Consider the following 144179-nt stretch of genomic DNA (forward strand, 5'->3'; position numbering starts at 1 on the left):
ACAGAGAAACAGAGTACACTGTGGTGATCGGGATACTCGGCTCTGCTCAGCTTCCAGCTTCCAGCACAGGCCATTCACAGCAGTCATAAGCAGCCGCTGATGACTACCTATGCTCATGGCACCCCATTTTCTCCCTCCAGCTGCTGTCACCAACAGGGCTGCTGCCGCAGAGCCGTCCAGCATCCTGCCTGCCTGCCCTTGATCTGACGAGCAGCGGTGCAGGGCAGACCCTGCCACACCAGCTGGGAACCAGAAGCGCGGCTGCCAGCAGTGGCTGCGCAAGAAGGGACATGCCTGCATATGGAGGAAAGCCAGGCACCAGTGGTTTTATCAAGGACATCAAACATCCTTCAGGACACACAGACCTTGTCATCCCCAGAAGGCCTTTCCTTGGCCACCCTTTCTCTCCCCTTCACTTGGCAGAGCTGCTTTGCTGGATGGGTGGGACAGCTCAGGAGCGTGCAACCCACGATGCTCTGGCTTGTCGCGGGGGTCAGCCCAACAGGTCTCCAGTTAAGGCAGAGATGTGATGGAATCACACTGGCCTTCCCTTGAAAAAATACCTCTGCTCTTCAAAATTAAAACCAGGTGTATATCATCTCACACAGACACAAACCCTCTTGCACCCCTGCTTTTGTGCTGTGCACAGGTTCGTTTTCCTGTGTCAGCACTCCCTGAGCTGACATGCTGCAGCGTGCGTTTGTGGTGCGAGCTGGAGGACACGACTGCATGGACGACTGCCAGCTCTGCAAGCAGCATCCGTCCCCCTGTCCACACCTTTCCCATGCTCAGGCAGACACGCCAGGCCGCGGGGCCACAACTAGGGACTTCCACCCAAACCACTTTGTCACAAGATGCTTGATGTTTACTCTCATTTTGTTCTTCACCCTTCCAGAGAAAGTGGGGGATGCACCCCTTTTCCTCAAAGTCAGGTGGATTCAGAGGACATGGGGGTTCATCAGTGTTAGATCCAGAGCTGTGTTTGAAAAAAGTCCTTCCCATCTTTCCCTGGATCATCTCTTGAGCTAGGTTTCCCATTGGCTTGGTCATACAGTGGTCCAGGAGTCCCAGGCGTAGGAACATTAGGCAGGTGATGGCAGCAGCTGCAGGAAGGCAGGGCAGCCACAGAGAACTTACTGTGCCATTGTCTTGTTCTTTTTTCCCAAGAATTTCCCTGTAGAAACTACACTGCCTTTTTCTTTCTAGGTCATGTGCCTGGGTCTCCCAGGCCCAGAGCTGTCATTTTGATCTGGAAGCTGATCTGAGGGGACACAATGACACACAGCTTTCTGAGGGGCTTGTGTTTCCCTGTGCAAAACACTGCTAGTTCCAACACATGTTCATTTAGAGGTGTCCAGCACTAGGTAAGCAGCTTTTTAAAGGCTGCCTCTCCTCTATTGCCATCTCCATCCCAGGCGTTTGGGCCTGGCTTCCCATTAAGTGCGAGCTCCACAGCATGCAGGAGTGGGGGACTTGAGGCAAGAGCTCACCTCCCTGGCACTCCACATGGCTCTGGGAGCATGGGGGCTGCAGAGGGGCTGGCTCTGGCACCTCTTCTCTGCCGATGTCCTCTGCAAGTGACGAAATTAAACATGGGCTATCCTGGAGATCAATACCTTTTTTTTACCTCCTGTTGGGGACGAAGCATAGTTTACCTGACAATAAGCGGCTTGTTTCCTGACTCAGCACCCAGGCAGGAACTTTCTGTATAAAATTAGCCTTCCACATACGCATGTATACATATGCGTATGTGCACATAGGCACGCAAATGCACATTTCTTTGGGACTGGGTGCCAGCCTACCAGACCTGTGTGGGATGCCACGTTATGGGCACAAACAGGTACTGCCTGAGAGGGGCCATAGGAATGAGTGGTTGATAGCTTGGAGAACTGGTCTCTGGTTCACATTCCCTTTCGCTCTTTGCACCCCCTTTTTGCTTCTCTTTTCCTTTTTTTTTTTTTTTTTTTTTCTGTGAGAGGCTAGAAACGAGCCGCAGTGGCTTGTGGGACTGAAGTGGGAAGGCAGCTTGCAGGGGGGACATGCCTCAGATGCTATGGATGTGCCCTAAGGGCCCACAGTAGGGAGGGAGCAAGGGTATTACAGCCCCAGGGTGGACCAGGAGGGCAAGCTCAAAAAGAGGCGTAGGTGGGACCAGCAGGTCTACAGCAGTCTCTCTGCTTTAAGCCTTCCGTGCTGTCTTGTTTTGCCCAGAACTAGTGTTTTAGTGTGGTTGGCTTCTGCCGGTGACTGATGACTGATGTTTTATTAAAAGGTGGGGTGAAAGAACTATGTTGTTTGCCCCAGCTTTGAAGGAGCCTAAGCTTGAAGTTTGGCCTGGATGGCGGTCTGGTAAGCCTGTAAATAACTTTCTTAGTCTACTCAGAAACATATTCTGGCACAGAAAATTTAGGCCAGCTGGAGAAGCATGTTTCAGACAGCAATCTGTACTGGCCATAGAAGATGCAGTTTAGCCTAGAGGCTCAATTCACAGAAGGCTTGATTTAACTCTAGGGGCTCTTATGTCAGTTGTGTGCTGTTTTATTAAGAAGTTGCTGTAGGAATTTTTATGAATTGTTTCCGTTTCTACGGAGTGTTACTGCCAGAAAAAAATATTCTTAATACTACTTATCTTCCCTGCTCTTTCTCCTCTTATACTCGAATGAGCAGTCCAGCTTCAATATGCAAAACTGATGTGTGAGCGTTTGGCTCACTCTGATTGCTAAAGCCAAATAGATGACAGCATGTGTCCACGTTCCCTGCTTTGTTCTTTGCTGCCTCTGACTATTCTTGGAAGTAGAGCCCTATTTCCACATTTTCTAGAATAATCACGTATTAATAACCTCTGCTCTGTGATGTTCTCCTTTGAGTCTTCTGTAGCTTCGTATCACTTCTATCACATACAGGAGTTTCTGTATGATCCTAAACATACACCTTATAGAATGACCTAAACTGCCCGTGTTGAAGACAGAACCTTGTTTCCTAAGACGACAGGGTACTCATGCCTCCTGGCAATTTCAGACAAACCCGTTACCTTTCGAAGAGTATGTGTCAAGTGAGCTTGAAAGAAATCTAGGAAGGAAGGAAAAACTCTGGAAAAACAAGCTGTTTGATGTGAAGAACAAATTCCATTTTTTTGCTTTCTCCCCTCTCCCCTGCCGTAAGCTTTTTTCCTTTTTTCTTTTTTTTTTTACAGCCGGTTTGATTTTTCCAAATAATGCAGCTGAGCATATACCTTGAAACATCAGGCTGCTCTATGCTGGTTTTCCGTATGTGTGCTCACATGTACTGTTTCATCCCTGTTAGAATCACAGTGTCTATGGTTATAACAATTTCCTTTTCCACTTCTGCTGGTTATCTAGCCTTTCTACTCATTATAAGGCAATGGCGTGCTGGCAATCCAAGTTAATAACTTACCTTCCTAAACTTATCTTTCTTATCTTGTACCTAAGAACTACCAAATGCCAGAGGGAATATCTGTCACTAGATTAAAAAGGGTGGGATAATAGGAGCCATAATTACAGATCTAATTTTGCATATATCTAGTAAAAGAAAGTCAGACGTGGTAAAAGCAGATCACCAAGGAAGTAAGACTGACCCTGTGGCCTGTCCTCCTTTGGGGAAGTGAGATACTGTGAGAACATATTTTAGCATATGTTCTGAACTTGGCATTTTCCCTAATAGAATGAAGAAGATTCATGATTAAGGACATACAGAACTTTTTGCTAGCAAATAATTAACTGACACAAGTTGTGAATAGTTGCACAACAGGCCATATAGTTGTGACTCCAGACACAGAATATAGATAAAACTATTGGATTCTGGGAATAGGGCTAAGTCCAGTCTTAGTTAATAGACATGCAGAGGTTGAGGACATCTTTTATTCTAGAGAGACAAATGAAGAGAACTGTGAACAGAATTGCACGGAGAAATCAGACATGCACACAGAGACATAGAAGTACTATCTTTTTGCAATCTTAGTTATAAAATAATAAACCAAGATAATTTCAAAAAAAAGCTAACTAAAACGTATGAGAAAAAATAATCCCAGATACAGATATTAGTTATGCAGGTAGTATGGCAAATCTAGATGTAGACATGAAATTAAGCAAGCATTACTGTCTAAAAATTAGCTGTACAGGACTAAGTACACAGTGCTGTCTTGTAAATTAGGGGGGTGGAGGGGGAGAGGATCATTTTTGCAGGGCTCTGAGATATAAGATAAAATCTTATTTAATCAAAATAAATTTTTAAAAATCCCATTGAACATAAGGAGGCCAAGATTTTACCCTTACCATCCACTTTTGGACAGGAGCAGAAATAATAGAAGACAAAATAAAATCGTTTTGTGGTTTAGATCGATTTTAAGAGGCAAGATTAAGCTTTAAATATGAATGATTACTTTGGAGATATAGAATGGGAATGCTTCGTATATTTAAAAGTTTTAAAGCTCAAGTTTGAATCAAATGATAACCATCACATGATGGATTACCATAAAATAATAGAGTGAAATTCAGGTGTTAAGTGTTTTGCCTGAGTATTAGTAAAATCTTTGTACCTTGAATTGAGCAGTGCCACGCAGGAAGCTCATTCTTAGGATTTGCTCTGGGATGTAGCCTGGCACTTCAGCTGCGCTGAGGGGTGATGCTGTGGGAAGGACCTGGGGCTGCTGCACCACAGGGTGGCTGAGGCTGGAAGGGGCTCTGCAGGTCATCTGGTTCAGCCTTCTTGCTTCAAGGAGGTCTGACTTCAAAGCCAGCTCACTTTGCTCAGGAATTTGTTCAATCACATCTTGACAGTCTCCAAGGATGCAGATTGCACAACATTTCTGGGCAATCTACCCTGTCCTTAAACCACTTGCATGGCAAGATTTTTTTCCCTTATATCCAACAGGAATTTCCCTTGCTACAACTTGTGACTGGTGCCTCTTGTCCCTCTCTGTGTGCTTGATCTGATACATATCTTCCGTCTCTAACTATCCACGAGATCCACTTTCTAAGATTCCCATACCCTCAAACAGAAAGGAAATATTCTATATGGGATACTAGAAATTTCACACAGAAATATTATCGGAACATAATTTGCTAGAAAGTTGAATGCCAAGGAGGACAAGTGGCTGAAAGCGGTATAATCATGAGATGCTTCCTGACAGTTCTTAAAATACGCTCAGGGCATGTCCTTGTTTGGGACACAGGTTTGCAGGTCACAAGTAGCAGATCTTTAAAAAACCATGGCAAAAATACTTCACGGCTCTGAAATACGCACCAGGGAGTTTGTGGGAATTACCACAACCACGTGAGTTCCTGTTCCTCGTGCTTGCACCAGTGAAATACGATAGTGCCACTGCAAATCAGGTAAGGAGCATCTGCAGTGTGGGCTTGCAGAGCCATGCAAGTGCAGTGGTTAAGCTACCTAGACAGCTGGGGTTGCGAAAGGCTGGGGTTGAGAATATTTTCATTATTTAATGAAAATACAGCCATCAAATACCCAACATCTTCAGAAGTTTTGTTGAGACGACCTCAGGTTATGCATGCTGGTATGCTGTCTGTGGTATTTTTTCTGTTGTCTCTCCCAGGGATCCTTTTAGCTGGAATTATGCTTATTTGTGTGCAAGGGAGGTCTTTTTTTAGAATCCACAATCCCTTTCCTTTCCTACATGCCAGCCCACATGTGGTAGCTCTGTAGGAAAGAGGCAGAAACATCGCACCAAGTAGGAGACAGTTTCTATAAATGTCCTAAGATCTTCACCTACTTCAATGTTGCTGCAGATTTAGGTGCTTGATGAGGATACAATTTGGCTGAAACTCCCTTATTCTGATACTCTGCTGTGAATGAGCAGGTTTTTGTCATAATGCTTGTTAGATTTGTCACGGCATGTATTTATTGTTTTATATATATTGTTACATAGGATCTACCATGCATATTTTTTGAAGCACACGGATAATGCTTTGCATATACAGTCTGAAAGCTAAGTCCTCGTGTCAGATACAAGTCCAGAAGATTTCCATTACTTTCCATTAAGAACAAAACCTCAAGACTGGGTATCTTTATGACCTTCTCCACTCTACTCTGAAACATGCAGGCACATTTGTAAAAGGTATTGCAAGACCTGAAACTGGAAATTTTGAGTGTTGTTTTCTCTATGTATATTCAAAATTGAAAACAGTTTGACAAGCAGACGTGACTAATGTCTCTATTGCTTCTATTTCCCTTTTTCAGTATTCACATTAGGAATTTTTCTGAGACTTCAGTTTTAGATGGATGAAAAAAAATTAAAAACTGAAACTGAACTTTTAGAACTGCAAGATACTAATCAATTAGGTAGAAATTATTTTAAAATAGTTATTTTTTTCATGTGGATTCATAAAGCTAATGTTTGTTAGCAAAAGTAAACTTCTATGTGATTGTAAAAATGGAACACTAATATTTTTGTAGACATAGCGAAAAGCACGAGGTCACTTCTGCAGCTTTCATAGTCTCATTTTAGCTTAAAAAAAATCTCCTGAAATACAGGCAACTTAAAATTTAAGAGCATTGTGAAGTTTCAGAACATGAAAACTATTCATAACTTATTGCTAGGCATAACTTATTGCTGTTTAGATGTCAGTGGAATGGAAATACTTTTCTTCTTTCTGTCTTAACTTGCTGTTGTTTACTTAGCAAAACATGTTGCTGCTACAACCTTTCCATCACATACACATGCATGGATGGAATGGGATTCTGAGATCTTAAGGCAGAACTTTCAAATCAAATCTGATCTTCGCTTTGCCCTGTTCTTTGCATTGTAATTTCTGTGCAGCATTGAGCGGTAATGACTGTTCAGGTTTACAGAGGAGTGTGATCTTTTGATTTTCATTGAGGCATAGATGAGGCTTAGCTATCTCTCTTTTTGATGTCAAAAGACTTCCAAAGCATTATGCCAGGCAGGAAAAAAGTTACAGTATTGGCAGATACTTGATAAACATCCATAAGCCATAGATAATACCACATTATAGGCATTGTGTGTGTGGCACTGCCTACGCTTCTCTAATTAGGAAATAAAGTCTGGTAACTATTTGAGAGCAGTCATTGCTATAAAATGGAAAAAGAGTCTGATTGTGGAGGTAGGAAAAAAGCCATAAGACTGGAGTAAAAACTCCAGGGAACAGGGCAGTGCAGCAGCCTCTGGAGAAGGATACCCAAGGACAGCCTGGAGACAGGAGTTGCAGCCTGGGGGGAGCAGTTACACAGGCACAGGACAACTTCTGTGAAGGAGACTCATGGCAGCAATGCTGTGCTGTTTGTGGGGGCAGGAGGGCTGATTTGTGCTGTAACTCCATTGTAACTGTAACTTCTTTTTCAACTTGATGTTATTTCTTTTAAGAAGAGGAGAAATCTGCTGCTTTGGGTGATCCTTCGGTGGTGTTTCCCCATCCCTTCCCATTCTGTTACTCTGTTGATGAATAAACAAAGCACTCTATTTTCATCGCAGCTGTAAGAAACAAATGCAATCTCTATACCTTACCAAGCAGGCACTTAGCTAACTGGCATTTGCTTCATGTGCTATAATGCTCCAAGGAACTAGTGCTTTCATGAGATCCCACAGTGAAGAAGTGATACTAAAATGTACCGTGTGACTCCTTCTTGTTTCTTTTAAACCACACAATGTAACTGACAGCAACGGGGTCACAGCCTTCAGTTTGCTGCTGTTTAATTAGTCTCTTGAGTTGAGCACAGTCTTAGTCATCTGGAAATTTCTAAATTATCTTCTAAGAAAACATATGAGCTAGGCCTTTGTAACTGACTGTTTCTCAGCTTCTTCTAGGATAAGGCCAGATGATATATCAAGTTTTAGGTGAAACACTTCTTAACACCTAATGCAGTATGGATTTTAAAGTAAAAATCAGGTAGGGAGGGGAAGAATTCCATTCTGCCATCTTGACCTGAGTAAGTCAGAGGACATCCAAAAGTATATCATCAAAGCTGCAGCGATGAATAACCTTTTGGTCTCAGCCTTTCCATACAGTCCCATGACCAGCAATCAGAGTGAGTCTTTGCATCCTTTCCAGGATGCAACCTCTTCTGTTTCACCCCCTTGCCTCCCCCAGCCACCTGCTTCCCCAGCTCCTCCTCACCGGCTTTGGGGACCTGAAAATTAAAAAGAAAGCCTAAACTGTCATCTTAAAAGACGTTTCTTGTCCTTCTCCTTAGGAAGACAGCCTAGAGCTTGTGAGCTACGGCAAATCGACGTAAACAGTTGCAGGAATCAAAAGCCTTATTGCTGATGGTTGCAAAAGATCAAAGGCTGTTTGTGTCCTCCCCTAAAAGCTGGATTTCATGGCCTGGCTACATAAATAAATAAATAAACAAACCATGCATCCTTGGTCTTGGGACAGAGCCCAGGTGAAGTGAACGGCGCAGTGACATCCAGTGTGCTCTACATCATGACACAAGCTCTTGCTGAGGAGGTTGCATGGAATGAATTTACATGAAATGATGAAGAGATTAAGCTGTAATCCCAGATTCGAATCTGAGTGCAAGTTAAATCCATTCGAATCCATCCAAGTTGCAAAAGCGACTGCCCAAGGTTAGCCATCTGACACAGAGCTTTTAATGTAATTAAAATGATCCCTGTATTTTCTGTCCCTCTAAAAGGGATATAAAGGTGATTCCTGATGGTATTGCAGCCTTCTGGCTTGCAGGCAAAATGACTAGAATGCAGCCCACAAAAGGCCCAGCAGCTGCACACATGGGGTGCTTTGGCCTCTTTCGGGCTTGCTGCTCATAGCACCTCCTGTCTCAGAGCTCATAGACCCTAGTACTACATGTGAGGAAAACTGGCTTGGATACCCCATCGCTGGGAGGTGTCATGAGGCTGGCAATGGCTTAGCTAACACTAGCGTGCAAAGCAGCATCCCTGTCACTGTATCACCAACTCTGCTAGATCTGCTGGGAGCCCGTCTCCAGACAGCTCTTGAAGCAGGGACAGTCAAATCCCTGTCTTCTCTACATCTGTCAAGGATGAGCCCTGAAGACGTGGGCTCTATTCAAGGCATGTGACCCATTTCAGCAGCAGCTCCGTGCTCAGGCAGGAGCTTCTCCTGGGCTGGGATCACACTGGGTAATGCAGGAGAAAGAAGCTGTGTGGGTCAGTCAGGTCTTATTTTGGGACAGATTCATAAATAGCTCAAATGGCAAAAGAGAAGAAGAAAGAGCTTAGTGAAAATCTCTGAAGTGGCCATGAAGATTAGTGTAAGCCAGTTCTTGCTGCCCTTCCAGAAATGTCCTCCTCTGTTCCCTGCTTTACAGATTTAGCAGCAGAGCTGTGCCTGGACCTCCCTAATACCATGGCCTGAAAGGTACCACCTCCACAGCAGGTGTGAAACCCATTAAAATCCCCACGTTTTGACCACATACAAAAGTCTCCTTGCCTGGCAGTGTCAGTAGTGGGGTCGAGTTACTCTGCTTTGGACAGATTTCATACAGACTGGTACGCTTCAAAGGCATTTTGCCACCAGCAGTCTTCCTGGATCAATGAGGTGTTGGTGGATTTTTTTCTTCCTCAATGAACTCACTTGTCCTCTTCTCTTTTTTGGTGTCCTTGAAAGCCCCCGGAGAGAAGGCAGGATGTACTGGCAATGCATTTCTCTTTGTCTGTGCTTGCCATGGGTTCTTTGCTTGCTCTATTCATCTCTGCATGTTTTAACACCCTTTTTTACCCTTGCTTTTGGAAAGCTATCAGGACTTTCTTGTGCCATCTTGAGTTCTCTTTTTAGCCAGGCAACATGTGTAGTCTTGACTTTGCTTTCTTGCAAAGCTTTTCTGCTTTTTCTCTTTGGTATTTTCTTTCTCTCTTTTTCTATCCCCACTTGTGTTTTTTTGTGTTGATTTTTTTTTTCTGCCTTAATTTTCAAATATCATACAGAGGGGAAGCTGCTAACATTGAGAAAACACAAGCTAACCTTTCCAATTTAGCTGTGCTTTCTGGAACAGTGCTCAGGTGCTGCCACTTTCTTTGGAGACAGTGCCTGGCTGGCCTGTGTCCGTAATGTCAAGTTGGTTTATACCTCGTTTTGCTTTCGAGTCCTGATCTCCACACTTCTTCCAAAATGCATGCTTTTTGCCTTGCTCAGCCTGAACGTGAATTCTCCTTTGTAAAATTCTGTCACACACAAGTTGATTTTCAAGTATGCTCAGCTTCTATGACGGTACACCATCTGTGTGTTTGCTGTTGCTTTCTGTGCGTCTTCTGTATTTTGTGGTCCCTTTCACAGGCAAAGTTGCTGGCTCAAAGGGAGATGCTCTGCAGCACTTCCTGAATAAACCTTATTTGGATGATTCACAGTCAAAGAACTGCAGCGTAACTAGTCAGCATCTCCTCTGATGCTTACTGTACCTGCTCAAACTCAGATGCTCTACCTATTACGTTCTGGTTTTGGACAGATGTAATTCCCTCTGTGGTATCTCTGTGTCGGTTTGGTTTTACTTTTAAGTGGATCAGCTTTTACCTCTCACTCTCGTGTAGCATGCGTGACTGCTGCTTCTTCCTTCAGCTGCCTATTTCAATGGAAAGACTTTTGTAAATAACCCCCATGGTTTCTGATGAGTTTCTTATCTCCATACTCAGCCTGTTTAAGTTTTCAAATGTGCTAAGAAGCCATATCTACCAATGAAAATCAAGTGACCTTAAAGATGACCAACTTTTTTAAAAAAATCCTCAAAATTGTAAATGAAAACCATGTGACCTTGTCTTTCAGCCCAACTTTAAAAAAAAAAAATCACCAAAATTATCTTTCAGCAGGATTTTCAAATAGCACTCAAACATGTACTTTCAACAAAGTTGAAGTCTAATTCTAGTCAAAGATGTTGGCATATACATAGATCCAACAGATTTCTGACACCGGTTATGTGTATTTTCATAGTGGATTGTCTGCTTAATCCTGAAGAATATCAAAAGCTGGAGATGCAAGCTGTTATGTTGCTTTTCCTCTTTCTTCAGCTCTACTGTTATTTTCCCTTTTTATATATTTCTTTTCAAATTTTTGTCTTCTTACTCGTAATGCAGTATACGCTTTTACTATAGATGAGATGAGACCACAGAATCAAACAATCATTAAACCAAAGAATATCTCAAGTTGGAAGGGACCCATAAGGATCATCAAGTCCAACTCCCTGCTTGTCACAAGATTGCCTAAAGCTAAACCCTATCACTAGGAGCATCGTCCAGATGCTCCTTGAACTCTGACAGTCTTGGGGCTGTGACCACTTCCCCGGGCAGCCTGTTGCAGTAACTGACCACCCACTGCATGAAGAACCTTTTCCTAATGCCCAACCTGAACTGCCTCTGACACAGCTTCATTCCATCTCCTCGTGTCCTGTCACTGGTCACCAGCGAGAGGACATCAGCACCTCTCCCTCTGCTGTCCACCTTGAGGAAGGTGTAGGCTGCGATGAGGTCACCTCTCAGTCTTGGAGGTGGGACCACACCAGTGCATTGTAGAGTGGGGCAATCACCTCCCTTGACCAGCTGGCTATGCTGTGTTTGATGTACCTTAGGACACAGCTGTTCCTTTTGGCTGCCAGGGCACACTGTTGAGTCATGTTTTTGACAACTTCCTACTGAATTTTTGCCAGGATTCCGAAGTTCCAGACTGCCAGGGCTCCCATACCACCTGCCAAGAAGATGGGACGCCAGGCTTGGTGTTGTGCTGACAGGACCACAGTTTCACCAGCTTCTGGGTCTCCAGATTTTTGACTTGCAGCTGAATCCACAGACATCCCATAAGGAGATGTGGCTAATTTTTTTCAAATATTCCTTATTCTTACAGGTCAATGCAAAATTAAAATAAAAAGAGAGTCCTATGTAGATTTCCAGATTATACCCAAAGAGTATAGTGTCTACTACAAAATTAAATGTGCACCTAGGCTAGATTCAATATTTGGGAAAATAATTGTCAGAACTATTACTAGGATTAGCAGAAGTTTAATGATTATAATGCAGCACAAAATATTTTTACTATATTCAACATCACATTTCTGTTACCAAAATAGTCTTCATGATATTGTTACTCTCTGTTCCTGAAAAGAGAATACACATGGAAAGTTTTTAACTGTAAAAAATAGTCTAAACAATCAGCGAGATGAACTAGTGAAAAAGTCACAAATAAGGAATATGATTAATGCAGTGCGATATATCTTGTCACATGATATGACAAATGCAATATACAAACCTACCCTGCCTCTTTTCCTTAAGCAAATTCTTTAAATACAGTAGGAAGAACAGGACACCTTTAAGTAGTGCCTCCATTATATGGAGATAAAGTAATATATTTTATATTTTATCTGTGTAAAAATGACAGTCTGTCCTCATGTTTCCTGACAGAGATAATCACCTGCAGGCGTGCAAAGTTCTTTCTCCCCAGCTCATCCAGTGAATTGCATTTTCAGGGAAATGCATAGGACTAAATTTTCTCTATCTAATCATAAACTCATCTAAAAGTTGAGATATGTTTAAAAAAACAACAAACAAACAGTATTCAAACCATGTGAATAGCTTATTTTCTGGTTTGTGGCAGTTCTTCCAACAGCTGTGAAAAAAATCAGCCTAGGTCAACAGCAAATATATTTTTTCAACATCTTCAACAAGCTGAAAGACTGCATAAAATATTTTTATTGTCGTTTCAACTCACACGAGCTAATGTGTTGCTAATATTTCACACAATATTGCATTTCGGTTGTGAACATTTTTCAGAATTAAGCAAAACATTGGATGGAATTCCCCAGTAAAATACCATTGAACAAAAAAATAATTCCCTTTTGCAGACAAAACAAATATAAACAACCTTTTTTATTTCTCTTTCCGTGTTCAAATCCTTCTTCCCTGGATTCAGATATAAACCAGTTTAGCTTCTTTGAAATTAATTTTAAATGTTGGAAATATTGGACATTTTCTACCAGAAAGGTTTTGGCCACAATATCTCACCCAGTTCTCTTCAGGCTAATGATGGAATATTACTGCCAAATGCTGTTAAAAATCTGTCCAGGCATGTCAGACTTGAAGCTGTTATGGGCAGAATACATCTGAATAGGCACTTATTCACGTGCCTTGTTGGAAGCAGAGGTTTGAAAACTTGGCCACAGAGATACTCATTACTTGGAAACCAAGAGACAAACGGTGGGTACATGAAACTATTGATATGAGCTGTCATGCCATTCGAGCCAGATGGCCTATGTATGAAGATTTATAGTTTTTCACACATCTCCAGTGTTCTTAGCACTGTATAATAAACAGAAAAAGAAGACATGATCCTGCCCCTGTTTTTCCTGGAAGTCTGTATTTGAAACAGCATCTCATATTCAGGGATGTCCACCTGACTACACTGCCTGTCACCTGAGAATGCTAGTAAATTTTTTATTCTATTCTCGTTTCTAAATTTATTACAGGAACATAACTTCCAAGGGTACACTTTATTTTTGAACTGAACTTCTATTTAAAGTCCTTCTTTTCTAAATTTGATCTTTCCCTGCATCCTGGTTGAGAGTGCAGCATACTCAAAAAAGCTGTAGCATGGTAGCTTTGTGTTGCAAAGTTCAGGATAATGGATGCTGCTGTCACAATGCTATTTTTGAGACTGAATTTTCTCCTGCTGCTTATCTTTTTACTGAGCCATCTGGCAGATTTAGGATGCTAACCAATGGAGCTGTACTGTGCCATATATTAATATGGATCTCATGAATCACTCAACAGGTCAGATTTAGAAAAACAAGATTTTTGCAGCAGACTTCCACTAAAAATGCAATGTCTGGCTAATTAACAGATCCCCTCCCTGCCAAAATGTGCAAAAGGAGTACAGGGGTAATGCCTCATTAGAATAAAATAGAGGGATGGGAATGTTAAGGGCTGGTGGCTATTTAAGGGAGATGGTGTTGCAATACGCCTCAGTCAAAAGTGTTACTGACTTTCACTTCAAAGGTCCTCAGTGTAAAAGCACCCATGATGAAACTCTCTGTGCAAGGAGCTAAAGCTGTCAAAGGGCAACCAGACTTCCTAGCTGGTAAGGGTATTGTGTATGTGCAACACTCTCTTTGCATTGTCTGTGCTATCCAATCTTTCAATTCCACTGGTCCCGGGCAGCTGCAGAAAAAGGAGATGAGCCTCCGTAGCTGCTGGGCTGTGAGGAAGTAACTGCTCTTGAATAGACATGACTGAGTGGTGATCCTTCATGAGAGGCACAGTGAAGACAAGACTGGGATTTTTTCTGAAGGGTTTTTTTCTGAATTACCTATATGGTCTTCCAAGGAACCAAGACCACTGCAGATACCCAAGTGACGACAGGGAAGTATTTTGAGATGTCTGTCTTGATTCCTGTTCCTGTTGAGAAACTGGCCCAAAAGCCCCTGTAATTTAGTGATGGAAGACAAAAAGGATGAGAAAACAAATTATGGTTCCTGATGACCCCTTCCCTTCTCTTGCTCTGGAAAACATCAAACATGAACACTCAGAAGCATCCAAATCTAGGAGGAGAAGGGCTCAAAGCCAAGTATTGTACTCCATCTCTTTTCCATAACCCTCTTCCAAAGAAACAAGACGGGCAGTGGGACTGACATTTCTTTGACACACTGGGGTTTCACAATGGGGCCGGTATTTCCCCTGCCCTGGCACAGCGAGGGCAGCGAGGCAGCAGCACCGCCATCACCCCCAGCCCCTCGGCTGAGTGAGGGAAAGAAATCCCTTTCTAACTCCCTCACGTGATGGGCTGAGCTCTGACAGCTCATAACTTGTGTCACCCTAAGGACTATGGGCCAGTGAAACTGCATTGACAAAACTTCTAGTGTTAGCCACCTCAGTAGACTTTGGTAGTTGACCATAAGAATGGGAATGACTCATTCTTTTAATCTGTTTCTCATTTGCAACTGTTATCGATTGAATAATATAATGCTTGCTTTCTGATCCTCCTCCCTCCAGCAAAGTGACAAAACAAGACACTTCTATAGTGCTCAAGTTGCCTAAATGAGGCCTTTTTGCCCCCTTTCAAAGTTTTCCTTTACCTGTTCTCCTTCCTCATAGTTTGTTCCTCTGCTTTTAAGTCTCTTTAGCTGTAGCTCATGTTTTGTAGCACATGTCTATACATATACTTCATATACATATACGTATACATACATACATATACGTATACATATACATATACATATATGTATACACATACACATACACATACACATACATATACATATACATATACATATACATATACATATACATATACATATACACATACGTAAGGATTTAAATGGTTTTGTGTATTTTGTGCATGGTCAGTGTTGCTGGTGGGTCATGTCCCTTCCTCCCAGGAGGGCAGCAATGCTCCTTTGAGCCCACAAGTGGCTCAACATCACAGTACCTTTTTGTCCACATCTTCCTTTTTAGTGGGTGATGATGGTGAGCATGAGTTCTTCCTTGGCTCTCACACTGCCTCTAGGAAGGCATCCAAGGTATCATGGTGGGAGTATGGAAATGAATATAAGTGTCGGCATATTAAGGAACTCAGTGCTAAAGGGAACTGGTGGGATGTTTTTTTCCTTCAAAATCATGTTAGGGCTCAGGATGTCTTTTCCTCTGCTATGCGAAAACTCCTTTTTTTCCTGTGTAGGTGCACGAATCAAAGTCTTTCTGGAGATGCTCTGAATGCAAGACTCGTCTCCAGAAACCTGAGAGAGTGGTAACACCCTTGGAGGGTGAAGAAGCTGTTCAAAAGTCACATTTCCCAGAAGGGAGTACAAGCTCTATAAAATCCTCAGTATAATAAAACCAGGTAATGGAAATGCCACATTGGGCTGCTGCTTTTTGATGTTGAGCAATTGCCTAATGAACGATGTCATAAAGTAGCTTTCTAATGTGGGGTTTTATGCCTTCTGAACAGCTTAAAATTCTCATTAATTATCAACCTAAAATCTTCAAGTGCAGAGGATCTAGAACCTGGCAGCAAAGGCTGAGAGAAGCTCGATAGCCGTGAAGTCCTGTGTTCAGCAGTCCTGAGGCCCCAGTCTCTGCGAGCCCCTGCACCCGGGCAGGCAGCGTGGGCAAGGGCTGTTTCTGCCTCTTTGCAAAGGGACCACCTGGGCTCCCTGTTGAGCCCGGGTCTCTCCCGCCTGATCTGATCCCAGTGCCCCTTGGACTTACCCAACCATTTCTGTGGCTGATCTGACCATTTCTGCTGCCTGGGGACACAGAAGGCTCCTTCCATGTTGCCTTGTGGCCCCATCCTTCCCCCCATGGTGGACTCAACTCTCTTTTTCCTTGGCTGTTTTTAGTCAAAGGAGGTTGTTATCATCTGTGCAAGATCAGTAGCTCCCAAAGGGTTACAAATGATGGTTCCTGCCCTACAGACCAATGTGCTGGTACGTGCTAAAACAAAGCAGATGATAGGGACAGAAATGAGGTGAGAGCAAGGAGAAGGAGCTAACATACCAACCAAGGATGGTGTAGTTGTCTTTGGGTAGTCGAGCACATAGCTCAACATGTACTTTTTTTGCCCGTATCTATGCATGATGGAAGGAATATTAAACTGCTGTACTATTCACTCCTAATCCTGCTCTTTCATTCAATGCCACATAATTTGGTTTTGCAATGGGCAAACAAGACTGAATCAAAAGGAAATAACTTTGCAGAGGCTGGTTTGCTTATCAGAGAAATTGGCTTGCTCTACCTTTAAACAAGCTTGTGATTTATTGTGTTTATCTAGCAGATAGTAAGTTGAAGAAACTTAAAGCAGTTGGCCAAGAAAATCCCAGCATATTGTACTTCCCTATAAGAAGAAAAGACATGTGCAAACATGAATGAACACTTCTTAAGGCCTTCTTCCTGATCCTGTGCATTCCTGCACAGAGTCACTCTGCTTTACATGTAGTTGAACTGAATAAATGGCCTATCTTGAATTACATTTTGGATAAACTGGGTGTGTAATGTATCCAGCCAGCTTTGGTGTTCATGACTGTCACTTGTATAACTGAGCAGTGTGTTTCTTAGGCATTGCCAGGTTCAGAGACATCTCACAAGGACAAGCTGTTCTTATAAACACATGAGAAATGTGGTGGAGGAAGATGGCAGGGACGAGCGAAATCAGTGCTTGATACGCATATTGTTTGTATTGTATAAGCATTTCAGTTCTCAGGGCAAAATAAGGGAAATCCATTCAGGTTTTAATTGTCTTCTGCATCTCTTCAAAACATTCTGTGATAGTAATGAAAGGCAGAAATTATTCTACTATTCTGTCATCCTTGGATAACTTCCTGCCCTAAGACTCAGGGGAACGGAATAGCTCACAGTCTCTACAACTCTTTTCCCAAAAATGTCTCTGCTTCATAGTGTCAGTGAGTAATATCCTCTTTTTTTGCATGCACTAGACCCAACTGTCCCTCTCCCACCTCTGCAATAACATTGTCTGGCTCCAGGAGTGAAGGCCACAGCTCTTCAAGCATTAGAAGCCACAGCCCAAGCACATCAAAATACCCAAGCAGTGTGACTGTTGGTTGTCAAGATTTGCAGTAATTTCTCCCATTCAACCCCAAGATCAACAGTCTTGCAGAAGTATACAGAAAGGCTGCACTTCAAGCAGGTCACAGATCTATAGCATCAAAACTTGTTCCACACAGCAAGAAACCCTTTCCCTGCACAGTCCCTTCTCCAGTCCTGACCTCTTTCCCCAGGCCTCACAACTTTGCATCTGGTTTGACAAGATTTATTCTTTTGTTGCTCCCAAACCATCCCAGATCTTAGGGGGTAACTCAGCTGCTTCTTCCTTCTCTTTCTTGTCCCAGCACTCAGAAGGTTATTGCTGGAGGTTCCAGCTATTACCTTTATGGTTCTTTACCATATTATACTGCCTCTCTTCCTCCTGGTGCATCAGAAAGGTCAAAAGCAGTGGCCTGTCTTTCTCCTCCCAGGAAAAGGCCAAGAGCACAAGCCGAGCTGAGTTCTGCACAAGGGCGAGCAAATCTTTCCATTCACTGTCATTTCCTCCAAAAAAAAAGTCCACGGTGTCAGAGTCAGAGCTGGCATAATAAAGCATCTTCTACCTTCCATGAAATCACGCTTATTTCTGTCAGTGCTTAAGTCTCAGCAAGGTTTAGTTTCCATGGAAAGTGTGAGTTAAAAAAAGAGATGGATAGACAAGAAAAGAAAAAATGAAAATGTCCCCTGCTTTAAGTCTAAGATCCATACATCACTTAAAAACTCTTCATAACCTCTCACTGGTCCTTGTTCTTGAATGCATTTCAAGGTGTATCTGCTCATGCCTGTAGGCAGTACTCCAACACCCAAACACAGACCAGATGCACTTGCATATCTTGGGATGAAAAGGTTTAAAAAGACAAAGCTGGTGATTCTTGTTTGCCTGTACTTACCTTCTCTGTAGTGCCTGCCTGTCACTTTGTTCCCTAATGTGATCCTTTTGGAGAACCTTTGACCCAACCTGGAGATGATTTTGTACTTTTATTACTCAACAGCTTAATAATTTCAGCTATGTAGCTGGTTCTTAAAAATGAGATGAACGCAAGTGCAGAAGCCGTGAAAGAATGACAGGAAATTTGTACCACATTTTTTTGAACCATTTGCAAAACCACTATGAAGAAAGTCTAAACCAATCACTCTAAGTCTCATTGTGTGCCACAGGAATCGGTAGAGCCCAACAGCGCGGATTTAGTCCATTTCTTCATACCACAGAGGATCTGGGACTCTGATTTCACGGGTAATAACCCTAAAGTGTCTTCTTCACCTAAGAGCTCATTAGAAAGAGTAATGGGCATGCAGGCAATTGGCACGGTAAGGGGTGAAAAGGTTTATGCTCTGTGTGACAGCAGGGCGAGTGAGGACATTCCTGAACTGGTCACATTTTGGTGAGTGCTCTGAGTGATTTTATAGGAAAGTGAACCTACTGCCAAGCAAAGTTTTTTTACTGCAAAAGCTTTCTGCAGCCCATGGGCCTCAGAAGATACAGTGCAGTTTCCAAAGCTTTGTAACACTACAAAAATGGAAAATAAGAAGTTGGAAATTTGAAATGGCATAAATGCATATTCCACTGGAATAAAGAGGTGGTATTGTTTAGCTTATTATTCACTTCTGGCATTGTGCTTTTGCTAAACAATAGTATAATTGCTTCTTTAAAGGCCTGTGCAAATCGCCTGCACAATTGAAGAGCAGGGCATGGAAAGCATTAAGAAGAGATCCCAGAGAGGAACTTCTAGGTGTTACTGCAACTTCTCCGACCTTCTCAGTGTAATACATTGCAAATGAAGCCCTGCTACAAAACATGATGAGTCTTCAAACCGCCCTGAGGAAAGAGCCAAAGTAAATTAACACAGCGGGACAAACTCAAAGGTATGTTTGAAATAAGCAAGTTTACCCTGGCTCTCTTATATGTGACTGTCTAAGTGGAGGATCAAACACCTTCAATTCATGTCTTCTGGAAGTGACTTGTAGCCCCTACACACCCCCTGAATTCAGCCAAATCCATCTAACTGCTCATAAGGCTCTTTCATAATGCTGTGGTTACCTGCGTTAACATGTCAAGCATTATTCTTTGAGTAGCAGGCACCGGCCACAGAGATTTTTTTATTTTTTTTTGCCAGGGTTTCTCGAACCTAACGTCAGCAGATGAAAACATTCTTCTCTGTATTTGTGCTGGTAATAACACACTTCCACTGACAGTGAGGCAAGCCTAGTTTACTTTCACAGTTTTTTTCCTCCTAGTATGATGAGAAAATGCCAACGCCACCAGCATGTTCAGATGCAATCAGATGGGGCACGAAACTGATTACGTTTTGCTTTGCTTTTGTATATGCATTACTGTTTTGCCAGCGGTGCTACAAATAACAAGGTATTTGTGGCAGTTCCAGTTTCCTCCATTTTCAGGGTAAACCCTGATGTTCCTGGAAGACAGTCTGTTTAATTAGGTGGATCTGGCCTGCTCTTGAGAAATGTGGGGAGGGTGTGGGGGAGGAGATTTTTGTGGCCTTCAGCTTCCTGCGGGGAGCAGATCTCAGCGATCACTGGTGCATGAGGCTACTTGGCATGGCAGCCAGGCTCGGCTCTGCCCCGAGCCATGCCTGCGTGCGGGCCATGCTGCCAGTACATATTGTTCTCATTTAGACATCCACTGATTCTGCAGGCGGAGAACAAAATAGAAAGAAGCTTTGTTGCTTTGATTACAGGTTTCTCTGCTCGTGGCCTACAAAGCAGAAGTGTTTTCATTACTTTTTTGGTAGCATTCTGAATGTGTCTTCCCTGCAAGAGTTGAAAGGACTAGGCAAGCCTGGTTTTCATTGATGTTTAACTGCTTGTGGATGCCTTGCAGAGATGCTTTTTCAGATGGATCGAGGAAGCAATGTGAGGTTGACTGCATCTTCGATGGAGACAAGTGAGCACATCTGCTATTCCTTCATGATACTTGCCAACATTGGCCCATTCTGTAATCTCCTGTCATTCCAGCAGTCCCTGAAGGCAAACATTGCCACTGAAGCAGCCCTGTCACTGTGGGTGCCTTCTCAACAAGTCCGGTACTTTCTCTGGATTAGCGTACTTGCCTAAGCATTTGCAGGGTATCAGTGTCAGATTTCTTTTGGTGAAGTGATTAATTATAACAGATGAAGGCACAGGAAACACTGAAGCAGGAAAGCAAGTGAAGGCATGCAGAGGTACAGATTATGGCAGATTCACAATAGGTGTGTATAACAATAGATGCAGAGTCTAATGGACAAGGCAAGACTATGTAGAGCTACAGCTAGGACAAAAATAAACTGCAAAACCAGCAACAACAAAACCTAAAAATACCTGGAGAGCATGTGGACTATAACCAACCAGATTTTCAGACAAGCTTCTGATTTCTCTGCCTTTAAACCTTTTGCAGACTGCTACCTGTAAGCAGTTCTGGATAAGCGCTGAATGTTAACATATTTTTGTTTAATCGAAGTCCAAAGTAACCAAACAACAACCAAATAAACAGTCTTCATAGAAGGCCTCCAAGACAGGAAAACTTAGGCTGCAACTGCTATCAAATGCAAATTCTATGATTCAGAGTTCACCTTGTCAGGGGCCAAGACCCCACTGCCAGCTGTCCTCAGGGTGAACCTAAGGAAGGCTTGCTCATCATGCCTGTATCTTACCCACTGGTCAGAAGATAAAGGCAGCCTTTTTCCCCGGGAGGGTGCCTTGCTGGTGCCAGCACTGTCTGCCTGTGCACCACTGATGGTGCATAAAATGTGAACCATGATGACATTTGCCATACTCTTCTGCACTGTTGAATCTAGGAACACATAGAAAGAACATCCCAGAGATGTCATGACAAGATGCAGGCTGAGGTATGTGGGTTTTAGCCAGCTCCTAGGACATGCTGGACTTCTAATACAACTAACAACCCAGGCAAAGGCAGGAAATAATGCAGACATGTGAGCGTCTGTGCAAGCACACAGTGAATGATATTACCTACGTGGCACACGCTGCTAATGCAAGACAAGACCTAATAAATGAGTGAGCAAGGGAATTAGAAGAATCAGGGGAAAAATTAAAACAGCCGTGATAGGTAAGTCATTCTTGCAAAAGTTAGCACACGTGCACCTGGGCATTTGGCAATGATTTGTGCTTTGATTGTGTTCAAACTTGTCAACTAACTTAGTTAAAAAAGGTAGTAGTACCTCGTATCTTCCAATTAGACATTTGCAGTCAGAGAGGGCTTTCAGGAAAGGCCTGACATCAGACAGAACAGCCTTAAAGGACAGCTCTGGAAAGCTGTGCATTCAAAAAGGACAAAGTGAAGAAAACATGAAGATATCTTTTGGGCAATAGGTCAAATGGATACCGGAGACTGATGTCATTACAGAGGTGGGAGGATACACATAATGACAGAGGAACTGGCTGAGCGCTTGCACTATGAGCAGTATTAAAGGTAGTGTATGAAAATTTGAACTTTGCAAGACAGGTGAGGGTCACAAAGAGAAGGTTTATTTGCTCAGAAAGACAAGGCTGCAAGATGATCTCAGAAGCTTCTTTATATGTCTGATGTGTATTTTAGATCCCCAGCAGAATGCTGTAGTGGGCATGTGTGAAGACGAAGATCTGAAAGTTTTAGAAATATGAACAGAAAAAGAGAGCTGAATGCTGATGACGGTATGTAGGAGTGAGCGTCAGAACTTTCACACTGCTTAGATGTTAAAGTGAGTGTAAGGAACATCGTGAATCTATCAAGAGATAAAGAGTAGGAACAGAGAAAAATTATGAGGGAAGTGAAAGGACTGAGTTTTGACAGTACTAGGTCATATCTTCAAAGCATGTTTAATGGTGAAACTTCACTGATGTCAGCAGAGCTCATCTCATTTCCCACAGGCTGAGGATCTTAGACTACCTAAAAGAGATGTGGGTTAGAAAGTGGAGACTGTGAGGACAGATAAAAGCTGGAATAGCTTGCCAAGGTGAGGTATAGCCTCTCCAACATCAGAGATCTTAAAGAACATGTTAGACAAACTATTGCCAGGATTGGCAGACATAGGTGTGCCTCAGCCTGCCGTGGGGCAGGAGGGTGGACAAAGGCTTCTGCTCATGTAGTTTGAAGAAATGGGATACAAATGGGTCTGAGGACATAGAACCAGATTACTTCAGTTCTGCTCTTTCCAAGCACATCTTGGATACGTCATCATGAAGCTATTGGTAGGCTAAAGCCAGTAACCTGAACAGACAGTTCTTCTCTCCTATGGACCTTGACCTGCAGAAATCTGCTCTCTTGCCTGCATTTTGCCACACAGTGACTAAGAGCTGGCAATAAAATCCGTTCCACTCATTGGACACTAAAATCTTGCTGTAAACACAGAAAATCAAGATGAATTAGACTGCCAACAACTCAAAACAATTTCTTGTGGTTAGGAAGTTACATCTGAGACTGACTGGAAAAGCAAATGTGACGGAGACTAGAACAATAGCAACATTCAGATGGAAGTCTACCAGTTGCATCCCCTGATGCAAATAGATTTTGTGGAGGGCTTCTTTCAAAGGCACTCTGCACACACACGCGTCATTTGGAGGTAGCATTAACATTCATGTGGAAGGGATTTTTTTTTTAAATGCAAGGAATTTGTATTGCTTCGGAGAAATCAAGTTCTTTTTATAAAGCAGGAGAAAGAAAGCTGCTTTTCTCTGATAAGGTCTGTTTTGCCTGAATGACACTGCTAGTTCCAAGTGAATTGTGAGGACTAGAGGGGGAAACAGGAAAGCTTAATTTTGTTCATAGGCATCCACAAGTTCAGACACATGCAGTTCAGAATAGGTAGCTGGATTGCAAGTGTAACTGTGTCCCAGTTCTGACAATAAAATATTTGTACCAAGTTGTCAAAGTATAAAATACATACCCTGCGGAAAAATTCTGTTACTGAGGACAGTAAAGGCAGATGTTGAGGAAGTAACTTGGAGCAAAAAAAGAAGACAGCCAATTTTCTGAATTGTTTTTTTCTGTTTTAATGCATTTATTTCCAGGGATCCTGAGCATACAGGCCTGTTTTTGCTGTGTATTTTCTCCCTCATAAAAAGACATACAATGAGCCACAAAGGCTTGAGCCACACGGGTCAGATCAGGATCAGAAGTTCCACAAAACTGCAGGGGTTTTCCGATCCAAGGCTTTGCTCTCTCCCATTTCATACAGAATAGCTAGATTTGGGTTCCAGGTCTGACTTTTTTCATCTACAGGGAAATCTTTGGATCAGTGGTTTTCCTGTGGTGACTTCTCCTGAGATACCACCAGAAGAAATTCCTGCAGCTGGCATGTATCAGAGATAAACGAAGAGAGAAAACTGTGGGAAGTATTTGTAGACAAAAGATTCAGTTCAGACTGAACTTTATGAGTGCTTACAATTCAAACTTTCATTACCAATATTAGTTTTGTCTGAAAAGTTTTGTCTGACAAGTCCTAATCTGGGTGTAAAAGGAGAGGACAGCTACATGTATGAGTAGATGAGACTCCGACACGTCAGCCAAATGCAGTCTCCTGGTTGAGCGACTGAGTGACGAGTCAAGCTTTTTATACAGACTGATGGAAAAATAAAGGAATTAAGTACCAGGCTGGGAGCATTCTGGGGAGGAACTGCGTAGCCTTGGGCTTCATGTGGATCTCAGATATCAGGAGTTTCCCAGAGACCTTGGTGGGACAGAGACCTTCTCTTTGGGTAGTGAGTCCAAGAGCTGGACCACAGAGGCCGGGATATGCTAATCCCCTCTTCTCTCTCTGTCTTTCCCCATGCTCAAATAGCGTGTGTTGTGGGCTGCGGTTCTCCTGCCCATGGTCATGCTGCCAGTCCACTTCTCTGCCCAACTTGAGGTATGGACACATGCTGGCAAAGCCAGCACCCATGTGCCCACCCATGTGGAGTACAGGCCTTGCACTCTCTCCTTGGAGAGCTGTTCCTCACTAGCCAACAGCAGCAAAGAGAATCCATGGTTCCTCCACGCACCCTTGGTCCTCTGAGTAATGGCAAGACATCCTCGTGCAAGGCTTCATCTGTGCATGGAGAAGCGCATAGACCTCACTCATCCTGAGCAATTTCCTCCTGAGCCAGGGTCACCTACATGGTTTCAAATTGAGGGAGGACAAAAAAAGCCTTCAAAATGGCTGGCCAATGTGGGAAAGACTACCATTACTCTTGGCTGAGAGCCCTGATCTCTCCAAACAGCACTGGGAGGAGAGAGCAGCACAACCTATTCTGCAAGGGTGGCACCTGAGGGTCTCCTCCACCTCAGACACACTTCCATATCTGTTCAGCACTCATTGCTACACTGCAGTGGGCTTATGTGGGCAGTGAGAAAAAGGTTTGTGTTGATTCCTTTGTTCCCTTTACTTGGGCCGTGCAACGTGACAACGACATATCGTTCCCTGCTTGTGATAACAAGCATGTCTCCACCAATGCCGGCCCCAAATCCCCACCATGTGCTTTTTGCAACCAGCACAAATTAAACAGTGTGGAAGGAATGCTAAATATCAGGAGGGCTTGTAGGCTAACAGCTCACGCACTAAGTAAGAAAAACCATGAAAAACTAAAAAAAAAAGAGATTCCCTGCCTTCAGTAGAGCATTACTCAGTCGTAAGCTATGTACTTCTGAGCTTCTTTTGCTCCCCTGCCAAGATTCTGAGAGGGAAAATCAGGACAGATACATGAAAAGAAGAATAAATAATAATATAAAGTAAACAAAAAACCCCAGCATGTTTTAGATCAGCCTTAACTCCCCCCACTGCAGTTTACCCATCTGACGTTTTGCTAGTGATGACAATAGAAACTCTGTGCTTTAACTGTATTTCAAAAAATCGACAGCTCCAGAGCATCTCCATTTTCTCCCTTCGCCTTGTCCTGTTGTGTAACTGCGTGTCAGGCCAGGAGCCAGAGCTGACATCACGTTGCAGAGGACTGCCCTGGGTCTTGCATAACCTTAATAGGACAGCCACTTGGAAAGTGTTTATGTGCCATTAGAGAGGTTGCTCTTCTAGCCACTCTACTGCATTAGGGGAACAGAGTCATTATAGACCAGGCAGAAGTATTAATTGTATTTGCATCAATGACATACAACATGAGGTATTTCAGTGGACACTGAGACTTCAGGTCCTGTTCCCATCTCCCTAGGAGCAAAAGCCGTGGTAAGGGATTGCAACTGGCTGCAGCGCTGTTGCATTTTCTCCCTGGAGGGTTTTGTTCCTCAAAATGGTTTGTGACTACTCCATGGGGGTATCATCAAAAAGATGCCCGGCAGGCTGCAGGTAGGTTCAGGTCCATGCCCAGCATCATAAATCACTGAATAACAGCATCCCTGTTTGCCAGTGGTATGCTTACTGGGTCTAAAATATCTAAGGTGCTTGTTCTTGCTGGCTGTTATCTATGTTGCAATAGGTGGTAGCAGCCTGCAGAAATACAAGTGTGAGGGAACTAGGGAAGGAGTAAAATATATGCATCTCTGCTTGAAAAATGTGTCCTTCTCCGCCTCATTCCCAGTGTCACACTCAGATCCGCTTTCCTGTAATAGGCAGAGGCCGGGTAGACACTGGCTCTAGCACATGCCACTTTCCTCACCTCACTGCTGGGACAAGTTCTGAAGGAAATTAAGATGATCAAATCCTGATGCAAATTAAGAGCTGCCAGCCTGTACCCACCCTTAGCACTGCCTTTCCCCTTGAAAGGAAGGATTAAGGACATGGTCAAGGAAATGAAACACAGCAGATGGCTATGCTACTTTTTGCAATGCAGAAGGTGACATGCAGCTTCCTCTAGCTCTGCTTGCAGGCTTGCTCTTACCTTCCTGGCCTCTACACGTTTCATGATGATTGGACACATGCACCTTCTCATATACCCAAGGAAGATAGGATGCTATTCAGGGGAAAAAAAAAAAAAAAAAAAGGAGGGGGAAGAAAGGTAACAGAGAGAATTCCCCACCAGCTGAGATGAAGCTCAAGCCTCTACACCCTGCACTACAATTTAATGTCCTTATACAGGTGCAGATGCACTCACTCTAAATAGTATCAAGAGAAAAATGACTGCCTGTTTTTCTTCCAAGTGTTGCATTATGTCCCTTCTTATTTAGCAGGGTGATGGTGTTATTTTTAGGGTATTAAACAAGATGTAACACTTCTCTGTCTCATTCTCTTCCTGTATTGTAGCTAAACAATTTTAAAGATGACAGCTACCAACATTCATTAAGTGAAGATTTGTTTTGGTAAATTTGTTCCTGACATAATTATGCTGACAAGCCCTCAAAAGAAAGATCTGTCCTAAAAACTTTGAGTGAGATGCTTTGATTGTACTTTTAGGCTGAGTGAGAGAAATTCTGCTTTGCTGCAGAAACCTTTCATATACCGCAGGCTGTTGCCATTCTGCTTCCATATGGTCCCAGCAATTCTCACTTTCTTAGCAGAGCAAGTTGGGGCAAACAAAAATATTGGGCAATGTATTCTGCAGCATATCCCTGCATTTTTTCTTTTTTGGCCAAAACACCACTTCTTTGTCAGGAGCAATGAAAATGCTTTTAAAATTGGTGAATTACCACACCACAAGAAATCAGTTCACAGAAGAGCAGTTTGTCCCATGGATCCTGATGATTTTATAACCATCTGGGTCACTATAAAAGGTCATAACTACCAAAAAAGCCAAACAAACCCAGAATAGCTTTGGCTTAAAGAGCTCTACCTTTAGCTGGTTACCCACAATGTTGTACAGGATTTACAATGGCATTAAGTATCTAAATGAAGTACTCCAGGCTCAGTAATTTCCAAATAACAGCTGATGTTAATTTTTTTCTTTGGCATTTATACACATATCCTATTGCAAGCTTGATTCATTTCTTTTTGCACTGGAAAAAATGTTGAAGCTGGAATAGGAAGTCAAGAATGTGGGAATTCATACATTGCGTGCATATGTGGTTTAGTGGTGTGTGCCATTTGTACACATCACTTACTGGGGAAGTTAAATCACTTTTGGATACAAATTTCAGCAACTGCTTCCAAAATTCCGTCGACTTCAAAACTTTGAAGTTGCATTCTCCACAACCTGTTATTGAAATATTTCTTGCCAAACTCAAAGCAAGCACCGTTTTCTGAAGCAGAGATTTTTCTTTCTTTGCTCTGCAGGCTGCAAAGTGACGCTCTTTACTTGCACTTACAGACTGGCTCCCCCAAATTGTAACTGACTGTCTTCTCTCTGTCAGGAACACAGCAGCTCTTGTGTACTGAAGGTTTTGGTTTTTTTTTTTAGCTTCTCAGACTTCCTTCATCATCACTGATGAAAACGAATGCAGTGCTCTTCCATGTGCAAACAGGACTTCATTCATTTCTGCAGTTATTAAGGAAGCCTCGGAGTTGTGGACATGCACACAAGGCTCCGACGGTCTCAGCGAACTACTGTTCTTTTGTGGTGGGTGTCTAATGCAGTAGTGACACAGAATTTACATGACAAAGGAATTAAAAAATATCTTTAGCGCTGGCTTCCAGATGACTGAAGAGCAGGTTTCAATAAAAGGAGTCGTGACTCATGTACCATTTTTCAAAATTGCTTCCTGTCACTGGAAGGAACAGGTTTCTGTTTGCTCCGTTCAGGCTGTTTCCTACACCGGGGGCAAGACTGGGCACCACAGGAGCCGGTGGTCAATTTGTGTTGGGAAGCTGTGGCTCCCCCCTGAATCTTCTTTTGAGATGTGGGTCAACTACAGTTGCCCTGCTCACTGGTGGTCCCTTGTCCCACTGGGTTTAGTGATCCCTTTGCCATGTGCACGAACAACCTTCATCAGTGTCAGCGTAGCCTTGGGGTGGTGGGGCCAGGTAAGTCCCCATGCTGGCTTGAGCAGGGGGGTGCTTGGTGCCTTGGACCGTTCTTCTCTGGAGCTTGCTGAGCTTTGTGGCCTCCTCAGCGCACAGAGAGTGCTTCTCCAGAGAGGTTGTTTCCACCAGCAGCTCAGTTAGTGAAGGGATTAATTTAAAAGCTTATCTCCTCTCCCTCTGTTGGTGCCGCTCCGGCTGTGTCCAGCCTCCCTTGCCCCATGCCTCCACAGCTCTTGCCAAACATTCAAGCTTTTTAGTGCATTTCCCCTTGTTCCCATTATAAAAAAATTCAGCTGATGCAGAGATTGCCTCTCTAGGGGAATTCATCTTTGCTTGGCAATCATTGTCACTGTAACCTTCCCAATGGAGTTTAATTATGTGCTTGCGATTAAGCAATTACGCATTATCAGGAACAGAGTAAATCAAGCCTTTTATCTCCACTAACAGGATATTTCCTGTGAGTGCTCCTGCCAAAAGAACCTAGGGGAAAGATGGGACGATTTTGCATGCGACGTAAGCATGTTTATTTAGGGAGCCCGCAGCACCGTGCGTTGTTGGACGCAGCCACCTCTGCTCCAGCTCCAGCGCGGCCGCCCGGCTCCCACCCCGCATGGCCAGGGGACCGGACCTGCGTGGCAGCGAGCAGTTGGGTGCCTGTGAACTGCAGCCGATTTTGTGATGGCCGAGCCCTGCTCAGAAGCAGGCAAATGGGTTTCAAAGATGCTACGCACTTGCAGATAAAATTCCTCAGGTGCACTCGGATGGTTGCCCTGTCTGAAGGTGCTTCGTTTGCAGAGAGGGGGATCTGGGAGCTGCTGCAAGCTTTGCCATTCAGATGAAAGAGGAAAGGGGCCACCCATGCTCTCGCTCGCTCTGCATTCAATTAGCTTGCTCGCTGATGGGCTAGCACTGCAGAATGGATTTTCCCACTGATTGATCTCTTAATGTAAATGAGCTCTGGTTTTAAACTCAAACCATACATACTTTTTTCCCCTTGGAGCTGTTATTCTCTCGTATTCTGCTCAGAGTATGCTTTCCCTCTAGCTAGAATCTGCAGGACCATTGCGATTGAGGGCTTGCATTATCATTATTTATATAAACAGCACTGAGATGGCCATTTGCCTCAACATGTCTGTATTTATTTATTCTTTTCTTGTCTCTCCTTTATACTATTTGAGAAGACTTTGAAAACTTGTCCTGTGCGGGTCTTTCCTCTTGTTCCTCCAGACTCTTTGTGCAGTGATAATTAATATATAATATGTGTGAAATTTTTCCATCTACGTCTACAAAAGCATGACTAGCCAATACTAGTGATGTTTTCAGCAAACTGAGATTCATTCATGTATTATGAAATTTAAATTTAAGAAAGAGATTGTCCTTTTTTCAATACAATATATGTCTCTGTTTTGGAATATTTCTTTTCTTCGTGACTCACATGTTACCTATTGTCTTTTTAGACCTTGATCAGGAACTTCACCCTCTGTATCTGTAGGAATAATTATTGTGAGCCTAGTGGTTCACTCCTCCAGATCCAAATGTATCTGTAGGAATAATTATTGTGAGCCTAGTGGTTCACTCCTCCAGATCCAAAATGTCACCTGAACAGAGCTTTTGGGATCTGCAATAGTAAAAAGAAGCAATAAATATGGTAGAAACCATTAACAGTACTAAGAGCTACTGGGAAATCAGGCTTAGATTCTTTTCCACAATTTATTAGCAACTGTTATACCTAAGAAAATTAAACTGAAATAAGAATTTAAGCAGGATAAGCTTCAATGAAATTATGCCCATCTTGCAAAACAGACTGGGTCAGTACTTCACAACACAAACTGTATCCCCCAAAGCCTAATTTCTGTGTGCTCAGAGAAACCGAAGCAGAAAAATAACATGATAGAAAGGCATTGATTCTGAATAATATTATAATTGCCTTCTTAAAAAAGGAAAAGACAAATGCAACTTTTAAAACTTGCTCTTGTCATAAAATTGAAATTTTCCATAGCCAAGGATGGTATTTCAGAATACTGCTATTTAACATCTAATCACATTCAAATAGGAACTTCATAATAAATTTTTATGAAGACAGTAGCTCATGAGTTTTGAGATTTTTTCTATTAAAAGCAACAGAATAAATCTGTCACTTCTTGTTTCTGTATGAAATCTGGCAAGAAAATCCCTCAGGTATGACTGAAGATATTGTAAATTCTTGCTGTCAAGAATAAGTCCAATCGCATTTGGGTATATATGTTTTAAAATAATAATCAGGATTGTTTAGGTAAAAATTATTCTTTGGTGAACTGAACATCTACTTATGCTACTTTGTACCTTGTTTTCTTTTGCGTAGCCACAGAAGGTGATTGGAAATAGTGAAATAACCCCAAATCAGTGGAAGAGTGGACAGTTTCTGGAATGATTTGGTGTAAATCTGAGGTGCAACAGACTGCAGTGGGAACCGATCTGCAGTGTGGTCCATAAGCTATTCGGGATGTTGGTGGTCACAGGCAGTGTTGTCTCTCCTGTTCAGAGCTGGCTGCATCTCCCATACAGCCTTCCCTGTCGTGCCTGGGGGCAATGGTTCTTCAAGACATGATTTAGGACCTTCTGGAATTTTTAGGGGCAACCGGTCAGTAATCTGATTCTTATTTAGGCCATCAGTGTAGTGCCTGAATTGTTTCTTGAAAAACACTAAAAATTAAGGAAAGAAAAATTCTTTAGTATGATCCTAAAATGTCTTGTGATAGAAATCCTTGGGCTTTGGATAAAAATATCAGGCTGGCCAGATGGTACTTACAGAGGCATCTGTGGAGATTTGGGATAGTTTTGTACCAACGAAAATCAGAAGTGGCACAGAGGAAGATGCTCTGCCAGTGGTGTTCCTCAGCCCCATGGGGCAGAAGACTGATGTGTGTGTCTGAGGGCTTGAGAGCTGCCAGTTCCTGTCCAGAACCCTCCTCCACCCCATGCCTAGTCCTCCTGGAGCTGAGTGGAGAACATGCGAGCAGAGAGCTAGGAAAGGGGAAACTTCCCTCTCTACCATGCAGGACAATCCCTGTGTCAAATGTCCTTTTGCCCCAGAACTCACTCACCCTCACCCATGTTGTCCACCCCCAGACACCTCCTGCCAGTGCTTCACTTCAGTGTCCCTTCCCGCTCCCCATAGCCCTCGGGAACTAAGCCCATGTCTCCTTTGCAACAGCTGGACAGGGTCCCAGGACCTTGCGGACATCCCTTCTCCTCCTCAGTGACACCCACGGGGGCGGAAAGTCACAGGAGTTGAAGAGTCAGCATCTGCAGTGCTGAGTTGTTTGATTTCTTTTGCAGCAGTGCTCATTCCCATGGCTTCAGTGTGTCCTGCAGCCCAAAATAGCTGTAAGGCCGCGCATATCGTGTGTGTGGTGAAACGACACCTCACCCTTCCCATTCCCGGACCGAGAACCTTTTCTGCAGAATGAGGATGCTTGAGAGCATGGCTGCAAGCTGCAACAGGCTGTCTGCACCCAGCAACTGCAGAGGTGAATTCAGTTTTATGCTCCCAAATGGGGATTTTTACCAAATTTTGTGTTAGGTCAAGAAATGCGTGTGCAGGAGCCCCACAACATTGCTACTTTAATCAATAACGTGTGACCAAGAAGTCCTCTAAAAGTCGTCATCATCTCCTTATAGAGGCTCTTGGTGACCTGTTACCTTTCATTATTCCAAATTTCAGAGCCTGTTGTCTGTTATCTGTTTGCCTTTTGGATTGTGGATGAAAAATCTGTGCTATTTACAAACTGCTGTACCCGCAGCGCCTCATCCAAACACAGAAACCACAGTACTTGGGGGTCTCTCAAGGCTGTTCACTTGCCCTTTGGAGGCATTTATTGCATCTTTTCCTTTCACTCTGTTTCCTTCCTCTTACAGTTTGGATTCAGATATTGACTCAAATACAAATATTTAAAGAAATACAGTTGTCCTGAAGTCTGGGAGCAGCAAAACCAAGGAAGAAGTCTGAAGTGAACGAAAGAACAAAAACTCACATGTTACAGCAAAGACATAATTACAACTGACGATTTTTTTTGTAGACAGTAAAGTTTTACCTCATAAAAACCAAAAGACAGTTGCAAATTTCCTTGGACCTTTCAAGATAAGAAGAAATGAAAATGACAAACACTTCACTGAAGAATAATAATGGAATTAGGCAGTTATCAAGAACATGTAATTGGAAATTATCAAGAAAACACACTTAGAGGGACAGGAGTTCAGGCAAGCTTCTTGCATGATAAAATGGTAATGTTCTTGAGTATAAGCTGCAGTATCAGTAAGTTGTTGACCAGAAATACTAGGAAAAACCACTGTGTTTATTATCCACTCTCTCATGACTCATATAGCACATTATCTTCTAGCAACACACAATGAACATGCCAGCCAGATTTTCTTAGGATCAATTATATGTATATCCCAGTGGAAGGGTGGGACAACATCTATGAGAAGAGTCAGATAGTCAGATGTAGGCCATATAGAAACTTGTTTTCCGTTTTTTTTCCTAGACTTATTCTTACCAAACATCTGTCTCCTTCCAATCCAGTTTTGCAAAGACTCTAGCAGCATGCCACATATTCAGTAGTTCAGAGATTATGGTCAAAGGGTGTCTTATTTTCATGATAAATCTTTTTTTTTTTCTGCACTCAGAGCACCTCTGAGGGAAGCCACCCATCCTACCCACCCAGGGCGAAGAGGGGGCAGGTTTCTTACAAGATTTTCCGTGCATGCTCCCTGGCTGGAAGTACGTACGTCAAAATGGGACGTTCTGTGCTTGACAGTCGATCAATAAAAACACTTAATGCCTTGTAAAGGGATAATGCAGCTGCTCCCATCTAAGCAGTGATGTCCTGGTAACGTTAGTTTTACATAAAAGGGAGTACTTGACTTCTAAGGCTGTTGCAAGATAGGTCCAATTGCCTGCGCACCCACCATTACAGAAACGCTAGCAAAGGCCAAGGTCAAAGCTGTATTTCTTCTGTCCTGCAGGTGCTAGAGCTGGTGCGAGGGGATGGGAAGCTTGGAATGGCTTTTCCCCTTTTTGGGGACAACTGGGGGGTGAAGTAACGGCAAGGGCCAAGGTGCACCTTACACTGATTTTTTTCTGTGGCCAGGCTTGTGCTAAAAGAGTTTTCAGCCTTTGGGAAGGACTGTGCGTGATAATGCAAAGGAGTCAGGGCTCATTCATTTGAGATCACAGATTAAAAGAAATTTAAAAAGAAAGCAGAGGTTTTGTCTCAGATATTCTGAATTATTTTATTTAGCTTGAACAGTTTGAACAAAATCTTTTGCTATTTTGGCACCAGCTATTTTGGCACTTCTAATTCCATTAAGAAGTTCAACTTTTTGTCCAACTGCATGAAAAAAATCCAGTCCAGATGTAGTATCAAAATTGTTGAGCGTAAGAAGATCTCATTTTGACCATCCCTACTGAATACAACACTTGCTGGAAAAAATAAGGTGACATTTCTGTGCTACCCCAAGAGACCGCAATTCCTTTGCAACAGATCTCCATAGCGATATCCCCCAGTGCCTGAGCTCTGGACTTTCTGCTTTCTGCGCAGTCCAAAGTTTTCATACGTGATGTTTTTTCCCATCTTTCCCATGCCAAAATTACATGCTAGGATCCTCCCCTCTGCATCATGCTGCTGTTGAAGTTGGGGTCCCATTGCCTTTGTACATGGGCAGAGGAAGCAGCACAGTCTAACTGGTGCTACATGGCCCTGACAGATCCTTGGGTTTCACTTGTAAAAATTCAAGGCAAAGTTTAATAGCTGGATAGCAATGAGCTGTATTTAAGCCAATGACCTACAAGGTGAAAGGCTTCATAACCCATTAGTAATTTCCTGAATCATCTAGCCCTCTCATCATGCAAGAAATTCTTGCAGCTCTGTAATAGCAGCAGAAGCCGTTGGAGTGAAAAGCCCTTTACCAAATAATGGAGGAACACAAGAACTGGATAAGTCATATAGTATTTTTCTTCCAGTGTTTGTCTCTCTGGCCAAAGCTCCACATACATGTGGTATCTCTGCTGTACCTTGGTTATCCAAACTTCCTGCATGCTTAATATATCCTCCTCCTTGTTTGGCTGTGATGGCTTGTATTGAGCTCTCTCTATCACCTTCTCTCTATAACCTATCTCTCTGTCACCTGGTCATTACGTAGCCAGTTAAATGTGAAGCCCTTTACACTGACCACCAGTATCGCAAAGCCTCTCCCTCAGAAAGAATAACTTGATAGTTAAAAAAATGCCAAAGGTGCACAACATCACACGCTCACGATTTACTGTTGCCGTTGCTGCAGAGCCGTGTGGGAAAAGCAGTCGGTGCCCTGGAGTTCAAATCTACAGCGGTGGATTCAAGATGTCTGAGCTCTTGAGAGCATTTGCTGGTATAGTGAATTAAATTTAGAGCTGTGCAAATCCGGCTTTGGATTTAGATTTATGAGACTTACCTTTGACCTGGCTTTGGATGGAGATTTGGATGCCCATCTACTGCAAATATATCTGCAGAGTGCATTTTGTGCTACCTTTCAGCACACTGAAAGGGTATAATTTCTACGAGGAATATTTTATCCACTGGTTACCATTTCAGCCTATGGCATCTATTTATGGCTATGTCCCGCCTTTTCTGTAAGATCAGGCTTTAAGCTGTCTGCGATACTAATAATTTCAATTTAATAGCCTTGATGCAAACAGCACACTAGGAGAATGCCATCGAACACTGATGTGTTGTAGAGAAAGATCTGATGAAGTGGATTAATGTATAGAGTTCATGTAAACCATAACAGTCAGCTGGTCAGACAGCTAGATGGACGCGGCTCATCTGGAAATGTTAGGCTTGCACTGTGATGGTTTTTGGTTTTTGCATTTCTTTTGTGAGGACAGGGGAAGGTAAAGCTGAGGAGAGAGGTTCTGGCTGCCCAGAGAGATGCTGGAAAATACCGTGTCAGGAAAGACCTTCCTGGGATGTTTTAACAATTACCAAACCCAGCCTTGCAACAAGAGGTGTCCTCATAGACCAGATGAAACCAGGAGAACCTTTCTGTGTCCTATATGTGGTCGGCACCCTGTGGCTAGTCCTTCCTCCCCCTGGGTGCTAATTAGCACCCAGACATGGGCATCAATGTCAAAAGCTGCATCTCTTTCCTAATCTGGTTTCAAAATACTCCGCCATCTCAGCTGTCCAGACTTCCTGTGCTAATGGTTGCTATGGCAGGAATTCTCTCTTTGATCCCTTTTTGGGGACACCCTTCAATCTGCAGCAGTGATTACTCTGGTCACAGCTTCCTGCTGAGCACTGTCTGTCTGCCTGCTAAAAGGAAAATGGAAAAAACAACGGAAAGCCAGCCAAGGTCCTTGCTATATTCAATACACAGTAACACTACACACAGGTAAAAATTAAAATAAATAAAATAAAATAAAATAAAATAAAATAAAATAAAATAAAATAAAATAAAATAAAATAAAATAAAATAAAATAAAATAAAATAAAATAAAATAAAATAAAATGTTAGAAGATAATTCTGCCCTTGTGAAGAAGACAAGAATGGTAATAATGTAATTTTCCAGATCGTATCTGCATCACAGACTGTGAGCAATAAATTCATCTTGTTGAATCTAAGAGGAATGAAGATGAATTAGCATCCTCTGATCTTGATTTGAGGAGAATCCCCTTGGGGCAAAATCTAAAAAGGGCATCCACTGACTGCAAATTTCTCAGACATTAGGAGCTAAAAGGCACCTCCTGGAGCAGACCAGAGCCTGTCAGTTGCCAGGCTATGGCAGCATCTATATGCTTTGTGCTCACCCTGGCCACCCCACTGCCCTCCAGCTGCAGGACAGGGGGTTCAGCATGGCATCAGTGCTCCCTGAGCAGACAGGCATATCCCTCGCACCACCACTGTGGCCTTTTTTGGACTCATCTGCCATTGGCTGTGTAGAGATCCTGAGCACCGGCATGTCCCAACAGTGGCTACGTGGCTGCGCTGAGCTGGAGCAGGCACTTGCAGCAGGTGAAGGGGAGTGAACATTGCCCATGCCTTTGTCTGCTCAAACCCCACAGGCCAGGCACATGGACCTCTCACCCCTCCTCATACGGTCTTCTCTCTGTTGTTGCTTTGCCTCCACATCGTCACATTGTTGTTGTACAATATTGTCTATATATTGTTATATTAAAACACCATAATTATAGGCTCCAGGTCAGGCTGCAGTTAAACAAAAACCGCTGCAGCAATTGCCAGGAAACTCGGTGGTGTTTTCCCATGCCCTGAGACGGCTGTATGCAATCTGCGTATCTTGGAGAAACATGGCAGGAGAAGACGGTAATTAAGAGCCTGGTGATACAAATAGGCATTTTGGAAGCTTTGCTGCAGTCAGAGAGCCCTGTGGTTTTGCTTTAGCTGAAGATCTGGACCTGGTTCAGACAGAAAACAAGACAGGAAAAGGGAAAAACAAAAAGCGTGTGAAAAGAGCAGCTCATTGAAATAATATCCTTCTCCACCTGTGACAAACCAAGGGACGATGCCGAATGTGGGACCAGGTTCCCCTCGCCTCTTTCTCCCTTTCCCAAAGCTGATGTGAGAGTGTGTCCCCCAGGCAGGAATGCAGATCTGGAAAGGTTATGGAAAGCATTCAGTGGGCTAGTCCAAATGGAAAATTGGAAGAGATGCAAACACTCGCTGTGATTCCCAGGCATGATACACTCACAGGGGCACACGTGCAGCTGCAGGTAGGAAGATAGCTTTTGGCATGCTGGAGGCTGCTGATGTCTGTCTGAGATTCCTAATTCTACCAAAATCTCTGCTGCTTTCAAGTCTGCTTCTTCCATGTCCCTTCCCTTGGGCTTTTTTCTGCCCTTCTTGTTCACGTAAATTCCCCACCAAGGGAGGAGGAAAAGGCTTTCAGAAGGCGGTAACTGCAGCTCCTTCCTCTGTGGCCTTAGGACTTCCTTCTGTCTTTCTCTTCCACCAGCCGCACGTTTCCATGAGGTTTGCATACCGAGAGCTGTCTGCTTCCAAGCTTAGTGGTATAAAGGAAAGCTTGCAAGGAAATCTCCTAATCAGAGCTTGCTGGGAAGAGAACTTAAAGTGAGGGATGATGTAATGCACATAAAAATTGTGGAACTGAATAAAGGATCAAGAATGGATTTTGGATATCTCGATCGCCAGCTAAAATGCCAAGAGCAATGTGAAATAAAGCAACAACTGTGAAAATGAGAGGAAACAAAGTACATTTTCCTTTCTTCCTGATAGACTCAGGCTTGGACTCTTCAATGACAGTCTATTAATTTTCTGTGTGTTTTGGCACAAGAAACGTTATGAACACACAGAGACATATATTCTGCTGAATCTTAAAGCTTAGTATTAATGTTAAAAAGTCAAGAGCTTTCACATCAACAGCTCTTTGCACACACTGTAAAAATACAGATATTTTAAAACGCCCTTAAATCTCAAGCTATTACCATCCCCATCTGGATTCCCCACAGTGAAGCAGAAATGCAAGTACTCATCATCACACATCCACGCTGGTCGAATCATCTTGCCAGAGGGAGCTTCTGGGGAGCACTACGGATTCACACAAGATGGGGCAGACACAGTGGCTTTGTTAGGTTTTGGACTGTCACTCAGCCACCCCCTTCCTCTACCAAGGGCCACACATTCTGTTCTTCTGGCATGCTACAACCAAAGCTTATACATGCTCCCCAAGAGCTCCCTCTTTACACCCTGAGGTTTGAATCAGGGGCTTGACTTTGCTTGAGACAGGCTGGTGGCTTCCCCAAAGCTCCTTTTATTCTGCTTTGCTTTGGCTCAGGCATCCTGCAGGCTCTTGGGCTTTCCCTCTGCCTCCCCCTCTGCATTTGTCTCTTGGCTCCCTGAGAGGGCATAAGTCCATATGTCTGTGCTCTTTTGTTTCTTCATTTGCTCTGCTGATCTGTACACCATTTCCCTTTGTTTGCTGAAGCGTTTTCTACCCTCCCCTCAAAGCCCGCCTGCTGAGCTGATGCCACCACCCGTGGAGCTCAGCCACCTCGCCCCCTCCATTCCCACGTGCTGCAGAAAATGGCAAGCCTGATGTTGGAGCTGGGCAACGATGGACTGGCCGTCATCTGCTGCTGTGGCTCTTGCGAGGTGAGGGGACCTGCTTTTCCCATGGCTGGGGTGTGCTGTCTGCTCTGCGCCTGGGGCTGGGGATGGTGTTGCCCAACATGCCGGCCCCAGGCACGGCTCACCATGCCTTAATTAGCAGGCTTATGCAACCGCCCCTCAAGTGCCACGGAGGGCACGCTGTACCTATGCTGAGCAGAGAAGAAAGCTAACGTGGCTTGAGATATCAGGGTGCTGGGGGGCAGGGTAGCCAAAGGAGACGTGAGTTGACCGTCTGTAGGAAATGAGGACTTGCAGAGGCAGCTGGAGGAAACCTTTGCCTCTTCCAGAGAGCTGTCTTTGCCCTGGATACTGCATGGAGAAGGTAATGCAACCCATACTTAATGCTGCAGAAATACCCAAAGACCTCACTCAAGTTCAGACTGGTCCTTGTCATGGCTCACCAGTGATCTGAGGACAGCGATGAATAGGCCTGCAGTCAAACGCACCTTTCACAGACCTACCTTTGTTTGCTGTTTTGCTTGGTAGTCTGACATCTCTTCCTGGCTACACTCAGACGTGTGTGTAAAGGCTGATTGCTTTTAGATCCTATCATCCGGCCTTGATATAGAATAAGATTGCCACTTAATCTCACAGAGCAACCTGGGAAGGATCTTTTGTGCATAAGCAACGACTGTGAAAGAAGAGGCGGAGATGAGAGCTTCTTTGTGAAAACAAAGGTCCCTTGTATTATATTCTTCAAGTTTTGAAAGAAATTAATTTATTCCAAATCACTACAAAAAGAGACATTCACAGGAATGAGCAGAGCTAGAAGCCTCATGTTTTTTCCACTCAATACCCCAAAATAAAGCAGGTGCCTTCTCATTCACCAGTAGCTAGCTGCAAGGCAGTAATCGATGTCTGTTGGGCAGCATGGGATGGGATGCTGCTGTGGGCAAAGGCGGGCACCTCCAGGAAGGGCTTACCTCCCATGAGGGAGGTAGAAAGCCCCACTTGGGCTGCACAGCTGCCTTTTCGAGGGCTGAGGTCCCCACATTCTGCAGCCCATCACAGAGGGCTTTCGGAGGGGAGGCACAGCCTCCTCCCTGTGCCACTGCTGCAGGCGGTTTGCACAGAAGTCTGATTTTGCTCCAGCAAGCAAAGACAGGAAAACAACTGTCAAAGGAGAAATATAGTCAAGAGTAAATGCGAGTAATTTTCAGTTTGAGCAGTGCTGTGTTTACCTATTTTTCATGTATGCGGAGAAGGTGAGTTTACTGCTTCCTTTGTCACCTAAAAAAACTGTGTTTGAAAAGTTGCTTCCAACCTCACAAGTCTCATAAAAATATATGTTTCTTGCACATTTTCTGGCCTTTTTTTATTACCTGCTTTCTGCAGAGACATTTTACAGCTGTAATCAATCAGATGTCCTATTGCCTATTTTCTTATACAAAATCCCGCATACAAAAAACCTTAATAGGGGCTGGATTGTAGTATATGCTTATTTACTAGAAAGCCGGTCTTCAAAAAATGTAGTCTTGACTTCCAGCTACTGCAAAATGTGTCTCCAGCTCTGCCAGTTAGTAAGTCTGCCTGTTCAACCCATGAAGCTGAGGGTGCTTCAGGAACTGTCAGACCTGTTCAATAAACTGTGCTGATCTTTTCATCTTCTCGATTTCCTGAGTCATCCCAGCTCTGGACCTCAGCTGCCATATGGAATCCTGCTTTGTAATACAATCTGAAACACACTTTCAGCTCATAAATGTGTTTGTGTTTAGAACTACAAAGGACACTTCCTGGCTGTTCAGTAGGGTGCTTTTTTAAAAATATATATATATTTATGAATTAAAATGTCAAGCCACTTGGCATGTTATTGTGTTCATACCAGCTTGATTCTCATGTGATTTCTTATGAATAATAATGAAAGTGTTGCTTTAAATAGTATATGGGTCCTGATCCTCAGTTAGAAATTGTTTTTAATCTCTTATTTTCTAGATACTGCTTTGTTGAATATATTTTCCCGCTACTTTTGAGAGGAATTTTAAAATCTGTAAAATGTGTGCTACTGCATCACACTGTGAGCTGGCAAGTAATGTGTCTCGTTCTCAACATTGGTTTTGTACAAGATTATTTTTTTCCTAGACTCCACCTTTTCTTGCATCTTCCAGTAACACTGAAGTGCTGTTTTTCATTAGTTAGCTATAGCTGCCTGCATATTGATGCCTTCAGAGTAGGGTGGGAGACCACATCTGCAGCGCTTGCATATCTTGATGACTTTGTAGCTTGGACTTCAGTGAATAATTTGAAAATTGCACATGCATAAGGCTAACTTACATTGTTTCTTCTTCAAAAAAAATTCAGGACTTTCTATGTTTCAGCTCTGAAAGGCTCAGTTTATTTCCTCTGTTCTGTTGTACACGTCAGAGGTCATGAAAAATGGAGAAGGGAAAACTCAGTGCAGGCTGAGCTAGCCCGTACTGTAAGCAGGACAAAGCGAGCTCTTAAAATCTCAATTTGTAGTAGTGCAAGGAGCCTGAGGGGGGTGTCTGCTGCCCCCCCAGTCCAGATTTGGCCATGGCTTACTGGGGCTGAGGCAATACCACAGCGTGATGCAGGACCGGTTGCCAATGCCACCTGGTCAGGAGCATGCGTCCAGCCTCAGAACCTGCCTGGATGGTGCCAGAGACAATGTGACAAGGACTTTCAGCCCTTGTCTGCCGTAAAAGCAGACCCAGAACAGAAAATACCTACCCTGCAGTCAGACAGCAGGGAAAGCCCTGAGCACCAGCAATGCTGTCCCATGCCTGGCCATACTGCCCCTGGCTGGGGACAATGCCCGGGCTGGAGCCAAGGCGGCAGAGATGTGCCCAGCAGCAATTTCCCCAACTTTCAAGGAGCACCCATTTCTTTCCTAGGTGGCTGCATCAAGTAGTTCATAAACTTGCTTTTCCTCCTCTGAGATGATGCCAGCACGTTGCTTCTGCCAGTCAGTTCTGGGGGACTGACCAGGTTACTGTGTGGAGTAAACAGGGCTCCCATTGCTGCCTGTTGGTCTGCAGGATTTCCCAAAAATCAGAGGGCCATGCTGTGGGCGGGGGGCCATGCAAGGAGCCAAGGTTTCCCGCCACCAGGGACCGGGAACAGGCACCTGGGCGGGAGTGAAACAGGCACTGCCCCGGTGGGGTCCCTCTGACCCCCTCCTGCCCCGGTGCTGGCAGCTCCCCGCAGCTGTGGGTGCCACGGCACACCATGGAGGTGCTGGGCTTCTGCCGCGCAGATGTGGTGCTGCTCCTCCTCGGACCCACAAAGCGTGGAAGGACATCAAAAGAGCATATGCCTCAGCAACGGCCCTTTCCAGCAGCCAGCTGTCCCGCCTGCTCACAGCCATATGCGCACCCAGCCCCCCTCAACCCCCTGCCTCCCAGGCCCTTCTGGAAAGGAGCTTTATTTGAACTGGGACGGGCTGGGCACAAAGGTGCAGCCTGCTCTCCTGGCTCCACTTGGCCTCGCCGCCTGCATCTTTGTGACCCGTGAGTTACTAGAGCAGCAGCAGGGGATGCAGCAGTACCAATGTCGGGGGGGCTGCATTTACACCTTGGAGTCAGGCAAGGAGGAAGGGAGATGAGGTGGTCAGGGGCGAGGAGTGGTTGGCACATAAAGAGAGGTTAGATGAAGGGCTTTTCAGCCTGGAAAAGAAACAGCACAAGAGGCTGTGTGGCAGAGGCCTCTGAAATAGCAGAGAAGGAGAAGAGGGATCATTTAATTCATTGTGGCTCATAGCACAAGTACTGAGTAGCACAAAGGAAGAACAAAACCCCCGCAGCAAATCCCCTTTCAGCCAGAACAGAGTCAAACCCTGAAACTCATCATCAGAGGATAATTGACAAAAAAGCATAAACAGAGTGAAAAAGTGTTAGACAAAGGAGGCACCAAGCAAAACCCATGCGATCTTAATTTTGGTAGGTCTTTTAGCTCTCAGATACTAGGGACAGGTACTCCATTGTTTATAATTGTATAAGCATCCAGTAGTGTTAGAAGCAGAGCAGTGGACTAAATAGATCTGTGGACTGATTCAGTACAGCTGTTTTGCTGGCATGTTCACAGAACAGTTGCGAGATTATTTAATATTTGTTATGAATTATTTTATATTTACAAATCATGTTTTTTGCAAATGTATATAAAGGAACTAATTTACTACCATAAAAAAACAAGCCAGGATCATGTGTTTGGAATCATTGTGAAGTTAATGAAGAAGTCTATCTGTCATTATAAGTATATCAGGATGAGGAGAGAAGAAACCAAACAAAAGCTCAAAAGGGTCTAATTCCCATGGAGGCAGCAAATCACAGAAATTCTTTTATTCCTGATGAAGAAGAAGTTCTATTTAAATGCGGTTAGGATAATAATCCCAAAAATGTAATGGAGTAGGAAATAATCAGTTTTATTCCAGATTATTTCTTGTTCCTAAACTGCAGCTTTGAAGCTCCAAAGCCCAGCAAGACAAGAAGCAGAAATAAGGATGCACTGGTCAGTTGGTGACAAGTGACGCAGTTTCCGAGGGTTTGTCACACTGGAGGGATGGAAACCATCCTGGAGAGTTTTGTGAGACACAGAGTTTTGAACTGGGGGAAAGATCTGCAATTGTGTTGAACTGAGTGGTGAAAGCACACTCAGGGCAGACTTTAATTAATTCCTGAGAGCTGAAACTGAAACAGTTACAGGGCCTTTGTTTATAGATGGCATTTTTAGGCTCAGTTTCTGCTTTCATTAGTTTTCTTCTTTTGTTCTTTTTAGTAAAATGATGCACCACTGTGGATTATTTGATAGTGGCAAATGTATCTGAAGCCACACGGGAGGTGGTGACCAGTAGTTAACTGGGTAGTGTGTTAGATAGCATGGCCACTTGTGAGATGACGGTCTGAAGTCCATAATCTCTGTATTTATTCTCTGTAGTCCTGGTCATAGCATCCCCACCAGCCAGGCTGACCACCAGAGGACATGGCTACAGCCTTTTCAGCCAGGTGTTGGCAGAGTCCCACCTGACCAAACCCTGGGCTGGGGCGAATTGAACACTGGCTTCAATTTTTGCCCTGTGTTTGCTTGTCAGTCCCAGGACAGCTGTTGGAATAACTTCCCCTGGAGATCTGCAGACCAGCATCCTGCAAAGGAAAGAGGCAGGATTTTGAAAAAGGAAGATGAGCATGGTGCCCCATCCAGACCTGCCCAGCATGCTGCTGGCATCAGGCCCTCTCCTGCCACCACTAAGCTAGTTGCCATCAGAAGCATCCCTTGAATTACACCTGCCAGGGTAACCTCCATGGCAAGACGTGACAACATTGGAAGACAGGCCCCTTTTGTCCTGGAGTGGCCACAAAGCAGTTTCCGAGAGGAGTGGCTTCTCCAAACACCATTCCCCCTCTGTGCACAGTGTTGAAGCAAGTGCATGGAAGAGGCTGTGAATCTAACTGCCCATTTCCTTGCCACCACTGAATAGCTCCCATTAATCCATGTTTTAAGGAGTAAAACATGTTTTTGTGACTTTTGCCTGGGCTTGACCTTGCTTTGAAGCACTTTCATACATAAAATATTGACTTTTCTGTAGTAGAGGCAGGGCTGGAGCACACAGTGCATCTGCACTGAAGCTGCTCAGAAACTATTTTGCCTGGGAAAAAAAATCAGCGAGAGCAATTTTTCATGGTCAGTTTTCTGAGAAAACTATCTGACACTTCCATGATTTTCCCGAGGACTGAAACCTTTTTGGCTTTGGGATGCCCATTTGAAGAGAAATTAAGCAGATGCCTTGGGGGAAGCGTACAGTTCCTGTGCACCGCTGTGTTCATGAAATGTGGCTTCATACTGAAACATGCTTAGCCATAACATTTATTGACCAAGGGTCCTGGAGCATATATTTTAGAGTGAATTTCAGAGATGGTTTACAGGTCCAAACAGTATGACCAGCACATGTCCCAAAGGAGCATCAATCCCCCAGCAGTGGACTGAGCTCTAATGTTACTAGAGACAGGGAGTCCTAACTAAGCCACAGCTACAAGTCTTGGGAATAATATCTATTTTCAACTTTAAATCATGTCTTATAAAGCAAAGGGTGGCACTTTTTTTGTGCAAGAATTGGTAAATCCCTAGTTGTAGATCATTAATTAAGGAAAAATTCTATACTTTGGGACAGTGGAAACTATCTGCAAGTACCAGGTTGGTTGGAGTAACAGCCCCTGTAATTCACCGCTCTGACACACCATATTTGCAAAAGAAACCGAGGGGAGGAATAGAAGGGACACTCTTCTGTATGTTACTCACAAAATAAATCCATCTGTACAGACAGCTCGCCAAAATAGGTCGTCACTCTTTTTAGGCTTGTAAAGAATCACAGTTTGAGCACATTTTATTATCTCCATAGAGATCCTTGAGCTTGGCTTTCCCACAGTGGGAAAATGCTAGGCTTTTTGAGTTCAGCCCCCTACTTTCACATCCCCACTGGGACTCAGATGTCCTAATGAGTAATTTTAAGTTCCTTTTGCTTGAAAAAAACCCCATAGAATCATAGAATATCTCAAATTGGAAGGCAACCACAATGATCATCAAGTCCAACTCCCTGCTCCTTGCAGGAGTACCTAAAACTAAACCCTATGACCAAGAGCATCATCCAGATGCTCTTTGAACTCTGACAGGCTCGGTGCTGTGATCACTTTCCTGGGCAGCCTGTACCAGTGACTGACTGCCCTCTGCATGAAGAACCTTTTCCTAATGCCCAGTCTGAACTTCCCCTGACACAGTTTCCTTCCACCTCCTCGTGTCCTGTCACTGGTCACCAGAGAGTGGAGTTCAGCACCTCTCCCTCCACTGCCCACCTTGAGGAAGGTGTCGGCTGCAATGAGGTCACCCCTGAGCCTTCTCTTCTCCAAGCTGAGCAACCCAATTGACCTCAGCTGCTCCTACTAAGTCTTGCCCTCCAGACATTTTACTGTGTTGGTAGCTTGCCTCTGGACACGCTCTAATAGTTTGATGTCCTTCTTACACTGAGGCACCCTGCACACAGTTTTGGAGGTGGGACAACCCCAGTACATTGTAGGGTGGGACAATCACCTCCCTCGAATGGCTGGCCATGCTGTTCTTGATACACCCCAGGACATGATTGATCCTGTTGGCTGCCAGGGCAAACTGTTGACTCATATGCAACTTGCCATCCACCCAAACCCCCAGTTCTCTTTCCATGGGGCTGATTTCCAGACTCTCATTCCCCAGTTTGTATGTGTAACCAGGATTACCTTGTCCCAGGCAGCGAATCTGGCACTTGGTCTTGTTAAATTTCGTATGGTTGGTGATTGCCCAGCTCTCTGGTCTATCCACATCTCTCTGAATGGCCTCTCCACCCTTAAGGGAATCCACAACTCCCTTTAGTTTAATATCATCAGCAAACTTCCTAAATGTACATTTGACTTCTGATTTGACTTCTGTGTCCAGATCATTTATAAAAACATTTAAGAGCACTGGCCCTAAAATTGAGCCCTGGGGAACCCCACTGGTGACTGGCTGCCAGCCTGATGTAACCCCATTTACTATAACTCTTAGAGAACAACCCATCAGCCGATTTCTCACCCAGCATATTATGGACTTGTTGGGCTGTGTGCCGGGCATTCTGTCCAGCAGGATCCTGTGAGAGACAGTATCAAAAGCTTTGCTAAAACCCAAATCCACCATGTCTACTGGCTTCTTCCCTTGGTCAGCTAGATGTCATAAAAGGAAATTAAGTTGGTTAAGTAGGACTTGCCCCTTATGAACCCGTGCTGGCTATGACCTATGACTGTGTTGTCTCTCAAGTATTTTTCAGTAACTCCCAGAATAACATTCTCTGTAATTTTACCAGGCACTGAAGTTAGACTGACAGGCCTGTAATTACCAGGGTCTTCCTTCTTACCCTTCTTGAAAACTGGGACAACATCTACTAGCTTCCAGTTGACTGTGACCTCTCCAGACTCCCAAGACCATTGAAAAATAATGGAGAGAGGTCTCACAATGACATGAGACAGCTTTTTCAGTACACTGGAATGAATCCCATCAGGCCCTATAGATTTGTGCGCATCCAACTGGAGCAGCAAATCCCGAACAAGCTCAGGGTCAACTGAGAATTTATCATCCTGCCAGTCATGGTCTTCCAGCACAGGGCTCTGGGTTTCCCAGGGCCCGTCATTGGTGTAAAAGACAGGCAAAGAGGGCATTAAACATCTCCACTTTGTCTACATCCCTCTTTGTGAGGTGACTGACCTCGTCAAGCAATGGACCAATGTTATCTTTGATTCTCCTTTTGCTATTAACATATTTTTAAAAACCCTTTTTGTTGTCCTTCACAGTGCTGGCCAGCTTGAGCTTTAACCAAGCTTTGGACACATAAATTTTGTCCCTACATTGGGGAACAGCATCTCTGTAGTCCTCTTGTGTTGCCTGTCCTTGCTTCCAATGTCCATACACTTTCCTTGTCTGCCTATGTTCTAGAAGATCCCTGCTTAGCCAAGCCAGCCTTCTGCCCCACTTGCTTGACTTCCAATACTTTGGAATTGCCTGCTCCTGCACTCTTAAGAGATGGCTTTTAAAAAGTCACAGCATTCAGGGACCCCAATTCCTTAAAAAGTAGATTCCCAAGATACCTGCCTAACTAACTCCTTCGGCAGCCCGAAGTCTGCTGTCCCCATATCCAGGGTCGAAGTATTGCTGGCAGTTTTTCTCCTATCACCAACGATTTGGAACTCAACTACTTCGTGGTCACTGTGACCAAGACAACCACCATTCATCACTTCACCCACCTCTCTCTGTTTACAAACAACAAATCTTGGAGAGTGCCTCTCCTAGTCATCTCCCTCAGTACCTGCACCAAGAAGTAGCCTTCAACATGCTTCAGAAAATTCCTGGACTTCTTTGTGTCTGCTGTAAGATATTCCCAGTTGATGTCTGGGAGGTAAAAATCACCCATAAGGACAAGGGCAGTTGATCTAGAGATACCCCTTAATTCCCTGTAGAGTAATTTCTTGGTGTCATCATCCTAGCTGGGTGGTCAATAGTAGATTCTCACAACAACATCCATTTTATTTGTGTTCCCCTTCACCCTTACCCAGAGGCTCTCAAGCATGCTGTCGCCAACTGTTAAGTGCCATACAACCCAAAACTTCCCTTACATACAGTGCCACCCCCTGCCTCGCCAGCCCTGCCCATCCCTCCTTAAGAGTCTATAACTGCTCATCACAGCACCCAGCCAGGGGGCTCATCCCACCAGGTTTTACTTATGCGAAAGATGTCATAGCACTGGTACTGGGCCAAAGCTTCTAGCTCCTCTTGCTTATTTCTCATGCTGCGCACCTTAATATAAGGACATTTCAAATGTACTCCAGTGTACTCAGCACATTGTGGAGCGGACTGAAGGACCTTGCTAGCACACATTTCCTCAAACATTGGCTTGCTGCCCCCAGGTTTACCTCTAGCAAGACTGGTTTTATCCCTTTTCCCCTTCAAATCTAGTTTAAAGCTCTTTCAATGGGCCCAGCCAACTCCTGTGCAAAGATATTTTTTCCACTTTGACACAGGATTACCTTGTCTGTCGCCACCAGGTGTGGTGTCTTGTAGACTGACCTGTGATCAAAAAAACCCAAAATTCTGCTGGTGACACCAGTCCCAGAGCCAGGTACTGATCTGCTGGCTCTTCCTGTTTCTTTCCTCATCATTGCCTGGAAGCAATGGTTAATTGCTTCCTTGGTTAATCTCCTTCTAACCTGGAAGGTTAGAGGAGAACACTACTTGAGCTCCTGATCCCTTAACCAGTTGTCCCAAGGCCTTGAAGTCTCTCTTGATTGCCCTCAGACTTCTTATTGCAACTTCGTTACTGCCTACTTGAAAAATGAATAATGGATAAAAATCCAAGGGCTGTGCCAGGGAAGGAAGCTTTCTCTTCACATCTTTCACCCAGGCCCCAGGGAGGCAGCAGACTTGCTGGGTGGGTCTAGTCTGCATATTGGGCCTTCTGTTCCCCTCAGAAGAGAATATCATATGACAATGACACATCTTTTTTAATCTATGGAAGTGTTTTTCACGCAGGGCATAAGCATAGGCTGACTTAACCTTGTGACACCTTGTAACCTTGGTGACACCTCCAACCGAGCTGCACCACCATCCTCGTTAGTGTTCTGTTCCGCTTGCAGAGCTTCATACCTATTATGCAAGGGCACTTGAGAAGGTGGGGTAGGGCAACCTGGAGAAAGCTCCGTTCTCTACAAATATAAGATTAATCCATTTGAAATAAGGTAATGAATAGAAAACTGTGAACTTTGCAAGACACTGTCAAAGACACATAGACTTTGTCATAGGAATTTCAGGGGAATATTGTTAGGTTTAGCATCTCCTGCTGAGGGCTGGGTTTTATCCTCCATTATTAATTGTGAGCATTCTTTTCTACAGAGAAATACAAGTCAATCCTGAGATATAAAAATCTTTGCCTTTTATTCCCAACCTCAACTTTGCAGTAGGGGACTAGAGAGGTAGAAAACAGCAGCTGCTGCAACTGAATGAACTGATTAGGACTTGCAAAGTGCTGTTGCGGGTACATCTGTGCATGCCTCAGCATGCAGATATGGATTCATGTCACCAGGCAGCACCTGACCAGATGCTCTAGTTCAGCCAGGACTAACCCATTAGTTAACCTGTTGGTTTTTTTCAATTTTTGTCCGTAATCCGTTCTCTCTTACACAATGATCACAATTGGAAGCCACCAATAAAAGGCAACTTGTCACTTGCTACTCTGTACCTATTATTTGCCTGTGGTTTACACAGGCATGGTTGCCACAGAAGCAAAACGAGGTATTTCCACTTTCAAAATATATCGTGTTCATTTTCTGTGTGCTTTTTTCCTCCACCAATGTTGCTCCTGTAAAGGTCCGACCTCTCCCATTGCTTTCCTGGTGAGAAGGGATTTTTCCTCATTCTCCTACTGTCCCCTGCACTAGTCATCTCCTTTCCTACATAAAGATGGCAGAAGAACACAGCAATGACTATGTTGCTGTTTCCAGGGGAAATGCTGGTAAGGGACACTTGTACCAAACTCTGTGTTCTTCATACAAGCGTAAGAGTCTTGTTCTTCTCAGCAGTTGCATACTTTGAGGTCACAGGGTATTTGGGGGTCAATAAAGAAATACATTTTTTACTCTTTCTCCAAACCCAGAGTTCGAGCAGTCTTGGCAAGTCCCACAATGTCTACAAAGTACCACCTTTGCCAAAATGGGAAAGATGGATTGCAGCGCGACCACAGCGGAGATCAGCAAAAGGCCTGGGGCTGCGTGATCTGGAACTTATATTTTCAGGTCTTTCCTCTGTGGTTTCCATTGAGTTTTACGAAACCTAGCTCAAAATTGCAGAAGAATACAAACAGTCTGAATAGCCAGAACTTCAGACCACTAAAAATCCCAAACTTTCAAGGAGACCAGAAAAGTGGGAATAGATACGGGTGGTGCACAAATGGGGAGAGAAGGTGACTCAAGTGCTAAGCCTGAGTTTTTTGGTGGGTGAACAGCTCTGCTGCATTTTAGCTCTGGTGAGGGCATTGCTGTCAGCATTTTATTTTCTTAAACCCAGAAGAAATGAAGGAAACACCAGCAGAATGCATTTACCTTTTTTTTTTTTTTTCTGTGCTCTGTGCCTTCCTCACACATGTTGAACTACTTTTCCGTTGTTATCCTTCCCCTGAATGGAAAGATTCAAGTATGTGAGTCTCGAGGCCAGTCTCCCAGCAAGGCACCAAACCAGGCTGATGAACTTCTGTGGAGTATCCCTGAGCCAACCACACACTGGCTTTGGCTCTCTGGAGCCTGCAGCCATAAACAAATTCTTGCAGAGAACCTTTGTTGCATTGCATTTGATTTATGTTTCCAGTTAGAGCAGATTTTTTTAGCTCATTTCCCAGCTCCGCTTTATTGCTGTTTACATGCCATCTCTATTTCCCAGTTGTATTTAATAAGCAGGTTACTTTTTAAGGGTGTCTTTTTCTTTTGTGGAGTCTGGCTCACATTCCAAAATGAAGGACAAAATGGATACTTATGGGGGTCCTCAACCTTTTATTTTAGGGTGTGGAGAGAGCTTGGCCCCACTGGTCTGGCTGCACTTAAGGAGCAGACTTGTCTGTTAACAACTCCAAATAAATCTCTTTGTGCTACACATTTCTATTGTTTCTTCAAAAGGTCTCATGCACTCCATTCACCCCGGAGTTCCCATAAAATTCCTCATGGTATATTTCACAATAACCAAGCAATAATCAGTATCATGATTGTGTCTTTTGATAAAGAACAGAATTCTTCACATATACACACACTGTTAGCCTGAGCAGCAACATAATTATCATCTGACTTGTTGAGTCAAAGAACTGGTCTTTCAGGAATCCCCTACTGCTAAAGCAGCAGCCAAGCCTCACTCTCTCACGGCCAAGTGTTTCTTAAGGAGTTTTCCAGGCCAACTTCTACATAGGTAAGTAGCAGGGCACAGACCTATGTCAAGGATATTTCCTGGTATAGATGCTTCATAAATTTCCCACTGTTCATTTTCCACACCTTTTTTGAGTACCATTCTGTAAATTGCCTGTGATGTTATATATGAAAATAAGAAAGGAGATCATCAGTATGGATAAATATAGTGTTAAAGATTCAAGTAGAAGTGCTTTAGGCTGCAGATAACACAAAATTACTGTCTCTAACTACTTTATAAAAGATTACCGCGCAGCAGTCACCAATAAACCATTCTCCAGATCCGCTGCAAAAAGCACAGGAAGTGAAAGGCCTAAACTGCAACAAAGAAAGTTCAGGTTGAGAGTGTTTAGTTTATTTTCTCTACCTGTAAAGCGAGGGAAGCAGGGCACTGCGTTGCCTAGGAAGGTCATGGGGTTCCATCTGTAAGAACTTTCCAAGTACAGGTTAGACAACCATCTGTCAGAAATGATGCAAGCGTAATTGCTTCTGCCTTTTGGGATGGGGGGAAGGACTAAATGACCAACCTCTTGAGACCCATTCCAGTCCCTCTGTGTGTTTGTGTGCACAGTTGTGCCATTTGAAGGGCTGTTTCACCCTGGAGTGAAACAGGATTCACTTATTAAAAGTATCTCATTGTGTGAACAAAACTGTACCAGGTTTGGCACAGAAAACAATTCTGATATTATTAGATCATTTTGAGTGCTGCAGAAGCAGAAGAAACCTGACTGGCAGTTGTATGCAGAAACAGGAAACTATTATAATAATAATAATAATAATAATAATAATAATAATAATAATAATAATAATAATAATAATAATAATATAATTCTGCATTCAGTCTGTTTGTGTGTTTATATGTCCTCCTCCACGCGTGTTTAAAGAGAAAATTGGCAATGTGTAAGAATACCTAAGTAACCACTATGCCTGGTACTTCCATGAAGCCATGGCACTTCTCCATCAGCCGTCCTGACACTCACCTCCTGGTCCCTCTGCCTGTTTGTGCTGCTCTGTCATTTTCCTGGGAGGGAAAGCCCTTCCTGATCTCATCAGGCTCTCTTGGGCTGCCCTTCTTTACGCATTTTGCTGAGGTTGGTGAGACAAAAGCTGTGTGTCTCTGTAAAGGGGTAGTTCTGGGTTACTTTAAGGAGGGATGAAGATTCGGTACATTTGTTATAGTCAAATATCTATCTTGAGTGCTGTTAAGTGTAGTCTACTGGTTGGCAGCATGGTCTAACCACGTTTAGACAATGTATGCCCCTTTTATTTTCAGTTACAATGTCTGAGACCTTCAAAGGAGATTATGGAGAAGGAGTGGTGGGTGATGATAGGGAAGGAAAGTCAGGAGAAGAGAAATATTGGGATACACCAGTTTCTTTGAGCATTGCAGCGGTGGCTTGTCTATCTATCTGCTGTTTATCAGGCTGGAGAAATTCACTGCTACCTGTTTCATGACCTGCATTGCAGGGAAACTCCACCTGATCCTGTTTTGAGCCTGAATCCTCTCCAGGATCACACACTAATGAAAGGGAGCCTCCACTTGTTCCTGCAAAGCCTCCACGGTTGGAAACCTCACAGTTGCTCTGGCTACTCATTAGCAGCTGCAGGCTACAACTCACTTTATCTTTCAGGTTTGAACATGGTTCACCAAGGTGCAGAATATGAGACAAGACACATAATGAAGATCATATGGCACTTCCCTGTGATCTGGATTGGCTAATCTTACTTCAGGCTGTGAGCAGGATCAGTTCATCTCGGTTCATTAGAAACTAGTTCCTCTGAGAAAGAAGCTCTATGTGAAATAACCTGATCCATCTGGAGAGACTCGAGTTAAAAAAAGGGAAAGAAAACAATGCTGTCCTTTGAGTCAGCATCTTTCTAACACAGACAGACAGACAATGTCCTGAAACACTTAGTGCCTGCCGTAATTCTTGTAATTCCTCCTGGTATTACAAGAGGAAATGAATTTATTTCCTGATACCTAAATTCTCTCATGCTATCAGACAGGCCTAAATTATCTTTGGGCAGGGGCGTATACACAATAGACACTTTTTCAATGTCTATTGTCATAAAGTTACTTAATTGGCATAAAGTTACTTAATATTGGCATAAAGTTCCTTAATATTATCATTTGTGTGTTGCACTCTTTTCAGATTCACAAGGACAAATCAGTAATTTTAATGGAATCCTAGTGCCTTCCCAATTAATAGCATCTTAGGCCTGAGCAATGACTACACTATAGTTCAATTGCTCTCTTATCTGTCCGTTTCATAGTAGACACAAGAAATTTTGTATAGAGCTTATTTGAAATATTTAATATGACTTTTCTCTTTGTTGGAGCTTATTTATCCATCCTGGAACTGGAAGTTGTATTGTGAGAACTGTGTTTAATGAATATTCAGCAAACAAAACCAGGGATGCAGATAAGTAAAACTCTAAAAAGAGATAAACATGAAGTCTATCATGAGCAAAACATACCAAGAATGCACATGGCTTTGCCTTTGCCACATTGGTTGTTCTCCTGCATATTGTTGTACGGAGTTTGTACCTCCTCTTTGCCTGGAGGCTGGTTTTGGGTGAGGGGTAAGATTCTCTACCCATTCTCTGGAAAACCACATGCCACTTCTGTCTGCCAGGTCACAGGATCCAAGCTCCAACTGTGGCATGAATACAGGGCAGCTCTAAGCAAAGTGTGCACATATGTCAACTCTACACGCTTGCAATGCAAAGCCAGAAACCCGCAATCAGGCAAATAGAAACCTTTTGCATAGTAGAGACTCTAAATGCAACGTTCACCTTTGTAACATGCAACATTCATCTTTGACCTAAAGGTTTTGCCTAAAACTCCAAGTGTCTATGTCACTTGGTGGCTTAAAATGTCTTTTTTTGAAACATTGCTCTTTCGGACTCCTGCTGTCACTGATATGCCAAGAGCATGAGTTTAACACATGTTGGGAGCACGTAAAATCACTGTAGCAGAAAAGCAAACATATGAGCAATGGTGGCACCGAGAAGCATCATATGTCAGCCCTGGCATCAGTAAGATTAAAGTGTCAATGAAAAAAGGAGGAGCAGAGGGGCAAGAGATGAAAGCAATATATAAAAAAAAAAAAAAAAAAAAAAAAAGAAAGGAAAGAGCACACTAAAAGGTGACCTATGTTGACATCGTTTGTCAGATACAGTAACAATTACTCTGGGAGAGCTTTTCTGAACACATACTATAGGCTTTTGATTAAATTGCACCCAGGAGTGACAAGTTTGGAGGTGATTTCAAAGCCCTTACAGCACAGCCATACATACATTATACGAAAGTAGATATAAACTGATTCCAATATTCTCTTGCGAAAGGTGGCTTCATATAGGATCAGTCCTGAAATAAATGGTATTTCTTTCCCTTGCTCCTGCAAGGTCTAGTAAAAATTAGCACTCTGAACGCAAACTCTGCTTCTAAAGCGGCATCAGTATTCATGGCTGGAAATGAAAAAGTGAATTACAGCTGAGTGCATTCAGTATGCCAGCTGGTGAATAAAGAAAAACAGCTGCTGGTGGCCACCAACTGTGAAGCTCATGCGGACAATGTTATGTTCAGAACATAAAATGAACAAGTTGCATGCTGGCATAGAGTCTGTTGCAACAAAAGTGCCCAATGCCTTGTAAAACTTTACAAATGGAGTCCAACTGTACAGATTCAATGTCTTTTAGAAGCAATACAGACAGAAATATTGTAGCTGTTGCTACACAAGTACTACAGCTAGCATGGGCCTTGTCTTGCACCATGTGCTGAAAGTGAATGTGACCTATGCACTTCTGCTTCGGAGTTCAACAATTATTTCTGCTAACCTGGTGAAAAAGATAGGCAGAACTGGTGAGCCGTTAAGCCATTCTTCAATATCCTTGTCTTAGCCTGAGCAAGAGAAGCACTAATTCATGCTGACACTTTTATAGTGCTTTCTTATTTCAGAACACTTTACACCAGAACTGGGATCCATAGTTTGGAGTAAAAACATGAGTCCACATCAAAGAAAGACAATACTCTGTTCTCCAGTATGATTATATGGACTGGAAATCAAAAGGCTTGGAAGCCTGTTTCCAAATTGCTCTTTGGCCAGCTCTGTCACTTGGGCAGTTTCCATCTCCCAATTACAAGAAAGGAGGGTTGGCTCCTACCACACTTTGGTGGTGTTCATTACAAAGGAGCCCAAGATCCACAGAAGTACCAGGGATGTCCTGCAGGTTCAGATCTTCTATGGTGTGCATGGGAAGTGTGAAAGTCCACGTGATCACATCTCCAACATGATGGCAGTGTGCAGGAGGATGGGGATCTTGTCACGGGTGACTGCGACAGAAGCATCCCTTGCAGCACAGTCCCTTTTAACACAAGAGATGTATCTTCTCCAGGTACAAGGACATATCTCAGCATCTTTTATGCCTGTTATCTGCTGCTGTGAACAGAGCCCTCAAAGTATGTAAGCCCTGAACACTCTCATGGGAGTGGGCAGCTGCGAGCCTGGCATGCTGTGCAGAAGGTTCGATGGCTTTTCAAAGGATGGCAGTTCCTTGCAATGCTAAATCTCTTACACAGGGCAGCACCTCACTTCGTCCTTATTTACTAGTGATGAACATTTCTTTTGCCTCTCCTCCTGGTTGTGGGACCCCATGTTAAACTTTTCTATGCAGTCCACTATAGGCTGAACATTTTTGAGCGGTTAGTTTTTTCTCGCCTCTCCCATTTCCAGAATATGGTTTCTTTCCTCCTCAGAAGGCCATTTGTTAAGCTACTTCAGATAATTTTCTACTTCTAATGCAACAGTCACCTGCTAGACAGAAATATGGATGCTGTGTGCAAGGGCTGATACATTTCTCTCCATGTGCATGAGATGCATTTCCGATAGACACCTCTTCCAGAGATAGTTGTTGTGCTTTGAAAGTTCCTCCCACCTGGGACATTTTCACTGGTTAAAAAGGTGTTCCCCATTTTAAGTATCAGAGATGTCTCCCATCAGAGCCCTCTCAGAGGCTCATGTGGCCCTCATGACTGCCATACATGATGTTTCCAGGACTTCTCCTGGACGTGTCACTGTGGGAGGAGTGCAGGCCTGTTTCACAGACATACGAATGGAGGTGCAGAAAGGTTAATGGTGGTACTGAGCTCACCTCACTTCACCTACCCCCCAACATCAGGCATCTAATCAGAGCTAGTCATCTAGGCTCTCTCTCCAGTCAATGAAGAAAGACAGGTACGTCCAGGGCATGATTCATTCCTCCTTTCTTGGACAACTATCCTAAAATAGGTTGAATCGTACTCTGGAGATGCCTGTCTGTCTGCCTGAATGATAGAGGAGATCTAAATAACGAGCTTAGCTGAGATACCTATCTGAAGGATGGCTTCAGCTAAGTGCTGGGCGCCTGCTCCGAGTGACGCACCCAGCTCGGATGGGGAGGCTGGGGCAGTGTCAGGAGGCAGAATCTTTCTCCCAGCTCCCAGGCACTGGCCCAACTAGAGGCTCCGTCTTCTCCACAGAGACATTCCTTAAAGCAGGGAACTTTTAAAAACTCTCTCCCTATGCCCCTGACATCACATCTCTGACACCATCTTTATTCCATCCAAATCCTTTTGAAATCCAAACGCTACCATTAAAACACAGATGTAGAGTTTTTCCACTGTCTTTTTGTTCAGTCTTTAAAACAGCAACAACAACAACAAAAACCCACAAGCAGGAAAATTCAGGAAGAAAAAGCTCAAGGCTAAGGTATGGTTTCTATCTAATTTGAATTCAAATAAGTTTTTCATTATTTTTAAATTTAATTATAGCCTTCAAATGTATAAAATTGCATGTGAAAATAGTACACAAAGTATATTTATACCCTAGAACACCAGACAGAATCACAGACACTGCTAATTTTCAGGCATGCTCATGTCTTGATCAGCATAACATCACGATACCTTCCTTTGTGTCCTCAGCCTAAGCAGATGGAGAAATGTCTTTTATGTACCTTACAAATGTATATAAATATGTCCCTGTCTGAAGTTCAGTGACCATATTTGACCTTTGGAGCAGATGCTGTGAGTCCTTCTCAGTTATAAAGTGTCCTGGAGAATGTAACTGGAACCAATAATTTTACAGAAGTACTCTTTAAGTAACTATAATTGTTCTTATATCACATATATAATTTCCTAGCAAATGCTATTGGAGATTTTCAGGGCTCTCTATATCACGACATTAAAATACAGTGCAAGTGTCTCAGAGGCCTTTCTATAACGTCCCCTTTCGGTCCTGTTGAACCCTCTTGGCTCATTCCCATTACATTCTCAACAATGTTATTCATAGGAATAAGGGCCCAGGATGTGATACAAATGCAGTGACTATTTCTCCTCCTTTGTTCAGTGCTTTCACAGAAGTCTATTTTATTATTTCCCAGAGAACACAAGTGAGAGTGGGATTAATAGTGAATTGCAGCATGATTTTTCTTTACGACTCCTGAAAGGAGTTTCATGCAACAAATGAAAGGTAGCTCTTTCACCCACAGGCTTTCAAGGTATTTTGACAGTAGTAAAGATGTCACAACCTCTTCAAAAAGTCTTTAAATACATTATCTTTGAAGTATTAGGTAACTTAATTCAACGGGTCATTAATAGCTCCCACAACAACATACCAGAAATAATGAGCAGTTATGGAGCTGAATAGGAAAGTTCACATCTTTCCGAAGACCTGCATTTTAGTTTGTTTGTTTGCTTGAAGTAAGATGGACCTGCAGGACTCTGAGAAGTAACCAACATTTAACTTGCAGCCAGAAGTGCAAAAAATGTACAACTGCTTCTTGTTTTCTTTTTTTTTCTTTTTTTTTTTTAGTAATGGGAGTTCAGGGCTGTTCTGGGCTACCCTAGAGCACATTTGTCAAGAATTTAATGATGGATTATGAATTAATTCAACTCTAAATCTGTGTCATCCCAGACTAAGAAAATTTGGGGATTTTGTTCTGCTTCTAGCTCAATGTTGAATTCTTTTTTATTGTCATAGATATTTCAATTATTGCATGTGCAGGCTTGTGTATAACACACACCGCCTCCAGTGACAGTTTCCACGCATAATTTCTGCTTGCCCCTTGGTGCTCAAACCTCAGAATTTCTCACAAAACTCCCGTATGGATGTGTACAGCTCTAGTTGTGGAGATTACAACATGCATTCATACTCAGAAGAGGAAACAAGCGGTTTTTCCTGCAGTGACTGATGTGCATAACATATTTTTCATCTAATTGTCAAAGAAAAACATAATACATCGTATATACGTATTTCATTGTAAATTTATGGCAGTACACTGGAAAATTAAGGAAGTGCAGTGTGTTATCGCCACAAGGAAGAGAAATTTCCTGCTGACAAAAATGCAGAAAGGAGGTAAGGTCACACTGACCACTCTTTCAGGCATGGAGATCCGAGCATGGCTTCCGTTAGAGCTGCTCCCAACCTGTGGGGCAGGCTGCCGCTCACCAGAGACCTGGCTTTAGAAGTCTGTGAGTCTGACTCTTACCCAGTCACAGCCAGGCTGGCCCTTTGCTGCTGGTTCCCATCTCAGCAGCATCAGCCACCAGCTGCCAAAACGACGAGCAGCTACCCAAGCACCCTCCCACCACTTGGGGCTTGTAGAGACTCTGCCTGGCCAACTCAATGAGAACCAGAAGCAGAAAAAAAGGTGCATGAGCTTCCCTCATCCTGGTGCAAAGTGCCACCAACAAACCGGAGGCCTGACCAAGCATTCGTGTTTAGATCTCATGCTCTCTGTCACAATGTTTTCCCTTTCGTGTGCTCAGGATTTTGGTTTCACCTTTGGAAAAACATCTCCAACCTACAGCCAATATGCTCCATCCTCCATTAGTAAAGTTCACGATAACTTGGCTTTGTTCCCACTTGGAAAATGTCCTCAGCACTAACAAGCCACCGGCCAAAGTTCTCCCTGGGCAGCCTGAAATCTGCCAGACAGAAATGAGATCTGCAAAACTGAGCTGACAGCACGAGGTCTATATAGACTTTTCCAGGCCATTTGCCAGGCCCTAGTGGCCTAGTTTTAGAAAGACAAATTGAAACCATAACTAGCTAGCTAAGCTCTCCTCAAACCCTTTTAGAGTGACAAAACTCTGCCCTGGCCAGGCCTAACCTCTGGTACTGAAATAGTTGCCAATGGCTCTAAAAAGATGTAGCAGAAGAAGTCAGGGAAATGTCAATAGAATCAAATCTGAGCAACCCTCCAGCCATGTCTCCTCCTGCGTGAGGCTGCCCAGAGGGATGGGACGGTAGTAGGTTCTGGGATTTCCCTATGTGTGTCCTGGAGGTTATCTGCTGGGTACTGAAAAGGAAGAATACAAGGCCCCTGGGATCCAGCAGTGGTGCAAGTGCACAGTTGGGAGACAGCATGAGAGAAAAACTAACCCAGAACCTAGTCTCCACCAGCGTCCCTCTGGATGTGGTCCTGCAACCTGTTCCTATCCCCCAGGTCACCCTCATCTTCACAGCACACACCACCGCCCCTGCCTCTCACATCCCATGTGCTGTCTGGGAGCCAGCTTGCCTAGGGACTGATTTTCAAAAGCCAGGACTTTAAAAGGGCTGTGTATTTCTGACAGCTGCTTTTCTATGCATGGAAATCCATGTAGGATGCAAGCCCACAACAATTTTTAGGCACGTGTCCTAAATAGCACTCGGAGGTGACAAAATATTTGGGCTTAAGTGAATAACATGTCTTTTCAAGAGTGAGGAAGACATTGCCACTGCTTGATGTTAAGCAGTGTTCTTTTTTTCTTTTGAATGAATGTATGCATAGGAATTACTAGGGCCAGAAAGTGGATTTTTTTGGTGGTGGCACTCTTCTGTTAATGTGCTGTATTTCTCATAAATGTATTGTGGAATGAAGTACTTTGTGTGCTCAAGTATTAGTGGATATCAAACAGAAAAGTACATGAGATCTGGTGTTTGCAAAAGCAAACTATGCTTATGAGGTATACAAATGACTAAAAAGCCCAGCTCTCTGAAGATTTAATGCATTTATTTATAGCTGACTGATTTGGGACTAAAATATTGGAACATGTTCACATGTTCTTGTTTCTCCTGCCTCAGCTTATAGTTGTTTTATCATTTTTTTGCCAGCAACCAAAGGAAAGAGAACCTTTTTTAACCACAGCCCTGTCTCCTTTCCAAGACATAAAAAAAAAAATAAAATAAATGTTTACTAAGCGCAACCCACAGATCGAGGGGAGGATCTTTTCTATCCAGCAGTCTTTCATCCTGGAAAACTAAACAATAATATTGACTCACTCTTACACAGAACTCCAGTGCATTATAGAAATCTTGCAGTAGAAAGGGGGAAAGGCAATGGAAAAGCAAACAGTCACGGCATCTTAAGGGACTGAAAAAGACTTTGATTCTTTAGCATTCAGTGCACCAGCCCAGCTTGGAACAGAGAGTCTTGGAAGCAGAGGAATAAAATAGTACATACTGCCTGGACAGCTTCCTTACCTTAACCACAGTTCCCCCAGTCCATAGTTTTATACTCTTGAACTCTTGCCTTGTTCCCTGGTGCATAAAACACATGTGTGCCATTAGTGTTTTTTCTGCAATTAGAAAACAGTTCTCAATGTTGATTTTGATGCTAATCTGTGATATTCAGGCACATGTTGCTGCATATCTTGAAAAATCCCTGCCATGGATGCAATCATGGTTTTTAATATGCTGGCCTGTATATTCCTGTATGTCTAGGTTTGCATTTTGGAAAGATTATCCTTCCATGCTTTTTGACAAAGCTTTGCAGTGTATCAGAAGACGAGGCTGTTTCTCAAGAGTACACTTTGTGCTATGTATAAAACAACATTAGTGACAGGGTGTGCTTTTTTCAGTTGGAACTGACATTTGATACATTAGCCAAATGGGGACTGCAGCCAGATCATAATTGGATATGTATTTTCAACATCCTCAGCCCTTCAGCCAATTGGCTGGGACTCCAGGAGGCTTATTAGTAGAAATGCAGCTTTATCTTTTTTGCTAATCTGACTAAAGTGCAACCATCAAAGAAGAACCCAAAATGAGGGAGAGAGGGAAAGATAGAAATACCAGACCTTAGGCGGCAAGCTGCAGTTCAAGAAAATTATAGCTCATTAGGCTTTGCAGGCAATGGCAACGTGCAGAAAAGGTAACACAGAATGGCTTTAAGATGAAGAATATTTTCAAGCTGCACATATCTGTCATAAACAAACACTTAACGGCCTAAAGGAAGATTCCAGAGAGGAATATTGGCCGAAACCTAGAGACTTCCATGCTGTTTTCGTTTGCTGATAAAGCAGGTTGAAAAAAGGCTGCCATTGAATGCATTTGCAAAGTCACAACAAGTCTGTTTCAGGAATATCATTTTGTTAAACGTTTGCCGTTGCACATCTGGAATAACAGTTTCTATATGATGTCACACAGAGAAGAAATAGATTACTTTAGACTTAATCCACAGATTTTGTTGGCTATGATCAAAATGAAGTAGGTTAAAAATCCTTCCATCTTGCATGGTTCATCCCAATGAGGAATTTAGTGCATTTTAGTGAGTAAGAATGAGCATGACAAAGTGATGGCAGGAACTGGCCAAATGGCTGCTGTAAAAGGAACGGAACAGATGAAGTGTTTCAGGAAGATTTGAATTGTGTGCAAATTATAAGCCCAGGGTTTCTGAAAAGAAACCCTCAGAAATAGACCTAAGCAGAGACTCCTGCTGAAACAAGGCATCACATGGATACACCCACACAGAGCTCATTGCGAACTAAGAGCTTGCATGTTCATTTAGCAAACTTGCAAGCTATGAGATACTTCAGTAAACTGTACTTTCACATGTCTACTTCCAGCTGCTATCTGCTGATGCCTTTGCCATGTGTGAATTGACAGGTTCTGTGATGGCCTGACACATGAACTTAAACAATGAATCAGAAGTAGTGAGTAGAAAAAGTGGAAGCTGTAATGAACATGGAAGTGGCAATCAGCCATCATTCACTGCTGGACAATAGTATGAATACTAAAAAGGAAGATCACCACCCAAAATTTTTCCAGGAACAGTTCAACTACCATAATATGGAAACGCTTAGAAAAGGTTTATCTGGAATTTTTTGTTTTAAGCAAAGCAAAAGCTATCAAACTCAGATCAGACAGTGGTCTAAATGGTTTAGTGTTTTGTACGTGACCATGATCAGTACCAGATGCTATCTAGAAGCACTAAGATACTGGAATGTGCTTCAACAAGGCCGAGTGCCGGGACCTGCACTTGGGCCACAACAACCCCATGCATCGCTACAGGCTTGGGGAAGTGTGGCTGGAGAGCTGCCTGGCAGAAAAGGACCTGGGGGTTCTAATTGACAAGCGGCTGAACATGAGCCAGCAGTGTGCCCAGGTGGCCAAGAAAGCCAATGCCATCCTGGCTTGTATTAGAAATAGTGTGACCAGCAGAAGGAGGGAGGTGATTGTCCCCCTGTACTCAGCACTGGTGAGGCCACACCTTGAGTATTGTGTCCAGTTTTGGGCACCTCAATACGAGAGAGATATCGAGTCGCTGGAGTGAGTGCAGAGGAGGGCAACGAAGCTGGTGAAGGGCCTGCAGAATAAATCTTATGAGGAGCAATTGAACGGGCTGGGACTGTTTAGTTTGAGGAAGAGGAGGCTGAGGGGAGGCCTCATCCCTCTCTACAACTACTTGAAAGGACATTGTAGAGAGGTTGGTGCTGGTCTCTTCTCACAGGTAATTAGTGATAGAACAAGAGGGAATGGCTTCAAGCTGCAGCAGGGTAGGTTTAGGCTGGACATTAGGAAAAAATTCTTCACAGAAAGAGTGGTCAGACACTGGAATAGGCTGCCCAGGGAGGTGGTGGAGTCACCATCCCTGAATGTATTTAAGACTCATTTAGATGTGGTATTAGGGGATATGGTGTAGGGGAGAATTTTGTGGAGTGGAGTTGATGGTTGGACTCGATGATCCCAAGGGTCTTTTCCAACCTAAATGATTCTATGATTCTAAGAGTTGACTACAGTCCTAGGTTTTCTTCTAAAGAAGTGGTTAGAGTTAATATAAAAGTCAGAGAAATATGTCTGAGCACTTAGTTAATTTTAAAGCCAGCAAGACTTTAGCCCACAGTACAAGGGAGGTAATTTCAGCTAGTTTAGCAAAACACTCAAAGAATCAGAGTCCAGCAAGTTGAGTTTCACCTCCCATCTACCACTGGTGAAGTTCAGTTAGACAATGGCCACCAGGGGTGAGATGAAGTGCAGTCATTTATTTTTCTCTGGTGTTTTCCCCGTGTCTGAACCCCATGTGGAGTAACTGAGAAGGTCTGTCTGAAGGTCTCTCACAGCATTGCAGACAGTGGGGTGCCCAGTTTCCTCTGAGCTGCAGCTCTGGGATGAGACATGACAGGCCTCGGGGTTTTGCCCCTTAGGGAAAATCCATCTGGTGACGGCTGTTTGGTCTCTATGTTCCACCTCCTGAGATGTTCTTGATATGTAAGTGAGAGGCTGAAGGGGTGTTTTTAAACCAGGGAAAATTCACGTCTAACAACCAAATCCCCTGCAAAGCCCCATCAATCTTCCCATGGTGTAGTGCCTGCCTTCTCTTCCCCTTTTCAGCTACTCCCAATATTGCTAGTGAAGCCATTGTAGAACCTCTCTCCCCATGGTCAGAGCCTTCTAGTTTGCCTTGCTGCACTGCCCCCTGGCTCCCTGGCTACGGACCTGTTTCTCCCTGGGGAACAGTGACCATTCCCAAACACTGCTGTTCCATTTTTCATAGGGGATAAAACTCTGGAGCCACTTTCATGGTTTAAATAACAAGTTTAGCTTCACAACTAGGGTGGGCTAAAAACAGGCAAGCAGTAATTTGATGACTTATAATCATCTGGCCATACACTTGGCTAATCTCTAATCCATAACAACATATTACCCAGCCAGGCAATATTTACAGTTTTTCATTAGCCTCTGGAAATGAGGTAATAAGAAGTGGGAGCTAAAAGCCAAAATAACTTCTTCTACAGAGTTCACTGGTTTGCTCATATTCACAAGTAATTCAAACGAGCCGTTAGCTTTAAGCACATGGGGTCTTTAAAAGATAGGGCTTTAAGTATGTGCAGAATTTACTTTTTGCAAAATATGGTTCTGTTTCTTTCTGCAGTGCTCTAATCTGTCTTTACATGCTGCCTCATTTTATGATAGATGCTAACATTATTTAAGCATGTTTACTGAAAATCATTCTTTTCAAGAGTACAGGTGGCTGACTAAACATTGTCTCTGGTAAAAAATCTGTACGACAGGGTGCAACAAAAGAGTTTTGTTGTTTATACCACAGCCATAAGAAGCCAGCACTGGATAAAGCCACAGAGATCGTAGGTGTCAAAGCCGACTATGCTTTTCACAGATTTTCCAGGCTAAAACTCAAAGATTCATGGGTTGTCCAAATTGGCTACTATGAAATATCTTCTTTAATTGAGTATTTTGCTAATATTCTTCAAGAATTGTTCATCTTTTCTGTCTCCTACAGATGATTTTTGTTCTGCTGATCTAGTGCAGATATTCAAGAGAGAAAGATAGGTGATGGATAGCAAATCCAAACCACATGCTTCTGATAAGAAGTCTCAGGTGGCTAATCCATCATGCAGAAATACATTAAACTTTCGAGATACACAAAAATTATTCATGATCACTGTGTTACTGGGCTGTAGTTAATGCTGACCAACTATTAACAATTAAGGAAGTAGGTGCAAGGGTCAGAATTACTCCAGGAAGCCAAGAAATGAGGGCAACAAAACACCACCTCCAAGGAGAGTACAGTATAATGATGAATCAATTTATTGTAATTCCACACTGTAAGTATGGCACTGGTAGCCTGCAAACACAGCCTGGAAGTAAAACCTACATTCCCTGTAAAAAGTTGAAATTTTAGTCTCTCCCCAAAAAATAACCCCAAAACACAAGAACTCCATTTCTGAGCCCGCGAAATAAAAGTGTGGTGAACAACCACAGCACAAGGGGCCCTACAAATGCATGAGGATGCTTGCTGCCAAGTGCGGTTGTTGTGGACTTGCACCATACCATGGTGGCATATGCGTTGCAATCATTGCAAGCACATGAAATGGACACATAAATTTTGATAACTGCACTTTGGAACTGCATGGTGAATGATTTATACTACCACTGAGTTAAACACAAATCAAATAAGTAAGTCACGGTGTATTTCTCTGTTTAGCTGATACGTCCACCAGGCCCAAGACGGTATCTTCAAATAATTGGGAGGGGTGTCTAGTGGATTATGCCTTCTTTTCAAAAATTGTTTATCTGACTGTCTTTGCTCTTTTGTGGATCCCATTACTAACGGAGCTGTAAAATCCCAAATATGATTAAGAGTTTATACTCAATACAAAGCATATTTAATTATCTTTGGCTTGTCTTAAAAGCAAAGGTCTTTAGTCAGGTGAACTCCAGCTGACTATAGCTGCAGTTTGCAAAAACCTCTTTCAATATAATGGATCTTTGTCCAAAAAGGAATGCAGGAAGCAAAATTAAAATCTCCAGGAACAGCCCTCAGGATTTAATCCTCTGCCCCTAGCATGGATCTGGCCCAAGGAAAGACTGCAAGCTGTCTAACTGGATATAGAATCATAGAATAGTTTGGGTTGGAAGGGACCTTTAAAGGTCATCTAGTCCAAACCCTGCGATGATCAGGGACATCTCCAACTAGATCAGGTTGCTCACCAACCTGATCTTGAATGTTTCCAGGGATGGGACACCTACCCCCTCTCTGGGCAACTTTTTCTGGCGTTTCACCACCCTCAGTGTAAAACATTTCTTCCTTATATCTAGTTGAATCTACCCTCTTTTAGTTTAAAACCATCACCCCTTGGGCTATTGCAGCAGGCCCTGTTAAAAAGTTTGTCCACATCTTTCTTATAAGCTCCTTTTAAGTACTAAAAGGCCACAATAAGATGTTCCCAGATCCTTCTCTTCTCCAGGCTGAACAACCACAACTCTCTCAGCCTGTCCTCACAGGAGAGGTGTTCCATCCCTCTGATCATTTTGTGGCCCTCCTCTGGACCCGCTTGAGCAGGTCCATGTCCTTCCTGTGCTGAGGGCTCCATATGCAGTACTCCAGGCGGGGTCTCATGAGAGCGGAGTAAAGGGGCAGAATCACCTCTCTTGACCTGTTGGCCATGATTCTTTTGATGGACCTCAGGATACAGTTGGCTTTCTGGGCTGTGTGTGCACATTGCCAGCTCATGTCCAGCTTTTCATCCACCAGAACATCCAAGTCCTTCTCAGCAGGGCTACTCTCAACTCGTTCATACCCCAGCCTGTACTGATACTGGGGGTTGCCCTGACCTCAGTGCAGGACCCTGCACTTGGCCTTGTTGAACCTCATGAGGTTTACAGGTCCCGTTTGTCAAGCTTCTCCAGGTCCCTCTGAATGGCATCTCATCCCTCAGACATGTCAACTGCACCACTCAGCTTGGTGTCATCCACAAACTTGCTGGAGGTACACTCAACTCCACTGTCAATGTAATTGGTTCAGATGTTAAACAGTACTGGTCCTGGTATGGACCCAGGATGGTCCATATATAGGTAAGCTGCGTCAGGATACAGGTCCTCACTGCTGACTGTTAGCGTGGCCCAGTGAAACATAGGGAGAAAAGCTATGGCACGTCAGCTCACAAGGATGCATTGGAACATGCCAGCTTTCTGGCCTTGAAGCTGCTTGGCACGTCAAACAACCTGGTTTTAACCATTAAAATGATTGCAGGCTAGATTGTAAAGCACTATGAGCTGGCTGCACGCAAACAATGGGAAGGCAAAATCTGTAGGATTGTTGCCTCCAGCTGAACCCTGAGGGCTAGATGAGGCTAGTCCGAACGAGGCCTCAGCTGCGTCAAGGAGTCAGGAAGTCTCGGGGCTATTCTGCAGCATGGAACCCCGAGGAGGGTCTGTGGTAATGGCTGCGAGCAAGCTGTGCCCTTCACGCTCACACGGCCCGCAGCAGTGGGGAGAGGATGGACAGCCACGCAAGCTCCAGGAAAAGGGACCTTTGCTTTTTCACTGATGTAAAGCCAGGGCAGTGGCACTGGTTTTGGAGCTGTTCGTTCAGATATTGGCTGAGGGCTGAGAGCCCAGCCCACACCTGGGGCCCCAGCAAAGCTGTGCAAAATAAAAGGAGAGTGGGGGAGAGTGAAGGGGAAAGGCAGAGGAGTATGGAGATGTTTATCATGTACATCCTGGGGCTTATGATGTTCCCAGCTCCTCTTTCCCACTGCAGTGAGTGGGAATGTGCCACTTGGAGTGAGGGATCAATGCTCCTTTCGGTACCCTTCAGTCGCCCATAGGCACAGAGCTCCAGCTGGGCTTGTGCATTTCACCTGCAAGCACCTGGATGAACGGGCTGGCTATGAAGCCTCTCAGAAATGCTGTGCTGAGGACCTGGACAGATGCAAGGGTATGAAGCCCCATAGAGCTCTCTGAGAGGCAGAACATGGGAGCAGTCACATTGTCAGCTCCACTCCACTGGTGCTTGTCCCATGCTTAAAATCAAGCATATTCTTGCTTGCTCTGATGATTTGCAGTCAGATTCCTCTGTTCCAGACAGATAAAGTGAAAGAAAGAGTGGTGCTTGGACTGATTCACAAATGGATGACTGTAGGACTTGGAGAGCGGCTATCTGAGAAAACACCACCCAGTCCCCTAAAGCACATGTGCCAGTCCTAGGCCAGAGTCCTGCTAGGAGTGGTGGAGGTCCAGGCTGAAGAACTGACCAACAAGTTTACAACCTAATTAAGAAGTAAAAAGAGGCTGTGGAAAAACATCACACCCACTTCAAAGTACCCGGTGAGAAAGATGCCGTTAGCTTGGCAGTTGACACCTCCACGAGGCAAGCACTCCTGCTGCAGCTCGGCACACGCTAGGGTCAGGACAATGTCCCAAGAGGAGAGCTGGCAGAGTGGCTGGAAAAGGTGTACACTGGCCCATGGGATGGTTTGCAGACCCAGGGTGAGGGCAGGATGGTGAGGTCTGCAGAGCACTGTGGCCGGCTTCCACAGAAGAACCACTCCTCCCTGCTCTGCCCCCCTCTGCCACACCGGTGCGGCCGCCGCACCGCTCCTGCTTCGACATGTTGCGTTACGTGGTGTGTTGTGTGCTGCAACAGAATTCAGGCTGTATCAAGATGAAAACATAATTGTTCTCAACAGCAGTATAACTGTAATAACTGCCTCCAGGAGCAACCCCTCTGTATGTGAGGTTTATGCCAGAGACGCAGGAAATCACACATCTGGTTTGCTTTATCTCCCTTCTCTGGTCTCGCTGAGGACTAGGCTGCGGATTTACCCTCTAGCCCAGAATGAAGGACAATTTACTCCCTGGGACAAGCTAGGGACTGAATTATAATTCAGCTACTGTCCAAATTATGTTTCTCTGCAGCTCCATGCCCAGCCCAACCTCCTGGGGATGCAGAGTGGCCCTGGGAGCTGGCAGGAACACCAGCAGACCATGTGGGAGCCATAAGGTACAGTTCTTCCCTGAGACCTGTCCCCACAGCCCCCGCCCACCATGGCACACCAGGAGCATCCCTGGAGCAGCAGAGACCTTCACCACCGATGGGGAGGGACAGGATATCTGTGCAGTGGAGGCGAAGCAGATTCTCTGTGCTAGAGAGAGAGTTGTTACCGAACAGCTCAGCCTCCAAAGCTTCGTGTACAACGTGGTGTTCAAGACCAGGCTGGATGGAGCTTTGAGCAACCTGGTCTGTTGGGAGGTGTCCCTGCCTACAGCAGGGGGACTGGAACTAAACAATCTTCCAACCGAAGTCATTCTATGGTTCTATGATAATTACTCTCTGCTGCTGGCAGTGGACTGGGGCACAGGCAGCTGCTGCTGCCCGAGGGAAGGGACACAGTGCTGACCAGCAGCCAAGCAGCCGGGTGCTGCCTGCTGGAGGCAGTCCCTCCTCCTCCTCTTCACAGGGCAGAAGCGTCTGGAACATGGATCGCATTGGTACGGGACATCAGAGGTCCCCTTCTCCCATGCAGGGTCCCACAGAAGTAGACTGAGCACCCTGGTTGGTACTAGAGTGTCGTGGTGCACAGACAGACCCTGTTTTGACTGTATGAGCACCACTGTTGATCCCAGTTCTCCATTTCTGCAATAGAAAATAGCTTTTTGATGAAACATGAGTATGAAAGAGGGAAACGCTTTCACTAAAAATGAAGGGTTCATGGAAAGTAGCAAGGGCTAGGAAGCTCAAATTGTCCTCTTTAAAGGCAGCAGTACCGCAGAGAAGAAGGTTAATGAACACTGATTTTTAGTGTAACTTTGTTATAAACACCGTTCCCATGCACTCCTGAGAGCCAGCTTATTTCTGCCCTAATGAGCAAGCTGAAACACAGCCTTGCATACGCTGCCGAAGGCAGAGACAGAATACTCCAACACAATAAAAATTCTCCATTGCCCTCAAGCCTCCATCTAAAATTGTATCCAAACCTGAACTGAATTATTTCTGAAAGGGTAATTACTTCTTGATTACTTTTTACCAACCTCTAGGCTCCCAGGCTCCAGGCAGAAGTTGAACTGTCAGATGTTGAAAGGGAGAGAGAGAGAGAAAGAAAATGTTCGTACAGCGACTCTGGCCCAGCTGGAAGAAAGGAGTGCAATAAATCTTTTCTTGTGGGAGCTCCAGACTGCTTTCCAGAGGCTGTGTTTCTTCTGATGCATTTCTGATAAGCCTCCAAACCCTGACAGGATGCTGACCTGCCCTTGGTGTACGGTGGGGGAGAGGAGGGGAGAGCTTGGCACTGGCAGAGCATCGCAGAGGTCAGAGCACACAGACGGCAGACCATCTCCGCAGAGTTGCTCTTTGGCCCCTCCATGGAGGTGGGCTAGGAAGGGGTCTGGTCTTTCTCTACCACCCCAACCACAAGCCAGCACAGACTGAGAGGTCACCCGCCCTGCAAAGCGCCGCTCGCCATGGGTGAGTTGCCCAGTGCCATTGCTGGTGCAGTGCAGGAGGGAATCGGGGTGCGCTCCCCTTTCCAGGAGTCGCCGCCAGCCCTCCCCCAGGCCAAGCGCTGCATTTTCAAACTCTTCCTCCTCTCTGAGCCTCACTACTCGCAGCAAACACTTCAGGAGAGGGGGCTTGCATTCTTCCCTATTTGGCTCTGCCTTGTCTGGGCGTGACAACAACCTTGCATGCTGCCCAGCCAATTTTCCACATCATCCTGTGCAGCACACAAACCACCCCCATTGCAGACATCCCTGCTGGGATTTTGTAGCCCAGCGCATCCCCTTTCTGTTGCCTGCTTTCCAAGTGAGGGAGTTCTTTGGTAGATCACTCTCTACACACAGAAGCCTCTTCGTATCCCTAAATCTTCCTTACCGCACTTTTTTTTAACCTTTTCTTTTCTGAACAGGAGTAATGGGTACTGGATGCGGTATTCCTGGAATAAGTATGTTTCTGTTTTCTGTGGTGGCATGTGATGTTTTCTGTTTTGGTTATTATTCATTTTAACAGATTATCACATCCAACTTTCTTACTACGGAGCTGGTGCTAGTGAAGAATTGTCTTCTGTAATTCCAATCTTCTTGGATTTCTTCTTGAGAGACATTTGTTCATTTAGAGTCTATCCATATGTATTTAAGGCTAGGGTTGTTTTTCCCTGCATGCATAATGCAAAAAGCTCTTTTTAACATTAAATTTCATCATGGCAGTTTATCACCCAGTCATTCATTGTTGGTGAACACTGAGAAAGTAATTTTTCCCCAGCAAAGCTAATGGAATTATGCATGGTTTTTCCTTTCTGGAGCAAATATCACCAGTGCTGCAGCCCTTGACCAGATGTCTTGGTTATAGCTGCTGTATTTGAGTAAAGTATGCTGCAAGGAACTTGAAGCCTAATTCATTCTCAAAAGAAAGAGTCTGATCCTGAACATCTTTTATTCCTTTAAGTGTTTTAAATGATGGCTTCCTTCCTTCATTTCTCTTTGATTCAGCAGATGGTATGTAGCATCAGGACAAGTTTGGGTAATATTTCATACAAACTCACCATGCACTGGTTGGGTTGGATTTATTTCCATAGGTTCCTTCAACCACAAGGGCACCATATATTTTATATTCCTCAGTATATCAAAGCTAGTGGCAAGATGTGAAGTTTCTGTCTGTGTGTATGTGTGTGGGTGTGAGTCCGTTTCTAGGATGAGAAAGAAAAATCAGAAAAGGGGACACAGCACAAACTGGTGTGTTATGAGGGACCTAAGGTCTCCGTCTCACACATCAGCCCTGTCATCTCAAAGAGGCCTTGGGGAGGAACCATGAAATTGTATTTTCACAAAACAGTGGAGCAGAAATAGGCCTGGTTGAGGGAAAGCAAGGCTCCTGTACTGACTGTGGTGGGTGCTAACATCAGGCAGGACAAAAGGGAGTTCCCATGGGCTTTTAGACCAAGAATAAGGTCAATGGGCTTCTTAAGAAAGCCAAAGCCAAGGAGAAAGCTCAACAGAGATCTGTGTTGTGGTCTTCACTAAGTGATCTGATTTCAATAGAAAGATGTTAATTTCTATTTTAGTCCAGGATCCTCATGTCCGGGTGAGGACTGGCAGACAATTTGGCCTGCTCATGGATCCAGCATGACAATAGTGTGTAATTAACAGGAATAATTACTATTACTAACTCTGAAATATGCAAAACCTACAAAAAACATATGTAGCTCAAAGAGATGCCCGTCATCAAACCACAACAGTTTTATTTGCCCTGAATAGCAGGTGTATGGGCAATCAGGAATTCAACTAACAGAAAAACATAGGAAATAGAAAAGTGCATCTCTGACCAGAAAATTACAATACTCCATGGCTTCCAATTCATGTAGCTGTATTCCGGGGGTATCAAAATATTTTGTGGTGTTGTCTTCACATGTTTCTTCAGTCACTGATTTTGCTTCTCAGGCTAAGCAGCTATTCTGTTAGAATTCCCTCTTATTTTTCAAATAACTTAAAGACCTGTCCTCTCACAGCAGGTCATTCCTGTAAACATAATACATGACTAATAAATTCATATTTATTTTGTCTGCCGAGTATCTCAACATCCATTTTTGAGTGCATTCTCCCTTTTTATTTCAGAGAAGGTCTGTAAGATTTCTAATCCCACATGACTGTTTCTCATACTCATAATTCATTTCATTTAGAAAGAGCTAAACTCTTTAAAATTAAATAGCAAGTGAGTATTCATGCAGAATAGAAATACAGGAAGAAAGGAAACATGTTGAAAAGCTTAAACTAATATTTTGTTTTAATCAGGCCTTTTTATTTTTCCCTCAAAGGGTAATAAAAAGAATACACACAGTCAGCACGGTTTCATTTCCTCATGCGCTGCACAGACCGAGTGTTGTATCAGGTGCTACAGGGGCTTCTGTGGGAAGCGTGGTTTTTTTGTTTGTCCTCTATACCTCATCAGGCAGTGAGTGAAATCTGAGTAACTTCTTAAGACACGACCTGTGAGTTTCCCCCCGCCCCCCGCCCCAGTTTTTTATTGAGGCTGGGTGAAGAGGCAGATGGTGGTGGCTGTGGGAAGAAAGCCAGCAGAAGAGGAAGGAGGCTGCAAAATCAACCCCTAGAGCAGCTCAGACTGGGACCCCAAGGCTTGCAGTGACAGGGGCAGGCTCCATGAAAAGGCTCTGATTTCAGCCACCTCCATTTTGATGAGAAATGGGCAGAAACATGAATGATTTTTGATTTAGCAACAGCGCTTTGGCTAGTTGCTTAACTCAAGTGGCTTGGATCAGGGAGCTGTTTTATTGAAACTAACCATGTTTGCCTGGGTGCATGTTTCAGATAGCTGTCTCTGGTTTGGGCTCGTTTTCATGTGCAGCCACAGGCTCACGCTTCCTCGCTGGCTCCTTCTGGCAGCTCCCTCTGCCCTAGCCTGTGGCCGCTAAGAGCGCTTCATTGTTAGAAAACCAGGGAATCCGGTTTATTTACTGGGAGTGACCGAGTTAGAGCAGAAGAGGGGGTAGGGGGGGTGAACATATCTAATATAGTTTATCATTTTGAATAAGGACTGAAAAAACTGCTAGCCATCCCCTGCATACTTCATTCCTTGGATCAACAAAGGAGCCCTGCCAGACGTCAGATTATATATTCCACAGCTGAAGTGTTTGCATAACTTCTCAGTGGCTACCATTTAAAGAAAGAAAACCACTGATGGGCCTTTTCTTAATATATTCCCCCAAGTTTGACATGTTCACAGTGTACTGCCAGCAATCATTTTGTACTTGGAAGGCAAAGTTACTCATATCTCCACCATGGCCCCCGTGCCAACTAGCAAGACTGGACTGGCCTTCCCTGTTTTCACAATCTCGGCATTCGACTGTGGGCAGTGCTGGGGGGCGCCCAGCCCTCCGCACCCACTGGGGGGTCCCACCTCCCAGCCCGGGAGAGTGTGGACTTGTTGGAGTGCCAGTCGTATGTTATCAATAATGATATCTAGAAAAATGTTCATTTGGCTGTTTTGGTTGGTTGCCCAGTGACTCAAAAGAAATTGTCTGGTATTTCTGTTTGGAGGAAAGGAAAACGTGACTACATCCAATTTCAACATTGGCTTTTGCAGCATTCCTATCACTGCCCAGATTTTGTCTCTACTAAGGAATTATCCAAGAAGCAGATTTCCTTTTCTTAGCAAAAGGTGCTCAGGTAAGCCTTCCCACTCTGTGGTTATTGAGCACATGCCTCAATATAGCTTTGCTCCCTTTGAACCCTGAGGGGTTTTGAACTCTTGTGGGACAATTTTTGCCAGCCATCACCCTCCTTGGGTTGCTCAAATTATGTCTTGGCCAAATCCGTGCAACCCATGCACCTTCCCCTTGCAGCAGGATTGTCCTTGGGCAGCCAGAGCCACTCTCCCACTGACAAGAGTGAGCGGAGTTTTTCATATCGGAGAAGGGCATTTTCTATTATTGCTGCAAGCGAAAGCTACCGAGTATCGTCTCTGAAATGACAGGCTGTATGCCAAATGAGAATTCACAAACGAACCCTGTAATTAGATAATTCGTTACAATCAGTGAAAAAAATGGGCCCGGGAATATAATTAGTACTCTGTTTAACTGTTTTTGATTGCCGTGTTAAAGGGCAGAGTGAGACCTTTGATGTTCTTCCATAGCTGAGACATACTAAGACCATGTGTACTGGCTTACATGTGAAGAATTTGTAGACATGTTTTTTCCCTCCCCATTTCTCTTCTGTTCCATAAAATAAAGCAAAATCTGGAGTCAGAGCAAACAAGCAGTTTTTCCTAGAGATTTTCTTAGAAAATTGCCCTTTTTCAGAATGCTAACCACCTCGTATTTACAGGGAAAAAGATTGTCTCATGACGCAAGTTAGATATAATGAACAATCAGATGCACTGGAGGGAGATGAATGGTTTAAGAAGAAGAGAAATAATATACTTTTTTCACACCTGTTAAACTTGTGGGAAGCTTCTCCACTCGCTGCTGAGTGATGTTACAGCATCCCAACAGTGCCGGGATTTCACCCGCAGGATTTCTGGTAGTGGATGTAGTCACTCATGTGCTTGCATTGTGAAATTCTCAACTCCTAAGAAATGAAATCCTGGCATATAAATGGGAAGTATTAGTTATGTCTGCTGACACTAACTTTGAACCTCCTGCTTGGAGCAGAACGTTTGACAAAATGATCTCCAGATTTCTCTTATAACAGAAATTTTTCTACAATTTTCATTAGCTCAAAACCCCATTCTGTACCTGTTGTTAGTATCAGGCAATATCTTCAGACAAGCTATCGCATACTGATACATTTTTCTTGTCCTGTCTATTCAGACATAAAGACATTTTTCTGCTTTTATTTTCATCTTAACACGGATGCTGTGGATGTAGACTAGAAGAGCACATTCTTTACAGAAACACGCTACTCTGAAGGTAACAGGCGTTCGGCTACCTTCAGGTTCACCCATTCCTAAGCTCTGCAATATTGATTTTCTTCCGTCTCCAGTACAACGAATTCTGGGTTAGGACAGTGCTAGAAAAGGTCTAGTTGTTATGCAGCAGCACTGGGGGTGGTTATGCAAGGAACCCCACTGAATGGTCATCTGAACACAGCAGCAATCCAGCTGGACCTCCTTCTTGCTGATTGATTTACCAGTATGTCCTGTGGCATTTGAGCCTTGCTGTGTGACAAGCTTCATTTCCATGCCAGTTTTCCCAGGTAACTGGTTTTCCACCAGCTTTCCATCATCTAAGTGCATTTGAGGAGCAGTGCACCACTACCATAGGTTGAAGCTTGAAGGCTGCCTTGTGCCCAAATTCAGCAACTGCTAGACAAGGCAGCAGAGTCCCCAGACAACCCTCTGCTCTGTAAATGTCAAAGGGAATCCCAGCATGATGTTTCTGAAATATTTGCAGGTTCCACATAGGGTAGAAAAAGTCAGAGTCAGAGGAACAGATCTAGCTATTTTATGTCTGTGGAGATGCATGAACAAAGCCTAGCTTTGGGCAAGAAGTCAGTTGAATTCTGTGTAGATTGACTACAGGTACCATGCAAAAAGTCAAAGCCCTGCAGCATATATTGTGTTGGGATTGAGAATCTTTCTCCTTCTCTTGCAAACTATGCTTCAAAGCATTTTTTTCAGGTTAAAACCATCTAACTTTGGCCTTGCTCCATTTTTTAGGCTGTACAGTATTTCACTGGATTCCTTTTCACATGTGGTTTAACAACACCCCCACACCAGCTCTTAAGTGCTGAAGAAATCAGGGAGTGGAACAGCACAAACAAGGGTGGACACCGTGAGGGAGGGAGAACTTGCAAGAGGGCTTATGTGGAGGAAGATGCTAGGTAAATATAGATTCCTGTTAACTTCTTTAAAAAAAAAATAAACAATCTAAAAATAGAGCTTTATATAGCCTAGCTGAACCTACCAGCTTCATCAGTTCTCATTATCAGTGGCCTCCATCACTTTGTTAACAGCTATGCTTTTATAAAATGTTATTTTCTCATGGGCCATGTGACATCCACCTTCTCTAAACAGACACCCTTTATACACAGGCACATATATGCTGTTTAGGTAGGACATTTTTGCAAGTTTTTCCTCTGTCAGGCTTACACAGAACCGGAGGATTACTGTTAAGATCACCATTAGTCTAATAAAACAATACTTCATTCACTAGGTCATTCATTAAGAAGCGTAGCTTAAAAACATTCTTGAGAATACTCATTTTTCTCAGAGTTAAATTCTCTCACTCTCCTCCTAAAAAAAAAGTTCACAAAGGAAGAAAGGAAGTGTTCACAAAGAAGTGTTCACAAAGAAAGAAAGAAACTAAGTGTACAAACTCAGACGGTGGGAGGACACGTGCTGATGCAAGCAGAGCTGTGGTCATTGCTATGTCACCGTGGTCAGTGGCTCTCCAGCTTCCATGCAGACTTTGCAAAATGGCTGTCCCACCCATTTGAAATAGCAGGGGCCAGGGAATACATACAAATTGCAAAAGGGCCATGGGCTCTTTTCAAGGGACCTGCTTTAGGTGCCAGTTGATAAGTAAGAAGTCCAGCACCAGCTCACCACTCCGCCAGTGGTCCAAGGAAAGACAAGGTGCAGGCTTAGGAAAAGCAAGAATTTTAAAAATAGATTAAACTCTTTATTATAGCAAAACCTTGAATTCTGTCCTGGGTACGAACCAAAACAGGAATGTACCCTTGCTTGGAAGCAGTAGCTGCTTCTCTTTGCTGGGCAGAGAAGGAACCATGCTTCAGCAGCCCTGGACAATAGGCAGGGCTGAGGGTGTCAGCATCGTGCACTGTCCTCGCAAGCTAAGATACTCGAGCTGCTGTGGCAGCTGAGTCAGGCAGCTGCCCTTGATGGGCTCTTAACTGACTAGAGGCAGGAATCGGAAAGACAAAAGTCAGTTGAAAAATCAGTTAGTCTCCCAGAGGATTTTCAAAGGTGCTTGAGACCACTGATGGATGCCTAGAGACACACAGAAAACAATTGATTTTCCAGGGCAATAGGCTTTGATTTCTGTAGAGTTAGCAGGGGGAAAGACATTTAAAATTTAAATTAAAAATACGTGAGGAGGAAAGCTTGAAGGATCTAAATCTATATGCAAATTTAAAACTATAAATATACATTACATATGTATGTTCTGAACAGACTCTTACAGGAGTTAACCGATGAGCTTACTGAACCTCTCACAGCAACACTGGAAAAACCTGGGTTCACAGGTCTTCCCCATTTTGTCACACTCAGAGACCTTTAGGCCAGATGTCACCACCGTCATTAGCATTGAGTCATCTGTCACTTCATCTGTGGCTTTATTGGAAATGAGCAGAAACACAGTGAAATCGGGCAGCTTTTTTTACTGAGGAGTTCACCTAGTGACTACTGATAAAGGCAAAATTGCTTTTGCATCTAAATATGCTTGAAGATATTTATCTAGTATTAGGGTTTTGGTTTTGGTTTTCTGAAAATTGGCTACCAGTTGGTATATATACATCTTGCAAACTTGGTTTCGCTCTAAGAGTTGGCACGTGTTGCATTTTTCTGATATTTCTTGTGGTAGCGCTCACTGCCTTATTCATCTGCAGGAAGGAAAGGAAGACCGGCACCTGCAAGTCTGCCTCTGAATCCACAGGGTATTAAAAACAATTAACAAATAAACAGTCTGTTTTCCAAGCAGAACAATGAAATTGCTGCCACCTAGATAAGAAACTGTTTTTCAAGTCTGGCCTCTTGATGGCTAACCTAGCAAAAGACAGGCGGAGGGAGCCCTTGATTATCCGGTGGGTAGATGTTGAGGTTGACCTGTCAGAGGAGGCTGGAAGTTATAAAAAGACAAAATCAGATGAGACGTGGCGTGAAGGCAAGACCAAACAAGAAGGAGAAAGTGAGTGAATGTAGCAGCTTGGTTGCCTTCCCACGCAGCCATTACCTCCTAGGGTTAAAAGCAACTGGGGAAGGGGTGCGTGGGGTTGGGTTGGGTTTTTGGTGCCTCTCAGGCGCCATCTGCATGCAAAATGTGAACAGCTCAGGAAGCTTCTTTGCAAGGTCTGTGCATTCCTGCATCAGCCACCCAGTGCTGCCCGGAGGTGTGGGCAGGAGGACAGGTTTGGGACAGCATACCTGTGCCCTTCGGAGCCCTGGGCTTGGCACAGAGGTTCCTGAAGGGGATCAGGCCAGCGGGCTGCTGTGGCAGGGGCTAGAGCTGGTGACCTGGGCAAAAGCATGCCAATGTCTAGAGGCTGCTAAAGCAGATTGGCCTTGAGATACTGGTCTAGGCACAGTCATGTGGAAGAGCTGATCTGGCCTGAGACAAAGAGTCATTAATCTCTGAGAGCACCCCTGGCTAGTAATGAGGCATGGCTGTTTGAAACCCACAGCTTTGTGTTGCAGCAGCTCCCAGGCTTCCTCTCCGGTGGGGACACAGCCATGCCAGGCAGGACCGGCAGCAGCAGGCAGGTGCTCTGCAGAGTCAGGAGAGGCCCATAGACCTTGCACTGTCCTGTGGCCAGGTGGGCAGGCATCTCTTGGCACTTTCTTACCTTACTTTTCCTCTCTCTCTGCCATGATACAAAGAAAAACTGCGGTGACAGCAAGTGATGTTCTGGTTCTGTTTTCCACTTCTTAGCATGCACACAAACACCCAGTGTGCATCTGTGCATGTGCTGGAGCTCCTCCCCAGGAGCTCCTGCTGCCTCTTCCTCAAAGGAACAGCTTGTCTACAGTGCAGCTCCCAATGGCCGAGAAGGCACCAGGGTACTTTCGTTCAGAGGAAGCTCAGCTGAGGGAGCCTGCTCTGCACATGCACCCCGACCCCGCACTTTTCTCAAGTCCTCTTGCTCCACTGTTCATGTTTGCATGAATTTCTTGCTTTATTTCCACTGAAACTTTCATGCAAGAGGACACTGAACATCTCCATTGACAGTCTGCTCCTGCACCATTGCCCTACCAGCACATCTGGATAGCAGGACCAGGCAATTGCTCTTTGCTGTCTTGTCCTGGGTAAGCCAAAGTGAAACACACCCCTTCACCTGAGTTTTGTATCTTGAAGTGGATAAATATATAGTGTATAAGCATTTTCTGAATGAGCTGAACTCTCTCAATTCCTACTTTTGCCTCATTTGAAGTTCTCTCCCACTGCTGCATCTTTCATTGCTTTCTTGAATTCCTGGAAACCATCACATCCTGCTCTACTCACCACTTGGTCTGGTGAGAAGCGACGACTTCTGTCCCAGCACCATCAGTGAGAGCGGACTGCCGATGCTCACAGCATTTCTCCCTCCTCCTGACCCGAGGCGCAGCCACCTCTGCACAGGAGGGTGTCCCGAGGCTCTGACCCAGCGTGGTGCAATGGGTATAAGAAGACCTGTTTTGATGGGAAATACCACTGCATCTGCCACAGGCATGACAAGCAAAACAGGGTGCTGTATTTGCAGTTATGTAGAAAAAAGTCCCCCACAGCAAACCACAGGGAGAGCCTGGACCATGGATGGGCAGACCTCTGCTTGTCCTGGATGACTGAGGCTGACACAGCCCTGGTGCTTGACCTCTCCACCATGAGTGTGGCCGTGACTGGTGCTTCCCCAGAGATGTCCATTATCCCATCACATGTGATCAAGCCACCCAGGCACGACCATTTTCGGCAATACAAGTGACTGGAAGGCCCCAGGTCTGCTGGCATCTGAGGGCTCACATTGCTTTGCCTGACCCAGGCAAGCCGGCTATGTCTGCCCAGATTTATTCTCCAAGTGACACCTCCAAGCTCCCGTGCTCTGCCAGAAACAATCTGCTTCAGACATCAGTGATTAGTATCATCGCTTTTACGCTGGGTTTCACCACTGCATCTCTACCTGATGTGTCAAGCGGGATCCCGAACAGAGGCAGGAAGGACCATGGTGGCATTAAGCTGCCCCTCAGCTTTTCTGCAGCTGCAGATGCTCTACTCAACCTAGTTTTACAATGACGTCTCAGTGATGCCAACATTTCTTGAAAGTGAGGGATAACTTTGGGAAGTAACATTTACTTCCTAATATGTTTTCCAACTCAGTACCATAGCCCAGCAGCCACATGCCATGAACTGCTAAACCTTTCTTCAGAGCTATGTTGGCCATCCTTGATTAATATGATCAAAGTATCATAGCTCAGATCCCTGATTTGTCACTTCTTAGAGAGCTTCCACTGAATTAATCTCAAATGTCATCCACTGAAAAAATAATCTCTTTCAGAAGCATGGAGCTCTTACGCAGCTGTTACATATCTGCTGTGAAGTGTAGCAAAGGCCTGTATATGCTGCTGTTTGGTTATTTGATATCATTTGGCCAAATGTAGTCAACGTTGGTAGCTTTGTTTTATTTATTTTATTTTATTTCATTTTATTTTATTTTATTTTATTTTGTTATTTTACTTTATTTTATTTTACTTTATTTTATTATTTCATTTCATTTCATTTGGTGAACTAGGTTTCTTTGATCACAGTACGTGTCAGGCTCAGCAGTGAGTTCATTTCACAGATTTTCTTTGCTGCCTTTCTCGAACGTAAACATGATCATAGAGATGGAGAAATACCTGAAAGTCCCGCAAAAATTAGCCTCAGCAAGGCAAAATTAGTGTCATCTGCATTCAGGCCTTTGTTGAATTCACTTTCTAGAAACATTCCAGTAAATACTGGCAGCACATTATCAGAGAGGTGAATTTCAATTAATCCTGACAGAACTTTTACTAAAGTTAATTATAAGCTCATAATTGTACCTGGTTGCAGACAAAATCTTATTTTAGGGATTTTACATATACAGCAAGACAGCAGAAACATTTCTATGCATTACTTTAAGTCTAGTTGAGTGTTACTAATATGCTTCGAATGTCAAATGCTTGGAACAAGTGGTTCGCAATCACCATGTCAATAATTTTTTGTAGGATCTGAATTCTTGTGTAACTGATTTTGGAAAGCAAATGCATTCAGTAAAGCCACCAGCATGAAAAGCAGCTAAAAATGGAATAAATTGCAGGTTATATCCCATGTGTTAAACTCTGCATAATAGCATTTTTTTTGCGATGTGTGTCAAAAGTACAAACAGTGCTTGTAAAACAGAAGTGCCTGGCCTACAGGTGAAATATTTACTGCTCTGCAGACATCCTCCCGTGATAGAGTAATTGTTCCCTCGGCGCTGAGAGTTATGCTACTGCCATTCGCCTGCTTCCACGTTTCCTTTTCCAAGGGTGTAGGACCTGAAGCAGGAGTGCAGCATGTCCCATCTGCAGCCCCAAAAGCAGGGATGCACAGCCACCCTCGGGGACATGCCAACTCTTGCCATAAGAAAGCGGACCCAGGATTAGGTACCCACTGGGAGTAAAGCACACGCTTATGTGCACAGCTGGGTTGGCACCAGCACCTCACATGGCTGACCACAAGCTACTGCCTCCTGTGGTGGTACTTAAGAAAAGGTTAGGGACACATGAATCTCTGGACATCCACTGAAACAGCTGGAACAGCCCAATACCTCATGATCATAAAATCAGAGAACCACAGAACCATAGAATCAGTTAGGTTGAAAAAGACCTTTAAGATCGTCAAGTCCAACCACTAACCTAATACTGCCAAGTCCACCATCAAACCATGTTCCTAAAGCACCACATTTACAAAACTTTTAAATACCTGCAGGGATGGTGACTCAACTCCTTCCCTTGGCAGCCTGTTCCAATGCTTGACAACCCTTTCGGTGAAGAAGTTTTTCCTAATATCCAGTCTAAACATCCCCTGGCACAACTTGAGGCTGTTTCCTCTTGTCCTATTCCTTGTTACTTGGGAGAAGAGACCAACCCCCACTTCGCTACAACCTCCTTTCAGGTAGTTGTAGAGAATGATAAGGTCTCTCCTCAGTCTCCTCTTCCTCAGGCTGAACAACCCCAGTTCCTCAGCTGTTCCTCATAAGACTTCTGCCCTAGACCCTTCACCTGCTTTGTTGCCCTTCTTTGGACATGGTCCAGCACCTCAATTTCTTTCTTGTAGTGAAGAGTCCAAAAAGAGCCCAGACTGAATGCAGTATTCAAGGTGGGGCCTCACCAGTGCCGAGTACAGGGGGGCAATCACTCCCCTAGTCCTGATGGCCACATTATTACACTGATACAAGCCCGGATGCTATAGGACTTCTTGGCCACCTGGGCTCACTGCTGGGTCATATTCAGCCAGCTGTCAACCAACAACCTCGGGTCCTTTTAGGACAGGCAGCTTTCCAGCCACTCTTCCCCACACCTGTAGTGCTGCATGGGGTTGCTGTGACATGGGTGCAGGACCTGGCACTTGGCCTTGTCGAACCTCGTACCATTGGCCTTGACCCGTTGGTCCAGCCTGTCCAGATCCCTCTGTAGAGCCTTCCTACCCTCAAGCAGATCAACACTACTGCCCAACTTGATGTCATCTGTAAACTTACTGAGGGTGCACTCGATCCCCTTGTCCAGATCACTGATAAAGATATTAAATAGAACTGTCCCCAGTACTGAGCCCTGGGGAACACCGCTTGTGACCAGCACCAACTGGATTTAACTCCATTCACCACAACTCTTTGGGTCCAGCCATCCAGCCAGTTTTTTACCCAGTGAAGAGTATGTCCATCCAAGCCATGAGCACCCAGTTTCTCCAAGAGAATGCTATGAGAAATGGTGTCAAAGACTTTGCTGAAGTCCACGTAAACAACATCCACAGCCATTCGCCCACCCACTAAACAGGTCACCTTTTCATAGAAGGAGATCAGGTTAGTCAAGCAAGACCTGCCTTTTATAAACCCATGCTGGCTGGGCCTGATCACCTTGTTGTTCTGTACGTGCCCTGTGATGGCACTCAGGATGATCAGCTCCATAACCTTTCCAGGAACCGAGGTCAGACTGACAGGCCTGTAGTTCCCTGGATCCTCCTTCTGAGCCTTCTTGTAGGTGGACATCACACTTGCTAACTTCCAGTCAGCTGGCAGCTCCCCGGTTAGCCAGGACTGCTGATAAATGATTGAAAGTGGCTTGGTGAGCACTTCTGCCACCTCCCTCAGTATCCTTCCGTGGATCCCATCTGGCCTCATAGACTTATTTGTGTCTAAGTGGTGTAGTGGGTCACTAACCATTTTCCCTTGCATTATGGGGGCTCCATTCTGCTCCCTGTCCCCGTCTTCCAACTCTGGGGGCTGGGTAATTGGGGAACAACTGGTCTTACTTTTAAACACTGAGGCAAAGAAGGCATTAAGTACCTCAGCCTTTTCCTCATCCTTTGTCACTATGTTTCCCACTGCATCCAAGAAAGGATGGAAACTCTCCTTAGCCCTCCTTTTATTGCTAATGTATTTATAGAAACATTTTTTATTGTCTTTTACCGCAGTAGCCAGATTAAGTTCAAGCTGGGCTTTGGCCCTTTTAATTTTCTCCCTGCATAACCTCATGACCTTCTTGCAGTCCTCCTGAGTTTCTGGCCCCTTCTTCCAAAGGTCATAAACTCTTCTGGTTTTTCCTGAGTTCCAGCCAAACTTTCTGTTCAGTCAAGCCAGTCTTCTTCCCTGCCAGCTTATCTTTCAGCTCATGGGGATGGGCTGTTCCTACACATTTAAGACTTCTTTCTTGAAGTATGTCCAGCCTTCCTGGGCCCCTTGCCTTTCAGGACTGCATCCCAAGGGGACTCTCCAACCAGGCCAAAGTCTGCCCTCCAGAAGTCCGAGGTAGCTGTTCTGCTAATCCCCCTCTATATTTCTCCAAGAATTGAAAACTATCATTTTGTGATCACTATGCCCAAGACGGCCTCCAATTGTCACATCATGCACCAGTCCTTCTCTGTCTGTGAACAACAGGACTAGCACGGTGCCTTCCCTGGTTGTCTCGCTCACCATCTGTGTCAGGAAGTTATCTTCCACACACTACAGGAACCTCCTAGACTGTCTCCTCTCTGCTCTATTGTATTTCCAGTAGACATCTGGTAAGTTGAAGTCCCCCACAAGAACAAGAGCTAGCAATTGGTGAGACTTCTCCCAGCTGCTTATAGAACATTTTGTCTGCCTCCTCATCTTGGTTGGGTGGTCTATAACAGACTCCCAACATATCTGCCTTGTTGGCCTTCCCCCTGGTTCTTACACATAAACACTCAACCCTATTGTCACCATCATTAAACTCTTGACAATCAAAACACTCCCTAACATACAGGGCTAGTCCACCACCTCTCCTTCCTTGCCTATCCCTTCTGAAGAGTTTGTAGCCATCAATTGCAGCACTCCATTTGTGCGAGGCATCCCACCATGTTTCCATGATGGCAACTACATCACAGCTGTCGAGCTGCACAATGGCTTGCAACTCCCCGTGTTTGTTGCCCACTCTGTGTGCATTGGTGTAGACGCACTTCAGTTGGGCTATTGATTCCACCACCTTTTTGGAGGAAGAAGCCCCAATTCCTACACGATCATTCTCAGGTGTTTTCAGGCTTTCTAACACATCAATAACCCTTGCGTCTTTGCTGCCACATGGATGTCCATCCCCTACCTCAACTGAGACATCAGACCAAAAGATCATGCTAGCACATCATTCCTCAAACATCGTCATGCCACCCCCAGGCTTATCTCTAGTGAGCCTCAATAATTGTATATATATTTTTGAGTGAATATATATTGGGCAGGGAGGGAGACAAAAAAATGACACATGCAGGGTGACACATTTAGGTCCTAGATGTCCAAAAGAGCAGCAAAGTTAATGTTTGTGCTCAGTTTCCTTGGTAGGTACAAATACCCTTATCTCTTCATAGCCTTTGCCTTACATGTATGCATACAGACACAAACACACACACATATATATAATATGTATATATGTATATATGTGCAGATTATCAGCTTGTAGGTTAGCCCTAATTATTGTGTGGGAGTAGCTCAAAGGAGTCAGAGCTCAAGTTTCCACTCCGGTGGCCTCTCCAGGGGAATCTGCCCCATGAACACCATGGGCAGAAGAGGCAAAGCAGCCAGGTTCTGCCTTTCCTGCGTCCAGCCACTTGAGTCCCCCCAGCACAGTCCTATGTCACTACAATGCAGGGCTGCCCAACAGGTGGCCTGGATGTCTTTCTGTTACATTTTTAACATTATATTTTATTATTATGTGCCCTGGTTGCAGCTTAAAACTGACCGAACAATCTTTATTCTAAATGCAGGAAGTGCATTTCATTTGCATAGCTCTGATGGGATTTAAGGAGGCATTAGAGTAATTAAGGTCAGAGGGGTTTGCCATTTACTAAATCCCTAAATCCACCTCCGCCCCAACATAATTCAGTAATATCATGGGGCAAAAGGTCACCGCAACAATTTATGCCCATCTAGCCTTCTATCACAAAGAGTTAAACCCTTTCTTGGACAAAGAGCTTTTTTGAACATGACACATATACTTTATTTTCCACACGGGCATCACAAGAAACTTTGCCTCAGCTACCATCTGAATCCATTAACTACACTATGCCTCGAGTTTGTTTTTTTCTGGCTTTGGATGGAAAAATTAATACCTTTTATGCACATGAACTTCTATGGTTTCAATTAAAAAAAAAAAAAAGCCCAGCTGATACAGATCTTAAACATGCATTCCAATAAATTTCTTCCTGTGTTTAAAATATTAAGGGACCCCTCAGTTAAAATAAGAATAATAAATGCACAGGGAACACTTGGAATATAATGTATTATTGAATATTGTGTGTTCTTATGAGTCAGCTTGCAGCAATTATTACTTTTAATTAAATGTACATGCATTTGACACTGCTGAAGGCCTTAACTCCCAAGGCTTGTTATCTGTAACCCAAAGCTGCTCCATTCAATTGAAAGAGGCCTGAAACAGAGTAATGCTAAGCAAAGCTGCTCTTGGGACTGACACACATGCATTTATTGCCTTTTGCAAGTTCAGTTAGCTCCAAGACAAACAGATTGCACTGGATCTTCTTCTCCACCCACAGCATTTAGGGGCGAATCACTGTAAGCTATGTCACCCCAAACCAGCCCTGGAGGGACTCTGCAGTGCACTGCACCAGAGGAATACATGCATTGCTGGACAGAAAAGAGGGTTTGCAGAGCTCTCAGCCAGGTAATCGCTTTGTAGTGACATTTTAATGATGATCCTGCCACTATGTCATACTTGACCCATCATGTCTCTGAGCTCTCCTGGCTTGTTGATTCAAATATCCAAGCAAAATAAAGGGAGTTGAAGGATGAAAAACATGTTTTTGAAACTGAGGAGATTCATTAAATTGCTTTAGTTGTACTACGTATAAAGAAATCATTGATCCAAAACTGGTAGAAGTAATCAAAGCAGCTTCAACCCTGCTAAGGGTCGTCAGAAAGTTGTCAAGTTTTCTTGAGACATCTTTGGTGACACACTTGTTGCCACCAGTGACCCCTATGTTGCTCCAGCCCTGCGTCTGACAGAGCTGGTAGCCATCTCAGTAGCATATGCAAGTGTGAATTAAACCCCAAGCAACAAATTTCATGCCAGAGATAATCAAGAATTAGAAGGAATTAGTTTGCTTCTAAGCAATGAGGGGCAGTGAAGGTGCCGTGCAAGGCCCCGTTCCACAGCCAGGTGCTGCAGCACAGCTACATACAAGGAAATAAACCGCGGGGTTCTCTAGCAAGGGAGTTGCGTGCTGCCCCCACACAGCTTTGCCCATCGGATGGGTTGTTTGGAGAGTGCCAGGAGACCAGGGCTTTTCTTGGCCGCTGTCTTGCCAACTTGCATTTATATAAAGCAGCAATTTTGTTGAAATTCCTGTTTTTGTTCTTTCCCCATACAAGATGCTTTTCTTCAGCTCCCCCCATGCAGGGGTGCCTCCTCACCCCTGGCAGACCCGTGCCTGGCTCTTGTGCGGGATGTGCTCACGTGTCCCCATGCTCCCTCTCGCCAGAGGCTGGTGCAACGCTGATTTCAGAAGCCCCATGGGCAGAAACTGACACTGCCTTGCTGGTCCAGCGGCCATTGGCCAAAAAGCCAAGAATAAATCAAGTAAGTCATCCTTGGCTATAAAGAGGCCACCATGGTGAGAAGAGACAAGAGAGCTGATGTGGCAGATAATGCCATCCTGCTGGCACCCAGGCTGTGCTGGCGTTTCACTCCCTGAAGAAGGAGCCCTGCATGACCATGCAGCCTTGCTCTCACCCTTCTGCCTCCTGGCGCCTATGCGCTGAGAAGCCCCAGGACTAGCAACCTGAATTAATTTCCAGATGCAAACAATGGCTGGATCTGCAAACAGATGTCTAGGTGTTGCCCAGGATGTCCTTCCACACAGCAGCTTCCCCATGCCCCTGTCCCTGTCCTCGGCAGCAACACCTAAAGGCAGGGGCGACCCTGCTGAAGGTGCTCTGGGTGTGGGCTCTCTGTACTTTACAGACCTGGCAAGACTGCACTATCCCAACCACATTATTGCAACATTTTCTCCACCCAAGAAGCCAAGGAGACAGGTATTTGTGTTTGTGTTTTTAGTTTTTTTTTAAAAATAACTCTTCCAAGTGAATGAAGAAGAGGGAATCTGCCCAACATCCAAATGGATGCAACTTCACAAAGACAGCATAAACAAAGAGAAAAGCATGCTGTGAAGCAGGGGACGCTTGAACACTTCTTTTAATCAGAGGGACCAAAATGGCTTCTTGACCACTGACTGTTGCCAGCATTGCTAAAAGAGTAGATGAGACATCTGTGCTAAGTAAACAGCATCTGCCATCTCCACAGGCTGTTTGAAAGTGCTGACTAGCTGGTGAAGAGATTAGCACCGTCTGACTCTTCTACTAATAACTGATTCTTTACCCAGGCTTGGCAGTGCCTTCCTAATTGTCAGTTAGAACTGCTGACATTCCTGAATATTGCTCTTCAGATGTAAATAATATTTATTTGAGGGTACCGTGGCCTCTGTTTTGATCCTGCAAGTTCAGGTCAGTTCACTCACCTGAAAGGACCAAAACAAGTTTTACCTTGGATAGTACATCCACTTCTTAACTAATGTGTCATTATAATTGTCACCCTTAGAAGGGCATATTTTAAATCATATGCTTGAAATTTTGCTAAGTACCTTGAGTTGGGCTGGGATCGGTAAATCTTCTTCAAAGTGGGTTCAGTCTTTGGGAAACCATTAAGCAGCTCTTCTGAGCACTGAAGGGTGACATTTGAGTAATTATGTCTGAGCAGGGCCATGACCAGGAACAGTTTTTTTGAGAGGCAAAAATGTAGACAATTCCACATTCTTATCAGAAAAAATAAAATGTTGAAAGAACGTGGCTATGTTTTGTCTATGATTTGTTTATGTAGATTATATACTGACTAAAGAAAGTGCCTTTTCTGAAATTCTTATTAGGGTCATTCATGCCACTGCCTTTTAAAACAGTCTGGGAAAAACTTTTTTATGAAAATCATAAGCATATAGTTGTTATAAGTTCAAAATATGAAGCAACCAAGAGTTGTGCTTTTATTCTGCTTTCCCCTGTTTTAATTTCTTCATGCTTTTTTACTACATCTCTGCTGAACAGATGGCTGCTAGCTCCTGGCAACAATACTTCACTAGTCTTGGCAGGATGATGATGGTTCAATCACCCATTAATCCCATGGCAGATAATGGCTGAAAGCACCAGATCAGGTCACTCTTGTTGACCAGATTGTGCAAATCTATATGTGGGGTTTTTTTTCACTCATTCCTTTGAAAGCTTTTTAATTTGAATGTGCAACATTCATGTGTCAGTCATTTTGAGTCTCATCACAAATCCTCACCCTGTCCTCCTGTGATCCTCCCATTTGGCGACAAAGCCTTTGTGTTTTCCACCTGCAAAATAAAAATTGCTCACAGAAATGACAGGTTTTCAATGAAAACCATTCCTGTGGGACAGTCACGCCAGTGGATGTGATACCTGATCTTGATTTGCCCCTGGAGGCCAAGATGCAGCCCAGCACAGAGGCAGATCCAGGAGGCATCGCACCCTCGCCAGCGGGCCCTGTGCATCCTTGAGGTCTGGGCAGATGCTGGGACAGCCCGTCCTCCTTCAGCGTCTGCCGGTAGGAAGAGGCCAGTCAGCCCTGCAGGCAACATGCAGCAGGAATGGGAATCACACGCCAGCTCTCTCCCCCTTCGCCTGGCCTGCAGCTTTGAAATATCTCCATTTTCTACACACTATATTTCCAAGCAGTTTCTCCATTTGAAAAAAGTAGTTGGTGAGAAATTAAAACAGCAGACCACTGATCAATGCTGCTATTTTGATTGTTCTCTGAATGAGAAAATACAGAATAATTTCACTTGCCTTAATTTCTTTCCCACCTGCTTGCATTTTACCATTTCCCTATGATTGTGTGGACATTGAACAATCTATCTCTCTAACAAATATAGACTGTAGCAGTAGGTGGGGAGTTGCTTATTTGCATCCTTTGCACCTATATGTTAAATTCATTACTGGATTACGTTACGCTGAAAGGCTCTTGAAAAACAGTCAGAATACTTGCAAACCTGTGCTGTCATGGCCCGATCAGTATCACATGCAGGTCCGAACCGTGGAGTCACTTTTCAGCCCTTATCTGGGCAAAACTCCCCACACAGCCAACAGCTGGGAAGAAGTTGAGGTTTGGAAGGACAGATGTTGAACCAGGAGCCATCACCTCCTATAGCAACAGCTGTGGCTCCCACAGCTGGTTGAGAAATGCCCAGGTTTAGCAATTGCCCCACAGATTAGAGTGAACAGGTACTCCAGCTGATGCACTGAGACTGTGGAAAGGGATTTTTGAGTACATTAGGAAACCCTTAGCACCTCCCCCAGCGAAGACAAAGGTTGATGTTAGTGGTGAGCAGAGGCTGCTGCAGCAGTTGGTGGCAGCCAGAGCTCTGCCCAGCTCACCAATTCTCTTGACTCACCTTCCTGGTCTGTCTGACTGCCATCAACGCTTGGGAAACAACAGCAGGAAAACACAATGAAAAAGCAAAAAGAAAGGCAGACAGGTTTAGCTATGCATAGAAAGTAATCACACCCTTAGGGCTTGCTGTACAGCAGGGGCAGTGTAGACAAGCCTTCCCCCAAAGACACTGACAAGGACAGCCTTCCCCACACTGCTGTTCAGTGGCCCAAAACCTGATGTCCCTCTGCTCTGGGACAGAGCAAAAAAAAGGTGCATTCCCGTTGTCTCCCTGGGAGGCAAAAGAGGATTAAATACTATGATTTTTCCTTTATCATCTGTGTGCTAGCTGTGTTTAGCCTGGATGTTTTTCATTAGGCCTGGCATGTCCTTATCCTCCAGTCATCTTGCAGTTTCTGATGACTGGTCATCAAATGAGCGGTCACTCCATTCCTAAACCATCTGTGCCCCTCCGCTCCTCTGGATGCTCCTGGAGAAGGAGTCAACAAAGTCACAACCCAGCAAGCACAAGATCTGCTGTTCCAGCAAAGCTCAGATGATGACTGGGACTTCTCCAAAGTTCAAAGCTATTGGACCCCAGATCGGGACAATGTCTCTTCTCTTTCTTTTTTTAAGGTGCTCCACTAATATATATGTCCCTTCTGAAATCACAGAATCACAGAATCACAGAAGTGTAGGGGTTGGAAGAGACCTTCGGAGATCATATAGTCCGGCCCCCTGCCAAAGCAGGTTCACCTAAACCAGGTTGCAGAGGAACACATCGAGATGGGTTTTGAATATCTCCAGAGAAGAAGACTTCACCGCCTCTCTGGGCAGCCTGTTCTGGTGCTGTGCCACCCTGAAAGTAAAGAAGTTTTTCCCCATGTTGAGATAGAACTTCCTGTGTTCCAGCTTGTGCCTGTTGCCCCTTGTCCTGTCACCGGGCACCAGTGAGAAGAGCCTGACCCCATCCTCTTGACACCCACCCTTTAGATATTGATAAGAATTGATGAGATCCCCTCTCAGTCTTTTCTCCAGGCTAAACAGACCCAGGTCTCTCAGCCTTTCCTCATGAGAGAGGCGCTCCATTCCCCTGATCATCTTTGTAGCCTTCTGCTGGGCTCTCTCCAGTAGTTCCCTGTCCTTCTTGAACTGAGGGACCCAGAACAACCCCACCAAGTGCCTAGCTAAATTGAGTCAAGGCCAGATATTCTCCTAATATTTTTCATGAACACTGCAAACAAGCATCCCCCATAATACTGGGGATCCAGCTGGCAAAGCCATCTGCTGGTGTCCTGTAGCCATACCATGAGGAAAGTGCAAGGCGCGAGCCCTCCGCATCACCCTGGCAGGAGCAGCATCACCACCAGACCCACCACGAGTCAGCCACCCCAAAGGGGACCCATTAGCTGAGCCCCCTCACCCGCAGCGCAGCTGGAGGTCTGACATGGGATGTTCAAATGGATGTTTATGGAACAAAAGCCACCCTTCCTCCACCCTGGGGCTGAGGTTCTCTGTTGTTTGATGTGTTTGTAAATAAATCTCTATTTCCAAGGAGGTTGCTTCCTGTTAGACCCTATTAAACACTCCTCTTGATGCCCTAGCTTCCTGTGTTTGAAAGACCTGAACGCTGTTTGTCATTTCACCGTATCTGAATACCCTAAGTGAAGCAAAGGCTCATTTACAGCTACTTGAAATAGATGTAAACAATGACAAATACACTTACAGTAACAAGCAGGCAGAAAGACAACCTGAGGGTTTTGGTTACAGGAACAGACCAGACCGGACCAGTGCCATTGTGCGGGCCAGGACACATCCACAGAACCAGCTTTTCGGTGCTGGGAAGACTGAAAAGAACACCAGGGAAACATTTTCCTTCCACAGCTTCCAAGTGTTTGGATAACTACCCTAGAACCCTTTACAGAGGAAAACATATATCAAAAAAATGAGTAAACCACATTTTATTTATAAACAGGGGTACTACCTAAGGTACAGTCTTCATTTTCTGTGACTATTATCTTCTCCTCCCTATTCCCAGCTAGCTTTAATCCCCTTTATATCATAGACACTTTCTGCATGTGAGGTTATGTATTTCATCACAATGAGCAGGCGGAGCAGAAACTCAGCTTTTTTTCCTAGACATTTCCTTGCCATTTTTTATAAAGGTTTTTCCATAAGGTTTTTCCAAGAGATCTCTAAAACCACCTCGGTGAATTGTTGACATGCCTACAACCTTTCAAACTCATCACCATCCACCCATCGAGTTTAGGTTCTGTTAGTCAAAAGTTCATACCATACAGAGAAAGGTACAAGTGTCACGTGGCACACGACATAAATTAATTTGGGTATCAAGTTGGACAAATCCAAATCCTTCACTTAGGTGAAAGAACATCCTGTGACATGCTCACCCATGTGGTCTGTGAGTATTCATAAATCATTTGTAGCCCCAAACCAATTTCTGGTTGGAATCATGTCTGTTTTAGAATAGGAGTGAAATTCAAAGACTTCACAATGTGTTCACAAGCAATCTGCAAACAGTAAGGAGTGCCAAAGTAAAGTGTGTGTATCCAGCTCATCATTAGCATCTGTACACTGGATTTGCACAGACAGTTTTAAGTTTAATTTTCAAAGAAATCGCCACCTTGAAGGCTAGAATTCTCTTCCACAGGTTTTCCACTGAACAGTTAGGTTGATAAGGACAAAATTAGTTGAAAATATTTAAATGTCATTGTATTATATAATCAATGAATAAAATAATCATTGCATAAAACATGCATGCATGGAAAAATCAGTCTCCTTTGCTCTGATTCAATTATTTCCGTCATACATAAATGTTAAGGTCATTATGAGTTTTGACACTGACTTCAATGGGGCTCAAGATTTCCTCCTGAGAACTGATCAGTGGGAAGGTCAGGCTTCATACAGAAGATTAAATACAGGCATTACGAACTCCATACTGTTGAATGATTATGATTTTGCACCATATTTCTTTTGAACGCTGCGTGAGCATGCTTACTTTGTTGAGACCTTTAAAACAAACCAGTAAGATGGGAGTGAAGGTAAATATTAAAGCAGTTCATCACATGTCCAGGGGCATTTATTGCTAGGCCCAGGAATGAACAGCTGTAAGAATGTGCCTGAAGTATCACGCAGGAGATGGTTATAAAAGTGTCTTTTTGTCTTTCTTTTTTTTTTTTTCTTCTTTGAGATGGAATGCATGGAAACTTGTATCCATACAAGTTATCAAATTTCTTTTTCCACACAATCCACATCATTTTACTTCCCACCTTTTGCAGCTACTTCTCAGAAGGGACAAGGGTCCATATTACACTAATAGAAACAGTTTGTCTTATACAATGATGTAAACTATCAGCTAAGATATCTTGTGTGTCAATTATTAGAAATATCACCAGAAGCCCCTATTCCTTCTCTTCCCTTGTTCTTTCTGTGCAAACATGTTGACCTACATGAGGTGGTCTTTACTACTAAACTTAGAAGCAGCACCTTTCTAAGTTTCGTCTCACTGTAAAGTGAGGAAAACAACTTCAGCAGATATCTTGGTATAAAAACTTACTGAGAATGAATACTGTTCCAGAAAATATGTTTCTTACTGATGCTTGTAAAGGGTCTGCAGCACCTACATGATACAGAGCGGGGAAAGGACAGAGAAGCAAAAGTGCTAAACTTCCATTTTCATACTCTGGTTTTCCAGAAGTAACTTTGCAGATAGGCTTTTCTGTTGAAAACTTAAGAGGATTCAATTCCAGAAATGTCCTGGCTTGAGAAGGTTCTTATAGGGATTGCTCCTTCACTTCTGTGTTATTAATGTACTATAAGTGACGTTACACTCAAGTAATGAATGAATGATAAAAGGGAGGGACACTGTGCCAGAAGGGCTTCTAAAAAGAAATAACAGTTGGAGTTATTTGTTGCTGTGTAAAAAGAAAAGATGCTTATGATAATTTTTCTCCAAGCAGAACTTTTTTTAAAGAATTGTTATCATTATTTTAACTTGCGACAGTGCTACTATTTTGAGGACAGGTTGCCAGGTCTAGAAAAGAAGGACATGAAAGTTACCAAACAGGAAAACAGACAGTGAGTGGAGACCTCTTATCAACAGTAAGTACATTGAATCTCACCCAGAATATCACTCCAGTTAAAAATCAGTTCTGGAGCGCTCACATCTGCTGAGGTAATTGCGCAGGCAAAGGCCACAGCTTTCTCCAAATCATGCTCACACACTGGCTGCTGCAGGCAGTTCATGAAGACGACATTGTTTCCTGACCTGTGGACACTTTTCTTGTTGCACAGCTGTTCTGAGTCTTCCCAGGATGAAATCCAAAAGCAAGCAAAATTTCTAGCAGGCTGTTATGATTCGTGATGGAGTGAAACCTTCCACTTAGCCACTGTAACAGCAAGAAGGAAGTCAACCAACTGGAAAACAGCATGAATACAAGGATCATCAGTTGCATTACAAGTAAATGTCATTCTACACGATATACCAATAAGTGAACATGAAAAATACAAAGTAATTGAAGGCAAATACAGGATTGAATTCTGTTAGGATTTAATTTTTAACAGGAAATCCTGTGTGAATTGCTGCTGGCCTCACTACAAGGGCTGGTGTTGATAGAGTCTTTTTTTATACCTGCTTCTAAAGGTGATGATCCCTGCAATGTCCCTTGCAGATACAAAGCCATAATCAAACGCAAATGCTGACATCTCTTTTTCAAGTCTGTGCCTAATTCTTTTCCTTGTAAGCGGGAGGTCCGCACGCACGGAGGCCAGGTTCCCTCCAGGCTCCCAGCCCCAGGCTCCCCTATCACCCCGAGCGCCACTGTGCAATTAATGTGTCTGAACCTGCCACCGCTTGCGAAGGTGTAATCTCGCCATGAACTCACTACACCAGGAGATCTCTTAGCTGTGCCAAAACAGCTGAAAGGTGCAGGAGAAACTTGAGCAGATAAGATTGCTATCAAGAAGATATTTCTAGTTTAGCAGCCTCACCACAGACTTGCTGCTTTCTCTCTCGACCAGGAGAATGAAGCTATTTTTCTCTTGTGCTTGCAATTATTGATGTGGTATGTTTCTGAGAGTTCATTTTGATTTGAGCATTGCCTTGAATCATTCTGTCTACATCAGCAAATGCAGACAGCCTCCTTTCTGGCTTCTTTTCCAACACATACTTTTGTTCAAGCACATATTGCTGGAAAAGTTGGATTGAATGTAGCGTATTCATTGCATACACATACTCCTCCCCAACCTGTATGTGAGTTCAAGCACTGTATGCTTCAATTCTTATTTCCTGCAGATTGTCAGATAACCTCATTTTTCATCTGTATTTCATTTGAAGGGCCGTCTGACTTAGACTTTGTACCCGCTGGGATCTTCTCCAGTTCTCTACAGCATTCTTGCTTTTCCAAGTTATTTTTTACAGCTTAACTCTGGCAAAGTTATCGCTGCTCCCCTTCTCTGTTGTCAGCAGCTTCCAGCCATGGGGCACTGGAGTGCTTCCCAAGTTGTGGATCCAGCCCAGGACTGTGGGCTCAGTCTCTCTAAGGCCTGCTGGCCAATGTGAACGCCATTGTTCCCACCTCTTTCTAGAATAACAACACAGTGGACAGCCCGTTCAATATCAGTTCAGAACTTCTCAATTATTTTTCCATTAAAGTACAAACTTTCCCAGATCAAACTTGGGGGGGGAAAGTTTGTTTTAAGGCAACAAAACCCAGGACAGAGAACTCTCTTTACCACCTGCCTTTAATAGTGATCTGACAAAGTTGACACTTAGAAATCAGCAATTGCCTTCTGGACCAACATCCGTTTCACAGTCACTTGACTGAAAATAGAGGACAGCCAGGGTTGGCTAGAAACTAGCCCTCCCACGAAAGCCTATGCTCCAGATGCTCACTCTCTGTGCTCCTTTTGCTGTGCCGACAGTCCTCTGTCCTCTTAATCTAACCATCAGGAGCGACGGAAGGAGTGCTCTTCTGCACTGCAACCCCTCAGCAAACCTAGCTGGGTGTAAGCCACACACAGCACCTTGTGAGAAGAGCTTTTCTGTGTGCTGGGGCCAAGTCTGAGGAATAATTTCATTGCTGCAAAGTAGAGTCCCTAATTCAGAATTTAAGGGAAAGAAGAAATATATAGCAGGCCAGGTCAAAACCAAAAAATGGCTTCTCTGACGTTCGGCTTGCAATAAAAGACACGGAAGATGTTGTGCCAAGGGGTAAGATGGATTTCTAAGTGCCCAGTGCTTCTCGGTCAAAAGCTTCTGGACTGATGGCTCCAAGGTAAAGATGGCCAGGGTCCCTGCTTATCTCCCAGGAGCCTGGGGCTCTGCAGGCTAGTGAGACTCCCAGAGTCCCTAACAGAGGAGCAGGTCCTGAGAGTGCTGTGAGGGCCACATCTAGCTGGAGCCTCCACCATCTTTATGAGAGAACAGTTCACTGCTGCCATGAGGTACCCCAGGTTTGGTCAAGGCTGAGGCAGGAGAAAAACACCAAAACATTTGATAATTCTAGCTAGAAAGATGTTTTATTACCTCCCTGCGCCCGTGAAAAAATAAAGCAAAAATGAAGTCATATATAGAAAAACTGCAAACGCAGGGCAGAATGCAATTCAGCAGCATCCCTGTTAGCACACCCAGCACTGCAGCCTGCGACCATTTCTCTGGGGAGGGAAGCAGCTTTCATCCTCTGAGTTACTGGCCCATAAAATACTCATTACCATTGTTGTATGGAAGTTTGCATCCAAGGCTAAAGTTCAGCCAGCGATGTCTGGCAAAATTGCAGCACTTTTTAAACAGCAAGGATGCCAATTCCAACACTTTTTGCTTAAATGTTTTTGTGTCGTTGCATAGCAATCCTTGTTACCAGAGAACTCTGAGCATAGACCCAATTTATATGTATGCTTATGTATGTATACATGTGTTTAGTTACGCACGCTCCTCCTGGGCATGAGGGCTGGGAACCAGCCACATAATGTCCTCCTGGCAGCAGGCAGCACAAGTGGGAGGTGGCGTGCAGGGCGTGCAGGGCGGCGCGGACATGATCTGCAGCCTGCAAAGGCCTCTCCTCTAATGCATTTTTTACAGATTCCAAAATCTTTACCACAATCTGTTTCTTGTGTTGCTCTGCACTCCTAGAAGCTTTAATTAGCAGGGGATATTGCTGGGTGAAGTGATGCACCAGCACTCTCCTCAATGAGATGGCGGCCAGGATGCGCCTTTCCCCGGCGTGCCTCCAGCATGCCCACAGCTGGGGAAAGCATGCCTCTCCAGCGAAGAGGGGCCTCTCCTGGCTCTCAGCAGACCTGCCTTTATCACAGGTGGCTACACTGGTACTTCTGAGATTGATTTCTCCTCCAGAAGAGGCTTTCTTGTGAGAACGTCACAAGCAGCCCTGAGAAGAGCTGGACAAAGAGATGCAGCTCTCCTTTTCCTTCCTCAGAAACAGCCTTTCTGCTTTTCCTGGACCTAACTAGATCCTGCAGCATTTTCCACTTTATTTCAAAGCCCTTTGTGGTGCCCATGCCTGTTTGACCCTGCAATCTTCTGCTGTAGAAGCGCACAATCTACGCCAAAGTTTAAGTCATGAAAGGATAGGAAGGCAATGATCATTCTCCCTAAAACCAGGTGACTCATTTTCACCCTACCCTGTGGGATATCAGGCTTTAATTTATTAAGTTTTTACATGCACATGGCCAAATTTTATCTCGCTAACACCATTCAACCAAAGGCAATGTTGCTGAACCCCTGGCTCAGGGCTGGAAGCTGACATTTAGACCATAAGCCGGTGAAACTTTTCCTGGTATTAAATGACTTGTGTAACCCGGTTATGCAACGAATGACATTTTAGTCTACAGGCAAGCGGGCCCCAAATGCCTCCCTGTTCAAGCCAGTTTTATATTGTTGAGCTCCTACATCTTCGGGATAGCCACTCCTGGCTTATGTCCATGGAAATGAGAAATGACGAAACAGCACTGCTCCCATGGGTGAGCTTTGAGTTACGCACCCTTTCTCTTGCACTGAATCCTTGCGGCTTTCCCTTGAGCTGTCCCTATGGTTCACTATATAGAAAATGCCCTTTCAGTCTGGTATCTGCTTTCCTAAAGTAAATCCATAGAATGGCCCTGAATCGGGTACTAGACAGTGCCAAATATCTCAAGGCATTGCAACACGGGGGAACAGGCCCAAGGTGTTCAGTAACCAGCAGAAGACTGTATTCCTTGGTGTGAACATACCTTTGCTCTTTGGGCCTTCAGGTTTGCGGGCAGATCAATGCACTTGGTAAACTGATAGCTTCTACAAACATGACCAGAAATTTACAACCTCTTACCATCTGGCAATATTATTTGCTGGCGGGAGGTGGGGAGGACTTTGGCACAAACAAAATCCATCCAATCTAACGTAACCATTTCATTTTGGGTATATCTTAATCCCACCTTCCTGGTTTTTGCACTGCTTTGGAACACTTGTATGGTTATAAAACAACATTTTCTGTTTATAATTATTGGTAGTGCTCAGATAGTGCAAAGAGCGCTGTCTGATCTTGGTTCTGCTGTGATACTACAGTGCAGAGAAAATAATGGCAAACCCAAACAAGGGACATCCCGTCGCCTTGTTAGCTGTGTGGTAGGAGGCAAAGCAAGGAGGAGGCAGGAGCAGCCCCGGGGTTGCATCCAATCCCTGCCTATGGCTTGGGAAATTACATTCCAGGTGGTCGACCTGGTCGCATGGAGGGCTGGTCGCATGTGCATACACCACATGAGGTAATACAGTATTGTAAAAGACTAATAAAAGGAAATCAAATATCCCTTTTGGGAAGGCCCCTCTAAGTGCTAAAAATGTGCATCAGTTACTTCACCTCAGGGTAAATTAAAAAATATCCATCTTTTAAAACTCGGTGTCTGAAGGTGAAGGTCTGCTCTCTCAGCATCCCATGTTAGTGTGGAGACACTCTCCAATGCAGCATGTCTTACTGGAGACATCCAGATACCTACACATTTTGCAGTTGCTGCTGGGGCAGGGAAGAAAGATTTGGTGCCTGAATTCACCTGGTATTGCCTTGCTTAATAAAGCGTGTAGAGCACAAAGCAGCTGAGGAGAGGCAGCGGTTAAAGTGTCAGAAGCAGCAGAACAAGCAGTAGACGAAAACCCAAACTGCTGGAAGAGGTGTTCCAGCAGACCCCAGGTAGGTGCCCACTGCCATAGCCCCCAGTGCTGGCTCCTACCACAATGCTCTGACAACAGGCCAGGCTGCTCTCATACACTCTGCCAAAGACCTGAGAGGACACACATGCCCCAGGAAGCACAAGAAAATGTGAACAGAATTGGCAAAATTCTTAGATTATAAAGACTGCTAGGATATAATACAACACTGGAATAAACAGGGATGGAAATGGCATTCCTGCTTCACAAAATGTGCCAGCATTTCTAAGACTTGGCTGCCTGAACTTTAGCCCTGGTTTCAAACTTCCATATAACTATGGTAATGAGTATTTTTCAGGCCAATAACAACAGCTCATGGGATAAGGAGGAGTATTTCCCCACACAGATTATCTTTATCTCCAGTGCAGCGATGGGTATGTTTTTGTAGGAACGTAGTGATGTGTTAGCTTTCTAACCTCAAACTCTACATATACATCACTGCATAAGGTTTGTTTGCACATGTTTTTTATAGCTTGCATGCTTAATTACTTAATGATTTATGGCTGTCATTAAACATTGCTGCTCTGCGTTTGAGAGGCTCCAGGAGCAAATGGAAGTGACTTGGAACAGCTCCATCTCCTTGCCTGGTGAGGAACGGAGAGCTTCAGAGGCGCAGGTGCTCCTCCACATCCTTACCAACTGCCCATGGGCACCTATGGAGCCCACGCTCCATCAGAGTGGGACAAGTGAGCGAGGATGCACAGAACTGAGCTAGCTCCTGCTTCATACATCTGACTCAGACTTGGCCTTTTCCCCACACAAGGCAGGACCTCCCTGTCACCCTCACAGGACTCCTGCACGTTACCACATTGTTCTCCACAGGCTTGGGAAAGGGGCAGTCTGGCGAGGTCTCACAGAGGCTAGAGAAGCATTTCATATAGGGGAAGAGTTAAGGCTATTGTGAAAGTGGTATTGCAGAAGGCAAGTTTCAAATTTCCCGGTATTTGGAGGTTTAAGTCAATTATACTTCAAGTCTTGAAGCACTGATTTCACATTCTGGAAAGTATCAGGAACGACTGACTTCCTTACCTTGTAGCAATTCAGTTTTTTGGATGCTTCAAAGGTGTGGCAGTAGTGCTGCTTTTCCCATGCAGTCTGATGGCTCCCATCAAACCAGCCATCACATCCCAGTGCCACCTACATGAACTGTGACAGCGAAAGGCCTGGGGAAATGGCACCATGGCACATGGCGTAGCTGCCCAAAACCTGCATGCATGCCCGCTCTTCCCTCATTCACACCTCTCTTTGGTGCCGCTCATGCCAAGAACAGACTTCTGCGTGGGGGAGGATCGGTGCATCCAGAAGGCAACACTCAGTCCCGCAGGATTGCTTTGGGGAAGGAGGAAGGGAGACAAACCAAGGGCAGCTCCAGGGGTGAGCTTGCTCCAGGACAGGCAGTGTACGGCTCAGCCAGTGCCACTCCGTGCACACATCTGCTGCAGGCACGGATGGGCCCTGTGGGGGTTTGCTGCTGGGTCAGTGTCCCTCAGTGAGGGGTCTCTGAAGAAATGCTAGATGTCAAGTTTCTTCAAACAGAGGCAGTGAAGAATTTGGACTGTGATAATATGACATACTTGAAGACTGGTGCAAGATCAGAGAGCCTGTTTGTGGAGGGTTTGGTGGTTGGTTTTTTTCCACTCTATGCACTGCAAAAGTTGCGAGATCCTGGCAAATGCTGTAAGCAGCTCTCTTTCTGTGGTCCAGACCTCAGGGATGCTTTGACAGAAGGACTCCTCATTTTCACCAAACACGCCTGCTGCAGCAAATCAGTATTTGGGTTTATTGGGGTTGGGCAGATTGGAAGTTTTAGAGTAATCTGTATATGAAAAGCAGCTGCATATGTGCGTGGGGCAGGCAGTATCTACAGAATGTGCTGTGTCAAGTAACCCCAAACTAAATTTATCCTCTGGCCCTGCTAAGGCATAGCAACTTTCAGAACAGTTCGAGCCTGCATGTGGGTTTCAGAGCCCATTGAAACCTTGGCTCTGAGAACAACAGCTTTGCTGTCAGGGCCAAAACATGACAAGAAGCCCTTGCAGCTTGCAGGTGGAAAGTTAGCGATGCTGCAATTCATATTCCCAAAGCTGCCAGCAGCCCCCCAGCTACCCATAAACCATGTCCTGCTGTCATGCAACCCTTATTTCCTTTACCTTGTCACCTTAATCCAGAGAGATCCAGTCTATATCCCCATTACTTTTTCTAGCATTACCTCCCTAACGGTCCTTGTGTGTCAACCACCATACCATACCAAACACCATACTCCAAGTAGATAACCTGATAACAGCTTGGAGAGGATCAGAGCCACAGTGTGACATGCAGATGTGTGCAACCAGTAAATGAAGTACTGTAACAGCAGTAACATTTGGATGGCATATGACTTCTTTAAGAACGGGTTGTATCTCAGGAGTTCTTGCTCAAATTACCTCAAATTTGGCCTCTAATCCACACTTTGAGAACAATTTCAAGGGAATTCTGCTATTCAGATGAATTATTTGGGTATGTCTGCATTGCACAATGCAATGTACTGCAGAGCTCCTCAGTCTAACACTAGATAAGCTGGCTCCCAAACCAGAAACAGCACAGCTGCCCCAAACAGAAGAGATACTGCCAATATCCAAACTTATCTCCATACACACCATATCGTTGACGTGAAGGTTCAGTCAGAGCTTGCTCAGGACCCAGCAAGGCACCATACTGTGCTGTAAAGGCATGCCTTCAGAATACAGACGATACTGTGAAATACTATGCTAACTTTGTTTTTGCCTGACTTCCCAAGGAAACTAGACTTCTGTAACAACGTTTGTGTCTGTCAATCCCACATCACTCTCAAAAGTTTTTGAATCTGTTGGCTTGCTTGCCAGTTAAATTGTATAGAGATGGAGGCAACATGTGTAATGGCATTAGGTGGATACATAAAAGGAAGGAAACCCAAATGAATATTCCTGGTGAGGGAAGTGCTGCAGTGCGAACTGACGTCCAGCGCTGGAGAGCAAGGAGAGAGACACAGAAAACCAGGCTGGTAGTGCACCAGGTTGGTTCAGGATGGAGAATGTGAATGCCAGCCCTGGAGAGCAGAAGTGAGGCGCTTTGAGCAAACCCTCTTCCCGCACATTTTAAAATGTTTCAACACCCAATAGCACCACTTAAGACAACAACAGTAAGAGGCGAGGGCTTTTCACTACTTATCTTGAAAAGCAGTTGTATTTTTTACATTGCTTTCACACGGTGCAGCAAAGCTGGGAGAGTCCAGTTCCCAGCCGCCGTTGCAGGGCTGCTTGGTGTCTCTGGTCCTGATAGTGCAGAAGCCAGGCCCCAGCTCTGTGTGGACTTGCATTCATGCACAAACCTCAAACAAAACAAACAAAATTCAGGGTCTGAGGAAGGAGCAATGCCCGTTTTCTAAAATTGCACATGCCTTGATATAGAAGACAGGGTTTAGTCTGTATGATTTATGAGTGTCTCGCCTTCTCATGTTAGGCTGGGACAGGATTTCTGTGCTGGAGCAGGAAAGGCTGGGTTGTTTCTGGCAGCAGCTTCAGAAAAAGTCCAGAGGAATTCCTACTGGCCATTTCCAACAGCCTCCTAGCAAGGGAGAGACCAGGGGCATGGGGAAGAAGGGCTGGCCCGGCAGAGGCCAGCATGGGTCTGGTGAGACTCATTATCCTGGCTTCATCACCTCACCGATGGTGCTATTGCAGCTCAGAGGCACGCCTCCGCAGCTGTGAACAGGCGCCCTCAGGCTCCAGAAAGATGGCTAGAGAAAAACAGGAGTGTAATTTATGTCACATCTTCTTATCTCCTCTCCTTACCACCAGGATGCAAATTAGTCATAGCTTTAGTAAGTGATTACATAAGCATCGTATTAATTTTGTTCATATTTCCCCAAAGAAATCAGAAAATTGTTAGAACAACTTCAACTCGCAGATTTATTTTCCAGGCATCATGGACTATTGGCAATTGGGGTGAAGTAATTTATCATTTCACAACAAAGATAATCTGGTTAGCAAACCAAATTTCTTCCAAAAGAAAGAAGCAGCACTAAGCGAGTAGGCAGTGACAATCAAAAGCCACGAGAGGGTTGGGAGGAGAAAGCAAACTTGGTTCAGCCCATTGTTTTTTGTGTTGCCTTCTCTAGAGCTGCCTGAAGATTCATTTGTTTCCATCCAGAATATTCTGTTATACAATGCATTATTCAAAGACAGAGGGAGAGACTGCACATTCACAGATGGAAAAAGTCTTGAGGGAGTTCAGTGTACTAATGCCCAAACCCCTCAATTGTGTGAGCTTTCGATAGTCCCGGATGACCCATCAGGGTGCACACCTCCCACTGTCTGCCCCCTCCTGCAACTCTTGCTGGATGATATGCGTGTGACTGTTTCACTGGAAGGAACAACAGGTTTGATGAGAAAATTCGCTGCTGCGTCCATTTTCTGAGTGCAACAATAAGATAGAGGGAAGGAGCTCTTGGAGGGCATGTGAAATCCCCTTAGCACAGTCCAGAATGACTTGAAGTGTGCCAGTGAAGTAAATCCATGGGGCCTTTGGCCAGCCCTGGCTCTGCTCCTCCTCATTGCTAAGTGCCCTCCTGAGAAGGAGTAGCTCCCTAAATTTCTGTTTGAGCTGAGGCAGGACCTGCATGATGCCTCTTCAAGCAATGGGCTTCTCCTGGCTGCAAACCTGGGGCTCAGAAATGGTAAAGGCCAACACTTGTAGAGCCTGTCTTAAACCTGGGAGCAGGAACAGGGCTCATTCTGTAAATAAAGTTAAATTATTTTATCTTCCCAAGGAATACTCTCAGCCCTGAGCACTCTGGCTGGGGACAGACTGATAAATATCAGGAATCTTAAACTGAGAGTTTTGTCATTTATTTCTTGCAGCAGTCAGCCCAACACGCAGAGGGGATGAAAGATGATGCCTGAACACAGGGCTACCAAAGGTGTCCAGCACACAGCCCCTCGCCGGTAAGCACTAAGCAAATACAGGCACATATAAGCTCCTCCATCTTCCCTGCAAAATCTGTCACCCTCAGGCTGAATGATGCCACCTTGCAGTGTCCCCATGGAGACAACCAGCTGCAACAGACCTGACTAGGTCCCTGCACAGGACAGAGTGGGGCACACGATAGCCCTGCTGCTGAAATACCCTTTACCATGGGGTCAGTGGCAAGGAGGGTGGCAGTCACCCAGCAGCCATCGTCTTCCCTTGCCCATCCTTGGGGAGATGTTGGTCCAGTGAGTTTCCCTGTGGATGCCCAGCCCTTCCTGGCAGCTTCCCCCGTCTGCTCTTTGGGATGCCAGCAATGCCCCTGCAACCACCTCACATCCCTCGGGCAAGGGTTCTCCAACTGGGGGCACTGGGAGAGAGCAAGACAGAATGGACTATACTAAAAAATATGAGGAATGCATCTTTTCCCAAGTTTCACGCCTGGGGAGTGCCCGTGGAGAGTCAGGCATCTAAATACCCAAGCTAAACAGCTAGCAAGACTATGACTTGCATCCTACCAGTCCCAGCAACCTTTTTTGACTGCTGGTCACCCTCTCCCTCCACACAGAGCTGTCCTCAGGTTTCTTTTGAGGTGACACAGTCATTACAAAATAAAAGAAAAAAGGAGGCATAAAAGAAATGCCTTTCAAACTAAAAAAACAAAGGAAAGTGTGCTTTTGTGCTACTCACTGGCCAGTCAGAGCACTTGCTTAGAGCCAGAGAAACTGCAGACAGGTCGTTCCTCAGCTTGATGGGGTTCACCCCAAATGGGTCCTCCCACATTGGTGTGTTCAGAAGAGCCGTGGCTTCTTCCCCCAGAGCCCTTCTGCTTTGGGTCAGCACATATTTGCCAGATTAGAGAGAGAGAGAGGACACCATTCATGCCTGTGCCATCTCCCCCTCCTTCAATGCTATCCCAAAAGGGCACCAAAAGAAGAAGATGACATAGACAAACAACACCTCACACACCTGCTCACACTGTATCACACAGCACCGTGTTGCCTGCGTGCCCAGTCCCTCTCATCCCAGGCGCAGTTTTCAGCAGGGGTGCTCCGAGTCCTCCCTTCTTTCAAGGTGCCACAGCAAGCGTTGGGGATGACAGGGGCAACCGTGCTTTCCCCTATGCTTACTGTGGGGGATCATCCCACGGGTGTCTGCTGCATCGAGCCCCGTGGGAAGGGGTGTGGTGAAGTGGGCACCACACCATCCGTGCTGGGGCAGAGCCATCTGTGGCAGAGGACAACCCAGTGCTGAGGAATGGGAAATGCTGGAAACTCCACTTGCCCCTGGGTTCCAGGCACCCCCCCCAGCTCAGAGGAGGGTTTACGCATTGAAATATCAGGCCTGGGGTCTGCCTGTGGCAGCCAGGACCTTCATCCTTCTGCAGATGAGGCGACCATTCACTGCAGACTGATCGGAGATGGTGACATTTCTTACAAGCTGTCCCATGGCCATCAGCTGGAGGCAACGCCATCACTGCTAGCCTGAGCTGCATGGGATACACATACAGGATTTCAGGTAATAAACAGCTCTAGATCAACACGGTAAGTAGTATTTCTGCACTGGTGAGATGAAGAGCATAGCAATCCAGCTAACTCTTCTTCTCTTTAACTTATAATTATTCTATACCCAAGAAGTTCCTACAACAGCCAAAACTGTATTCTGTGGAGCTAGAGTGATTTCTAATTTCTACATTAAATTAAGAGCCATAGCAGACCTCCTCAGAGCACGCTTGGCCTCTGCGTTAAACAATTTTAGTCCCTCCTCTCCACTCATCTGAAGAGTTTAAATGCTGAGACGTTTAAGGCCTAATTCAGCAAAGCGCTTTGGCATGTGCTTACCCCTAACAGCACAAAAAGTTGTCCTGGAACTAGCAATAACAGAAGCCAATTTGAGTTTTATTTTGTTTGGGAGGTACTTAGTTGATGTAGCTGGAGAAAGCAACAATAAAAAGAGCTATAAACTTCCACTCTATATATCTAGATTATATTACAGTAACATTCGTATCTATGTAGTTCAGCTGCACCAGCCATTTTGTTGCACACGCCTGTGATTCAGAGGTTGGCTACATCTACAATGCTTTGGGGGCAAGGGGAGGTTTTTAAAAATGCCTGAAACAATTTCATTAGCATAAGATAGTCTTTTCCACTTTATCATATGAACTGCGGTTGCTGTACTGTGAAGTCGTTCAAGAGCAGCTGGTTTTCATTGATAGGTGAATTGTTTGCCTTAAGTTATGGAGTTATGATGGACTATATATAAGCACCCATTAGATTATATTTTTAAAGAGCAGAAGCACAACATATTCTTAAATAACTGCTAACCTCCAGCCAACTGGATTTCTTTGCAATTTTGTACAAACGATGATTTGTTTCCAAGCTGAGATTTGATATACTGAGTTCCAGCCCCGAGCACAATTCTGAAGCCAAGCTCAAACTTCCTGAAAATGAAAATTCATTATGAAACATAAACAAGTCTTTAACCATGACATAGAGAATAGGAACAAGAGGTGAAATCATTCTGCTGTGATAAGAATAATTTTTCTCTGCAGTTGAATCATTGTTCTAGACTGAGCATGTGAAAAGAATTAGGTTAGCCTTACCTTCCCTGTCTTAAAGTTGGACAAGTAATTAAAAGTTAACAGAAGGTAGACTAAAATTAGCTCAAAATGCCACAGCCATATGATAACCCAGAAATAAAAAACACATGCCTGTCCATTGTGATTTAAATCTAATCCAGAATGGGACTAGACCTAAAATGGTTCCCATTGCGTTAACTGTGGGTCTGTCTGCTCTGCTTGCCCAACTGCTGACTGCTTCTCCATCCTCTGGAGGAAGTCTTTCCCTGACCTCACCTCCTCTAGGATCACAGTTCCCAAATTTTACTCACAAGTTTTCACAGTCCTGCAAAGACTGAGCTCTCTGTCTGGCAAAGGCACTGACCCTGTGGTCTCCATGCAGGTCAGACCTACACCCCTTCCCAGCAACCACCACTGGCGCTGCAGCTCCCAGTTCATCATGCTGCATCCTGGATTTGCCCAAGGGTCACACCTGGGCTATTCATTCAGTGGCAAGAGTGTGAGTTGCCTGATTAGGGCATGACAAGTTGTTGGTTGCAGGAGCCTGCCTCTCTCCACAAGGCACAGCGGAGCCTAGGCAGGTGCCACCAGCACCTTCCCACAGCCAGGTCACATAGAATCATAGAATCATAGAATCATAGGGTTGGAAGGGACCTCTGGAGATCATCTAGTCCAACCCCCCTGCCAGAGCAGGGTCACCTAGAGCAGGTTACACAGGAACATGTCCAGGTGGGTTTTGAATGTCTCCAGAGTTGGAGACTCCACCACCTCTCTGGGCAGCCTGTTCCAGTGCTCTGCCACCCTCAGGGTAAAGAAGTTCCTCCTCGTGTTTAGGTGGAACTTCCTAACATCTAACATCTACCTATATCCTCCAGAGACAGGGAACACTTTGACTGCAGGGCCAAGACAACAGCTGGGGATGGCCTAGAGAAGTGGCCCGCCACTGCCGTCAGCAGTGGAGGAGATGGCACTGTCACAGTGTCCTGGGCCAGTGCTGCCCTCAGCAGCAAAGGGCTGCACCTCCAGACACCACTGCAGCCTGGCACTGCCCATACACTGGTGCCAGGACATGAGCAAATGTCAAGCATCAGGAACATCTAATGCCTGCTTGCATCCTGCTACACTGTTGACCTATCAGCGGCCAAGGAGGCCATTCTCACCTACTTTGACATACTTTGTGGCAAAAAGCAGAGTCTAACATGGCTTTTGTTCCTAGCAGGGAAATGAGCAGCACTCAGGCAGGAAGGCATGCATGCAGAACAGACCAGAGCATGTCGGCTGCCTGCGCTCGCTTGTACCCACTCATCCTCCCACAGATGAGCAAGAATAGTACCTGATCACATTGCACATGTGGCTTGCCTTCCCCTAATAACAGCATTGCAACTTTCAGCACAAATAATGCTTCGAAACTCCTCTTCCAGTCCCACAAATGGCAGGGTCCTACATCCCTGCATTTGTGAACAGTCAGTTCATTCCTCAACAGCAGACAATAGGACCAGCGCGTATCCAGCAGGGCTCATCTTCAGGGCTGTGAACACATAACTCAGCTGCCTTTTTGTTAGGTAGACCAGAGTTAGGGATGCCAGTGGGGCATTAGATACACCCGTGGAAATTTGGGGCTTTGCTTTTATTTACACAAAAGCTGCTTGTGATAAACTAGGAAATGCTTGTATTATCTTGTGGAGATGGAGCATGTTGAAGCATGTCTGATTTTGATGCTTACATGGTGTGGATCAAATAGTGCTGCTAACAGAACCAAGCAGGAGAGACAGTACATGAGCCCAGATTAGACTATGATAAGCAGGGTTATAGCCTTGAAGAGAAAAGTCCTCCACCCCAAGCTCCCATGACATGGCTGGTTCACCAAGATCGAGGAGAGAGAGATCAAAGAAAAGCACAGGCTGCAGGCTGCCAGGGCTGCTCCTTCTGGCTGGTGGTGGGGCTGGCCAGGAGCTATGGATACCTGAGGTGCTCAGTGATGGGGCCCAGCTCTGAAGCAGAGGCTACATTCAGGCCACTAGCTGAGATGTCATGGGGCCATCACATAAGCATCCAAACCTCAGACCCAGGAATCTGTCCCACCTCCCAATTCAAACAACTACTTGTACCTCAGCTGAGTAGTTTAAAGAGGCTCCTCTGTGACATTTATATGGGTGCTTCTAGGAAGCCCTCTTCAGGCTAGCAGTGCAAAGGGGCTGGTGTCCTGCCTGCGCTGGCAGCAGATCAGAGTTACTCGATGCCCTCTGCACCACTACTCTTCGTTCCAACCAGCACAAGGGCACAACCGTCCCCGAGGCACTATCAGCGGTGTAAGCAATAGTTCAGGGTGTTTAAAAGAGCACTTTTCAGATTCCTTAGTATGACTGAGCCCCAAATAACTAAGAGCTGAGGTAAGCTTGGCCACTCTCTGCTATGTCCCTTGCAGATGAACAGACACATGCAAATACCTGCTGGGGTATTGCAAAGGCAGAAATCATCACTCAGAGCAACATGTCATGTGGATGTAACTCAGTTTCCAAAGTTCGTGCCCTGCTTTTTTTAGTGTGTGGAAACCATGGCGTAGGTTGGGAAGGGGAAGAGAAGGAACTGTGCATGTGATGGGGTACCCAGGGAACACACTTGGGCCCCAAACCTGGGATATGCTCTCATATGCTTGTGTGAAGACCTAGAAACACCTAATGCCCAGCAATTTTAGTAGATAGCAGTTTCCCACTTGGCAAGTGCTAGGTAACAGAGAAATGATGGTTAATATATTCCCCTGTCAGATCCTCTACAAGTCATGGGGAAGAGGTCTGTAGGGGAGCTTGGACTGTAAGAGGGAGGGTTTGGATGTCTGCTCTGCTGGATCCTGAGGTACAAGGAAAATTAGCCATGCTCCCAACCAAACTGCCAGGTCTGAACCAGATCCTGGGTGACCCAACCTCTGATCCAACCCAGAGGTGCCCAGCGAGTGCTACAGCTCCTGGTGGGGTCCCACTGCCCAAAACCAGAGCTTGGTCAGTGTGCTGAGCTGGTGCCAGGACAGCATGGACACGGTGGCTACTTTGGTTGTTTGAAAGAGTGTGAGGAAAAGCCATCATTTGCAAATGGCCCCTTCACTTCTTCTGGCTGGCATGGGGGGCAATACCCACAGCAGCTTGGGCACACACATAGGAAATATGGATCATTGCGTGTTGTTGATGATGGGCTTTGGCCTGGGGTAGTGGGAGCACAGAAAAGTCACCCACACCAACCACAGCGGGAGAGAGGAGTGGGGTCAGAGCTTTCTAGAAGAGGTTAAAAGGGAGGGGGACGCCAGCTGATGTGGCTAAACGGCTCCCATCTCTCACCCCCTCCTCGTCACTTAGGGCTTTATCCTCAGTAGGAACTAAGCTAAAAGTCATCCCACACTGCCTCAATGCCGTGCTTCACTACCTCTAACATCCACATGGACATCCCTTTCTGAAATGCAAATCACATGGCTTTTAAAGCAAGTTCTTTGATTTTCTTAAGTGCCTTTAGTACATGACTCTTAAATCATAGACTTCTGCACTTGCAAATAACTTTCAACACAATTACTGGGTGCAAATGAGGATATAGCCTGCAAATGATCAATTACTTGATTGCAGGAAATCACGCTGGTAGACGCCTATGTAGTCTCCCTTGAATCAACAAGGAGCTGCAGGTCCAATTATTGGACATACTAAAATTATAACACGCAAAACAGGAAGCAAAGCAAAGGATGCTTTAAAAATTGGAGACAGCATTTTTTGGGGCAGCAAACTAAGTCTGCAATCCTCTTCACCCCTGCATGTAGGAACTATTACAATAGCTCATTAAGACAGTGGCTAATACTTAGATTTCTTGTCTTTGCACTTTTTTTCTCTGTAAATGTGCAAACTAAAAATGTTGCATTGTTATGTAAAATTAACTGTATTTTTTTCTGGGTTTAAAGCAATTGTGGTTGTCTCCGAAGAGAACGGTATTTATTAGACTATGACTATCTCTCAGCTGAAGCTCCTCCTTTGTACATACTCCTTCAGCACATCGTATCCTCAAGTACTCAGACAAACCCACAAGTTAAGGATGAAGCACTGTGTGTCTCAACTTGTAGATACATACTTACCTTATGCATTCTAGCACTGAACCAAAAAGCCCTTAAAAACTTTCTCAAGAAATGCCACTTCTTATTCATTGCTAGATCAATAATGTCTCAAGCACAAAGATATTTAAAAAAAAAAAAAAGTTTCTTTAATAAATACCTTTTGCTCAGTAGATTACTCTAATAGTGAATGTGCAAGACACAAAGCACCATTTCCCACGTCCTGAGATGAAGCGTGAGTGAGACTTCCCACTTATGGGCCTTACAGAACGATATTTTTTGGAAGAACCCAGTTGCCCCAGTGCCGTGCCTCCTCGATTGTTTGTGCTGGAGTGTCTTAGCCGCATGAAGAGTTCTCTGTTTCTTTTAGAAACCACAGTAGCACACAGGAGAATTGAATCCTCCGAGTGAGGAATGGCTTATGAAAGGATAGCAATTACTTCTTTCCAAAACATTTTTTGGGGAAAAAAAGCCACAAGGTCAGAAGTTTACCTCCGAGTACAGCTTTTTGGCCAAGGACAGCGCAGATCCGACCCACGGGGATTATCACATTATGCGTCATGCTGGTGCCAAGCCCAGGAACAATGCCACACCAGTCTGACTCCTACCCGGTGCGCTGCAGGCGGAGCTGAGCCCTCTGCACTGAGGAAGAAACCGGCACGCTCGGGAACGGGCTGTTCAGCACTGCTCCCACAGCAGGAGTTCACAGAGGCCTCAGAGGCTCTTAGACATAGCTATTAGGAGGTATTTACGATATGAGGTGTAAGTGAGTGGCTGAGACTCCTGTTCAGTTAGCGGCTCTCTGTAAACAGCTGCCTATGAGACACCTCGTCACACTGCAGCCATAATAACCAGCACACAGAAAGCCCCAAGTCCAGCCACGGAAATCTTTGTTTACTGATTGGAAAGAATGGGAGGGACAGGCAGTCACTCTGAAGATCCCTTGCCCCTTCGAACAACCATGCTGACTGCAGTGTGAGCAGAGATGAGCAATAACGTTTCATTTCTTTCCCATCAGTAAAAGCAACCAAGGACCCTGGGCAGTGTAGCAGCACATGCTGCCTCAATTCCAGTAAGCAGGCGAGCAGCCTCTGTGATTGCTTACCAAACCAGCTTCCCCAACAATGCTGCCCTCTCAAACAATTTTCTGCAAGGAATTCTCCAGAAAACTTACTGTTAAAAGGAAAGACAGCATGTGGGTGTAACCAATCATTTGGAAGGTATTTATAACTCTCCTGCTAGAGGCTTTTGCTGTTGGACTCAAGACATTAAGCAATCCCAGCTCTAGAGATTGAGTAGAAAAATGGCAGTAACACACCTCCACCAGTGTTTAACGTTTTTGTAATTGGGGGAAGATGTGAGGTGGCAAAATGAGTTTGTTTCACACTTGCCTTGGACTTTCATATGTGCCTAAGGATTTTCCTTGTTCTGGATAATGCAGCCATTCCCAAAAGAACAGAACTTCTGCTGTACACAGAGGTGTTCACTCTCTGTCTCCCTCTCCCTCCATGTATATGTATTTGTTAAATACACAGTCTCATTGTCATATCATCCCTTTCTGGCCCTCTGTGGTGACACTCCAGCTCGTACTGTGGCCTCAGAAGACAGAAACAAATTCCTGAGATCGTCTCATCTGTTCTGAGTGTTGCCATCCCTCATCCCAGGCTCTCGCACTTCGTCTAAACAGGCAGATAATCAACAGCTTGGCAGGTCGGTATTTTGATGAAATCATCTTCAGCCCTCTGAATCCTGATGCTTTGTGATCATTCTCTGTCAAGCTCTATCTTCATTGCAAAAGTGACTGCATTTTTATATCAGGATACCTAACTCATAATAAAATGTGATCCATTAACTATTTTCCTATTACAGCTACTCAGACAAAAAATAAAAACATGCATGAATATTCCATGAACTGTCACAGTACGCCCATGGTACAGTGCTAGAAATGATTGCCCAGAGACACTCTTAAACCTCCAACCTTGTAGGTTTTTAAGGTTCAGATAGACAAAACTGTGGCTCACATGGTCTAGTCTTGGATGATACTCTCATTTTCAGCAGGAGTTTTAACAGGGTGATCTCCAGAGATGCCTTCCAAGCAATATTTTTAAGCTCCTATGAATTTATGTGCTGGCAAAATAATAACTGCATGTACATTGTCTTTAGAAGTCTGATAATTATCTTGACATAAAACCCAAAACATTTATTTTCAGTGGAGATAAACTTGGGCAAGAATGGTCAGCTGTGTTAAAAGAGTGGTGGCAGCAGCTGTTCTATTAACACAGAAAGATGAAGAATGAATAATTGCACAATCTTTGTAATCCTGTTCTATCTATGGAGATATTTGATTGTTTTCTAATGGCTTTTTAATCAGCTTATGTGAAATAAACTATAATCAGGAAACCTCAATAGGAACCTCAGCAATAAAGCAGGAAGAGATGCATGTCTGCATCTCAGTTTTGCAAAGGAATTTAACTGGATTTATTGGATGCAATTTCCACTACGCCATGCCTTGCACAAGCATGTGCAAAGTGGGGGAAAGGAAGTGCAAAATCCAGCCATTCCCATTTGGAGCCACCCAGGCCTGAACACAGCATCCGTCCACAACAGCCATAGAAAGGCACAGTCTTCCCCAAAGCAGCATGAGGTTGGGGCCAGGCTCTTTTCAGTGGTGCCCAGCAACAGGACAAGAGGTAATGGGCACAAACTTGAACATAGGAAGTTCCACCTAAACATGAGGAGGAATTTCTTTACCCTGAGGGTGGCAGAGCACTGGAACAGGCTGCCCAGAGAGGTGGTGGAGTCTCCAACTTTGGAGACATTCAAAACCCACCTGGACATGTTCCTGTGCACCCTGCTCTAAGATGACCCTGCTTTGGCAGGGGGGTTAGACTAGATGATCTCCAGAGGTCCCTTCCAACCCTATGATTCTATGATTCAATGTCTTCCCGTGCCTGCCCTGTGCCAGGGTGAAGTGCAGGACTGGTCTGTCTGGAGGGAAGGGCTGCCATATAATGGCAGTAGCCAAAAACACTTTTTCTGATTTCTCAAAAAAAGCACAGATGAATCATCTCAGGTTGCTCTGGCATGAACTTCTCCTTGTCTACAGTTGAAACTATTACTGGAGATTAGATGCTGAGAAAAATCCAAAATGAAGGAGGCCTGAAAAGTGTAGGACTTTGAAAAATAATTTGCAAATATGTCCTCCCAGATAGGCTCTATAAATCCCCAAAAACCAGAAATACTTCTTATTGCTCCAATTCCACACAGCATTAAGGGCCCATCTCACATTCTGTCTGTGTGAATGGATGCATTGTAACTGGAAAAAAGTTCTTTGCCACTCAAGAAAAGTAAAAGGTCTATATTAAATTGCTGGTTTTCCGAACTCCACCTCTAAGAATAACATTTACAGTAAAGCACATACAAAGAAACTTCCTATAAATATAACACTAAAGACAATATTTAGTCAGTCATTGAGAAATGAACACAGAATTTTCCACTCGTGTTATTGTAGCTGGTAAAGGTTTACATTCTGATTCTTATAAAAGGATTTATATAGCGCTGTAAATTTACAAAGCACTTTCCAAACATAGATAAGACATATTCCCTGTCAAAAATGTCCTGGAAGACAAACGGAAGAGGAGATGCAGGAGGAATCCTTAGAAAGAATTAGGGACTACAGAGTCTTGAAAACTTGTGTTAAGTGGCTACCAGTGCTCTGGAAAACACACAGCCTGATTCTTCAGCTTCTTGCCTCAGCTCATACAGGTACAAATCAATTTCTTGAGAGACCTGACTTCTGCTCAACCCCAAGAAAAGCAGACAGATCCTGCTTCTTTCATTCTGGCACCAAAAGATTATTTAGAATTTAGCAGCAGGTAGAAATCTGGCCACTAAATTTGAATCGGAGATTCAAAACTGGGTAAGTTCAAAACCAAACCAAAACCTTAAATATCCTGAACCAAAACCAAAACACAAATTAGTGACAAATAACATTTCTAAAATGAAGTTTTACAGAATTAAAAATCAAAACATCATTAAGAGATTCAATCTTGAGTTGAGTTTCGTATCCAGACTTCTGACCTACACCAACTACGCTAGAGATTTAAGAATGCCCTCCACACTGTCCCACAGCTGGTGATACTTGGGAGCTCAGGTCTGCTCAAAGTCACTGAGCTAGCACAAAACAGTTGCAGCATTCAGCAGAATTAACACTAGAAATATTTGTTAGAACAATTCTGTTCAAGCCATATATTTTCTTTCTTTTTACTGGATTTTGCTGCTGTAGCAGTTCATCTTTGAAATGCTCCATTTAATTTTAGATGAGTCAATGAACCGGTAAAACTCCATTCCATGAAAGCTTGTTTAAAATTCTCAGCTTTAAAATGTCTATAATACTATTGTTAAGCTCAACGATTTATTCCCCAGGCTTGGGCTTGGACTGGGAAATCTTCTGTCCAACTCTGTTACTTTAAATATGAAACTCTGCTTGTGCAATCACAGTATCCTCCAACAACAAGGAAAGAAAAGAAGCACTTCAAACAAACAAGCAAACAAAGACTGAAAGAGAGATTAAGAAGAGTGCCCTGAATGTGTCTTTTCTGAAACCAAATCGTGATCTGAAAACCACACTTCAGTTTAAAGCAAGTTTTTCACAACTCTCACTTATTTACAAACTGGCATCAGCAACTTATGGTGAGGATCACATCCATTTTCTGGTGCATCAGGAGTTCCTGAGACCCTGGAGGTTAAAATGCAAGTCTGTGTGGTGGATAAAAAAATTACAATAAACATTGTCAGAGGCCTTTGGATAGCTCACTTCCTTTATTAACCTTTCTGTCAGCAGGAGCCCTGGCCAGAATTCAGTAAAGGAAAAGATTCAGAATTTCTCATGGGAAAAATGTTGGCTTTTCTGACAATATTAAGAAAGAATATTAATATAATAGTAATTCAAATCTGCGCACTGGGGCCAAGCTCTTTTTCAGCTCTGCAGTGATCTCCGAGCTCCTCGGACCCCACATTTTCAGCTGCATGGAGCAAACACCTGTGGAGTTTTGGCGCTCTGCCCTGCTAAAGTGTGGAAAGTTGAAAGACTTCCAGGGCACAAAGCCACGGTCTCTTCCTTTCCTTATCACAAGCTTCCTTCACACACAATTCTTTTGCAGTTCTCCTAACGTTACTGCTACTTCCTTGATCATCTTTTGAGTCTTCCAACCAAGGAGCTGACAGTGGTGCCACCTGCCTCCCCACCCACTGTTCTTCCTCGAGGCCCTTCTCAATAGCGCCTAGAAATGGATGCAGCATTCATAGCTGGCTTTTAGGCAATTGTCTAGCACAGGTAGTCCAGGACAGATGGTGGCATGGCTTGCTTCAGTTCAGTCAGCGTGATTTTAGACTGTGCGTTTTTTCTGAGCCACTTCAGAAAAATGAGAGGAAAATGACAGAAGTACAAGACATGCAGAGCAAGCAGATGATATCTACCTGGCTCATACAGAAAGGCAAGGGAAATAATCAGAGAGATAACACTCCAACAGAGCTGGAGTGTTGGGTATCAGACTGTAAAACTGAATTATCTGGTGAAACTAGGAGGTGGATTTGTTGTAAATAACTTTGTCAGCACTTCTAGTCCCCTATTTCCGTTGGAATCCTTCTCTAATACAATGATTTAACTGAAAATAGTCTCCAGTCTAGCAGTATTAAATAACAAGTACAATCAGTATACATTCATTGGAATCATAGAATAGTTTGGGTTGGAAGGGACCAGAAGACTACAGCTGATAACAGAAGAAACAAACCCAGTTTTCATGGAGAGCTCTTCTTAAGCTTTGGAGCTCTTGAACCTGTATTAGAGACCTGGCTCTTATTTAGTCAATCTTAAAATTTCAGTTCAGGGTATCTCAGATTGCTTTTCTCAGCTCTTTTAATTTCAAGATACTTAGCACTGGTCTAGTACATGCTAGGTGCCTTACAGCTGTGCATGGGATCACGTAGTTAGGATAACTCACCTGTGAAGCCAATGACCCATCACCACCTCGCTACTGCATCCAGTAATTGGATTTGAAATGTATAAACAATTTTGGTAGCAGAATCAAGACTCCAGTGTCTTCCCTGCTATCTGATAGCCATGCCCTCCTCCCTTTGCACACCTCCCTCCATCACTCTCCTATTGTTTTCTTGAATAAGTAGTTGCTGTAACTCTTTTTTATGAGAACATTAATCCTTTTGATGCAAGTTAGGCGTGCCCTGTGAACAACTTCTGGACTGAGCTCTCCTGTTTGCAAAGACACCTAGCTCTTCGTTGCAGTAGGCTTGGGTATCAGTTCGGTTTTAGGTTTCTCTGCCCTGCCAAAGTTGGGGCACATTGGGAATGAAAACAAGCAAAAAATGAGGCTTCTAGGAAAGCTTCCATTAAAAAGTGAGATGCCAGTGGAGTTTAGGTGAGCAGGGCATTTCAAAATGTTTTGGGATTATATATCTAAATTATGCTTAAATCCGAGATGAAGTGGGTAAATCTATGCCTGCATGCAGCTGTTAGGACCATGAGAAAATTTATGGATATCAGCCTTGTTGCATATGGATACTGGGCACCTCTTAGATGACAATCTGATGGGCTTAGAGAATACTTTAAGAAGAGATTTCTGTGCCCAAAGAGACAGTTAGATATGCGCTGACAAGTAAGGCTTTTTGTAGATCAAAATATTTCCCCATCTGCAGTTCAAAACCCTTACGGCTTATCTATTATACAACTCACATTAAAAACATTCTGTGGCAAACATTTGACATGCTCTGTTTATCAAGACAGTGCTAGCACAGTTGCATTGTGGTCGATTGCTTCAAAACAGTAGTAGTCTACATTTACTTACATATATGGACATATAAACACAGACAGACACATACAAGCGCACATACACATACATGAGCACTGTCAGACTAATAGAGTTAAAAATACTACCACATCGTATTTTTCAGCCTGCCTCTCACCAACAACCAGAAAAAATCAAGTTCTGGAATGATGAAAGAATCAAGCCAAATTAACAAAACAAATTCTCAAGTAATGTGTCAGAGCTACTAGATAAATGTTGGGTCAATAAATTTATAATCAGGGAAAATTTCAGGGAAAATCTTGAGTTTCGTATTATTCTTTCTAGTTCATAATAATTTTCCAAGTATGTAATTTCAGACATATTCCTCATCATGGGTAATAAACAGATTGTAAGCAGCATCTCATCTCCTTTCTGCTATTTTTCTGATCTTCACTACACTTGCATTATCTCTGCTCCTCCACCACTCCACCTGGCAGTCTTGGTCTACTGATAATTCCTGTTCTGGCTGTCTGTATTTACAATTGGGCAGTATTTAAAATCTCAAAGGTGCACTCATATCTGTTTCTTTATGCTCTTCAGCATATGAATACGCTGAATATGGCTATGTCTACACCAGCAATACAGCCTGCCCTCTGATTCCCAAAAGCATGTTAAATTGCCCTATGTCCTTACGCAAAATTTGCCAGTTCCCTGAAAACTTGAGAAAGACTCATGCTCTCTGGGGATATGTGCTCAAGACCAGTGTCCTGGTACTCCTAAATTCCTTTCCTTTCTTTCCTCGCTTTACAGAGAAAAGCATAAAATTATTTTCCTGTCCTGTTCTATTGACATTGTAGATCTGACTGCCACCTTTGACCACCTAAAATGTTTTGTTGCAAGCTTAAAGGAGTGCAGAAAGCACCTGCATCCACTTTACTACTATTTATCAAATTGCATAGCTGTACTGTCGAAATATTTGGGATGTTGCGGACCTCTATGTGTAATACCATGAGTAACACCACTTCAATTGAATAAATACATCATCAAAGACAAAAAGTATTTTGTATGACCCCTATTTTACTTGGGCCACGAATAAAGTCTTACACAAGTTACGATCACTATAAAATGGAAAAACCTAAGCGTTAGAACAAGTCACAAAGCACACAGTGTTCCAAAGAATAAGCCAAAGTCCCAATTACAACATGAAAGGAACACGTAATTTGCCCATACAGAAAGGAACCCTTGTCCCCAAAATTTGTGTTGTACCATAAATACATGGAGCAACACATGGACCAGTTACAAAGTATGTACTTCAGGCTATCAGTGAAAAACCAAAATGGCAAAAAATCAAGTACAGTTGCTGGCCACAGGAACTATGAAATTTTTTAATTCTTTCTTTTACTTTTTCAGAAAAAGTGCTGGTTCCACATGCAAACTATATTAACGGTTCACTTTGGGTTTTACACAAGCTTCGCTGCCATGGTATCTTCTGAACAGCAACCGTAAATATCTTCTTTGATACCTGATTATTTTAAGATTTTCATTAGATCAGAGAGTTTAGAAAAGGAAAAGAGGTATTGATTCAGCTTTGGCCAGTCAGGGATTATAGCCTTTGTTCAACATGGTTCTTTCCTATGGAGAACAAGAATTGTTCACAAGCCCATACGGACATTCAGAAAGAAAAATTCCTTGGTGTGCAACCATCCCAGTTTATGAACATCTGACCAGCAGGTCATCAGAGATCCACTACCTTCTCTGAAGAGCAGAATATTGATTTCTCCATGGACACCTGAGAAAAGGACACTTGAATGAGAGTGTGCACAACAGTGAGAGAAGTCACAGCTGCACATGAGATTCTTCATTGTTAGTGTAATGACCATGTCACCTGGTCAGATGAGAGCCCGGTCTTTCTTTTCCCCCTCTTCTTTTCTTTTCAGCCATTCAGCTTCTCACTACTCTTTCTCCATTTCTGCTATGTAATATCAGAAAGATTTCCTGCTTTCTCAAGAGACGCTGGAAATAACACAGCAAAAATATATTTTGGCCTGCCAATAGACCTGATTGAGAGCGCCTTTCAGCACCACCAACACCTTCTCATGATGCAGACCTCAGGCCCTCTAGTGCTCCTTTCTCTGCATGCTCCATGCTAATTTTTTCTAGTTTATAACCATGCCTGGTTTGCTCATCACACCCCTCTCTCTCTGCTCCTTCCAATATACTCTCTCACTCCTCTTCCTTATGAAACTACTCCAGGATTACTAGGCATATAGGAAGTGCTGATAACTATTACCTGCAGTCACAGCTGACCTAGCTGATCTTCTTCATCATTATAAGCTGCAGCTTATAATGAACATATAAAGCAATTTCCATCTGCTCTCCCCAAACAGGAAATAGAAAGCATGGAAAGAAAGGAGTCAGAGACGTGTCCAGCCAGCTCTCTGCAGACAGCAAGTAAATGCTTTATGAACCAGAGTGGAACCTGGAGCCACAGCATGAGCCTTAGCAGGACTCCATTACTTCTAATTACTACTGGGTTTGCCCCACAGATGCTTCCCTTTCCTTCTGAGCGGACGGAATGACTAGAAGATAATCCTCATCACACGCTCTCTTTAACCACACCTAGACAAGTACATGTATTTCATTCCTGGAAAATTTCCCCATAAGCCTGTTCCTCCAGCGCTTAAATATTTTTGTGGTTCTTTTAATACTTCAACAGGAAATACAACCAAAGTAGACTCAGTAAAGTCGAGCTGATTTCAAGAAGTCCAGATGTTTGGATGGTATACAAATGTCTAGATCCAAATCACTTTTCAGTCTAGAAGTCAATCTGGAAAAGCATGCCAAGAATATTAACAAAGCTAATTTTGGTAGTTTTTCCGATTTTATCTCTCTTGGAAATGCTAGCAAACCAGCCTTTGACATTTCCATTTGGAGTCACACAAAAATCAAGGAAGTGGAAAGGCAGAGGAAACAATAAAAGTCAATGGCTGGTTTGTTTGAGGTTTGGGAAGAGACTCATGGCAGTTTATACCTCTGTCCATTTGCTCGTCCCTGATTTAGGACTCCTGTTATGCTCAAGTTTCTTTTAAAGCACAGCTCTTTGCCAGGCTTTCTGTGATACCTGCTGTGATAAGCAGTGGTGAGAGATGAAGCTTAGTCTGGGTGAGATCCTGGCACAGGCAAAACTAGAACACCTCTCTTATGAAGAAAGGCTGAAGGATTTGGGTCTTTTCAGTCTGGAAAAAAGACAGCTGAGGGGGGATCTTATCAATACTTATAAATACTTAAAGGGTGGGTGTCAGGAGGATGGGGCCAGGCTCTTCTCACTGGTGCCCGGTGACAGGACAAGAGGTAATGGGCACAAACTTGAGCATAGGAAGTTCCACCTAAACATGAGGAGGAACTTCCTTACTTTGAGGGTGGCAGAGCACTGGAACAGGCTGCCCAGAGAGGTGGTGGAGTCTCCGTCTCTGGAGACATTCAAAACCCGCCTGGACGCGTTCCTGTGCAACCTGCTCGAGGTGACCCTTCTCTGGCAGGGGGGTTGGACTAGATGATCTCCAGAGGTCCCTTCAAACCCTACCATTCTGTGATTCTGTGAAAACCCAGGCTGCCTCTCTCCCTTTTTCTCCCTTCCCAGGCTGGGCACCCTGGCAGCAGCATCTTTTGCAGAGCCTGTGAGGCACAGGGATGGTAGGAGGCAGCAGCAGGACAACCTGCAAAGCTGGGACGTGCCCTGAAGAACAGAACCACAGCTCAGGACTCACCCCACACTGTGGTCAAAGGTCAGCAGTCATGGCAATCCCTTTGATGAAAATATCACAGCTTCCACAAGCTCCTTCTTCTTTATTCTTGCCTGATTCTTCTACCTAGCTTTTTCTTAAGAACAAAGAGAGGTCAAAAATACAACTCAGAGAGGTTTTTGATAATCTGATCTGAAGCCCACTGGAATTTTTCTACTGATGTCAGATAGGATTTTTGCTGGGGACCACAAATAATGTGCTGCCTCTTGAGATCCCATAAGGAGTTTTGCTCAGAGCATGAACATAAATCACCACGAACATGGCTTCCACTGAGCTAGCACACATCTCATTCCCAGTGAGCGATGCCTGTGTCGATTGTCTATTAAAAAAATCTGTAATTTGGGCAAATTTACATGCCAGGTGTCACATGCAACACAGTCACATTTAGTATGTGTAGAGTGTACGTTTTATTTTTACATAGTTATAGTTATAAATTTATATGTAAGTATAAATTAAATAAATAAGCATTTTAAAATCTGTATACATTAAACATATACACACAAAGAGAGCTTCATAGGTTTACCTTTTGGACAACCCAGGCCACAGGATGCCAAACAACACACCCCATCATAACCTGTTTTTTGTATGAGACCCTCATGTTTAAAACCCATGCAGTCTCTTTAAACTGAGAGGAGTCTTTGTATTAACAAAGACATGAGGCAACACAAGCAGGAGTTGTAGGCTCTTCTTGGGCTTCTTCAGTAGCTCTTCATGAGCTACTCTTGACTGGACAGCATGGTTGCAGTTCGTGATACCGTTTGCAATCCTTATCACATTTCTGGTATAAACATTAATAACTTAGGAATAATTTGTTTCTCATTCATCATGATCTGTGCTTCACAAACATCACAATTTCATCCTCGACTCCCTTTTCTGAACTGCCGCCTGGAATTTATTTTCTTTAGTCTGGAGGCAGATGGTTGCTCTGAGACTCCTGAAGCCCTCGCGTGAACGCCCCACTGATTTCCATAGGGAAACTCCCCAACCAAGAGCACAGGCTTTGATCCACACCAAGCAACGGGAAAGGGCAGAATCAATTACAAGTTGTTCCCCTCTCTAAACTTTGGGGTTGCAGGTGAGGGGTGGTGTGGGGTGACCAGTAGCTACCTGCAACAGCTACTGTTTCCCCTTTGAAGCAAGGCAGAAGTGCAGGGTGAGCCTGTCCTGGATGGCAAGCTTGCAACTGCTGGGGGTGCCCTGGCCATGCAAAGCATATCACCCACACAAACGGCATCCCCAAAGGCTTCACAGAGGTCAGAACTATACCTACACACCCAGTAAAGAACCAAACTGCATCAGTGACATTACAGTCCCCGGGCTGAGTGTGAAGATGAAAGCGATTCTTGCTTTTTGCCAGTGCCGTGGGACTTGGGATTAATTGCCCACCCTCTCTCTACCATACTTTTCCATCTGTGAAATGAATTTCCATTTTCTTCCCATTAAACAGTAGAATAAGAGGAAGGAGTTTTGATAGATGGGTATAAACACATAATTATACTCTGTGAAACACTCAGAAAACTATAGATTGAACTAATATAATTGTTTTGTCTCAGACAACTCTTTCTCAAGCAGCAAAGGTTTAATTTCAACACCCTGTAAATTAACTCCTTTGAATTCGTAGAAATACTTTGTTTTGGTGTTTATCTAAAGTTTATGTTTTTAAATGGTTAAAGGAAAAAAAACAACAAATATTTTCTTCTGAGTCAAAGCAAAATGTTTGCTTCACTTGACATGACTTTACTGTCATCTTTTTGTTCTCTTTGTATGAAAACCTCATGGGCAGACCAGCTCCCAGTGAATGTTCCTCTTTCCTTCCCTCCAGTTTTACGATTAGCCCAACAAGCAGCAGAAGCAGCAGCACAGCGCTTTGGAAACTGTCAGCCAGGTGTGCACAGTCCTGGCAAAACAGGGCCATGAGCAAAGCAGAGGTCTCCAGGCTCGACTGGAAAACTACAAAAAAACACAAATAAAATCAACATCAGCAGGCTTTCTGGGCTGCAAGTGCACATTGCTGGCTCATGTTGAGCTTTTCATCAACCAAAACTCCACGTCCTTCTCCTCCAGGATGCTTTCAATCCCTTCTCCACCCAACCTGCATTTGTGCTTGGGATTTCCCCGACCCACGTCCAGGACCTTGCACTTGGCCTTGTTGAACTTCATGAGGTTTGCACAGGCCTACCTCTCAAGCCTGTCAAGGTCCCTCTGGATGGCATCCCTTCCCTCCAGCGTGCTGACCGCACCACACAGCTTGGTGTCACCAACAAACTTGCTGAGGGTGCACTCTATGCCACTGTCCATGTCACCAACAAAGATGTTAAACCGCACTGGTCCCAGTACTGACGCCTGAGAAATACCACTCATCACTGGTCTCCGCTTGGACATTGAACTGTTGACATTGACTCTTTGAGTGCAAGCAACCAGCCAATTGCTTATCCACTGAGTGGTCCATCTGTCAGATCCATGTCTCTCCAATTTAGAGACCAGAATGTAGTGCAGGGCAGTGTCAAATGATTTGCACGAGTCCAGGGAGATGGTGTCAGTTGCTCTTTCCTTACCACCAACACTGAAACCCCTTTGTAGAAGGCCACCAAATTTGTCAGGCATGATTTGCCTTTGGTGAAGCCACATTGGCTGTCACCAATCACCTCCTTATTTTCCATGTGCCTTAGCAGAGTTTCCAGGAGGATTTGCTCCACAATCTTGCCAGTCACAGAGGTGAGAACAACTGGCCTGTAGTCCCCTACATCTTCCTTTTTTTTCCTTTTTAAAAATGGTGGTTATGTTTCCCATTTTCCAGTCAGTGGTAACTACATCAGACTGCCTTGACTTCTCAAATGTGATGGATAGTGGCTTAGCAACTTTATCTGACAGTTTCTTCAGGACCCATGAACGTATCTCATTAGGGCCTAAGGACTTGTGCGCCTTCAGGCTCCTTAGATGGTCTTGAACCTGATCTTCTCCTGCAGTGGGCAGTTCTTCATTCTCCCAGTCCCCGCTTTTGCATTCTGTGACTTGGGCTGTGTGGCTAGAGCACTTGCCAGTGAGTGAACACTGAGGCAAAAAAGTCGTGGAGTACCTTCACATTCTCCATATTCCAGGCAACCAGGTCTCCTGTTTTCTTCTAGAGAGGGCCCACATTTTCCCTAGTCTTCCTTTTGTCACTGACTTACATATAGAAATTTTTCTTCATGTCCATGGCCAGATTTAATTCTATCAGGGCTTTAGCTTTCCCAACCTGATCCCTGGCTACTCAGACAACTACTCTGTATTCCTCCCAGGCTACCTGTCCTTGCTTCTACTCTCTGTAGGCTTCCTTCTTCTGTTTCAATTTGCCCAGAAGCACCTTGTTTGTCCATGCAGGCCTCCTGCTGGTTTTGCCTGACTTCCTCTTTGTTGTGTTACAACAAAGGATACTTGACATCAGGAACCAAAAGAAATTCACAGCTTCACTGAGCTAGCAGTAACAGACTAAACTAAAAAACAGGATCATAAAATAGTGGTTCTTAGGTTACTGGTACTAAGCAGAGTGGTATTTCTCAGTGATCTCAGGGAAGACATAACTTACACAGCCGTAGGAAAGATAAGGATGGCTCAGAGCTCAAGAGCTGAAAAGAGGGCAAAATGAAGGGAAAGAACAAGGGGCTGCTTGCAGAGATGGCATGAGAGGGTGATGGGAGACACATAAATTTTCTGTGCATTGCTTTTCCCATCTATGATTTAAATACCTAACAATATTTCCTCAAAAGTTAAGGAAATCATAGTCTCTAGCTGCTTACCCAGAAATTGTAAATAATGTCATAACATTTTCAGGTGAAATTTATTAGATAATTTTGCATCTGTGAAAGATGTTTTCAATCATGAACTCTATTTTTGAAAGATACGGGAAGATATGAAAACTAATAACCCCTGATATTGGAATTCTACAAGTTCTATACTCCTGGGATTATTCCTCTTCTTTTTCTTTTTCTTTTTTTTTTTTTTTCTGTAGGGCCATTCCTCTGTTTTGAAACCTCCAAGCTCTTTTCTACCTATCTTTAAGCACAGGAGATGTGTGTGTATGTTTACTTTGGACTATGGCTATGTAGAAAGGAAATTAAAAGTTTTATTGAAGAATCTCTTTTCTAATAATGCCATTTTGGGGGATTTATTTTTCCCTTTCAGAGAATAATCTGATCTATTTGATGGCAAAGACCCTCTGCTGGAAATGCCTGAAAAGGTACATGGGATGGTGTCTGTATTGACTAGCAAAAGGTAATGGAAAACACTGAGTTTCTCTGCAAGCCACAGGCAGAGTTCTCAGGCACCCTGGGCCCTATCTCTACTTCGAATAGCGGTTTTTAAAAAGAGATTAGTGCGCACTGTTGCACAGTTTGTGCTAAGATAATCCTGTGGGAATACATTTGGTCTTGATCACAAAATACTGAATACATAATACAAGTCTCCACTGCCCTCCCAAGCAAACAAGCTTGCCCTTCCAGCCGGTGCTCGATCCTGCACCCCACACCCTGGGGTGCCTGATGGGGTGCTCAGCTTGGGAGCAGCATGCACACATATCCCTGCCCAAAGCTGGTGGGGCAGGCGGGGGTTTGCAGTGGCTCCTTTCCTCTTGCTTTCCATCTGGGCATGATTGCCAGGCCTGGCACTGCAGCGGGATCCACGGGATGGGATGAGGATGTGGGATGGTATGGGGAGGATGGGGGGGGATTCAGTTGTAAAGAGGGCACCTGTTGCAAACATGCATGCATAGAAATACCGTGAAGCAGGCTGCCCAGGGCATTTCATGTTTAGTTCCATGTTTTGAAGAACAAGAGGCAGTATCTGAATGGGCTTAAATAACAATGCAGCTGCGAACTCAGTATGCTCCGGAGGCTTAAGTAATATAAACCTACAACATGACATTCACACTGACCCTCTAAATAATTTTTCATTCACAGCAATTAATTCACAGGTGTCAGGTATTTGCTAATGCAAATGGTTTTCATGTAATTAAAGACCACAGTTCAATACTTGAGCTCAGTAGAGCAATTACAGTTACAATGGCACATACAAAACCCTGACTGCGAAGAAAAAAAAGTCTTTGCAATGCTTTATCCCGCATAAGGCAAACCCAGGGCTGTGTCATATTCAGGCAAAAGATAATCAGAGGAAACAGCCGAGGTACCCTGACCCACTGGCTGGTATATCTTAGCTCTGCCCCACCACAGAGCCAGCATTTAGCAGGCACCAGGGGGTATGTCACGCTGATGGGCAGCACCCCGTCCCCTTGCCTGTTGCCTCCCATAGGGACACTCGCCAGGGCGACAGGGCTGCCCGTTTAGCCTGGGCCTGCACAGGCACAGGGGTCCCCTCATGGGGGCGAACCCTGAGGGCAGTGTGGGTGAGGGGGCAGCAGTGGGGCTGGTGGAAGAGCCGTAGCATGGCCCCTGCTCTACCGTCCCAGCACAGCACTTCTCCCAGGCTCGAGGACACCCCGCTGACACTGTCTGGCTCATGGACCTGTTGGAACGGGTCCAGCGGAGGGCCACGAAGATGATCAGAGGGCTGGAGCACCTCTGCTATGAGGACAGGCTGAGAGAGTTGAGGTTTTTCAGCCTGGAGAAGAGAAGGCTCCGAGGAGACCTTATAGCAACGTTCCAGTACCTAAAGGGGGCCTACAGGAAGGATGGGGAGGGACTCTTTATTGGGGATTGTAGTGGTAGGACACAGGGTAACGAACTCAAACTGAAAGAGGGTACATTTAGATTGGATATTAGGAAGAAATTCTTCACTGTGAGGGTGGTGAGACACAGGAACATGTTGCCCAGGGAAGCTGTGGATGCCCCATCCCTGGAAGTGTTCAAGGCCAGGCTGGATCCGGCTTTGAGCAGCCTGGTCTAGTGGGAGGTGTCCCTGCCCATGGCAGGGGGTTCGAACTAGGTGATCTTTAAGGTCTCTTCCAACCTGAACCATTCTATGATTCTGTGCAGAAAGGGGTGGCTCTGACCCAGTGCTCCCACCTCCCCCTTGTGCCAGAGCTACAAGCCTGGGGCTATGCCGGTAGTCAGAGCAGGGAGCTGATCTGGCAGAAAAGCAACTGGGAGTAAATCAAAGCTTCATTTTCAACCAAACCAGGTCTCACATCCAGTCTGACAGGGAGTGGTATGAATACTGGAGTACCACCACAGGAGTGCAGAAGAAAAGAGGCAATGACAACTGGGGGGAAGGAAGGACCGTTTCTTGAAGCAGCAGCACTGTAACATCAGCATAAAGTGACTTTTAGGTTACTCATAAAGATGGGAATAAATGCTCCTCTAACCTCACTCTGCAATCTATGGATGGGTCATGCAATATTAGGACAACAGGGCAGTAACATTAGGGATGTTTTGATGGGACCCTCACGATCTGGGTTCCGTAACTAGCTCATCTCCACCTCACTGCAGTATGTCACCAGCCTACCCACACATCTCCTTCTGTTTTTCAACTACAGAGCTATTCCTCCCTTGCCTGCAAGGGACACAAATCCAACAATGAGTGGACTAGAAAAGTAAGAAAAAATAATATTTCATCTTGTTTAATGGAAATAAAACAACTGAATTCCAGCCCAAGTAAAGCAAAATTGTCTCAACACATACAGGCAACCTGCTTTGAATGGATGTGCAATCTGAGGTTCCCAGTGCTGACAGTCCTGTGAAACCTGTATAAACAGGGAAAAAGGAGCTGAATATAACCAGCTCTAGGCCTGCAGCACTGTCCTGAACAGAGTCAATAAAATGCACTTATGCACAAAACATCTACTGAAATGCTCTCTGCTGCTTGCGGCTTTCACAGAACAAGGGTGGAATTTCTGCAAACACATTTATTTTCATGGCACCATTCAGGGTCCTCAAGCCCAAACTTCTGCTCAGGGAAGGGCCAGCTCTGAAGCTGGATCCAGCTTTGACGCTGGACCACGTTGCCCAGGGCCTTCGAGCATCTCCAAGGGTGGGGACAGTAGCCCTCTCCAGACAAGCAATTTTTGAGAGAGGTTCTGACAGAGGCACTTCAAATACTGTATAATCCATAAAAACGCCAAAGGGGCCAGGAACATAGAGAGCTCTAGGACAAAATTTGGAGTTTATACACTGAAGCCAGGGCCGGTGATGGGGGTCTCAACGCAGCCTGGTGCCATGTGGTGTGCAGGAAGGCAAGTTGGACTGTCAAAATCTGAGAAACCTGATTTTCCAACCAGGTATGGTTTGTGATAGCATGTCGTGGACTGGGAGACCTGGAGCTCTGACTCACTTCTTCTCATCCCTTGTGCCTGAAGTCAGATTTTATTTCGAGCAGCTGCCAGGATCAGCTGCTTGGCCCTTTCCCTGCCACCCCAAAACATAACCTGGGAGGAGAGGACCATGCTCCAGTCACTGGCACAGACATGGAGTAGAAAGCTGCTAGCTGTTGCCTTTTCCAGCTGAAGACATTGCTGAAGAGCAGCTGGTAGCACACACTGGTGGCTCCCCACCCTCTGGAGAGAAACCTCCTCACCCAGCAAGGAAAGCCACCCCAGTGAAGGGTTGCCTTCATTTTTTTAAGAAGGTTCATTTGGAGCATGTTTCAAAAGGTACATCAAGGTGCTGAGCTTGTCATGGGCATGATGCAAGAAGTTGGAAAAGACTTCTGCAAATGCAGGAGAAGGAACTGAGAATTAAGAAAACAGAGTAAATACTGAGGTGTGCATTCTTGTTTCCACCTAAATCAACAGGGACTCTGTCGTTGGCTTCAGTGAAGCCAGACTTTCACCCAAGCACCGGTGGTGCCAGGGGAAGGGACAGCAGAAAGATTTCATTATCCAAATAAACAGGGTGATCCGGTTTCTGTAACTTACTTCAAATAATTAAAAGGTTGTTATGCATCGGTCATCATGATCTGTGACTCATGCTTTTCAGAGTTCAATCAAGTTGCTTTTAAATCAGTCAACAGCCTTCTCACTGATTCCTAGAGCACATCAGGGATTCCTAGAGCACATCAGGGACTCCTACCTGTTTCAAGATGACATTTTATGGGCATGCCCTGCTCTCATCCTCAAGGTCTTTTAATGTAGTTTCTCCACAAACCTAACCCAATGGCACGGAGCTTGTAAGTCTTCAGAAAGGAAAACAACATTTATGGTAGCAACAAGATATTAACAGAGGAACTAAAAACAGAGAAGCCACTGCCTCTGTAACTCTTTATAGCTCCCTTGTCTGCAGCAGTGGGAAGCTTTCTGAGGGGTCCATCTCGAACTCAGCAACAGCTGTCTTATAGAGGCTGAACACAGTAACTAAAAGGAAAATAGTTTTCCTTTTGCTAATGAAAGAGAGATTCCATAACTGTTGCTTCCGCAAGTAACAATCCTCTGACCTTCAAAAAAACATACCTCAAATTGCCGCAGGTTCCCAGGTACACAGCTAAGTGGGCAGATTTTCAAAGCAAGGAGCGTTTCTGTGGACTCTAATGTAATGCAATGAGAACTGCTGCAAATTATCATCCAACATGCATTTAGCACTGTACATACACAACTGGGGTCTGAGAAAAATGTTTGCTATTAAGTGCAGTTAATATCTACCTAATCATTAATGTGTAATAACTCTCATCATATACTAGGAATCCTAGATTTGCCAGCATTGCCTACAGAAGGCATGACCAGAAGATATCACTGATGTCAACAATTTAATATTATTCATATACACATGAATAATGAGAAAATTCACTATAATATTGTACAATAGGCTATTTCATATGAATCAGGGAGAGGGAGGAGGAAAGACTATACTGTAGTGTCAACCATGTATTTGGTAACAGGGGTTAATCAGAAGCTTCCCAGCTGGCTGGCTGTTTCCTGACCGCCCATTATGGATTTATTTCTCCCTCTTCCTTCCAAGGGTGAGGTGCTGGCCTCTCCGCTCCGGACTGCTGTGCTGGACAGACCAGCTAAGATATTTGGCAATTTCCAAGTGACTATTAAATTACCCATGCATATTTTTGACCTAGTTATAAAATATAATCGCTGGGCAATATCCAGGAGAACGCAGAAGATTGATAATAAATAGCAGATCCTGTGTCACTAGTTCAAAAATTCAACCCTGGCAGTAAGATAGGCTAATTTTCTGACAGTTGTTTTCACAGCCTTTTTAACCCAAAGGAGCAGGGAGCGGCCAAGCACACATCCCTGTGCTGGGGCTGGGCAAGCAGGCTGCCCCATCGGCACCAGCACTGCCTGCTCCACAGCACCATTGAAAGAAATGGGAAATTATTATTTGAACAAGCACTCTCAAAGAAATGTGATTATTCAGGATCAACTGGGAAGAGGGATGGAGTTCAGAAAAAAGGGACTGCTTGTTGTTGTTGTTGTTGCTTTTCCTTTTGCAAATTTTGTTACTCCAGTTGTCATTGTCCAAATACAGTCAGTTTTTCACCAGCTTTGGGGCTTTTTTTCCTACTCACTTCTTTATCTTTCCATGAGCAAAATGGAAAGAAAGGAGATGTAAAGAAGTGAAAAACAAAGGTTTTCTTATTTTTTTCAAAGAAAAACCCAACACTCACAAGAAAATGTTTTCTTTCCCTCAAAAATTGCTGAGTGAACCTTGTGGGCATCATCCTCATGATGAAGAAAGCAGTAAGTTATTGCTACACCAAAAGCAATAGGCCACTGGAGAGTCTCCCATCCAGCAAATTCACTGCACCGGTCACCTGGGCCTCCTGATGCTTCCATTGCCAAAGCTTAATTTTCTCATGGGCACGGTGATGTCAAGATCCATGTTTTACCATCCTGCTGTGAAATGTAACTCCTGCAAATGAAAACCCTGCTAGCAAAAAGCAGCGCAGCCTTCCATATTATGTCCCATATTTCTGTTTCCAGTGAGGATGTCCCAGCATGAGCGGCAGCCCAATTTGGCTAAAAGCAGGAGATTGGCACACCTCCTTCCCAGTGGGAAGGGGCCCTCTCCCACCAGGGAAGTGGTCTGGCTGCAGCCGCAGAGCTTTCTGCAGTGAGAGCAGCCAGCCTGCTCTGGGCTTACTGCGTGGCCATTGTCCCGTGGTGTAGAGAACACCACTGTGCAGCAACAGGGGTGAATGCCACTATGGCTGAAAGATCCATCTCCACAGGGTATGTCCTCTGCTCAGTGCTGGAAGAGGCCCAACACCCAAGCCCCCATCGCCACCTCTGCTGATGCTCAGGGATAAAGATGCCATCATTCTGCCCCAGGCATGGGGCAGCAGAAAGAAGACAAAAATAGGACCAGGCAGAGGCTCAATAAAAAAGAAAAGAGATGTCAAAGACAAACATTAATAAAGAAGATTTCTACACACAAACTGTACCCATTCAGGCTAGATAATGTGGTACTCTGCATGAACACTTTTGCTCCAGTTTAAGAGTGCTTTTGTCCACTTTTGCTTAAACCTGTTCTCAATCAGCTAATGCAACGCCGAGATAAACCTGGATTAAATCAAGACTGGAATGTACAGAGAAGGACTACTTAGAAATTGTGTCCCAAGGCACACGCTTACTTCAGCTGGCTGGAGCATGGATTTATATGATGGTGTTTCAGGATTGAAAGTACATATTAATAGAAAGGCATATCGCATTTAATTGAATGTACGGGACATTTTGGAAGACCTTTCTTTGTTTTTTGTTTTTTTTTTTATAAAGCATTTCATGAGGCTGTGATCCTTGAGAAATACTGGAACCAAGAAAAATACGAAATGATACTAAAATGATGGCAAGAGTTGTTGTATCTAGATGAGAACAAAGAGCTGCATGCAATCTGAGTGGCAGAGGGTCAAAAAAAGGACCTGATCTTTTTATAATTTTCATGCTAAAAAAGCCCCAGCTATTTTTCCCCTTAGTAACCAGCATTTCCAATACGATAGAACATGCCAGGGAAAGAATATATCCCATTGTGCTATGGGTGTCTTTGCAAGTCCTGAAAGATCAGATAAATAACTCATAGCCCAGCGGCTGGGGAAACAAGACAGACTTTCTCTCTCCCAGACTCTGTCCCCCACCTTCGACCCGTGACCACTCACACCAAAGCCTAGAGAGACCAGATTGCTCAGGGTCCCGGGTGCAGGGTGCCCAGCTGCCCAGTCTGAGGTAGGTGGCTTGAACTCAGCTCCGCTTTGCAGTAGTCATTACCTCTGCATGATGAATTTAATGGCCTAGTTTCATCTGCAAATGGAGTTGTGCTGTCTTGGTTACAAAGCATGCTGCAATCTATGTTGGGTACAACAGGGAGATGAGTTGAATAGCCAAGGACTGGCTTTATCATCTTTTCACAGAGTGTACCCTTCCCTGCTGGGATCACGGTGACAAGGAAATAGAAGCAGCTTGCACTTTCTCTTCTAATATTGTAAAAAATCTCCAGGGGGAAGGACAGAAGCAAACAAACTCCCTTGGTCTCCTTCAAATGAAGAGACAGAAAGGTCAATTGAGATTATATTGAGCTTCATTTCAGGGCTGCAAGACATGCTGTTCATATCATTAATCCTTCATGGTTATTTGTATGCCCCAGACCTGCTTGGTATTCATTCTGCTTGCAAAGAATAATGATAATTTTAGGTATCTTTAGTCCGAGACACACAAACCACAACTATTAGTTATTTCATTTCAAGTTAACATTGTCCCAGAGTTAATACCAAAACTAGTCTTTTATATGGATATTTATAAAATTGCCTGTAACACACTAGCAATAGATTTCAGCATTTTAACTTCCAGGGCTCGGAGTACCACTAAGAGAGATTCATGTGAGAAAATAACCTGTAATTAGGTTGGCCAGACAAAATTGTGGAGAAATCCATAAAAGAAAGACTGAGTTTATTTCTGGGACCTCATGCCACTGTACTACTGCAGCAGTGAGAAGATTTGAAGAATTTAGCCTTTTCCCATCTTAAGCAATGTCCTGCTCCATCCACATAACAAACTGCCATCCACTGAGTCCACTTGAACAATTTTGAAATGAACAAATGTATGTGAGAGCAAAATCTGGCTGGTTAAACGTTCGTGGAAAGCAATTATAAGGGACTTGCTGGCAACTTCAGCCTTAGTTCCCTTCCAACTCCATATGCGTACTTCTAGGAGAGGGTATGTAGTTCTATTTCCAGCTCCTGCAGCTATGTCACAATTTGCGATTTGCAAAATTAGAAATTAATGAAGTACACTGGCATTAGGAGGAGTCCTTCAGAGAAAAATCCAGCAATAAAAAGCTGGTAATTACCACTGAACAAGGAACTGATGGATAGCACACCACGCTGTTTGCAGGTAGGTAGGCAAAGTGACTCATGAAGTAGGCTATATAAAGGGATGAGTAATCAATGAAAACAGAGTGAAAGAACAAATTGTCTCATATGAGAAAGGCAGCTGCTGCCGGAGATTACCTGTCTAGGACACAGAAACAGTAATGAAAAATTTGCTGGAGTAGAATAAAGAAGGGTAATAGAAGAAAGCAATAGTGCAGCAGTTCCCAGTCCCAATTTGTTCAAGAACTAACATCACTCACAGCAGCTACGGCAATTCCAGGCCACGGGCAAAGGAGGAGCAGTCAGTTCTTTAGGCAACGTGCTCTGACCCATCTTGCACATCCGCAGCAGTACGTGGAAGGAACAGAGGCAGAGAGCCTATTGCAGATGGTAGCTAAAAGTCCAGCTGTTCTGGGCCCACAGATAAAACCAATCAGACAGTGCAGATTTTAGATGTGAAGGGTAACATGCAGTATTTGGCAGCAGAAACACCGTCATGGTGTTTGGATGCTAAAGCACAAACACCCATGTGGTCAATTGTCACTGCAGGACACTGCAGAGCTCAGAGTTACTAAGGGGGCTTCTTCCTAAGCCCCAGGAAAGCACTTGTGTGCTCCAGTGCCGCGTCCCCCTGCCCAGTTCCAAGGAGCCCTGCTGCTGTGTCCTCCCCTGGCTGCACTCACAGCAGCAGGGGAGACCGCCCCTCCTTCTTCTGCACACACCCAGGGCCCGGGGAAGATGAAGTTGGTCTCTCCAATAAGAGGACCCCACATGAAGCCGGGGCAGGCCAGCATATGCACGTGGATCCAGGCGCACATCAGCAATTGCGCCCCACTGTGAGATGCATGCTGAGACTTTTCCCTTATTTGGACAGGTATGGTCCATTTACGCGTTAAATGAAAGCCAGACCATCTCTCCTCTGACTGTGATTATTGAATCACATTAAATAATAGAGACAGGGAATACTCTGACACTTCAGCCCTCTGATATGTTGTTTACCCAATTCTCTCAGACTCTCCTAAACCTTAAACTATTCCCCCAGTAGTTTTGTATATTTGGACTGTACTTCCAAGCAAGGCTTTGGCGTTAATTATGACACTAGTCATTGGGACTGAACAGGAATGGGATGGATTTGTCCTCGTTCTTAGATGGGATAAGCCTACCCATTAGGAGAAAGTTTCCTAGTTCATGCTCTCAGATTTGAAAAATGAAACTCCATATCTCTGCTATCCTTTCTTAGACTCTGATCCCATAAACATTCTCACTAAACATTTGCAAAGAAAAGGAAACACAGCCAAATCCTGCTAAGTTATAGTGAGCAACAATCCTATTGCAGGACATTTATGTTTTCTGCATGTTCCACTGGGAGAGAGGTTCCTTTAAAGCTTTCAATGTGATTTAAGAACAAATGCTTTTTATATGGGTCAGGAAAGAGAAATGTAATTTCCCCTAGTTTTGTTTGGTTGAAGTTCTCTGTTCTAGCACTTAATTAATGACTCTGGTGAAATGTTTTGAAAGCAGCAATGTTTCTAACCCCAAACGCATTTCCAAATTGAGTACTTCCTGCTCATTGTCTATTTTGGAGAGGAGGCTGAACTCACATCCATGCGCTGCTAATAAAACCAAGGAAACTATTTTTATGGCTATGGAAAAAAAGGTATTTCTTCCTCAGTACCCATCTCTGTCAGTTATAGCTGCAGGAAAGAAAGAAGTGATGCAAGAAATATGGAAAGCAAGGGAGAGGAGGGAAGGGAAGCCACACAGGACAGTGCAACCTTAGCCCAGCTGGAACAGTCGGCTTCACCAGTTGGCTTTGACACCTAACTTCCCTTCTTATATATTCACCCTTGAAACACAAGCACTCCGAGGAGAATCCACATAAGGACATAAGCACCTAGAGTGGAAATTAGGTAGAACTGCATCCAGAACACAATCCTCATATCTTTACCTAATCCAATGAGTGCCTCTTTTTTTTTTTTACCAGTAAATTTCCCCAGGTTTTTATGCTTTCATGTCTTTTACAGCCCACACTTCCATTGTGCCACTGCCTGATGACCACTTCTCCAGGTAGGGAGACATGAACATACCTCTCTGCAGTGTGAAGGGTTAGAGCTTGCTACACTAATGGACATAGTTCAGTTTCATTTCACCTAGGGGTTTTTGCACCAAAACGAGATAAGAACAGAGAGAAATAGGGACTTGCAGCAGATGCTGCAGCCTAGCTGAGTTACCCTCCTTGTTGAGCACAGAGGGAGCCTTGGAAAACACCTCCTGCCGCTCTTCAGTGGCAGCAGGATGTGCAGACAGTGCAGGGATGGCCTGAGCTTGGGTCCAGCAGCTGCTCCACACACAGCAGACATTGCAAAGCCTCCTCTCCTGCAGGTGCCTCATCCCTTCCACTTCCAGTTGCTCTGCTGAAGGAGCAGCCCCCACGGCCTGAGCCCCCAGCCGCACTCAGGAGCTCACTGATCAGCTAGGTGGAGTACAAGACCAGTTGGATTTGTTGCCTTTTCCTCCATGGGCATACAGTGACAGAGGTTTCTCTCTTCTACCTACGTGAAATTTCCCCATAAAACTTGCAGCAACTTAGGCAGTTTCTGTTTTACAGTTGTATTTGGTTGGCGTTTCAAATGGAGAAGAAGCTTTTGCAGAGGGAATGGGGGACGGTCAGAGCCATTACATGGATCTCATTCCCTCAGACAACGGTACAGCACGGGAGCATCTGCTGAGTCAATGACAGTGATTTCCATTTGGTAAGCTAAAAACATGGATATCCTCTCAGATGACCATCCTGCTTCTTCCAAGCACCATTGCACCCAGATGCTATGGTGGGTGGAGTCAAGAATAGTCACATCCACTTTGAGGGACTGAGGAAGAGTAAGAGTGAATAAATACAAACTGACACATCTTGGCCAAAGTCTCTCCATCTTGGAGATTTCTAACCTTTCAAGGCAAAACCATATCACTAATTGCCTATGTATCCTGCCTCTTCAGCTCTTTTGCTACTGGATCTACAAGTCAACAGTGGAAAAAAGTTCACTGATACAAGCCCCTCATTTTCTGGAAGATATCCCTTGCAAGCCTTGCCGCACCATGACATCACTCAAGTAAACACACATTGCTGGAGGAGGCCCTGGTGGGAAACACTGCTTGGCTGCCACCAAAGTCAGAAGATCCAAAGGAATACACCAAATGTTCAAAAATCTTAAGAGCTACAGGCACATCTTTACTAGGAAAAGAAAGTCTGTAGAAGCTTGTCAAAGCTGTAAAGATGAAGGACTGAATCTGCATGGTAGGCAAAGCATGGAATAGCATCTGGGCAAATTTCTTCTGGGTGACTGGAATAAGTCCCCATCCTGATACTGATCCTGTTGTAGGGTGTGCTGATAGGAGTGGTGGCAATGATCAGGTGAAGCCACAGCAAACAGAGCTGAGAAGGTTTCACTGCTAAGTGAGCATGGCAATCATTTTGGTTCTGATGCAACAAGACAGCCTTCCCTGAAATAATAGTTGGTGAAATAGTAGATTTATGCATGAGAGTTAACGACGAGATATTGAAATCTCAGGCAAGGGTAACAATATGGACATCATCTAACAAGTAAACCATAAAGCTGCTATTGAAGTATTTGATGGGTGTGTTGCCTATATTTAATAGCAGCCCAGCAAAAACACAACTCACATAATGTTGTTCCACAGACTCACAGCATCTGACAAAATAAATGACCTCCCAGGACTTCTCATGTGGCATTTCTGCTTTCTGCTGGAACACAATTATATTGGCTAAACATGTGTCTTGTAAACATTTGCCTGCAGTGTTCTTGCGTTGTATATTTACACAGACCATGTAAATTTTTTGCTTTACTTTTGACAGAGAAAACCTGCAGTGACTTTTTATGTTTAATGCATTCATTCTGAAGCTGTTGCTTCACCTACTACCAATATACTCTTTTTTTGATAGAGGACCTTAGAACATATTAAGAAAATATATTTGCACATGTAACCCTCACATTGCCATTACTTGCTGTACAAGTTTCAGTGGCCAAGAGAGCGGTATATTCCTAGGTTTTAGATCAGTGACGTTTCTTTGCATCATTAGAGTGACCTGGCAAGGCCAAGGCTCAAAAGGCCAGAAGGATCCCATGCACGAGCCTGCCAGACTGGGACCAAAGAAGCCAAAACAATGCAAAGTCAAAAATGTTGAATTTGCAAAGCTGGACGGTCCTAGCAGGAGGTGCAACACATGAAGAAGGGCCCAGAGGCTTTCTCCTAAGAGCGACAGGCAACACCTCAGAAGAAAAGTGATTAGACTACAGGTCTGCAAGCTAGTATCTTCATTGTAAGGTGGGTACAAACTTTAGGAGGACTGATGATATTGATAGAGAAAAAAAGCGAGCCACAGAAGAAAATAAAGGAATTGAATATAGACTTGAGATGCTCACTTGCTCCTCACTAAAGGAATATAAGAACTAAAGTTATTACAAATATTTACAAAAATAAGCAGTCAGGGATTGTAGCAGAGGTATTAAAATACTCATTGTTTTAAAAACAGATCACACATGGATCTCATCAAGCTGACACCCTAGGAAGAACAGGTCAGCCATGCAGTTAGGGAAGAGTTTGAGGGCACTGGGGAGTTAAGAAGCTGATAATAAAAACAGGCTAGGGCTAAAGGAACCCAACCGTCCCACTCATCATGACTCAAGAATTATTTCTCTGTCTTAAAAGCAGAAACCAAAGGATGTTTTTTTCTCAGGGAACCATCTGGCAAATAGAGCCATCACTAGGATGGTTAAGACAGAGAAAAGGGCTTTAGTGTGAAATTAGTTATGCCTCTTTAGAGGAAAGTCATTATTAACTGAAACTCTTCTTAAACCAAGGATAACATTTTCCAAAAGGCATTGCACAAACATTTTCCTGCCCTACAAAAAAACCACAGATCCTATCTGCAACTTCAAGCATCCAGTTTGCAAAATAAATACAATTTGAGGAGAGTGTAACTGCTTTTCTGGACAGAACAGTCAGAGGAGGAAGATCCAGAAGTGTTATTTCAACCTGATTCAGAAAAGAACCCTACATAAACCAGGGTTTGTGGAGGCCTCCTGCAGAAAGAGAGTCAACACAAATATCAGTTCTCCCTGCCTTTACTGGGAAGGTAAAAGGAGATGTAGGACTCTCGGTATTAACTAATAATGTTTTTTTAGAGTAGAGATTTTCAGAATTTACAGAATTTGAACCCCTCCACTGCCCTCCAATACCTTTGCAACTACTTAACTTTCTATCTGTAAAGCAGAATTACATTCTGTTTCTTCCTGCAATGTTTTGGAGAAGGAGGGAGGTCTTTTAAGGACTGGCAAAGCTAAAAACAACAATAAAAAATAAAAATAGTAATTAAAAAAAAAGGGCTTTATGCTGCCTCAAAGGCAAAAAGAGTTTGAGGAAACTGTTAAAAATTGTTGTGTGCATCAAAAATATAGGTTAAGTAAGTCAGGCAAAGAGTCCCAGCCATAACATGGAAGAGGCGGACCTTGCAGTGGAGCAGATGTATCAGTTCATGTCCCAGATCAGACTTCTCTCTTCTTGGAGCTAAGCGCGAGTAAGTGGGCAATGAAAAGCTCACGGGGTTGGTTTGCAGGGGTCATGGGGTAGGTAACAGAGGAGCAGAGCCTGACCAAGCTCCCTGGCTTAGCAAGGCAGGAACTGGAGCAGTTAGCTGCAGTATTTATATGTAGATATCTCATTAATAGCCTTAATCCTTGGGGCGGGGGGGGGGGGGAGGGGAGGATGACGGGGTGAGGGCGGGGGGACGGTGGGTGGACAGTCGGTGGAAAACAGGGTCAAAACAGCGAAGCCTGCACGTAGTGCCTCAGCTCGGGCACGTCTACTGGTTATTGCAGAGAACAAAGACAAAAATCTTCGCTAATACAAAACCTCAGGAGAACAAAGCAAGTGTGTGAAAAGGGAATATATAAAACACGTTCACATGGAACGGCTAGTGCAAATATTTCCCCGTGCTTGAAGTGTCAGCTGGGTCTGACAGGTGCCTTTGGAAAAAAAGCAAGTCAGAGCAATAACGAATGGCTCCCTCAATCCCCGCTGTCAGGCACTGGCATGCTAGTCATTTCCACACTTCTTTCTGACGGCTGAAGGAGAACCACATCTTCCCAAGACACCAACCCTTGCTCATCTCCTAAACAAACACTAAAATCCCAGACCCTCTCAAGGGCTGAGATGCTTGGGTGAGCATGCAAGCACCTCCCCCACCGCCGTTGGACACCCAGCTCCTCCTGCCTCCCACCATTACCCCAGGCTCTTCATCACCATAAGGATTTGACCAAGTTATATCTTTGCCTGCTCCTGCACCCCTTTCTTGGTGCAATGAGGACAACCTGTCCTGCAGGTCTGATGTTCAGCTGGGTTTCTTCCTTTTTAAGACTTAATACCGTGATCCCATGCAAATCAGTTACTCTCCCTTTGGAGTAACAGAGTGCTGTTGCTCACTACCACCCCCATATCCTGAGAGGATGCAGAGAATAAAGGCTGTAAACTGTTCCACAGGGGAAAAAAAGGAGCCACAGAAAGATGTTACCTAAATATAACATAGATTTCTGTCTGCCACTTTGGTTTCCCGGGGTAATGTATTTCAAGCATTTCTGCCTGCCTTAAAACCCCACAATAAAGTTAACATATGCTCACCAGGAGGATGGACTAAACTTTCATCAAAATAATAGCGCTAACATGAAATACTGATTCTGCGGTAACCATTAGCCATTGATAGAAAAAGAATTTGAACTGGTGGTTTCAAAGGCCTGAAAAGCATTCATTAATCTTTGGTCAGCAGCTGGGCTGGAGAAGATAAGCCCAAGCTTGTATTTTGATGCACTTGCTTTCTTGAATCAATGCTGATATGGTGTCTACAGAAATACAGATCAGGGAAGGTTGGTCTTACTGTGCAGAAAGCAATTTTTCGAAAAAAAAGTATGAAGTAAGCAACTCATTGGGGTCAGGAGAGGGAGGAAAGCAAAGGAATAAATGTCTGATGAATGAGAAAATTATTATAAGCGGCTTAGCTAGACCTCCAGAACACCAACTGGGAAAGGAAAGATGGCAAGAGAACAAAATCGGTGCATACTGAGCCAGGAATAAAAAAAAACACATGAAATAATCACTGTATTTTTGTAAATTATGCTGATCCCTTGCAGATAACTCTTGCAAAATTAAGGGTTGATTTTAGTGCCAAAAAGTCCATAGACATTTTGACACAGAGGCCAGCAGGAACAGGATCTGACCCATGGATAACATAAGAAAAACAGAACCAAGCCAAAGATTATTTGCGTTTCATTGGTTGAGATTTTAAGAGGGAACTGGAGATTTACTGTGTTCACCACAACAGAAAATATTTGTAAAATTTCTGGTTTTCAGAAGGCAATTGTCCAGTACCCCCTAAAAAAAATCAGGATTTATTTTAAAATATCTCAAGTTACTAGTGAAGAACATTTGAAACCAAAAATCACCACTCTTTTCTGGAGGTTTCATGGAAAAAGCAGCTATGTAAAAGTAAAGCGTAGTGGTTTACTTTTACATGGTGGCAAGTTTTCATTAAAATTTTTACTTCTAATGTGTTCAGTGGCTGGCCTAAAATATAATTATGTGAACAATCTGATACTTTGAGCCTATGAATATAAAAAGGAAGACTTAAACTTTACGGCTTTCACCACATTTCTCTAAGGGCCAAAACCAAAAGCACACATCTGACAACCTCAGGCTGCGGTAAAGTTCAGTTCTTACTCAACTTCTTATCCAGACCCCCAAAATCCTTAGTTCTTGCTCATCTTTAGTTCTGCTGGGTTGTCATTGTTCTACAGAAAAAAAATGTTCCTTGGAGTCTTTTATTGCAAAAACACTGCTTTTGAAGCCTGAATGAAGAGAACACCTGAAGAAAATAAAACATGTCATTTAAATGAAAGATACATGAGAACATGTAACGTCTATTAACCGTAATGCCTACTTGGAGAGCTGCTAACTTTATGGTGATGTTTTATTATTCCAATACTAAGAAACTCTTCTCCTGTACATTTTAATTTGTATCCTACTACCTATAAAACACAACGTTCAGTTTACCTTGCTATCTCTTTTTACTAGGCTGTGTAAGAGTTAGGACCTGATGTTCCCAGAGTCTCCGTCACTTGTGAGGGATTCTCTTACTTAACTGTGTTTATCACTAGCTTTAAATAAACCTGTGAATGACACAAAACATGGCAACACACCTCCACCGCCAACTCAGACAAGCGTAGTTTTCGAGTGGAACAGATCCCAGGACTTGATTTTCAAACACCTGGCTGGCTTTGGCGCAATGCTCGCTCACTGTGGACAGCGTGGATGAGGCCCATGGCATGACCCTCTGTGAGTGCGCCTCTGGGAGCCTGTAGCTCCAGTTATCCCCGCCGGCCACTGTAGTGCAGCTGTGATGCTGATGAATTATAGCCTTCCACAGGAGGCTGCTTGGGGCCACAGAGCCTCTGTTCCCACTGTGGAGCTTTGCAGGTCCTACACGCTGTGATGGGATGGCAGTAGTGTGTCGTATGCAACAGCAAAACAGTAACACTGGGTTACACGCGTACAGTGGCTTTTACGTGGCAGCGGGTGAATGTTTAAGGGTTTTATGTTGTTTTGAGGTTTTTAGCTTAGCCTTTAAAATAGAAATCTAAGAGAGTGCTACGTCTGAATTTGCCTGCTGCTGTTGAGGTGCAGGAGGTCAGCTGCATCCACTGTCCCTCCCATATGGTCCGTGGCATCCAGAGGAAACCCTCCTTGTGCAAACAGACTGGTTCCTGAAACCCACAATCACATAGCACAGCTGAAAACGTGGGAAGGGCCAGAGACACGTGAAACTATGCTGTAGTACAGCCTGAAGGCCATAAAGTGACAACACCAGGGCACCAAGAAACAACCCAGGGCTATGGCAGCACAGTGAGCCCTGCTGGGGCTCTGCTGGGGAGAGGAGGTGGGGATGCGGGGCTGGGGGGATATATCTCCTTGCTCCTGCTGGAATAGCAGCCATGGAGCAGCCCCACACTGTGGGAAACCCGGGCTTACAGAGCACAACAAGCCATGCAAGGCCAGGTCAGAACATAATGCAGTTGTGGGGGTTTTTTCTTTTTCTTCTCTTTTTAAACCAAGAAGCTTTACTTTGCATGCGAACATTGCAGTATATTAATTGTGAGATTTCACAATAGATATCATCAGGCATCTAAAGCATCCTACTCAACAGTGCTTGGCACTGGAGGCCTCCTTGACCACTGAGCACCCCTGACCTGGGAACAGCCTTTGACTGAAATGCCAAATACTTAAAGCACAGCAAACCGCCACAAGACATCCACGCTGAAATGACAGTGTTTGCATACATGTACACACTATCTGAAATCAGAAATCTAAAACAGCCTGTAAATACTCATTGCTTTACAGTGGTAAGAAAAGAGGATTCATGGGAGAAGAGACAGATAGATCCAGGTTATCGTAGCTGCCAAAAAACTGAAGAAAATGTTTAATAGTCTTGGAATCTATTCATTGATACACTACATAGCTGCACATTGATACTTTTCATATGCTGCACGAATGATACCCAGCTGTTAAAAGACAACCTTCTCCTCTTCTTTAAACTGCTGTGCCCAGGAGTCTGTTTGATTAATGAGCAGAGGAGCAGCTCAAAGCACGTCCATCACTATAGAGTCCCCCTTCACAACACCCCGAGATTTATTAACACAGCGATTCAGGTCTGGGAGCTGATTTTGTTTCTGGAGCCTTCAGCCTTCTCACTTCGAATTCAATCAGAAATAATTGGCCCTTTTGAGCAGCAAGAAACTTGGCTGCTACCAAAGCCATGTTACACTGCCAAGCTCTGCCTGTCCAGCAGGAGCTGCAGTCCTGCTGTGTGGATGCGGCTCACAGCCCTCTGGGACAGCCTCCTCCTCCTCCTAGGGGAGGATGCAGCTCAGCATCCCAACAGCCTCCTTAGGACCTGAAGGGACAGCAGTGCCCACTTTCATTGCATTTAATTGGAAAAAGGGTGACATGCAACAGAACAACGGGAGCACGTCAACTCATGTTGCATCAGCTCCGTAAGAGAGATCTCCAGACTGTAAATCTGGGAATCAAAGGATATCAGACCCTCAGGCACTGAGAGCTATCTTGTAGCCAGACTCCAGTAGGTGTTTTAATGTGATGAACCCTGCATTAAACTGCGTAAAATGAGTATGCCCTTTAAAAAGTTTCAGGGGTGCTGTTAAGTGTGCTCGCACACAGAGCAGGTGTGTGTGTGCGTGGCAAAAAGTCAGCGACGAAAGGCCACAGACTCTGACGTCAGTGTGATGCCAGAGAGGGTACCAACCCTGCAGGAGGGTATTGGCTTCCAGGAAAAATGCCAAGAGCCTTTCCCAAATATGAACATGCAATTAGGAGATGACAGGGAATGTCTTTCAAAATGATACATGGTGCTTTTGTACCAGCAATGGTCTTGTGCAAGAGATCTCAGTGTTTCAGAAATCACACATAATGGGAAAGAAGATGAAAGGGAACTTGTGCAAACATTGTCTGGAGCATAGGAATGACAAATGCCCTGGCGAGATATCCTTTAACCATTCCAGCAAACTCCATTATAATCAAGGTGTAGGCAAATAAAAGGCCATTGTATTCACAAGTGAATCAAA

This window comes from Chroicocephalus ridibundus, chromosome Z (genome assembly GCF_963924245.1).
Source record: "Chroicocephalus ridibundus chromosome Z, bChrRid1.1, whole genome shotgun sequence".
Classification (NCBI taxonomy): Eukaryota; Metazoa; Chordata; class Aves; order Charadriiformes; family Laridae; genus Chroicocephalus; species Chroicocephalus ridibundus.